Source organism: Vigna unguiculata, chromosome 11 (genome assembly GCF_004118075.2).
Source record: "Vigna unguiculata cultivar IT97K-499-35 chromosome 11, ASM411807v1, whole genome shotgun sequence".
Taxonomy (NCBI): domain Eukaryota; kingdom Viridiplantae; phylum Streptophyta; class Magnoliopsida; order Fabales; family Fabaceae; genus Vigna; species Vigna unguiculata.
In genome coordinates this window covers 4,821,902-4,966,080 of record NC_040289.1, presented here as the reverse complement: position 1 = coordinate 4,966,080, position 144,179 = coordinate 4,821,902, and the positions used below count along the sequence as shown (strand labels likewise).

The window sequence follows — 144,179 nt, the reverse complement described above, 5'->3', positions numbered from 1 at the left end:
AGGAGGAGCAACTGAAGGCCAAGGAGGCGGCCGACGAGCTGCGCAAGCTCCAAAGGCGCTTCGATGACTTGTCGTTGGAGCACCTAGCCGCTGTCGGATCGGCTGCAGATTGGCAGAAGAAAGCCAAAGAGTATCAGGCCGAGCTGCGCATTACCGATGAGCAAGTCTTTGCTCAATACGAAACGGGTTTCCAGAACGTCGTTGATCAAACTGTCTTCTTCTACCAATGCTCCCCCAATCGGTTCGATGTACACCTGTGGGTGGTTGAAGGGAAACTTGAAAGGGTTTACGACCGGCTCGATGAAGCGACCGCTCCTCCTACTGATGACTCTTAATTTAATTTTTTTTGTATATTTTGATATAACCGATCGAGTTCGATCGGCCTTGTGGTCGATCGCGCTCGACCGATTATTAGGTCATTTTTTGATAAACAATTACATGTATATGGCAAGCATACTTTCCTTTTGATCCATCGGGTTTGTCCTTTTTATTGTTATTAGTGGCTATCGGCCTCTTTTGAATGTTCCGGCGATCGGCCTTTTTTATCTTGGTTATGCTCGTGTTGATGTGGGGGACTATCGGCCCCTTTCGCTTTAATTGTTAGGGCGATCGGCCCATCCAATTACAGTTTCGCGTCTAATTGAACGCTACGATCAGCCACTATCTTACGTTTACCTAAGTCAGGCGGTCAGCTTATGATCATAGCTTTCTTTAACTTTCGTTGGTTCGACGTTGTTGTGTTGGTTTATTTTTCGTGCTTAAGGCCTTTACGGTCCATATTTATTACGTGCTTATCAGATCGTCGGCGTTGTGCTTCGATCGTAGCTGACAGCTCGTGTCACTTACTTTACCCATAGGGTTAGTTAGGTCGCTTGGATCGGTGATGACCGAGTGGGGCTTCCTCGTGGAAGCCCACACCTTGACCGGTCAGGCTTTTGCTCGGGTCCCGTAGGGAGCCTCGTCGGTCGGTTAGTTAGAGTGGTGTGAAACACTTGTTTTATTGATAGTGGTATCAACTGTAATACATTTTTAAATGTGAAGCGTTCCACGTATTTGGTATTTCCTTGCCGCCCAGGTATTCAAGCCGATAGGCTCTGTTCTGCAGGCTTTCGGTCATACGGAATGATCCTTCCCAGTTTGGTGTCAACTTCCCTTGGGCCGATTTCTTGCGCGCTTCATTGGTCTTCCTCCATACCAGGTCTCCGCGACTGAAGCTCCTCGGTATCACCTTTGCATTGTACCTTCTTGCCACCATCCTCTTGCACGCTTAAGCTCGCACGGCTGCTCTCTCTCTCTGCTCAGTCGTCCAGTCCAATTCTTCTCGCATGCGCCCGTAATTGACGTCAAGATTTTGCATCTCCCGCCGGAGAGTCAGTTCTCCTACTTCAACTAGTAACTTAGCATCTTTTTCGTACGTCAGATTAAATGGGGATTCTACGGTCGTCCCATGCGGAGTGCACCGATAGGCCCAAAGGACCTGCAACAATTCGTCCACCCATGCTCCCTTGGCTTCTCCCAATCTTTTCTTCAGCTCTGTCACTATGACCTTGTTTAAGGCTTCGGCTTGACCATTAGTCTGGGGATGCTCGATCGAGCTGGTTAGATGGCGTATCCCTACTTGCTTATAAAAATCCCTTAACTTCTTGTCGATGAACTGCCGGCCGTTGTCGGTGATGATGGTATTGGGCAGGCCGAAGCGGCAGACAATGTTCTGCCACACAAACGAGTGGACTTGCCGAGCGGTGATGTTGGCCAAGGCTTCTGCTTCGACCCACTTGGTGAAGTAATCTACGGCGACTAGTATGAACTTCTTTTGCGCTCTACCGATAGGGAATGGACCGACGATGTCCATACCCCACTGTGCGAACGGTCATGGGGCCGTTAGGCTATGCAGCTCGATTGGAGCTCTCTTGACGTTGTTTCCATGGGCCTGAAAACCTTCACATTTTCGTATCATAGCCTCACAGTCTTGCTCCAGGGTTGGCCAGTAGTACCCTGCCCGGAGTATCCGTGCTTTCATCGTTCTCCGTCCGGTGTGCATCCCGCAAACGCCATTGTGGACCTCGTTCATGACGTAACCTGCTTCTTCCTCCGATAGGCATTTGAGGAGCGGCGCGGTGAAACCTCATTTGTATAAGTCCTCTCCGATAGTGACAAATCGGAGTGCCTGACGCCGCTCGATCGGCTTCATGTCTTCTTCAATTTCGCTTCTTCTCAGGAGTTCCCGCACCTCACTTTTCTAGTCCGCTGGCCGATCGGCTCTCGTATTCTCCGCTTGGGGTATATGGTGGATAGTCACTTCTTCGAATTCTTTCATGGCTTCAACCACCTTGTGATAATACTGCAGTAGCAGATCGTCTTTGGCTTGATACTCCCCCTGCACTTGTCCGACCACGAGTCGCGAATCAGTGTTACACTTTAACCTTCTGGCGCCTAGATCCTTTGCTAGCCTGAGACCGGCGATCAGTGCTTCATACTCTGCCTGGTTATTCGACGCTCTGAACTTGAATTGTAGGGAGTGGTCAACTGTAAAGCCGCCCGGTCCTTCGATGACAATCCTTGCTCACGCGTTACGTTTGTCCAACGAGCCATCGACGAAGAGGACCCATGTTTGTTCCGACGGGGAGATCGGCCCGTGGAGTTCCGCTGTGAAATCTGCTAAGTGTTGCCCCTTGACAGATCCTCTCAGTTGATACTTGAGGTCGAACTCGAAAAGCTCGACCGACCAGGTAATCATCCTCCAGCTGGATCGGGCTTCCTGAGTATCTTGGCTATGGGATGATCGGTGCGGATGATCACCTGGTGGGTCTGGAAGTATTGACGTAATCGACGCGCGGCTGTCAGTAGCGCTAAGACTATTTTTTCTATCAACTGGTACCTCGTTTCTGCACTCTACAAGACCTGACTAATAAAGTATATCGGTCGCTGCTCCGGGTTCTCTTGCATTAAGGTCGCGTTGGTCGTATCGTCAAAGACTGATAGGTATAGTTGTAAAGGCAGCTCTTCTACCGGTCGGCTCATTATCGGGGGGCTGTTGATCGTCATCTGTATCTGCTGAAATGCCTCCTCGCATCGATCGTCCCATTTATCTGCGGTCTGCTTCTTCATGATCTTGAGGATCAGCTTGATCTTCTCCGTTAGCTTGGGCAGGAAACGCGCCAGAGACGTCAGACGACCGACCAACCGTTGGATCTCCTTCAGGTTTTTGGGACTCCTCATCTCAGCGATGGCGGCGCATTTGTCAGGATTGGCTTCGATACCTCGAGCGATTAACATGAACCCTAGGAATTTGCCGACCGGCACTCCGAACACGCACTTCTCCGGGTTGAGACGCATGTTGTACTTGCGCACTTGGTAAAAGACCTCTTTGAGGTCGCGAGCATGGTCCTCAGCCGTCTGTGATTTCATGACCATGTCGTCCACATACACCTCCATGGTTCGGCCGATCTGCCCTCTGAAGACCCGATCCATAAGCCTTTGGTAGGTCGCCCCCGCATTCTTCAGGCCTAACGACATGACTTCGTAGCAGAAGTTGGCTTGATCGGTGATGAACGCCGTTTTAGATCTGTCTGGACCATACATAGGGATCTGATTATACCCTGAGTATGCGTCCAGAAAGCTTAGGAAATTGTGCCCCGAAGCTCCATCCACAAGCCGATCGATGCTGGGCAAAGGGTATGCGTCCTTCGGGCACGCCTTGTTAAGATCTGTGAAGTCCGTACACATCCTCCACTTCCCGCTCGCCTTCTTCACCATTACCACGTTCGCCAGCCACGTGGTGTACTTGATTTCTTTTATGAAGCTGGCCCCCTCCAGCTTCTTCACCTCCTCTTCGATCGCTCTTCCTCGCTCCTCCCCCATCTTTCTCTTCTTTTGGGCGACCGGTCGGGCTTCTTTGAAGATTGCCAACTTATGGGACATTACGTTAGGATGGATGCCCGACATGTCAGCTGATGACCATGCAAAAAGGTCTTGGTTCTCCAAGATGACCGCGCCCAAGAGTTCCTCCTTGTCCGGCTTTAGAGCTCCCCCTATCTTCGTGACCTGGCCCGGTTGCATCCCGATCGAGATCTCCTTGGTATCTCCACCCGGTTGAATTCGATCCTCAGTGTTCGTTCTGGGGTCCAGATCAGTCATGGCGACCTCCGATCGGTGTTGTTTCTTGTGGCGGCTATAGGGGGCAATCTTTAACCCAGCTGCATAGCATTGCCTGGCGATCTGCTGGTCAGCATGCACGGTGCATATCGTCCCCTTATCCGATGAGAACTTCATGGCCAGGTGCAAGGTGGGGACGATCGCTCCAAAGGCGTTCAGGCAAGGCCTTCCTAACAAGACATTGTAGGAAGTGTTAGCTTCAACTAACAGGAATCTAACCCTTACCTCTCGGCCATCTCTCCGCGAGTCGATCCTGGTGCGGAGGTCCAGATAACCCCTCGTGTCTACCCGTTCGCCTAAGAATCCGACGATCTGTTCGTTGTAAGGGACGATCAGGTCTTCGGACAAGTTCATCTTCCGGAAAGTTTTCCAGTATAGGATGTTGATAGAGCTCCCCTGATCCACCAGAACCTTCCTGATTCCATACTCTGCTACCTCGATGGAGATGACCATAGGATCATCATGATCGGGATCGGGAGCCTTGAAGTCCTCATCGGTGAAGGTGATAGGGGGCATCGATCGCACCTTTTTCTCTACCAAATGGACCGACTTGAGTGCCCGGACGTGCCTCTTTCGAGCAGATGAGCTCGATCCTCCTCCAGCGAATCCTCCCGAAATGGTATTAATATAACCCCTTAAGGGTTTATCCTTGCTCCAACTGCGACTCCTTCTCGGGCTTCGGTTGGCTCTAGACGACTCCCTCCTTCGTCTATTGGGCTCCCGCTCTCTCCGCTTCTCCCATATGGCCAGGGCCTGCCTTCGAGCTGGGCTTTTGTTCCTGACCGGGCTTCGCTGGGGGCGATCCTGCTGAATGTACTTCTTCAAGTGCCCTTGGCGAATAAGCTCCTCAATCTTATCGCGGAGCGTGTGATACTCCTCCGTGGTATGGCTGATCGTCCGATGGTACTGACAGTGTTTGCTACCATCAGCGTCGGGAGGTGGAGGCTTCTTTTTGGATGCTGGAAGTGAGTTAGCGCTGAAGGCTTCCTGCAAAATCTTCGCTCGGGGGACGGCCAAGGGAGTGTACGTGGTAAACTTGGGCGTTTTCTTCTCGTTGGGCCGAGCAAGGGGTTTGCTCGGTCGAAGGGTGCTCTTCAGTGATGTTGCGTCTTCCTTCTCCCTCTTCTTCACCCTGAACTACTGCATGTCTTCCATTTGGATGAACTTGGTCGTTCGCTCCCTCATCTCCTCCATTGTCTTTGGTTTCTTGCGACTTATCTTATCTGCAAACACGCCCGGCTGCAATCCGTAAGAGAAGTGATGCCGAGCGATTTCGTCGCTGAGGTCTTTTATCTTGACCGACATACGGTTATACCGATCCAGGTAACTCCTCAACGACCCCCCATCCCCCTGGCGGATGTTGACCAAGTTATCTACCGTCAAGATAGTTGGCCTTAGGGGGGAAGACTGTGTGCTGAACCTGGCCTTCAGAGTGGCGAATGAGTCGATATTGTTGGCCGACAGCTCGGAGAACCACTACAACGCCTCTCCCGTCGGGGAGGTCGAGAAGACGCGACACTAGATCGGGTTGCTCACCGCATGGAACATCATCTGATGGGTGAAGACCCGCATGTGGTTGTCAGGGTTTGTCGTCCCGTCATACTTGTCGAACGTCGGCATCTTCCATCTCTCCGGCAACGGGGTCTCCAATATGAATTGGGTGAAGGGGAAATTTCCCGACGCGTGGATCGGTTGTCGGGAAGGGTGACCTCCCTCGTTGGCCCCAGAACTCTCGGCCATCGTGTGAGAGATGTTTCCCCTCGATGCCTGCGTCTTTTCCACCCTCGGGGGCTGTCATTGCTCCTGTCCTGTTGGAGGCAGGCGACTTTCCACCCGCTCGGCCTCTCGATGCTGCTGTGCCCTGCTTAGCTTGAGCGGATCGGGCACAGTGGGGGTCGAAAAGATGGCCTCCTCCTTTCGCCAAAGGGCGGCGTTTTCCTCTCGCAGAACTTGCATCTGCACTTCGTAGTTCCTCTGCATCTCATCCATCCTCTGCTGCATCGCCCTGATCATCTCCCTTGTATCTGCATGATCGTCCGCCATCCTTCCTCCGTCTGCGTTGCTATTTCGGTTTCTTGTAGTCACCATAAGGGTGTATGGTCTATAGAAGACTGCTCGGCCCCACGGTGGGCGCCAAAATGTTTCGGGTGTAGGGACCAAGAGCCTACTAAGAACCTCTTCAATTTTACTCCTTTCTTCTTGAAATCTCCTCTCTTCACAACAGCAATGGCTTCTTCTCCAAGAAATCTATCTCCTCGCTCGATCGGTCGAATAGACGATCGGGGTACCTGTGTCTAAAAGGCTCTGATGCTTAAGTCAGTTGATGGACCGATCGGTGTATAAGTGTAACTGTAGTAATAAATGCGAAATTAAGATTCTCACCAACCTACCTTTGGGCCCTATTTATAGTTTCCGGTGTGGGCCTGGGATTAGGGTTTCTTAATCACGGCCCAATGATCCTCTAATCAAAATTACTGACTTGTTTAACGTTAATTAATCTAGCTGGCTGGCCTCGTTTGGCCGGTCGACCGATAGCCGCTTGACTAAGCTGGTTATCTTCTGATTTTAACAAGCTTAAGTGAATAATTAATTTATACGGCCGATCGACCGATGGTCACATGTAAGGTGCTGCATGAACCACCTATGAGACTGTTCGACCGATGGATTTCCATGGGTTGATGCGCGATCGACCTGGGGACCGATCAACCGATTATCCTTTACAAGGTAACAAATGATTTGTTTGTGTGACCAATCGACCGATGGTCCCTTACAGAGTAACGCATAATTTATGCGTAGGGCCGATCGACCGATGGTCCCTTTTTGGGGTAACGTGTGATTTGTTTGTGGGGCCGATCGACCGATGGTTCCTTACAGAGTAACGCGTAATTTATGCGTAGGGCCGATCGACCGGTGGACCTGTTTTATATACGAGCCCCTAGCCTTGTTTGATGAATCGGAGGACTGCGCGTGGTCGATGGCCTAATGGGGCATACAGTACACAAGTATTCTTAAACTTGATTACTAATCTGTGTGTTTATGTTAATTGGTCTTCAAAGTGTTTTGCCCATGTCGAATAACCGATCAGTAGCATCCTTAAATCCGTCCGTCATTTTAGCACAATTGACTGATCGTTTGGTGACATCTTTATCCGGTCATCTAAGCTTAACTTATCGGTCGGTTGGGGACACCCATATTACACATGCCCCAAGTCTTGAGCATGGCTAAGCTCGCTGTTTGTCTTTTGGTTGGTTTTCAAAAATATGACCGTTGAAGGTCAAAAGTCGCGCGAACAACACTATCAGCTCTTCTCAACCGTTGGATGGCGTCATATCTAACGACCCACATGGCGTCAACTAAAACAAGTAGTGGCTGCTCACGCGCTAAAAAGACTAATTTTTAAACATGGAAAATTTCTGTAAAATTTCAATAAATGACGATTGAAAGATCATAACAAGAGTTAAACAGTTATCAGTTAAAAAGCTTCCGTTATGTAAGTTCGTTAGGGCTTCTGTTATTTCAGTTATTTCTCTTCTTCTCTCATGCATGCATCTTGTTCTATATATGTGTGCGTGGAATCGAAACAACTGAAACAATTGAAATAAATATTGGGAACAATCAAGCAAGAAAGAACGTTTCTTCTCTGCATTTTCATGGCGCTTGAAGGCATCAGCAGTGGAGGTTCTTCGAGATCTGCAGTTACTATCTCGGAGAAGTTATCGATTGAACTCGATGGAAGGAACTATCTTTCGTGGAAGGAGGAGGTTGAACCTATCCTCGTTTCTTACAATTTGAAGGAGTACGTTGAAAATCCTATCATTCCCATCAAATACGTAAAGGTGAGAGATCGTGTACGTGATAACTCAACCCAAGACCATCAGATATGGCATGTTCAAGATAAAATGTTGATGACATGGCTCAAATCGACTATATCCACAGTCATTTTACCTTTGTTGTATCAATGCGATTATTCATGGCAGCTCTGGGAGAGACTGCACGAACTCAATGTGGGGAGCTTTAGGTCAGAGCTGAAGAACACCAAGAAAATGGAAACTCAATCAATCTCAGAGTACGTTGCCACCATCAAAGGTTTTGTTGATTCTTTGGTTAAAATGGGTGAATCTGTGTCTGAGGAAGAACACATTGAAGCCATTTTGGAAGGTTTGCCAGAGGAATATGATGACATCGCCAGGGAAATACGTTCACGCGATGATCCTCCACTCGATCTTGTTGAGAGCTTTCTGCTGCAGAACGAAGAACGGATTCAGAAATCGAAAGTTCTTGATGATGGTCGTAACAGGAATGAATAAAGCTTCGATCTTGGTGTATCAGATTGTGTTTTCTTTCTTGTATTGCCATGCACTGGTTTAGTTTTGAATAAGCTTTCCATTGATATTCCTGGTTTAACAATACTGTAATAACAAGATTCTGCGGTCACTGTTGTTGAATTCGGTTTGTTTCTGTGACTGATGCGTGGATGTTGTTAATGTTGTTTCAATAACTTCTGAAAGCAATGGAATAAAGTTTTCAATATTGCAGAAGTTTTAAGTTCTTCTTTCTTACAGATAAATGTTCTTTCATTCAGTCAGGAAAATGTTATGTCTGCATGTATTTTCTTAAGTCAACTTCTGTCAAAACAAAATTTTGAAGATGAATAAGATTGTATTATACATTAATTTAACCATGATGTAATTATTTTAATTAATACTTTTCTACTGAGTTAACAATATTTGATAGTTAATAATAAGAATCGAGAAAAAAGATATAAAAGAATCAAAGATTTAAAAATAACCAAAACAAACTATAAGAACCAAAACAAAAGAGGAAAAGTTGACTTAAATGTGTTAAGTTACTTTATGTTAATTTGAAAATATCTAAGAATAGAAATGGAATAAAAGGTAATAAGTATTACTCATATTACATAAAGTTTTTATCTATTTTAATTAATAATTTTAAAATATAAACAAATCTTATTATCTTTACTTTTATAAATAGAATACATTTTGAATATATATTAAACAAATGTTATGATAATTTAATGTTGTAATATTGAATTGATCCATACACTCACACATTCAAATATAAATTACAACATCTAAATAATTTGTAATATCTTTTAATTAAATACAATGTGAAAATTAAATAATTGAAAACTATAAATGTATAATATTAATTTGGAATATTTTCTGTTATCTTTATTGTATTAATTAATGTTTTTGTACTTTTTAGCATTATATAGCTTACTATAAGTAACCATAGTTATCGATAAGAATTCCAATATTTACAAATGCACGTCAAAAAGTAACTAGAAAAGAATTTGAGGGAATGAAACTGTGAAGTGATACCTAAAAATAAGAGAAAAATGAGGTGTTGAACCACTATTTCCAAAACACAACATGTGTCAAATTGTACTACAGTTCTTTTGTAAACTACCCTCTTGTTCCATTTGGAAGCATGTTGAATTCCATGTTGCCATGGTAGCTGTAAGTACAAACATCCTATTTCCCTTCATATCTATCTCCATAATTTATTCTCTTTTAGGTTGAGAAACTTTACATTTCTCATTCTGAATTAGTATAAATAAACATTTCTTCTGGAATTGTCCTATGTTTAGTAAGTTGTTCTTGAGTTCTGAAATGTAGATCACATGTGAAATTACTTGTGTGACTATTAACATTCAACCGAACACTTCCTTTCCCCATAACAGCTATACGAGTGTCATTGCCAAGTTTTACTGTATGTCGAAAGTTCTTATCTAATTCTGAGAACCAGTCTTTGTTACCACTCATATGGTTACTGCATCCTGAGTCCAAATCCATTCCTCTTTCTTTCCTTGCTTAAAATCAAGGTATGCCATTAACAAGAACTCATCCTCCTTATCTACCTCATCTTCCACTTCTGCATAATTTATATTTTTTCCCAGATAGGATATTCATATTGAAAATGTTCAAATTTGTGACACTTAAAAGCATAATTTATATTTTTTCCCAGGTAGGATATTCATATTGAAAATGTTCAAATTTGTGACACTTAAAACATTCAATTTCAGCTTTATTGAATGTTTGTCTTCCTCTTCCTCTGCCACCGAAAGAACCCTTTCCTCTTACTCTCCTATCTTCATGTGTGATTTGCAGTGCTTGTTCCACCTCTTCATGACCCATCATCCTTTACTCATGAACTACAAGACTGCTTTGTAGTTCATTGATCATCATAGTATCCAAGTTGTTGGATTCTTCAATCGAGCACACAATATAATTAAACTTAGGGATCATGGATCACAAGATTTTTGTTGCAATAATGTTCTCTCGCATGCTTTCTCCACATGCCTTCATACTTTTAGCAATTTTCAAGGTACGAGCAAAGTATGAATTCACAGTTTCATCTTCCCTGATCTGCAACATTTCAAAATCTTGACGCAAGGCTTGCAATTGTGCCCTTTTCACCCTTGTAGAACCTTGAAATTACTGCTTTATTTATTTCCAAATATCTTTAGACGTATAGTCATTAAGGATGGTATCTAGAATCTACGATTAATGGCTTGATATAGATAGTTCTTTATCTTCATGTCCTTCAATTTTTATTCTTCCATGGCCTTCAGTTCAACTTTTGATGCAGTCGTTGAAACAAATGAGATTCCACTCTCTACCAAATGCCAATACTCTTTAGAGCGAAGAAAATTCTTCATGAGTTTCGCCCAGTGATCATAATGTCCGTCAAACCTAGGGATTGTAGGTTGCACATATTTGTCGTTGTTCAATTATGCCATGTTTCTTCTTCTTTTCTATAGAGATGATTGCAGGTCTCACTCTCACAACCATTTGGTCTATCACACTCACAAGTGACAGGTGGGTCGCACATTCACCACTGTTTGTCTCTCACTCAGTTACGTTCTGGATTAGGCTTCTATGAAGGAGTTCTAATACCAATAACAATTTCATTAACAACAGCAATATTGATATTTGCAAATAACATTTTATGAGTTCCAAGATAGTAAACATTTAATTATGTTTGCAAAAACAGAAAAATTTAAATAAATAAATAAATTATAGCACTAAAAGAAGTGTTTGTATTTTGTAATAAGGGATACACATAATATTTAATTAATAAATATAAAAATTATAAACACAATTTGACCAAAATTTTAAAATCATCAAACTTAGAGTTCATCTTTGCCCCTTTTACAATATTTTATTTAATAAATCGTCGTACATACAAAAAATAATTAATAAATAGAGTTTGACCAAAATCATATAATGAAACCTTTGGTCTTTTCTATGTATATATTGTCTTTCCTATATATACATTGGTTGTGTTTGAGGTTCTGCACTCATAAGCAATCAAAAAGCTTAGCAGAAAGAACATTCATTCATATCCATATTCATAGTAATAATAGAAGCATATATACACATTTATGCAAAAAGAATGAGTGAAGAACATAGAAACGTTGCATGTTTGTCGTGTAGGTATAAACATAGACGTCACGATGGTATTTGTGAATTTGGACAATATTTTGTGAGTAATAGGTCAATGAAGTTTGAGAATGCTTGTAGGCTTTTTGGTTTGGCGAATTTGTGTAGATTGATACGTTGTGCTAAAGCATATGAAAGACAAATTATGGTTGATTCCATTCTAATTGAGGCTAACATGTGGAGTAATAATCCCATTTATGGTGCCTTGGGTCATGTCCTTACTTTGAATAATCAAATCCAATATGTTCAAAGAGAGTTACAAATTGTAAACACTATGCTTGCTCAATACTCACTTCAAACAACTTTACATGTTACAAACACTATTATGGTAAGAGTTCTTTTTTTTTTTATGATTATAAGATCATTTGCCTTTAGTTATTGAAAATACGTTTCGAATTTGGATTCTCTACTTCATTTTGCTACTATTAATTCTTAAAAATAGATTGATTTTGATATTTTAAAATATATTGAAAATTCATATTAAATATAGTTTTTGTCTATAAACTATTTTTAAAATTGTGTTTGGTTCATAAAACAAATTATATATCTAATTAGCTTGATTAGTAATTTGGTTTATATTTAAGACTTTCCTTCAATTGTTTATCAACATTTATTTTTTAAGGAATTAAGTTCTTATTTATTTTTATTTTTTTAAAAAGACTCTATATGACTCTAAATTGTCATTAACACCGTTTGTAAGGTGCTACATGTTAAAATTTAGGTTATCTTCTACTTTTTAAATCCTTTTTATTTTTTTTTGGTTTTTTTCCTCCTTCTACTTTCATGCACCTCTCTCCATCTCTCACCTCCTTCCACCGCCCTTTTCCCTTTCTCTCTCTCTTCTCCCCCATTCACCTTCCACTACTCTTTTCCTTTCTTCATCCCGTCTCCTTTCTTTCTTTTCTCTATCATCAACCTTCCACCATCATTTTTTCCTTTCTTCCTCTCTTCTTCACCACCCTTTTTCCCTTTTCCCTTTTCTTCCTCTCTGAAGATTTTTATGATTAATGGGTTGTTGTTCAAACATGTTGGAGTTGGATGTGCATGTTGGCAATGCATTGCTTAAGAGAAAGATGCTGAGGTTAAGAGAAAGAACAAAAGAAAGTATTGATTTGAAAAATGTGATACTAAATTATGTAGTTATTTAGATATTGCTCATCAAAGTTTATCTTCATAATGTCAAATTTAATAAATACATGTTTTTCATATTCTGATTACAAAGTAATTAAAGTTTTCTTGATCTGCTGTCATCTTATATTGTAATAATTATCTTACTATTATTAACTTATCTAAATACCAAATAATCTGACATGACAAATATAACACTACAAGAAAAAGTTCAGTTTTCCATGAATAATTAGCACGAAATAAAATTTGTATCTAAATGTTCTTTACCCACCAAAGCATCCGTAGGTAATAATGCCATTATCTATATAAAAAGAGATTGTGGAAAAGTTTGTTGTATAAATACAAGAATGGAAGATTTTGTGTGTTGCGAGTAACTATTGTTATTAAAGGCCAATTATGAAATTACATAAAATCTTTACCATTACTAAATGTATATCTGTCGAATTAATTAAATTTCAATCAATATATTTACGTTTTGTCCATGACTTATTTACGTTAAATTTTGTTATCATAAATGTAAGGTATACATTGTTTAATCAAAGGTTGAAGAATTTTTTTTTTTTTTATAGTTTATTGCGCATAAATTTTAATCAATATATATATTTTTTACATATTTCACAAAATATTGATAACATCTTGTGTTGGTTTTTAGATGACATAAAACAGTAAGACACTAAACAAAAGTAGTTTTTTTTTTAGATGACACAAAAAGCAGTTTCAGCACCCACTAAAGGAAGCATATGTCCTACAATTTAGTACCATATCTCTACAAAATAGGTCAACATCTGACCACATCATTTGAACAAAACAAAAATACATTTAATTAAAAACTCAAACTAACTTAACGTTAAAATTGGTAAGAATGCATCTTGTTCTATATATGTGTGCATGCAACCGAAACAAAACAACTGAAAGAACTAACTCTTGGGAACAATATCAAAGAAGAAAGAACGTTTCTTCCTCTGCATTTTCATGGCGCTTAAAGGCAACAACAGTGAAGGTTCTTTGAAATCTGCAGTGACTATCACAGAGAAGTTACCCATTAAACTCGATGGAAGGAACTATCTTTCGTGGAGGGAGCAAGTAGAATCTGTCATCGCTTCTCGCAATTTGAAGCAGTTCCTTGAAAATCCTCGCATTCCCATGATATACGAAAACGAGAGAGATCGTGCACGTGATATCTTAACCCAAGAGTATCAGCTATGGCTTGTTCAAGATCAAATGCTGGTGACATGGCTGAAATCGTCTTTATCCGCAGCCATTTTTCCTCTGGTGTTCCAGTGCAGACATTCATGGCAGCTCTGGGATACACTGCACCAACTCATGGTGGGGCACGTTAGGTCAGAGATGAAGAACACCAAGAAAAGGGAAACTCAATCAATCTCAGAGTACGTTGCCACCATCAAAGGTTTCGTTGATTCTTTGGTTCAAATGGGTGAATCTGTGTCTGAGAAAGAACACATTGAAGCCATTTTGGAAGGTTTGCCAGAGGAGTACGATGCCATGGCCAGGGTAATACGTTCACGCGATCATCATCCACTCCTTCTTGTTGAGTCCTTTCTGCTACAGAATGAAGCACAGATTCAGAAATCGAAAGTTGTTGATGATGGTCGTAACAGGAATGAATAAAGCTTCGATCTTGGTGTATCAGATTGTGTTTTCTTTCTTGTGTTACCATGCACTGGTTTAGTTTTGAATGTTGATGTTGTTTCAATAACTTCTGAAAGCAAAGAAATGATCTTTTCAATAACATAAAAAGATGATCTTTCAATCGGTTAATGATAAAAGTTTAGTTGTGTGCATGTATTCTCTTAGAATTTAGATTCTTAAACAAAAAATTGAAGATGAATGAGGTTATATTATATTATCTATAAAACATAAATACCAATTAAATTATACATTAATTTAACCGTGATCTAATTATATCTTAATTAATATTTTTCTACTGAACTAACAATATTTGATAATTAATAATAAGGATTGAAAAGAACAATAAAAGAATCAAATAAGAAAAAAAAAACTATAAGAATAATAAGGATTGAAAAAGAACAATAAAAGAATCAAATATTTAAAAATAAGAAAAAAAAAACTATAAAAGGTTACATAGTTTTTTTCTGATCTATTTTAATTAATAATTTTTAAAATATAAACATATTTTATTATTTTTACTTGAATATCTTTTAATTAGATACAATGTGAAAATTAAATAATTGAAAACTATAAATGTATAATCTTAATTTGGAATTATTTTGTTATCTTTTATTGTATATTAATTAATAATTTATACTTTTAGCATTATAACTAACTATAGGTAACCATAGTTATCACTAAGAATTCTAATATTTACAAATACACGTCAAAAAGTAGTCACAAAATAAATTTGTAAGGGAATAAAATTGTGAAGTAAATTCACTGTACAACACCTAAAAATAGATAAATTCGGTATTGTACCACTATTTCCGAAACACATGTGTTACAGAAAGTTGAATCAGAATGATGTCAACTTTATGCATCAGAATATTTTATTTTTTGCGCATGTTTTTACATTTTTAAGTAGGTTTTTTATTAAAAATTATGTGAGTAATTTTTAAATTGTGAATGGAAATACATAAGATCAAAGTCGATCTTTGCTAAATTACCAAATAAAAATTAAATAATTTTATAAATAATTTTTTATTAAAAACTATGTTATCTCTAATTTTTCAATTATTAATGAAAATATATAATATGACCAAAATTATTATTTATCAGGTTCACTAACTAAAATTTAAATAATTTTTTAAATAGCTTTTTTTATTAAAAAGTACATTATTCCTCTTGTACTTTTTTTTCTTTGATAAGAAAAAAAAAATTTGTAAATGTAGAAACAAGATTCATTGAAGAAAATACTCTACTTTATTTATAGAGAAAAAAATGAATTGTATAGGTACAAATGAATGAATCAATAAGCACAAAATGTTTGTACGATTATTCAATATACTTTTTGTCTTTTATCTTAATTGTCTTTGTTCCTTTATCTTGGAAATATGTAGAGTAAAGTCGATATTTATCGACTTTACCAAATAAAAATTAAATTACTTTTCAAAAGTTTTTTCATTAAAATCTATGTAATCCTTTATTTTTCATTATAAATGGAAATATGTAAGAGTAAAGTCAATTCTTGTCAAGTTCACTAAATTAAAATTAAATAATTTTTCAAATACATCAACAAATAAACACCCACACCCATACACACAAATTCTCACCACTTACGCACACACATGCACAGTCCCACACACATAAACATATTAATTAATTTTGAAACTAATGTAACCAAACTAAAATAACATATAATTCTGTAGTTTGGTTACCAATTTCTAATCACTTTGTCGATTAATATCCTTTTACTCTTTTTAATACATTAGAGATAGTAGTTTATGAAAAATTTAAGAATTTAAAAAGGTCATTGTTTTTATCATTTCATGAAAGTATAGAAAAAAATTATAAAAGTAAAAGAACATAAAATTTTTAATTCATTAATCCAACTAGTCGCGTGAAATTTACTAATTCATTAATCCAGCCACTAGCCACTGTTCCACATATTTTCTTTGATTCTAACTCAATTTCTACCACTTCTCGAAGCAAAGATTGAAATTAGAACTTTAGCAAAGTTCTCGTCAGAACGAACCGAACGTTCCCTTCCTTCGGCTTCCTAGGCTGCATTTAGGTTTTTCAATGCTTTCCACTTAGGTCTTTCTTCCCCTCACGTTAGCGCCAATCAAGATAAGGGAAGCTAGGGCTTAAATTTTTTTTTTAAGTGTCTTGCATATTTTTGGTCTTGAATCGTGTTTAAAATATTGGTTAGATGTTTGTGGTTTTGTTTTTTATGTTTGTTGTTTGAGATTTTTGGTGTTTGCACGTTAAAACTAGTGAAAACCTATTATTCTAGCTTAAGCGAGATCAGTCTAGCTTAAGCGAGAATAGCTGAATTCCACTTTGCTCTCTGTTCGAATTTTAGCTTAAGCGAGAACTTCTAGCTTAAGCGAGATCAGTATAGCTTAAGCGAGAATTTCTAGCTTAAGTGAGTCGCTTATGCGAGACCGGTCTAGCTTAAGCGAGATCAATCAAGCTTAAGTGAGAATTTTCTAGCTTAAGCGATATCAGTCTAGCTTAAGCGAGAATTGCTGTAGAATTGCTGTGATTGACTGAGTTCATGTTAAAAATATGATATATGAAGCTATGCATGAATGATGTGGGATTTTTTTTAACCTGTACTTGATGTGCGTAGCATGGGATGATAATTATTCTGAGATAATATGTGGAATGTTGATGATAAAAGAGTTTCAAGGAAAATTCTTAGTGATGATATGGTTAGTGTATGCCACTAGTGCATAATCAGTTTTTTACAGCGCCCTATATGCCTCGGTTCACCTGCAAACGAGGCATATAAAGACGCGGTGGCGCTTTAGTAATTTTTTCAAACTTTTATGCCTCGGTTGTACTTAGAACTGAGGCATAAACCCCTAAAAGTTTTATTTTTCCCGCTGCATTGATATTTTTAAATTGGTGGTAGACTTTTATGCCTCGGGTCAGATCTAACCGAGGCATATATGCCTCGGTTCTATTTTAACCGAGGCATATTTGATTGCTTTTTGAGTGGAATATGCCTCGGGTCACATCTAACCGAGGGAGATAGATGTTTATGCCTCGGTTTAAAATCAACCGAGGCAATAAGCCTTCTTAGGGTTTAAAAGAAATCATGCCAATGTTCATCTTCTTTGCGTGGAACAATGACCATTTTTCTTTCTTCCATTTCTGAATGCCATTGTTGCAGAACGCAAAGGCTCCTTCTTCCACGTAGCTGTAGTTTCGTCTCTCCACCACTGGTCCGTCATTGAACGGGCCTCCTCCATCGCGCGGGCCTCCTCCATTGTTGTCGTCGCAGAGGTTGTGAAGCCGCCTCCATTGTCGTTATCCAATCCCACTTGTAGGTATGTGCTTCTCCTTTTTTAAATCGTAAAACTCTCCTGTGGGTTTCGAACGTCGATGTGTGTCGAAGTCGCGATTTGGCTCACGGTGGTTAGTCGTGGGATGTTTCACATTTTCCTTTCAGATATGATGGTGAAGAGAGGTTGTTTTGCGTCGCCGACGAGATGAATGAAGGCGTCGTGAAGCTGTTCCGGCGTGATGTGGTGGTCGAAGATGGTGGTGACAACACACTGGCGACATTTAGGGTTTGAATGGTGGCTAGGGTTTCTGATTTGAGAGAAGGTTGAAGATGATGATGTGGCACATTGTGATTGGTATAGGTGTGTGTACAAGGATTGTGGCTATGTGTGATGTTGTTATTAGGTCAGAAAGTACTTTTTTTTTTTAAATTTGTGATGCACATTAGGCCTCGGTTCCCTCTAGAACCGAGGCAGTAACCCTCGCATATGCCTCGGTTCATAATCGAGGCATAAACATATCTTTTTTTTTACCTCGCCAGCATATGCCTCGGGTGTAAAACTGAAGCCAAAAAGTTAAAATAACCGTGGCATAATCTCTTCCCTACATTAGTGTGCCTTGATATAAGAGATGTCTAGATAAGGAAGGTATTATGAACTCTTTTGTCCAATGATATTGTCTCGACTTTGATTCATTTGTTGTCACAAAATTATGCAGATTTGTTTATTATTTTGGTTCAGTTTCATGTTTTAAAGTGTTTCTTTGCAATTCATACAGATAAATTCCTTCATACATTTTTTACTATTTTATTCTCATTAGTATAAATTATTTTATTATTTATTTTTTAAGTTTTATAATTATCTTTTAAACTTATTTAGTACATTAGATTGATATGATTATGTTTTTCAAGATGATATTTTTCATTTATTATGCATTTAAGATTTTATTACATTTCTTTAGAATTTATTAACTTGTAATATATATTACTTCCTATGAGTTGTACAATATGGTTATGGATGTCCCCAATCGATTGATAAGTTAAACTTAAATGATCGGATAAGGATGTCACCAAGCAATCGGTCAGTTGTGCTCAAACAACCAACTAGTCTAAAGATGCTATCAATCGGTTAGACATTAGGCATGGTCAAACCACTTTGCAGACCAATTAATATAAACAAATTAGTAATTAGGTTTAAGAATACTTAGGTCATAATTAGGCCAACCCTAATAAAAATGCCTATGGAGAAAACTATAAATATAGGTCAAATGCATGTATTACACATATTTATCACTGCATTAATTGCCTAAACTGGTCGAATCCGAACTAACTTTGTCATCAGAGCACATTTGACAGGTACCATCGATAGATTGATGATCATAATACCTTAGCTAGAAGGGGTATAACTTGGAGTTTGAAGACATCGAACATTCTTTAAAGTGATCATTCGACCCCACACCCAAAACATTTTGGTACCTACCGTAGGGCCGAGTGAGCATTTCTTCTACACTCGTGATGACCATAAGGAACATGACGAGCAACATTGTTTTGGAAGAAAATTCAAAAGAACAACCTTTGGACCTGCTGGTGATGATGAGACATGTGAGAGAAATGAGGAAGGATATAAACAAAATAAAGAGAAAACACGAGGAAGAGTTGGGAGCACTACGAGCAAAGAACACCACAATCAAGCAAGGAAAAAAGTTTAAAGGAGCCAAGGCCTTCTAGCTCGACCCAACCTGGGCTGACCAAGCAGTCCCATAACGGATTAGATTGTTTGGTTCCAGAAAGTAGCTTCGAGGAGAGTAAAGACCATAACCTATCCGTGAAAATGGTGGACAAGACCGAAATACACTTGTTCACTGTGGGGATCATGGACACCCCTTACTTGATAATTGGAGGATGCCCATGTTTGAACATATTATGGGTCAACCAACCCCGACGAACATGCACTAGTGTTCACGACCGTTGAAAGGAGAAACCCTAGCTTGGTTTTCCTTGTTATTAGCAAACTTGGTCGGTTGCTTTGTTAGTAGCAAATAGTTTTTTCGTTAAGGACTACTGTTATCCCTTATTTTTTTATTATGAATAAAAATACGTAGGAACAAGGTCAATCTTTGTCCGTCTCTCCAAATATAAATTAAATAATTTTTCAAATAGTTTTTTCATTAAGAATTACATGCTCCCTAATTTTTCAATTATGAATGAAAATACGTAGGACCAAAGTCAAACATTGTCGGGACCAAAATTCCAAAATAAAATTAAATAATTTCTCAAATATTTTTTTCATTAAGAACTACATGATCCCTTTATTTTTTATTATGAAATGAAATACATATAAGCAAGGTCAATACTTGTCAGGTTCACCAAATAAAAATTAAATAATTTCTCAAATAGTATTTTCATTAAGAACTACGTCATCCAGATTTTCCATTATGAATGAAAATACATAGGACCAAAGTTAATCTTTGTCGATTTCACCAAATAAAAATTAAATAATTTCTCAAATAGTTTTTTTTGTTAAAAACTACGTGATCCATAATTTCCATTATGAATGTAAATATGTAGTAGGAGCATAGTCAATCCTTGTCGAGTTCACCAAATAAAAATTAAATAATTTCTCAAATAGTTTTTCATCAAGAACTACGTGATCCTTGATTAATTTTCCATTATGAAAGAAAATACATAAAAACAAGATTAATCTGGTCAGATTCACCAAATAAAAATTAAATAATTTCTCAAATAAGTTATCTGTTTATAACTATATTTTAAATTGACAAAATTACTAAACAGATTAATTTTTTTATTTTTGTATGAGAGTTAAAAAATAAAGTAATAAAGTTTTAAGGTTTCTTTTACCAAAAATGACTATTCGTTAAAATTTGTCAAATAAAACTTTTTCAAAATATTATTTATTTTGTAGAATGAGAAATCACCCGAGTGTCTTAGCAGTAAGAGTGTTTTGTTGTGTGCATGTATTCTCTTAGAATTTAGATTCTTAAGTTACACCTATGTCAAAACAAAATTTTTAAGATGAATGAGGTTATTTTGTTTATTATCTATAAAACATAAATATCAATTAAATTATACATTAATTTAACCATGATCTAATGATTTTAATTAATATTTTTCTACTCAACTAATAATATTTGATAATTAATAATAAGGATCGAAAAAGAACAATAAAAGAATCAAATATTTAAAATAAGAAAAAAATAACCCTATAAGAACCAAAACAAAAAGAGGAAACATTGACTTAAATTATATTTAAGTGAATTACTTTATGTTAATTTGAAAATATCTAAGAATAAAAGGTAATGAGTATTACTCATATTACATAGTTTTTTTCTTATCTATTTTAATTAATAATTTTTAAAATATAAACATTTTATAATTTTTCTTTTATAAATATAATTCATTTTTAACATATATTTAAAAAAATATTGAGTATATCTCATTCTCAAACGAAAACATTTTTCTAGTTAATCCTGGGTATTGATGATCATTTTGTTGTATCATTGTTATAAGATATGACTCATTTTCCTTAAATGAAATATTTTGATACAAAATATTCATAAATTTAATGATTTCCACCTATTTTATGTGGTACTTGTCCAAGTTGATATTAAGACCAAATTTTCTTTGATACAGCTTGTGAGTCTTTGGAAGACATCACAAAAATTTGGCATTAATGAGTTATAAATAAATCTATATTAAAAAAAAATGTTAACGAGAGTACTTGTTAAAGATAATTAATATGCATTTAATTCTATAAAAATAGATAATAAGTGTAATATTAAATAAAATTTAACTTAATTATCATTAATGTAATTTTATTTTATTTAATGGATAAAAATATCAAAAACGGTTATATATGTGTGTTTAATATTTTATTTAATGTTCACCAATAAAAATTTAAAAACAATCAAATAATTAAATTTTATTGTTGCTAAAAATTAAATATAATTAAACATAAAAAAGTTTCAATTAACAGAAAAAATCACAAAAAAATCGTGTTAAACCTACAAAGTAAAAAAAAAACAATTAAAGTAGAGATTTTCTTTTATTATTAAAAATTCTAAAGTTTTGTTTTGTATCAGAAAGTTATTGTTTTAAAATTTAAAAGAGTATTTTTGTCTTCATAAAATTTGTTATATGTATTTATGCTATTTTAATTAATATACTTAATTATTTTAATTTTCAATGTAAAATATGGAACAAATGCACATTAATAATTCTTTAATCAATGCCTCAAAAAGTAAAACACCAACCACAAAAAAAAAAATCCTAAATAATAATTAGTTTTAGTGACTAAACATAACTAGTCACTATGACTAATTTAGATAACAATTTATAAACTAAAGATTATTGAAAACTAAAATAATTTCTATTATGAATAAAATTTATAACTGATTTTTAAATTAGTAATTAAAATAGTCTTTATTATAAATTAATATTTAAATTGGTCACAAACATTAACTATTAAAACTTTGACTACTAAATTAGTCTCTAAATTTATTTCTAATTAGAAAATTGGTCTCTAAATATATTTTTTATCACTCAAACTAATCATTATTCTTGCAGTGACCTTTAATTAAAATATGTAACACCATACATTTTTTAATTCTTCCACTTATATATTCTCCATTTTCCTCCTTTTTATTTTCTATTCAATGTAAAATTTTAAATTAATTTAGAATTTCAATTTATGTAACGATGCTTTTGCATATTTTTTAAGAAAATAAAAATTCTGAACGGTAGCCATTCATTTTCACAAATAACAGCTTGTGAGTTATGAGTTACAAGATAGTAAACATTTAATTATCTTTGCAAAAAAAGAAAACATTTAGATAATTAAATAAATTATAGCACTAAAAAGGAAGTGTTTGTATTTTGTAATGTGAGATGCACATTGTTGGAAGTTTCACATCGACTAGAGATAAGGTCAATTCACAATATATAAGTGAGTGCAATTCTCACCTTATAAATTGGTTTTGTGGTGTTGAGTTAGGGTTAAGCCTACTTCTAACACACATAATATTTTATTAATAAATTATCAAAATAATAAACACAGGTTGACCAAAATCTTAAAATCATCAAACTTAGAGTTCATTTTTTTCCTTTGTACAATATTTTATTTAATAAATCATCATACATACATAAACATCACAAACATGATCAAATCATAACATCATTATCACTGATTAGCAGAGACTCAAGGAGAAGACGGAAATCTCACATGCAATCATGAGAGAGTGCAGAAGAGACGAAAATTGACTTACCACAAACAAAAGAAATTGATGGATTAATCTTGATCAACTCGCTACAATAAGCAATCATATAGTCTCTAATCTTCAAAAGGGTAGACAAGTGGTGAGGAAACTTAGAGATAAGGAAAAAAAAAGTTATTAGAAAGATATTTTTAGAATGATAGAGTGTTTTGTAAGTAATAAATCCTTTTATGAAATTTCTATTTATACGTAAGCTTTTTGTTATTAAATTAATAGGATCTTATTATTTTTAAAACACAGTCACTCCACAATGTCATAGGTTCTCACAACAACAAAAAAAACTTCAATGTAAGTAAAATGTAATTCTTATTCTTGTCAAATATTGACATAATTCAAATATAATAGATAAATTCTTTAAATTTAAATGGTTAAGAACGTCCATAACACAATAATGAAGTTGAAATTTTGAACTAGATTTCTTTTGAATATGATAATAGCAACTTATTTAAAAAAAATTGGTAAATAAAAACAAGTGAACAAATAAGTAAAAAAAGTTATATCTTTCTTCATATTTTCAAATTTAGTATCTGTTTGTTTTATATCTGATATTTTAAAACAATAAAAATGTATTATTCTATATTATATATATATATATATATATATATATATAATATTATTATATATTGAAATAATAAAAATATATTAGAGTTAAATATGTTTTGGATCTCTTAACTTTAAGTGAAAATTACATTTAAGTTGTTTATACTGTTTGACACATTTCTACTCCAATGTGAGTTGACGAACACGTGTAAATATTAAATAAACTTAACAAAATTTGGTTAAGATAACTAAATCCATGCATTTCTAAATATGAGAAACTAAATTTGTCTAAAATTTCAAAAAGAGACTAATTCCAATTTTGACTAAAAGTTAAGAAGTCAAAAACATATATTTAATTCAATATATTATTATATGTTTTATATTTAAAATAATAAAATATATTATTATATATTAATGAGAATGTGAAAAAATTTACCATGGCCATGATTTCTTATTATATATAATAGATTAAATGTTGATATTGAGAGTAATTAATTTCATTTACTCATATAGTAAGTAGATCTCCACCTATGTTATTGTGATATGTATATCATTAACTATTATAATAATTACCTTCTAAATTTTATCCTTAAATATAAATTCCTTTACTAGTTGATAAGGAAACTTAGATCAAGATCAATGATATCAAGTAATTAACTGAGTTAAACTAATAATTTTTTAAATATTCAGTTAATAGGTGATTTATAGTAAAATGTAGAAACACCTTTTAATTAATATATATATTTACAAGAAAATTCTTTATTGATAACCAATTTTAGTAACAAAAAATTGTTAGTTAATGATGAATTTAGATATCAATTTATAAAATAAAAAATTATTGGTTACTAACATAGTTCTTATTATAAATAAAAATAATTATAATTAGTTTCTAAATTAGTCACTAAATTTTAGCTATCAAGGTTTTGGCTATTAAAAGAATTAATATATAAAGTGATCACTAAATATTAACTATCAAGATTTTAGCTACGAAAATAATTAATTTTAAATTAATCTTTATTTAATTAGTGACCAATTTAACGATCAATTATAATTTTTTATTCACAATAATGACTATTTTAATAAATAATATTTTTTTATTTTATAAATTAATATCTAAATTGATCACCATCGTAACTAATAATATTTTATTATTAAAATTAGTTATTATCTAAGAATTTTCTTGTAGTGTATAAAATGTTCAAGATTACTCAACCAAAGAGAACTTTAATTACTATATTAATCCACTATAACTTAAATTTCTGTTTCAGTGATTCATGAAAAAATTTCATGAGTTTTGTTTTATTTATATATTGGTCATCTTATTTATTTTTATTTAACGTAGAATTTTTAACTCACTTATAATTCTTAACCATCTCTCATTTTCCACATTTGTTACATCTCACTTTCAAACAAAAAGATTTGTTGTTAACCATGAATATTTCAATGATGATCATTTTTCTTACCATTATTTTATAAGAGCATGATTTCCTTAAACGAAAGATTTTGATACAAAAAATTCTTAAATTTAATGATTTTTCACTTATTTTATGTCATACTCATCTATAAATTTCGCTTTGATCAGTGGCGGATCTTGACCAACATTGTTGGGGGAGCCAAAATAATACATCCAAAATTTATACATTTCATTATTGTCACTAACACAATAAAAATGAATTCATAACTTAGTATAGCGATAACTAAAAAAGAAATCACAAATATCTAAAAGATTGCCCTTCGTTCCTTTAGATCCCTGAACTCATCAATAATTGAATCAGAACTAAAATTTTCAGCTATTTCTTTTTCAATGTAAATAATCATATTGTCGGCAAGAAATTCATCTTCCATTTTATTCACACTTAAAATTCAATTATAAAAAACATACAGTACAATCATTTTTTCTTCTATGTTGATAAAATAAAAAAATTAATATAAAAGAGGCTCATTAAATAAATTATTAAACTAATATTTGACTATCAAGTGAGACAAAAGAGAATTACCTTCTTTATTTCTTCAAGGATGGAAGAGAACAATTGAGAGATGAAAGCAAAAATAATTGATCTTTTTCTCTTCAGAAACAAAAGAAAATAGGTAAGAATGGAAGATGAGAACAATTTGTAAGAAATTCAAGACATAAACATATAAAAGTGGCTCATTAAATAAATTATTGAATTAATATTTCACTATCAAATGAGACAATAGAGAATTACCTTCTTTATTTCTTCGAGAATGGAAGAGAACAGTTGAGAGATGAAAGCAAAAATAATTGATCTTTTTCTCTTCAAAAACAAAAGAAAATAGGTAAGAATGGAAGATGAGAACAATTTGTAAGAAATTCAAGGCATAAACATATAAAAGTGGCTCATTAAATAAATTATTGAATTAATATTTCACTATCAAATGAGACGAAAGAATTACCTTCTTCTTTTCTTCCTCGAGGATGGAAGAGAATAAAGGAGAAATAAGAGAAAAAATAATAGATCTTTTTCTTTTCAGAAATAAAAGAAAACAAATGAGAATGAAATATGAGAACAATTTATAAAAAACACAATTTATAGTGAAAACAAATAATATAAAATATCTTGATAAATCTTTTTAATCTTTATTTTTTATTATATATGATTTTATATTTTATTATTTATTATTATTAATTATTATGTTTATAAAGGAAATAAAATATTTGATTTAATATTTATAATAAAATAAAATCAAAATATTAATATCTATAAAAAAAATCAAAATATATATGGTAAAAAAAAATTTCAAAATTTTTGGGGGTGCCACTGGCTTTGATATCACTTGTAAATTTTTCAAAGTGAGACATAAAAAAATTTGGCTTCAACGAATCATAAATAATAAGACACCACCTTTAACTCAAATATCTAACACTATAATTTTTTTTAGTTCTTTTCTTTATATATTCTCCATTTTATTCCTATTTTCTATTCAATGTAAAATTTTAAATCAATTTAGAATGTCAATTTATGTAACGATTCTTTTGCATATTTTTTTAGAAAAATAAAAACTCTTAACGGTAACAATATTCATATTTGCAAATAACAGTTTATGAGTTCCAAGATGGTAAACATTTAATTATTTTTGCAAAAACAGAAAAAATTAAATAATTAAATAAATTATAACACTAAAAAAGAAGTGTTTGCATTTTGTAACGTCATAATATTTTATTAATAAATTATCAAAATAATAAACATAGTTTGACCAAAATCTTAAAATCATCAAATTTAGACTTCATCTTTGCTCCTCTGTACAATATTTTATTTAATAAATCGTCATACATACAAAAGATAATTAATAAATAGAGTTTGACCAAAATCATAAAACGAAACACCTTTGTTCCTTTCTTTGTATAAATTGGTAGTGTCTGAGGTTCTATACTCATAAGCAATATAAAAGCTTATAGCAGAAAATCCATTCATTCATATTCATAGTTATCAACAAAAACATTTGCATCATTTTGCAAAAAGAATGAGCGAAGAACATAGAAACGTTGCATGTGTGTTGTGTAGGTATCAACATAGACGTCACGATGGTAGTTGTGAATTTGGACAGTATTTTGCGAGCAACAGGTCAATAGAGTTTGAGAATGCTTGCAAGCTTTTTGGTTTGGCAAATTTACTTAGATTGATGCGTAGTGTTGAAGCATCTGAAAGACAAGTTATGGCTGATTCCATTCTAATTGAGGGTAACATGTGGAGCAATGATCCCATTCATGGTGCCTTAGGTCATGTCCTTACTTTGAACAATCAAATCCAATCTGTTCAGAGAGAGTTACAAATTGTAAACACTATGCTAGCTCAATGCCCACTTCATACAACTTCACATGTTGCAAACACCGCTGTGGTAAGAGTTCTTTTTTATCTACGATTATAAGATCATTTGTCTGTAGTTATCAAAAATACGTTTTGAATTTGAATTCTCTGCTTGATTTTTGCTACTATTAATTCTTTAAATAGATTGATTTTGATGTTTTAAAATATACTGAAAATCTGAAATATACATTTTTCTTCTTTGAACTTTTTTAAAATTGTGTTTGGTTCATAAAATAAATTATATATCTAATTAGCTTGATTAGTAATTTGATTCGTATATTCAAGACTCTCTTTCAATTGTTTCTCTACATTTAAACCATAGAAACTTTTAAATATATTAAATCAATACATACAACAAATAAAACATAATATATACACTCATTCATTCATACTCAGCATCAACTTTCTTTTCTGAATGTGATAGGGTGATGTTGCTGGTTCTTCTCACACCGGACAATCAAGGTATTGTTTTGTTATTTTTTTATATTCATTTTCTTTTTTTTTCTTATTATCTTAATGTATGATATATATTATTTTTTCAATTAAGCAGTGTTGTTCCGTCTCTTGAGAAAGAGGATGCTGCTCAAGAGAATGATGATGAGGTTAAGAGAAAGAATAAAAGAAAGCATTGATTTTAAAAATGTGATACTAAATTATGTAGTTATTTAGATATCGCTCATGAAAGTTTATCTTTATAATGTCAAATTTAATAAATACATGTTTTTCATATTCTGATTACAAAGTAATTAAAGTTTTCTTGATCTGCTATCATCTTATATTGTAATAATTATCTTTCCATTATTAACTTATCTAGATGCCAAATAATCCTATGACAGATATAACAATACAAGAAAAAGTTAAACTTTCCATGAATAATCACCGCGAAATAAAATTTGTATGTAAATGTTCTTTACCCACGAAAGCATCCGTAGGTAATGCCATTAACTATCATAAAAAGAGATTGTGGAAAAGTGTGTCAATAAACAACTCTTACCTTCGAACAAATAGCAGTGAAAAAAAAAAGGATAATTATTAAATCTATCGTAAAATAAAGAAAAATAAAATAAAATTTTTCCCAAGTACAGAAGACTCTAATTTTCAACATGTTTCACTTTATTTCCAAATCTTCTGTCACTACTAAAAAAAATCTATATTTTTTGTCAATTTTGTTTTAAATTTTTTTTAGAAAATACTTATAAATTTTGTTATGAAAAAAATTTGCAGAAAATTGTTGTAATTATTTTTTGCAAAAATATTTTGTATAAAACACTTTTCACAACAAATTTTGTAAGAAATACTTGCGAATTTTATAATTTTGTAAGAAATAATTACTTACGAAGGAATTATTTGCCAATTAAAATTCTTAGAAAAAATAACAGTAAAAAGTTTTTTCTTATAAATCTTTTTAACAAATTTGCAAGAAAATTTTCATGTAATATAAAATTTTTAGTAGTGCATCATGTTTTACCTTGTCCCCCAAATCTCCTAAGTTCCCAATGAATCCCAAATCTTCAAAGCCTCGTTTCAAAATCTGAAAAGTAAATCCGTACATGACAAATATATCTTTATAAAGTAATTGAAGTTTTCATAACCTTTGAAACGTATCATACCAGGTTTAAAACATATCCTACCCTAGATTATATGGCAATTCAAATATGAAAAAAAGAAGAAGCAAAGTTCGAGGAGATAAGAAATGGATTGAAAACAAATCGAAATGGAACATGAGTTGGAAGAGACAATGGTTTGAATGGAAGAGACTTTATGCACAAAATCATGAATGGAAGAGACAATGTCAAAGATAGATCATATACCTTAGAAAGATATGGCTAAAAAGTAACGGACTTATGCACAAAATCATGAATGCTTTAACATATTATCTTTGGAGGATGATGGTTAACCTAATTCATGAATGTTGCCAACAATATCAGGTTCAATTATCACAAGGATTTGAAAGAAGTTCAAAAAAGTTTATATATACCTTGGAAGCAAAGCTAAGTGAGACAGATGAATGATAAATCAACCTTAAAGATTGACAATGGGAACTATAACAACTGAATTCTTGTATGTGTAAAGAAGATGTTTTTCCCTTACTTTGCAGACCAATCTTTGTCTGCGTTTTGGATGTTATATGTGCTAAGACCAGTATTGGATGTATGGAGGAAAGAAATCATTGTTATCAATTTATAGGTCTTTAAACATGTCATAAGAGGACCGAATGACAGAGGATGTTGTAAATATTTTGTCTACGGGTTGGAGCACCACAAGTGCTTTGATATATATAAAATTCTTACCTTTGGTGATAAAAAAAAGTTTGAAAATTAAAAGCAAGAGTACTAGTTTGTTGTATAAATACAAGAATGGAAGGTTTTGTGTGTTGCCAGTAACTAATATTGTTATTAAAGGTGAATTATGAAATTAAATAAAATCTTTACCATTACTAAATGTATATCTGTTGAATTCAAATCTTGAAAAGTCTTGTATTCTAAATAATAACAAGATTATGTAATAGGAAAGAGATTTATAAGAATTACAAGATTCTGAAATAAAAGATTATATTCAAAGATACTACAATTTTCTTGTAGTCATTATATTTCTATTGTTTATTATTGCTTTTTTGTTTTTTTTTTACATACTTTTGTATGGTCAAGTGTTATATATATATATATATATATATATATATATATATATATATATATATTCTATAACAGAAAATGCTGCTCAAGAGTTAGTTTTGCAAGCAATTAAGCATAAAATGCGAAACCAGAAATTTCTAGAACTAAGCTTGACATTTAACATATATAGATAGAGATTCCAGAAAAGTTGAAAGCATAACAAAGTTCCTTTTAAGTGTCTGTGTTGAAGTCCTGTTCATAGCAGAAGGTGAACTTCATCACAGAACTTTATTCTGTTAACAGAAAATGAGTATTCAATCCAAGTGATTGCTCTTTCTGTAGCCTACAACAAACTCATAGACCTCTTTTTCATCAGCAAGAGATTTGGAAACACTTTCCCTCTGACTGCATCTCTTAGCCCAAGCAATGATCTTAGGACACTCTGCCTCTACTTTGAAATTCCCCAATGCCTCATAAGTGTAAAACCAGGTGGAGAAAGGGATGAGAGCAATGTCAACAAATCCAAATGTGTCACCTCCAAAGTAAGGCTTGTCTCCAAGCTCCTTCTCCAATTCCTTTAAGGCCTCCACAAACTCCTTCTTTGCCTCTTCAATCCCTTCTCTTTTTCCAGCCCATATCTTCCACCCAGCATCACCTATCTGCATATTTTAACACATGAAAATGAAGTACTATTAGAAGATGAATCATGACGTGTCTTTGTGTTCGATACGTATCAGACACTCACACTCGACATTCGTAGGATACATATCAATAAAATGTCTAATTTATAAGATTATTTTCTTTATCTTAACAAGTGAACTTTAAACCTAATTCAATCTTATCAAAATAGATTATAAAGTGAGGTTTATATTGTCTATATGTTTGAATCTGTTATCTATGTTAATATTCACATTTAATATAGCAGTAGTCATGGATGAATTTTTAGAATTTGAATGCAATAACAATTCTGTTCAATCTCATATAAGGAGAAAAGAAGAAAACTAGCTGTTAGGTTTACAAAGGAGTTTTTATTAGGGAGATATAACATCAATAAGACATGAACCTAACCACATAAGGAATGGACACCACTTTCAATCCAAAACCTTAAAGATAATAGATTTATGGACCTTGATCCTTATATAATGCTCTACTTCGTCATTTCTAGTTAATATAGAACTTAGACTCACTATTAGATTCCTAACACTTACACTTGGATTCCTAACACTTACCTGACATTATTCCCTGCATTCTTGTCATTAAACTAAAAAATATTAAAATTTGATACAAGATTATGTTGTGAAAAGTAAAGGGGTGATCTAAGTTTTCTCTAAAAGAAATGAATCACCCATCATGTTGTTGAATCCATTAACAACTGCTGAGAAACATCATAAGAGAAAGAGAAAAACACGAATCAAAGGGTACTTTAATCAGATGCTAAAAACAACTGAAAATTGAGCACAGAAAGAAAAAAAAGCTTACCTTTTTGTTGACAAAATCAGCCCAGAACCTGGCCTGAGATCTCTGATAAGGATCTGAGGGTAAGAAAGAGGGTTTGTCCTTCCAAAGTTCATCAACATACTCAACAATGATGATGGACTCACAGATGGGTTTACCATTGTGGATGAGAACAGGAATCTTCTTGTGAATTGGGTTCATTTGAAGAAGCAACTGGGTCTTGTTATCCAGATCCTCTTCTCTGTATTCATACTTTATCTCTTTCTCTGCAAGTGCTATCCTTGCTCTCATCCCATACATGCTGAGCCACTCATCCAGCAGAATCAACTCCTCTGCCATCTCCAATCACAGCACTTCTTCAAGATCCTCTGCTTTGATGCTTTTAAGGTTGTCTGACTTTTTGACAGAGCACAGATGAGCTTAATCATGTTCCTGGTTGTGCTCAATTATTGTCACAATCATGGTTTACATTAAAATAACTTTACTTACCTTAAAAAAAATTGACCGTTATCGGATACAGTATCTTTAATAATATATTTTTGATTATTTTCAAACATTTATGTATTTTAGTACTGTTGAGTCAATATGACATTATTAAATTAATGCTATATATATGGGTTAGGTGGCCAGCTGTGAGACTTTTATAAAAGAGTGATGAAATCGAATAGGGATATTTTAATTTTAATTTTAAGTAAGAATACATTTATATTTTATCAGTCTTATATAAATCATGATAAAAGACTTTTCTGCTTTGATATTCCCTGCTGCTGAACATTATGGCTACTTTTTATTATATATACATATAGATGCTGTTACACAAATATTAAATATCTATCCTTTAAAACTCTAACTTTACTACTGTTTTTTTAATTAAATATTATATTATAATAAAACAATAATTTATTTTATTGTAGGGTGAATACAAAAAATAAAATGTCATATAAGTACCTTTTGACAGAAAAACTTTTGACAAACTTAAGGAAAATGACCTCTTTGACAAAAAAAAAAAACTTTTGACAAATTTAACAAAGTTTTTAAAAGTAAAACTAAAGTAAATTAATTTTTTATTTTTTTAATTAAAATAAAGTAATAAAATAATTTTTTTTATCTAGATGGGAAATTTGTCAAAACTTAGTTAAAAATACTTTGTTAATCTATAATAGCTCTATAAAAAATCATTGCTTTTATTTTAAATGTATGGAACTATTTTGGATGAATTAATTGACAAAAATATCACTTTATTATCTCAATAGTGCATAAAAATTGAAGGGTGTATATGAAATATTTTTTAATATTATATAAAAACAATATAACATTGAGTTGAGTAAAAAGTATATCTCTCCTTTTATATGCTCCCTTTTAAATCTTATAATAAAGTATAAAATAAAATCATATAATATATAGAGAATTAAAAATAATAATTAAATTTTTTCACTAATTTTTTAGAGAAAAAAAAAGAGTGATTGGTTTTCAAATGTAAATACTTTTTATATACGATAAATGTTATTTTTGTTAATATCTTTATAATTTATTAATATTTTGTAAATTATGTTATATTTTTGTGTTAATGTAGCGCATTACCTACATTAGTATTCAAACGCGAATACTTTTATATATAATATTGCATTATTATTTTTATTGAATAAAATCTGAATAATTAATATTTATTTCTTATTTTAAAAATTATTTTATAAGCTTTTAGTGATTATAATATTACTTTAATATTATTGAAATCAAAATTTTAATTTTAAGACCTTAAAAGAAAAAAAAAACACAGAAACACATACTATATATTTTGTATACTTTCTCTATCATAGAATTTATATTTCTATAGTTTGTTGAAAAGAAAAACACACACACAGAGTTATGAAAAAAGAATATTCCGATGTATAAAGTTGAATTTCACATCATTGGATTACTTAATTGAAAAGAATTGTAGTACAATTTAACACATGTTGTGTTTTGGAAATAGTGGTACAACACCTAATTTTTCTCTTATTTTATTCACTCAAAAATTTCTTTTCTCATTACTTTTTTTGACGTGCATTTGTAAATATTAGAATTCTTATTGATAACTACGGTTACCTATAGTAAGCTATATAATGCTAAAAGTACAAAAACATTAATTAATACAATAAAGATATTAATTCTTGTTATTTTTACATCTTTGATTCTTTTATTTCTTTAATCCTTATTATTAATTCTCATGTATAGTTAATCCAGTAGAAAAATATATTAACTAAAAATTCATTGATTGTTCAACCGTGTCCAAGAGTTGAAATATCCAAAGAATCAAAGCTTTTAAATTATGCAATTCGTGAAACAAAAATAAAGAAAACATGCGAACACGTTATTTTTTTGAAACTCAACATCAAAGTCCTGAATTTCTCCACTGAGAATTATGCCAGAAACCTGCATTAAATTCAATAAATAAAAAGCAACTAATTTTGTAGATATTTGAACTCAGAACAAAGTTTTTGTGCCATGTGAAAACACATACACTAAAAAGATTCAACTTTGGTAATTTCTCATTCCACAAACTATTTTCCCAGTAAACTTCTTATCATTATCCGAATGAAAGATCATTTCTTTTTATCTGTAAGAAAGAAGAACTTAAAATTTCTGCAATATTGAAAAGATTACTCCATTTCTTTGCTTTCAGAAGTTGACAACAAAACTGAATTCAACAACATAGTTGACAACAAAACTGAATTCAACAACAGTGACCACAGAATCTTCTTATTACAGTTAAACCAAGAATATCAATGGAAAACATTCAAAACTAAACCAGTGTGTGGTAACACAAGAAAGAAAACACAATCTGATACACCAAGATCGAAGCTTTATTCATTCCTGTTACGAGCATTACTATCAGCCTTCAATTTCTGAAGATGTGCTTCATGCTGCAGCAGAAAGTTCTCAACATGAGCGAGTGGAGGAGGATGACTGCGTGAATGTAATCCCCTGACCACGACATCATATTCCCGTGGCAAACCTTCCAGAATGGCTCCAATGTGTTCTATCTCAGACACATTTTCACCCATTTCAACCAAAGAATCAATGAAACCTCTGACGGTGGCAAGGTACTCTAAGATTGATTGAGTTTCCATTTTCTTGGTGTTCTTCATCTCTATCCTAACTTGCGTCGCCATGGCTGCACGAATGAGGTACACTGTATCCCAAACCTGCCATGAATGTCTGCAGTCGAACGCCAAAGGAAACATCTCTCTGGACAGAGACATTTTCAGCCATGTCGCCAGCATTTGATCTTGAACAAGCCATAGCTGATACTCTAGGGTTGCGATGTCACGTGAACGATCACTCTCGTTTGCGTATCTGATGGGAATGCGAGGATTCTCAACGAACTGCCTCAGATTGTGCCGAGCCATGACAACTTCAACTTGGTGCTTCCACGCAACGAAGTTCCTTCCATCCAGTTTAATCGGTGACTCCTCAGAGAGTGTCACTGCAGTCCTCAAAGGACCACCACCACTGCTGTTACCTTTGATTAGTTGCATGATGAACTCAAGTATTTCCACTAGCACTAATTTTGGTTACTCCCAATATACTATTCAGTTTTATCAGTTGCTTGACCAACTCAATGTCCACTGAGACCACAAAAGCACATTGACGAGTATTTCCAAAAACACTAATTAGTTACTCCTAATATGCTATTAATTTTTGTTAGTTGTTTGACCTACTCAACGTCCACTAATACCGCAAAAGCAAATTTGAAAGGCTACCTCCATACCACATCATAGTATCAGTAACAAACATAAGTGTCTTTATGTGTATAAACATCTGTCTTTTTTTAAGTAAGATTTTGTACACATGGTCAGACTTATTCAATTAATTATTTTCAATCACACTAATTGGTTACTCTCAATTTGTTATTAACTTTTATTTGTTGCATCGCCAACTCATCCGTTCAGTGCCATCACAAAAGCACATTGTAAAGACTTACTCAATACTATAGTACTAGTGAAAGACGTAAGTGTTTTTCTGTGAACATTTTTTTTTTCGTAAAATTTTGTCCGTGTGATCGTGCTTATTCATAGTTCTCATAACAGTAAATAGTCAACTCCAAACATGCAATCAAACAAAAGCAAATGATTTTAAATAATGTTATATATTGAAAATGGTTATTAAAAATTAAAAATCAAAATATAAAATCATACTAGTGGTTGACTATTCAAACATATATAATAAAATTAAAATAGAAATTTTCTCTTAAACCAAGTAGAAGTAACATTGTACCCAAACTAATACTAATAAACATAGAAAAACACTTAATTGAATAAGAACGACCATATGTACAAAATTGTATATAGAAAAAGACATATAATTATACACACAAAAAATACTTAATTGAATAAGAACAAAACACTTAATTGAATAAGAATGACCATATGTAAAATATTGTATTTTAAAAAAGACATATAATTGTACACAAAAAAAAACACTTAATTGAATAAGAACTACAGTGTGTACAAAATTTGTATTTACAAAAAGATATGTAGTTGCACACAAAAAAACACTTACGTCTTTCACTGGTATGTGGTGTTGACTAAAGTTTTAAAATATGCTTTTATGGTGAAAATGAACGGTTGAGTTGATGAAACAACTCATGAAAATTAATAGTGTAGAGAGTAACCAATCCGTGTTATTAGGGTTGTTTCATTGAATAAGCACAACCATATGTACAAAATGTCACCAAGAAAAAAATAGTTATGTGTACACAGAAAAACAATTATGTTTGTCACTGCTACCATTTACTGTTTTGGAGCCTACTTAATTTTGGTAGTTTCCACACACAAAATGGTCTAACAGTAACAAACCTAAATGTCTTTATCTGTACAACAAGTATACTTAGATCTATACAAGTATACTTAGATGTCTTTCTCTATACAAATATATGTCTTTTCATATGTACGACTTTGCACACCAGTTTAATTATGAAAAATATTATAAAAGTCTAAAAAAATATATGTCTTTTTATATGTACGACTTTGCACACCAGTTTAATTATGAAAAAAAATTATAAAAGTCTAAAAAAATATATACTAGTATACAAATAAAAATGAACAAAAAAAATTAATTGACTGGGGAACAATTTCAAAGTGTTGAAAAGTTAAAAGATAAAAAAAATAGAAAATATTAAAAGTCATTCTGAAATCATAATACAATTTTACATTTAAATCTAATCCTAATTTGTTTACTTCCACCACTTGATCGTGAGATGGTGCACCACTTTACATATCTGCATATTCAATGAATAAAGAATATAATAAATAATTGAAATTCAAATAAATTAAGATTAATTTATGTTAATATGTATAAATTTAAACTATAAAAATATGCAAATGTACGATTAAAATTATGTGTAGGGACTAAAAAGATAAAATTGGTACAATTATAAAAATCAAATAAATAATTCAATATAATAAGAAAGCAAATGGATTACTATAATCATCCTACAATTTTATTCAATGATGGGTGTTGATTAGTAAATGGAGTCCAACCAATCAATCTATACCCATTGACTTTTCAAAAGCAAAATCTTATGCCTCCTAGTATCTTTGGATGATAATCATAAATAATTAAATTTTTTAGTATTTTAATATTTATCATATCATCAAGATTAAATATATCTTTACCTCTTTCAGAAAAGAGTAATGATACTTTAACCCGGTAAATCTTACCCTTTTTTAACCTACCAACGTGTCATCCGCAGTGGCATTTTAATTTTAAATTTTAATTAACTTTTGAATCGTGTGATATGGCAATTGAGTGAAATGTGAGAGCGCGTGTGCATTTGTGAGATTGGGTGATGGAGTACACTTCTTAAAAAGAAATTGCCGAAAGAAATTTTAGAATTAAGCGGTCCACATCAAAAAAGGGTTTTGGTTCTTCCTTCCTCGTCGCTCAAACCTTCGTCGTTATTGAAGTCTTCGATAGGTGGCACAACCTTCACCGATTGTCCTGGTGAGTTATTCTTTGAAAGAGGAAATGTTTGTCGATATTCCTTTTGGCGTTTGCATTCTTTTTCCTGTTTCTTCTTCGGTAACTCGTGAACCAGATAAACCATTGAAATATTTGTTGTGGTTGCAGAACTTTGACATACAAAAGCGTCTGAGCATTCCCCGAAAGTCCTTCATTTGATGCTCTAAAAAAACCCTAGTCCCTAACAACCATCCCAGTGTGTTGTCTGGTTCTGGTGCCTTGGCGGAGTCGTTTCGAACCTTTGTTTTTTTCCTTCCGAATAGTAGTCGAAAGTTCGTTGCTTGGTGTGTGGTTTGGTTTGAGGTGCTTTCTTTGTTGGTAAGCATATTTTAATTTTCTTTTGGTTAAAGTTATTGTTGACTGAATGTTGTTGTTCGATTCTGATTTTAGGGTTTTTTTTCATTGGAAAATGATACTCTGACCTAGGTTTTTACCCGCCTACGTGGCAATCTGACGTGGGTAAAAAAAATTGTTTTCGAATAAAAGAAAATGAAGGGATGAGGTGACGGTTCTGACAGTTTTCTGATGGGTCTTATGGAGAGAGAAAACGTCCTGCGGTGCGCGTGAGGAGCCAACACGCGATCTCGAACTCACTTACCCAAAGTTTTGATTTTTTTCACTCACCCTCACTGAGCGCTTTTCTCTCAGACTACCCGAACCCCATCTGAACCCACTCGAAGCGGTGCGGTGCCGTCGGCTTTCTTAAAGCGGAGATATTTTCACTCAAAGCGACGGAAAATGTTGTACAAAATGCGAAGCTGTTAGCAGAAGGAGAAGGAAAGGAACTTGTGCAGCAGAAGAAGCGGGTTAACGAGGAGGCGTGGGTTTCCAAATTTGATTGGCATACCTTTGTTGTTTTGTTCGTGCGCGTGTTCGTCGGTGGAAGAAGGAACCCCTAAAAAAATCCGAACTTGGGAAGGGAGGAAGCGGTAGAATCAGGACATCGGCGGTTCGTTATTAAGGTTGTGTTTTCTTTACACCCAAACCCTCGACGTTCCGGCATTACATTCTTACTGCATTGTATAAGAACATGTAGTTGTGATTAGCGTATTTCTTGCTCGTGTGGGTATTATGATAATAAAAGACTTTGTCTTCGTTGAGTTAATTTTTTTAAGAGTTGCCTCAGCCGTTTGTAAATGGATGAAAGGCCATATAATGATCTGTGTAGGTTTTGTCTTTAAGTTAAGGTAATGCTTGTTTTTGAATAACGTTGTCGGTTTTTTAATTGGTGTGTATTCACTTAATTTTTTGTAGGTTGTTTTTTCAGCATGGCTCGAAAGGGGAAAAAGGTTGGGAAAAAACAAGACTTCGACGAAGAAGACAGGGTTAGTGTTGTTAATTGTTATATTGTGCATCCCAATTTCATTGTTGAGCATTAGTTTAATTGTTAAAATTTTATGGAAGGTCCGGCTAATAAATTTTGTGGACACAAAGCACATTGTGGAGATAAACAATGTGTTGAGTGATGGACACCGGAGACGTATTGGAGTCACCCCTTTCAAATGGTGTCTGGAGTTAGAGAGGTCTGTAGATATCTGCAGTCCTCTATTAGTTGAGCTACTTAGGCGATGGGATGACGGTGAACAATCGTTTCACATATGGAAGCATCTTGTACCTTTATCTGTTGTTGATGTATGTTTTAGTCTGGGGTTAGGTGTTGTTGGTGAAGAAGTACATTTTGATGCATATGCATGTGGGTTAGTCGGTTCACTCTTTTGTGGTCAAAGAATTTGTATTAAAGGTATAACAAACATGATTAGGAGTGTAATAGGAACCGAGCATGATGATGTAGATACTGTTTGTCGTCTGTATATATTGTTGTGCTTTGCCGTCTTGTATTTTCCTAGGAATTCAAAAGTTATTTGCAATATGCCTTTTGGAATATTAGATGATATTGATAGTTTGGTTAAGTTCAATTGGGGGAGTGCAGTGCACAGTTTTTTGGTTAACTCATTAAGTCGTGCTTATGGGGTTCATAGCCAGAAAAAAAATGACCACAACATCACGTTGGCAGGGTCAGTTGTGGTTTTGCAGGTACGCTGAATTTTATTGTATTTGAATCTTTTGATCTGTTTTATATTTATTGTGTTTATTGTTTTGATAATAATGATGTCACATATGTTATTTGTAGATTTGGGCTTTTGAGAGGTTAGGATTGGGAGCAGATGATAGGGACATAGTGTTCCCTAGAATTTTACGATGGCCAAGTTTGAAGTTAAGGACTTCAAGCATCGAGAGGCTATTCATTGAACCGAATGTAATTTAGTTTTTTTATTTAATTTTCATTCCTTAGCGATTTATTTGGGTTGGTGAAGTTTTTTATATAACAACAATTCATTTAATTATTAGTTAATTACATTGTAGTTGATTTTCGATTGGGCTTTGACTGAGGAAGATCAAAGTAATGAACTTGTTAGGGTGGCTTTAAATCTTACAGGCATTAGTGAAGGTGGTCAAGAACCTGGGGTTTCCAATACGGGTGATGTTTGGTTAAAAAAAATTCACAGCAATGAGATTGAAATAATGGAGATAAAGAAAAGATTGAAGATTTTGGAGGATGAGGTCTTTAGTAGGAATGAAAGTCAGCCCGTTGAAAAAGATAATGTTTGTGATGATAACGGCCAAACTTCAGATTGCAATACCGAAAAAAATGCAGACGTAAGCGATCATGAAGTGGGTGAAGATGTGGGTGAAGATTTTGGTGCACTTCATGAACATGAAGGTCATGCAAATGAAGGTAACACGGCGGTGGATATTTCTGATGACAGTGGAGTTGAGAATGAAGCCGAAGTTGGTGGGGATGGAAATGGAAAGTCACCAACTTTGCATGACTTGCCTGATAATATTGATAAAGACAACCCAGTTCATGATGTCCATTGTGCTGAATTGTTGGCAATTGTACCATGGGTTGCGCCCAGTCAAGGAAACTGCGGTATCGGAGGGCGTGTTGATGTGGTTAAGCTTTACCGGACGGTTACTCGGGTAGATTGTCCTTATAGGTATGTCATCAATACAATAGTTAATAATATTTTGTTTAATTTAATTCCTGTTTTTTACATGTTTTAGTAACTTGAATTATGATCTGTTGAAGGATTGTTGCGGTGATAAATGGTCAAATATTGTCCACACATGATTGTATGGGTTTTCGACCAATGGGTTATGTTTGCAATATGGTAATTTATTATTTATTCATATTATTCATATTATTTGATAGGTATATGTTAATAATAGGAAAAAATTAAATTTTGGTGTGTTTCTTGAATGAATATAGGCAGTTATGTTTGGATGTAACCTCTTGATGCATAATGAAAGGAAGTTGCATCAACATGTGCGAAGGATTGTTTTACATCCAATGTATACGGTACGTGTTTGTGTTTATTAGTTAGGGGAACCAAATTTCAAGATCAATTAATTTGACTCTCAATTAATGACCAATATTATTGTAGACATCGGTTGTTCACGATAGTAATCAGAGAATCGCAAAGAGACGTGTTTGGAAGTTAAGCGATTACAACATGTTCTTTTCTTCCAATTTGGTTAGCATGAAAGAAATCTTAACCGCTGAATTTGTAAGTACCAAATTTGAGATGTTGACAAATTTGTGTTTTTAAATTCATTTTTGGCTTGTATACTTCACCTAATAATCAAGTTGTTTAACTTGTGACATGTACTTTAGTTGTTTGCTCCAATTGTACACGATGACCATTGGTGGTGTTATGCCGTCAAATTGGACACAATGGAATTCTTTGTGCTTGATTCTCTAGGACACAATCGAAAGAAACGAACGAGGATCGACAATAGTGTGGTTAGTGTGTTCTTTGAAAGTTTTTTCTGTTTTTTGACTTGTACTATGTGATTTGTAATTATTAATATAAATTTGATTCACATGGGTGAGGATGTTTGCAGGCCCGTAACATGGAAACGTTTCTTTCGTTTTTGTTAAATTGTAAGGAGGACAACAAGCCATCGTTTGAAATCCGACATGCTTTGACCCCCATTCAACCAAACCTGTGAGTAATTAATTTTGTTTGTTTTTGAAGGAGGTTAATTTATTAGTTGCCTGCAATTGTTCTGAAACCTTACATTGTGTGGTTAACAATTGGTTAGGCATGATTGTGGAGTGATCGTTTTAAAATTTATTGAGCTGTGGGATGGTTGTCCCAAATTCAATGGGAATTGCATGCCAGAATACACCAATGTAAGTAATTATAAATTTGGTTATTCATGGATATTATTTTCATTTCAAATTTCACATAAACATGTTTGTTGGTTGCAGGAGGACCTTCAACAAATACGGCAAAATTTGATTTGTGAATGGATTCTACATGATGATAACCAGAACAGAGAAGAAGTACTTCTGTACTATGATCTTTACCTTAGACAGTAGTTTTTACTGTTAAAAAACTAGTGTCGAGAAGTTTTGTTAAAGAACTTTAATTCACCTTAATTTGTTTATATTTTGGTTTCCCTTCTGCTTGTACAGGAAAATATGATGTATATAAGCGGAAAGTGACGCTTAATGCGTTCGATAGTGATGAATTGGCAAATTTTTTGATGCCAATGATAATATATGTTTATGGTGGTTTGTTAATTTTTTTTTTTATGGCGGTACCAACATTTATACAAGCGGAAGTAGGCGTTTAGTTTTTTGTAAGTGTTGCATGTAAAAAGTTATTTTTGGACTTACAAATGTTTTGTAAACGAAGTACTTATGTGCAAAAAATGTTCCATAACCAATCACTTAATTGGGAAGAAAAACTCAGTTAACAAATGACATGACTTAAGATCATTTCTTTTCATACGTGCATTCTGTTCATACGTGCATTTAACGTACAGTAAAAAAGGCATTTATTTGAAGATAGAAAGGCAGTTGTATTCTTCGGAGTTCAGAATAAAGGTTGGTGGGAATACCACATCAAACCAAAGACAGGAACCCGTAATGGGTGAAAGTTATCAATTTACACTATTTGCGGGGCGCTTCATCCCACGGACGTAGCTTTAAACTTGTTGTCCAAAAACTTTAACATAACCAACCACTTATTTGTGAAGAAAAACGCAGTTAGTAGATTGATTTATTGTACAGTTCGCAAGATGAAGTTGTTATTCATGTGTGCATTTCACGTAACGTAACCATCCAGTTATTCGAATAGAACAATACAGTTGTATTCTTCGGAGTTCAGAAGAAAGGTTGGTGGGAATACGACATCAAACCAAAGAGAGGAAACCGTAATGGGTGAAAGTTATCAATTTACACTATTTGCGGGGTGCTTCTTCCCACGGACGTCGATTTAAACTGGTTGTACAAAAACAATAGCACACACAAGCACTTATGTGTGAAGAAAAACCCAGTTAGTAGATTGATTTATTGTTCAGTTTGTAAGATGAAGTTGTTATTCATGTGTGCATTTCACGTAACGTAACCATCCAGTTATTCGAATAGAACAACACAGTTGTATTCTTCGGAGTTCAGAAGAAAGGTTGGTGGGAATACGACATCAAACCAAAGAGAGGAAACCGTAATGGGTGAAAGTTATCAATTTACACTATTTGCGGGGTGCTTCTTCCCACGGACGTCGATTTAAACTGGTTGTACAAAAACTATAGCACACACAAGCACTTATGTGTGAAGAAAAACCCAGTTAGTAGATTGATTTATTGTTCAGTTCGCAAGATGAAGTTGTTATTCATGTGTGCATTTCACGTAACGTAACCATCCAGTTATTCGAATAGAACAACACAGTTGTATTCTTCGGAGTTCAGAAGAAAGGTTGGTGGGAATACGACATCAAACCAAAGAGAGGAAACCGTAATGGGTGAAAGTTATCAATTTACACTATTTGCAGGGTGCTTCTTCCCACGGACGTCGATTTAAACTGGTTGTACAAAAACTATAGCACACACAAGCACTTATGTGTGAAGAAAAACTCAGTTAGTAGATTGATTTATTGTTCAGTTCGCAAGATGAAGTTGTTATTCATGTGTGCATTTCACGTAACGTAACCATACAGTTATTCGAATAGAACAACATAGTTGTATTCTTCGGAGTTCAGAAGAAAGGTTGGTGGGAATACGACATCAAACCAAAGAGAGGAAACCGTAATGGGTGAAAGTTATCAATTTACACTATTTGCGGGGTGCTTCTTCCCACGGACGTCGATTTAAACTGGTTGTACAAAAACTATAGCACACACAAGCACTTATGTGTGAAGAAAAACCCAGTTAGTAGATTGATTTATTGTTTAGTTCGCAAGATGAAGTTGTTATTCATGTGTGCATTTCACGTAACGTAACCATCCAGTTATTCGAATAGAACAACACAGTTGTATTCTTCGGAGTTCAGAATAAAGGTTGTCCAAAAAGATTAGCAGTGGTAAGCACTTATTTGTGAATAAAAACGCAGTTAGTAGAGTTCTGAATGTAAATACACATACATAGAACCAAATAAAGCCTTTTGTTATTATTTAGTTGTACTACCTTCATCGTCATACATGATGTTAGATGTCCAAAATAAGACCCATTTCATACACACAAAAAACATACTAAACCTCAAAACATGACATCTGGTACGACTATTTCATTAGTTCATAACAAAAAAAAGTTGACCCAACTAAGAACTACTTCAAGGGCTGTCGATGACAATTGGCTTGTATGATGGATAAAAATCACACATGCATTCATTGACAAAAACTTCTACATCTTCATCATCTCCTGCCATCTCCATCTCAAAGAAGACTAGATCACCCTCTTTCAGTTCATGGTCAATGCAAAATTCCTTCCAACCATCAAGGATCCTTGTCGCGTATGATACTTCTAAATTAAGAATTTTGCAGGTAACAACCGTTTTTAGCCCGACTAACATCAGGTTCTGAATGTTCTTGTTACGGATCAACCCAGTTATATCACCGTTCAGATCCTGCAAAAAAATGATAACCAAATTAGATGCAGTGTGTGTTAAAAATATGCGGTGCAACTTTGAAGTGTTAGGACGAACATACCAAATGATCCAAGGTTGCCTGCTCATTCGTCAACTTCACGCAGTGGATGTAGTTGTCGTTCTCTGTTGTCGCAAGATGCAGGTAACGCTCCATGCTTAGATCAGAGCAATTTCCTGTGAAGATGGTAATTTCAAATTGGTTGCTACCTAAATATCTAAGTTGCACATGTACGTTCCCTTGGATGTTGAACGTCGTCCTGAGTTTGGCCCAACCTTTGGTGAGTCTCGGCGAACGTGGATCCTGGTTGTACCTCAACTTGTGTAGCAACCCATTGTTGTCCACACACATCCATTTGTCGCTGAGTTCATCGGCATAGGCAACAGCAAAATGCCTATCAACATAGCCAAAATTCTGCAGCATCCATTCACGGTGTTTTTCAAAGGGGAAAAAGATGGAAGCAAAAAAAGTCAGAAAATATGGCAGACGATAGTGGTGGGAGGGGGAAGCACGGACAAAATTACCCTATTTTCGATGTGCAGCGTGGTGAATGTCCATAGAAAGTTGCTCGGTTGGTTGCTTGCGGAGGCCGCCATCTCGATGTTTGATCACGTCAACAAACCCTAGTTCAAGCCGTCAAGGGTATTCTGAACGTGAGTGAATGTGTGTTATTTTGGCAAATGACCAGCATTAAATAGGGAAAGTCGGATCGCTACAACAGTCCCAACTCCTGATTGCATTCAATGGCAGGGGGTAATATGCACCGGCGGTTACCGCACATGTGCATAAGGGTTACGATGTTTGGTAGAAATTAATTACACGAATTCAATGTCATTCAATTACACCAACCTGTCGGATTGCAAACTTCCGTTTTTCAATACCATGTAATAAATACACTGCAATGTCTTTACTCATATTTGCCAAACTTCCTTCGACTTACCATAATAATTAAGGGTGATACATTTGCGGAATCGAAAGCAAAGAAAGCAATAACATTTGTCTGTTTTGTGCAATCACCAATTTAAATCCCACATGCTTTTAATGCCTAAACCCCCCGAAGGGGTGGTATACAACCATGGCTTGATGTCTTGGTACGATTCTTCTTGGGTGGGTGGCCGAATATCTTTGGTTTGTAAAAAAAGCTCGATATAACCTGCAGTTAGAAGAGTAATTACTTTTCTCCTAATTTTTTGAACATCTTTCCATCGTTGGATCATTTGGGTAATATCAGTGTCGCACTTGATTTCAACAAGGTCGTGGTAAAGTTTGTTGTTTAAAACTTTAACTCCTCGTCTATAACTAATTTCTGTGATGACTTTTCGATCTCCACAACGTATTCCATGCGATAACTTGTCAACAAGCTCAACGAATGTGATGTTGTGGCGCAGGGACATTCTCACCACTGCGTGAGATTTAAACTTTAACCCATGACCGTAAGGGCACTCTACAACTGTGGCTCGGCGAAGCCTTCCTCCAAAATAAATTAAGAAGTCACATCTTTCTATACACATTGGCCTTCCATCCGTTGAAGTCTGACTTCTTTGTAACAGTTCCAGTATTTGGGTCGGCGACCGTGTGAATGTTACAAAAAGTTCTATAATGCAGTTAATTGGAAACTCTGGCTTACACTTAAGCATGTAAATGACATCGTCATCACAGGATAATTCAGTTGCCCGATACATGACAAGTCCATTTTCATTCATGATGGGCTGCCTGAAGTATAACTTGTTAACATGCTTATCGGATTTAAACTCCAAACTCTTCATAACCAGATCAGTTAAAAGATGCATCGTACAAGAATATGGGATGCGGAACAAACTTGGAATGGAACCTTCGAAGCGAACCCCGTCATGGTACTCCTTCATTTTCCCGTCGTTGAAAATGGCGGCTAGATATGAATTGCCCACATTGTACACACTTCCACCGCCACCGTATGCTTGCATATTCCCTTGTCGTCTTGTACGCCGACTGCGAGAAAAGATAAGAAAATTAAGCCGTCAAATCAACCCAGCTGTATATTCATATGAAAAAAAATGTTCCTTATATACCTCTGTATTAAGCGCACACGAGCACGATGGAGCTGCAATTGAGCACTGCTATTTATGGACAATAAAAAATTGATATAATGTACGAAATTTCGAATGGACCAAATTGCCCTTATTTAACGTATTGAAGAAGCAAACCGAATGTACCCTGTTACATTGAATGCCAAGCCTTACCTTTTTACTTCTTCTTCCACCTACCTAAACATCATTACATAAGTCTTCATTACTCTGGCGCACCGACGGCAATGAAGTTAATCTGTGTCTACCACTCATACCAACCGAAATGAATGCGCAAAGACCTTGGGGGTGAAAGGTAAAGGTCCTCATTTATAACATCTTAGTCTACTCCACTAAAAATGCATTTTACTGTCACAGTCCACTTTTCCATTGTTATAAGTTTGGAACTTTACTTCTTTAACATTTATCACACGATATCACACGATTTATTTTAGTTGAGCGATATATTCTGACCACTCCGGGATTAAGGGATGAAGCGATATATTTTGTATGTGTTTGTTATTGTGCCAAAAGGATTTAGACATCGGACAATATTAATATTCTGTTGTCTAAAATGCAAATGTTGTATTTTTTTTTTTTAAATAATGTAGGGCAAACTAAGCGAAATGTGGGCATCCGACGTACTTAACCCCATTTCACTTGAAGAAATAAGTTTATGCAACAACGAAATAGAGCAGTCGGAAGCATTACCTCATTCTATGCCTTCGCATACCCAAGAGGATGAATTAGATGAGGTACCTACGGTTGGAATGATTTTTGAAACAGTCGACAAGGTTAAAGACTTTTACAAGCAATACGCCATCAGATGTGGATTTGGTGTCCGTGTCAGAAGTTCAAGTAAAGGACAAGACAACGAATTATGTTTTGTGAAATTGTTCTGTAGCCGCGAAGGAAACTACGTGTCCACCATCCCTCCCGAATTGAAAAGCCAACCAAAAAAAACCAAGAACTGTGGTGCAAAGATAACAACAATTAAAAAAGGAGGTCAGTGGCACATAAAGAATGTCATACTTCATCACAATCATGACCTAAGCCCTATGAAGTCAAGAATGATGCGCGGCAACAAAAAATTGAACATGCAAGTGAAGCGAACACTCGATATGAATGATGAAGCCGGCGTCCGCATTAACAAAAGCTTCCAATCACTGGTTTGTGATGTTGGCGGATTTGAGAACCTTCCTTTTGTGGAGCGTGATGTTAGGAATTATATAGGACGACAAAGAAGGGCACTAGGTAAGGAAGGAGACGGCCAAGCATTGATGGCACACTTCTCTCACATGAGACAAATGAACGATGAATTCTACTTTGAAATTAACTTCGATGATAACAATAGAATATCAAATGTATTTTGGGCTGACGCACGTAGTAGGGCAGCATGCGCAGAATTTGGAGATGTTGTCTCCTTTGACACTACATATCTAACCAACAAATATGATATGCCATTTGCACCATTTGTTGGAGTCAATCACCATGGTCAGTCAATATTATTAGGATGCGGGTTGTTGTCAGCTGAAGATACAGAAACCTTTGTGTGGCTTTTTAACTGTTGGCATAATTGCATGTCATACAAGTCACCTGATGGCATTCTAACTGATCAGTGTAGGGCCATGCAAAATGCAATTGAGATTGTTTTTCCAAATACTCGTCACCGGTGGTGCTTATGGCATATAATGAAAAAGATCCCGGAAAAGTTGCAAGGATATACTCATTACAAGACTATCAAAAACAAGTTGAAGACATTGGTTTACGAGACCGTCAATGTTCACCAATTTGAGACCGGGTGGCAACAATTAATAAATGATCACGAGTTGGATAAGAATGAGTGGTTGGGCACACTATACGAAGAAAGACAACGGTGGGTGCCTTGCTATTTGAAAGGAAATTTTTGGGCTGGTATGTCCACCACACAACGAAGTGAGGGACTGAATGCCTTCTTTGATGGATTCATCAATTCAACGACAATGTTACAGCAGTTTGTAGTACAGTACGAAAATGCGCTACGTCACAAAGCTGAAAAGGAATGCGAGGCGGACTTTGCTTCTTTGAACACTACAATCCCATGTGCCACCCAGTCCCTTATTGAACGACAATATCAGCAAGCCTACACACATTCGAAGTTTGCAGAAATACAAATGGAATTCCGCGCGAAGATGAATTGTGCAATCAAAATGGTGGATGTTACTCCATCGGGATGCAACTACGTCGTGCTCCAAGAATTATTGTGGGATGGGAAATCTGCAAACAAATATTATGATGTGCATTATGATGCCAAAAGCGGCATAATATCATGTTCGTGCCAGCTTTTTGAGTTTCGTGGTATCGTCTGCCGACACTGTTTCACGGTCCTTGGCCAAGAGGAAGCAACAACAATATCCACGAAGTATATCATTCCTCGATGGAGCAAACTTATACGAAGGAGATATACTTCAATGAGAGCAGCTTACAACACCCATAGTAAGGACCCAAAAATGCAGAGGTACCGGGCATTGTGCAAGGAATTTTTTCAGATTGCCGATGTTGCATGCGAATCTGATGCTGGAACGGAACAACTATTTAAGCAACTGAGGTGTGGCAGAAACCCGGTGGAGTTGACTTCGTGTGGTGATGGTCGTCATGTTGACACCAGGATGACGTCTTCCTTCCCACCGCCGGATTCGTGTCAGGCATCCATTGTCCGCAGCCCAAATGCAGTAAAGCGAAAGGGAAGGCCTCGTACTCTAAGGTTGAAATCCAAAGTAGAAAAAATTACAAAGAAAAAGAATTCGGTGGTAAAGATGACTGAAATATACACCAACAACACCGTAAGTTAATCTCCTATTATTATCACAATAATCTGGCCGTGCATTTGAATCATGTAATTTGGGTTTTTGTAGCCAACACTTAACCACCAGGTGGGGAATGACATGACAGATGTTCATCGTCATATAGAATGGGTATGATTTCGTAATTTGTGGAGTATGGTGTAAACAATTTCCATACAGATAACTGAGTATTAAAATCCAATTTGCAGGACTTCAATGTGGCAGTAGTCGGTGATGTTTCATTCAATTCGACCGTTCAGAGCAAAGTCGGTGGCACAACTAGTTCCAATATAGCCGACTGAAAAGGTGCTGTTCGAAGTCAAATAATTTCTAATGTCCAAATTACATCCATTTAAAGGCACTTCAATGTAATGATTGTATTCAAATTCCGCAGGGACAACAACGTACATCACAATGCATATTTTTTGAGTGGATGGGAGCTTTGGGTAGTTGGAAACATGATGACATTGCCAAACAACAGGTCTTTGTGAAGTCGTTGTTTGTCGATGACATTATATCACAAAAGTATTTTTTGGGAGTCAGTGTACCAGTAACCGCCTTTTTTGTATACAATATATGTATTTTTCATTACACATTTTGAAGCAAGTCTGGTGCATTCGAAAACATTGACATAATATTTTTGTTTATATTGTATTGTTTTTGTACCCAATCAGTTGCATTAGAAAAGTCATTATGCGTGCAGTAACTGCCTTTGTATGATACAGTATTTGTGCTTTTACTACATTATGTTTGTTCCATGTTTCTACGTCATTTTTTTGGTCCCAATTGATGTGTCTGAGCTAAGTCATATTAGAGGACAAAGAGATCTTCCAAATTTTTAAGGAACATACTTTTTCAGATACGGTATATTTGTTTTTACTTCACTGTCCTTGTACCAAGTATAATGATTTCCAAAGACTAACATATTACTAGGAACACGGTTACCCAGTAACTGCCTTTCTACGACATAATAAATGTGTTTTTACGGCATTCTTTTGGTACCAATTCGTATGCCTCCCAAGAGTCATATTAGAGGACAAAGAGATCTTTCAAATTTTTAAGGAACATACTTTTTCAGATACGGTATATTTGTTTTTACTTCACTGTCCTTGTACCAAGTATAATGATTTCCAAAGACTAACATATTACTAGGAACACGGTGACCCAGTAATTGCCTTTCTACGACATAATAAATGTGTTTTTACGGCATTCTTTTGGTACCAATTCGTATGCCTCCCAAGAGTCATATTACAGCACAAAGAGATCTTCCAAATTTTTAAGGAACATACTTTTTCAGATACGGTATATTTGTTTTTACTTCACTGTCCTTGTACCAAGTATAATGATTTCCAAAGACTAACATATTACTAGGAACACGGTGACCCAGTAACTGCCTTTCTACGACATAATAAATGTGTTTTTACGACATTCTTTTGGTACCAATTCGTATGCATCCCAAGAGTCATATTACAGCACAAAGAGATCTTCCAAATTTTTAAGGAACATACTTTTTCAGATACGGTATATTTATTTTTACTTCACTGTCCTTGTACCAAGTATAATGATTTCCAAAGACTAACATATTACTAGGAACACGGTGACCCAGTAACTGCCTTTCTACGACATAATAAATGTGTTTTTACGACATTCTTTTGGTACCAATTCGTATGCCTCCCAAGAGTCATATTACAGCACAAAGAGATCTTCCAAATTTTTAAGGAACATACTTTTTCAGATACGGTATATTTGTTTTTACTTCACTGTCCTTGTACCAAGTATAATGATTTCCAAAGACTAACATATTACTAGGAACACGGTGACCCAGTAACTGCCTTTCTACGACATAATAAATGTGTTTTTACGGCATTCTTTTGGTACCAATTCGTATGCATCCCAACAGTCATTAGACCATAAAGGGATCGCAAAATTTGTTAGGAACATACTTTTTCAGATACGGTATATTTGTTTTTACATCACTGTCCTTGTACCAAGTATAATGATTTCCAAAACTAACATATTACAACGAACACGGTGACCCAGTAACTGCCTTTCTACGACATAATAAATGTGTTTTTACAGCATTCTTTTGGTACCAATTCTTATGCCTCCCAAGAGTCATTAGACCATAAAGGGATCGCAAAATTTGTTAGGAACATACTTTTTCAGATACGGTATATTTGTTTTTACATCACTGTCTTTGTACCAAGTATAATGATTTCCAAAGCTAACATATTACAACGAACACGGTTACCCAGTAACTGTCTTTTTACGCAGTTAATAAATGGCTTTTTAGAGCATTCTTTCGGTACAAATTCTTTTATTATACAATATATGACTTCCTAATTGACAACAATATCACATCCTTAAACAAATCACAATATTACAACAGCTAATTCACATACAATCAAGGATAACTTATTAGTCAGACATAAGGTAATAAGAGCAACAACACCAACAACCGTTCAATGTCAGAATATATGTCTTTTTCGTACACAAAATTTGAACAACATACAATCAAAGAACACACACATTCCAACCTTTCTTTCCATCTGTGGTACAAAATAGCTATGTCAAGTTTCAAAATCGCGACAAACAACATATCATCAATGCCTTCACACATCATACCAAAAAATAAAGCTTCATGTATCTCACAACAATAAATTTTTGCGAACCATGTTTTTTAGGGGCATTCCCAGTGTAAGGGGTACGTAGTGCGCGACTTTTAATCCGTACCCGCCCATGATGCTTCATTCTGTCATACATATTACTATGTGGTGGATTTGGTTCCTGTACATGGCTAACATTTTTTGACAACTCTTCATTACTTCCATGTGGGGTGTCCATATTAACTTCTCCGACTTTGACACCAACACTGCGCTTAACAGTAGAATGCAGTGGGCTCCATGCTTCATGTGATTGAAGTCCACCTTGGCTATAAAATTGGTCTTCAAATGTTTTACCTCTGTCCTGAACATTGGTAGAAGGAGTAACAGGATTGCAGTCCTTGGTTCTTTCCGTCTTCCTCTCATGAACAACTCCTTCTAAAAGGGATAAACATTGCCGAAGTTCACCTATTTCACGTTCTTGCTTTTCAATTAGAACCTCAACTTCAACCTTCCTTCTTCCTAAATCTACTCCTCCAGTTGCCCTCTTACTTCGACTAACATCATGACCAAACAATTCGTACGCTTCTCTAACTTCTGCGTGAAGAAGTTCTTCCTTTGACACACAAAGATCAGCAACTATCTGTGAAATACATTAACAATATTTAAACTAAAAAGAGGTGCATCCACAAAAAAACAACATTCTAACTACTAAATCAAACCCAAATCAATTACCACATTCTTCTCCAAACTACTCTTTAAAGCACCGTCACCCACTTTAATATTCATCCTACGCAACAACCTTGGAAATTCATTGCCAATGCGTGCACCCTTTCTTCTCACAAATACAAAGTGATCAAAACACCAAAGCTGAAAGTCCACACATAAAGCAAATGTAAGCTAACATTAACAATTACTCATTAATGCTTTTGAAATCATGATGTAAGTAAATATAATTTACCTGTAATAAATAAACACAACCCACAACATGAAAGTGTTTCCTATGGCTTTCCATCTTCAAAAGCAATGAAGCATTGCACAAACTCCCAACTAAGTACTCGTAAACTACACGACCCCAGTTATATTGCCATAAACTTTTCAAGTCATCAACAATCTTGAAAAGTATGGGGAATACGGTTGCATTTCTATTAGGCAAAAGAAACTCGGATATGCCTATTAGGATGTATAACCTGCAAAAATCATCTACAGCAACACATTCCGAGTGGTTCAAGAGATAGTTATATATCACCCCAACAGTAACCTTCTTCTCACTAAAAATGTTCCTACATACACTTTCAATAACGACATCATCCAAATCCACTACATCTCCGACAATCCTCAATCCTAAGCCTAAACAAACATCTAATAACTTAAATGGCACAATTATAGAGTTAAGTAAAAAACCACCTCTTCTTTCTACCCACAACTTGCACAAAACACCAAGCACGTTTCTACTTATCTTAACAGAATCATTCAACAAAGTGAACCACCAGAATGGTGTTCTTTGAATACAAAGCTTTTGTCCTCACTTAAGTTCTTATTCAATAACGACAGATATGTGGTCCTACAAGAATGCCTGAACATAATTTGCAGAACAAAAAGAACATTACACCACAATTAACAACATATTGTTTGAAATCAATGTCAGTAAACATTGTTACCATTGTTGTATCTGAACAACTTACATCGGTACTATCACTGAACTCTCCCACATCACCACCTTCACTCCCTTCACTATCATCACTACCATTGTTATGTTTAGTTGGACCACTATCGTCACTCATGTCTTGTAAAAAAAATAACAAAGAAACTAATTAAAGGTATACCTAAATCAAAACATTACAACACACATCCAACAAACAATAAAACAACTACAGATATACCTAAATCAATGCAAGGGTACCACAACGAACAAATGAACAACGACGAAACAAATTATGTATCGTTCCACCTCCCGGGTGATTGCTCTGCATTGATTAAAAAAACACAACGGTCAGTTTTGGACACGAAAAAATATTCCTCCAAACCCTAGATTGACAATATAAAACTCATTTAATGAAATCACATCATGCACGAACGCGATTGCTTTAGGCGAAAAGAAAACAGAACCTTCAAAACTCACCGCGGACGTCAACCTCGATCTACGGCTACTTCCCTTCCCAAGTTCGGATTTTTTGTAGGAGTTCCTTCCTCCACCTTTGAGCAGGCACACGAACAACGCGCAAATGACGACGCACTCAATTTTTTGCACCAACCCTCCGCACTCTACCTCTTCTTCCACTGCTGCTGTTTTCTTTTGGTGTTGCTTCCGCTTTAACAAAGCCGACGGCACCGCACCGCTTTGAGTGAAAATATCTCAGCTTTAAGAAAGCCGACGGCACCGCACCGCTTCGAGTGGGTTCAGATGGGGTTCGGGTAGTCTGAGAGAAAAGCGCTCAGTGAGGGTGAGTGAAAAAAATCAAAACTTTGGGTAAGTGAGTTCGAGATCGCGTGTTGGCTCCTCACGCGCACCGCAGGACGTTTTCTCTCTCCATAAGACCCATCAGAAAACTGTCAGAACCGTCACCTCATCCCTTCATTTTCTTTTATTCGAAAACAATTTTTTTTACCCACGTCAGACTGCCACGTAGGCGGGTAAAAACCAGGTCAAAAAACCTAGGTCAGAGTATCATTTTCCTTTGGAAATAGTGGTACAACACCTAATTTTTCTCTTATTTTATTCACTCAAAAATTTCTTTTCTCATTACTTTTTTTGACGTGCATTTGTAAATATTAGAATTCTTATTGATAACTACGGTTACCTATAGTAAGCTATATAATGCTAAAAGTACAAAAACATTAATTAATACAATAAAGATATTAATTCTTGTTATTTTTACATCTTTGATTCTTTTATTTCTTTAATCCTTATTATTAATTCTCATGTATAGTTAATCCAGTAGAAAAATATATTAACTAAAAATTCATTGATTGTTCAACCGTGTCCAAGAGTTGAAATATCCAAAGAATCAAAGCTTTTAAATTATGCAATTCGTGAAACAAAAATAAAGAAAACATGCGAACACGTTATTTTTTTGAAACTCAACATCAAAGTCCTGAATTTCTCCACTGAGAATTATGCCAGAAACCTGCATTAAATTCAATAAATAAAAAGCAACTAATTTTGTAGATATTTGAACTCAGAACAAAGTTTTTGTGCCATGTGAAAACACATACACTAAAAAGATTCAACTTTGGTAATTTCTCATTCCACAAACTATTTTCCCAGTAAACTTCTTATCATTATCCGAATGAAAGATCATTTCTTTTTATCTGTAAGAAAGAAGAACTTAAAATTTCTGCAATATTGAAAAGATTACTCCATTTCTTTGCTTTCAGAAGTTGACAACAAAACTGAATTCAACAACATAGTTGACAACAAAACTGAATTCAACAACAGTGACCACAGAATCTTCTTATTACAGTTAAACCAAGAATATCAATGGAAAACATTCAAAACTAAACCAGTGTGTGGTAACACAAGAAAGAAAACACAATCTGATACACCAAGATCGAAGCTTTATTCATTCCTGTTACGAGCATTACTATCAGCCTTCAATTTCTGAAGATGTGCTTCATGCTGCAGCAGAAAGTTCTCAACATGAGCGAGTGGAGGAGGATGACTGCGTGAATGTAATCCCCTGACCACGACATCATATTCCCGTGGCAAACCTTCCAGAATGGCTCCAATGTGTTCTATCTCAGACACATTTTCACCCATTTCAACCAAAGAATCAATGAAACCTCTGACGGTGGCAAGGTACTCTAAGATTGATTGAGTTTCCATTTTCTTGGTGTTCTTCATCTCTATCCTAACTTGCGTCGCCATGGCTGCACGAATGAGGTACACTGTATCCCAAACCTGCCATGAATGTCTGCAGTCGAACGCCAAAGGAAACATCTCTCTGGACAGAGACATTTTCAGCCATGTCGCCAGCATTTGATCTTGAACAAGCCATAGCTGATACTCTAGGGTTGCGATGTCACGTGAACGATCACTCTCGTTTGCGTATCTGATGGGAATGCGAGGATTCTCAACGAACTGCCTCAGATTGTGCCGAGCCATGACAACTTCAACTTGGTGCTTCCACGCAACGAAGTTCCTTCCATCCAGTTTAATCGGTGACTCCTCAGAGAGTGTCACTGCAGTCCTCAAAGGACCACCACCACTGCTGTTACCTTTGATTAGTTGCATGATGAACTCAAGTATTTCCACTAGCACTAATTTTGGTTACTCCCAATATACTATTCAGTTTTATCAGTTGCTTGACCAACTCAATGTCCACTGAGACCACAAAAGCACATTGACGTTCGTTCGCCATGAAAATGCAGAAAAGAAACGTTCTTTCTTCTTTGATTGCTCCCAATATTTGTTTCAATTGTTTCAGTTGTTTCGATTCCATGCACACATATGCATATATAGAACAAAGATGCATGCATGAGAAGAGAAGAGAGGAGAAAGAAATAACTGTAATAACAGAAACCCTAACGAAGTTACCTAACCTAAGCTTTTTAACTACTGTTTAACTGTTATTATTATCTTTCAACCGCCATTTATTGAAATTAAAGAAATTTTCGAAGTTTCTGTTTTTGTAATCATTTTTATTTTGCTATGTCTGTGACAAAAGAGAGTCTGTTGAAATCTTTCTCATATACACTGGTTTAATTTTGTTTACTATTTTTCTTATTAAAACCTCCATGTGGTGACTATTTCAAATTTATTAATGAAAATTTTAAAATTACACGTAACAGAAGTTTAAAACTGACACTATAATAGTTAAGTAATGATGTTTACTTTTAAAAATTAAAAACCTCTTTACGAAGTTAAAACTTGTAAAAAACTTAATAATCTTCATTGTTATTAATATTAATATTTAAAATTTATAAAAAAAATAAATTTTAGATACGTGAGTATCTATAAAAAAAAATGTAAAAGTATATATAACATTTTTGTATTATACTAAAATAGAGTCGATGTGATTCTTTCTTTTAAATTAGTTTTTAATGTCATTTGGAAGGTATTTTAAGTCAGAATCTAGGTTATATATCTTTTATCAATATTATCAATTTAAGTCAGATGTTATCAATATTTTTGTGAAATATGTAAAAAAATATTGATTAAGATTTATATGCAATAAATTATAAAAAAAATATTCTTCAACCTTTGATTAAACAATGTATACTTACATTTATGATAACAAAATTTAACGTAAAGAAGTCATGGACAAAACGTAAATATTGATTGAAATTTAATTAATTCAACAGATATACATTTAGCAATGGTAAAGATTTTATGTAATTTCATAATTGGCCTTTAATTACTTTGTAATCAGAATATGAGAAAAATGTATTTATTTAATTTGACATTATAAAGATAAACTTTGATGAGCAATATCTAAATAACTACATAATTTAGTATCACATTTTTCAAATCAATGCTTTCTTTTATTCTTTCTCTTAACCTCATCATCTTTCTCTTGAGCAGCACCCTCTTTCTCATGAGGTGGAATGGGATTGCTTAATTGAAAAAAATAATATATATTATACATTAAGATAATAAGAAAACCATGAAAATAATATAAAAAACATAACAAAATAATACCTTGATTGTCCGATGTGAGAAGAACCAGCAACAACATCATCCTATCACATCCACAAAAGAAAATTGATGCTGAGAATGAATTAATGAGTGTAGGTATTATGTTTTATTTGTTGTTCTATCTAGATGTATTGATTTTAATATATTAAAAAGTTTCTATGGCTAAATGTTGTGTTTTTTTTAAACTATCTTCAAAAATTATTTTTCATTCTTAAATTAAATTATATATCTATTTTTTCCCTACACTTTATGAAAATCATGTAATTTTTTTTTTTGCAAACTATATATGGAGACAATGTGAAAAATGCCCCATGTATTGCAAACGATATATGGAGACCATGTGAAAAATGCCCCATTTTTGTTGGAGATTATATTTTTCATGATTTTCATAAAATGTAAGGATAAAATAGGTAGGCTTAATTAATAATTTGATCTCTATATTTAAGTCTTTTATTTAATTGAATTTCTATTTTTCAAAAAACACTTCAATGTCACCCTTCTATCAAGTTAGCCTTAATGTCATTTGAAATGTACCATATGTCAAAATGTATAAAGAAGTAGACTTTAGTCTAAGTCAATCCCACAAAATCGACATGTAATGTGAGGTTTGCACCCACTTATATACTCTAAATTGATCTTATCTCTAGTCGATGTGAGATTTCCAACAGAAACGTCTCTAGCTTTTTCTGTTTTTTTTTCTCTGCCTACCTCCCACCATCTTCCTCCACCTCCCCCCATTTTCCTCCACCTTTCTCCACCATCTATAAGGAACCACTTCATCTAACTCCATCCTCCTAAATACCACCAAAAGATCTCCTCAAACCCCTCATACACATTTCCCACAATCCAAATTTTAAGTAGGTAATAACCAATGCATTGCCAACAAGCACATCCAACTCCAAAACATGTTTGAACAACAACCCATGAATCATAGAAACCTTAAGAGAAGAAGAAAACGGAAAAGGGAAAAATGGTGGTGAAGAATATAGGAAGAAAGGGAAAAATGATGGTGGAAGGTGGATGGTGGAGAAGAAAGGGATAAAGGGAAAAGAACTGTGGAAGGTAGTAAGAGGTGGAGTGAGGTGCATGAAGATAGGAGGAAAATAACTAGAAAAAATCAGAAAGGATTCAAAAAGTAGATCGATAACCTAAATTCTAACATGTAGCACCTTACAAACGGTGTTAATGACAATTTAACGAAATGATCATATAGTCTTTAAAAAAAAGAAAATAGGAACTCAATTGTTTAAAAAATAAATGTAGAGAAACAATGGAATGAGAGTCTTAAACATATGAACCAAATTACTAATCAAGCTAATTATATATATAATTTATTTTATGAACAAAACACATATTTAAAAATAGTTTAAAGACAAAAAATATATATAATTTGAATTTTCAATATATTTTAAAATATAAAAATCATTCTATTTTGAAGAATTAATGAAAGAAAAAAAAATCAATTTGAGAATCCAAATTCAATTTAACTAAAGGCAGCTGATACTATAATCATAGATAAAAAAAGAACTCTTACCACAACAGTGTTTGCAACATGTGAAGTTGTTTGAAGTGAGCATTGAGCAAGCATAGTGTTTACAATTTGTAACTCTCTCTGAACAGATTGGATCTTATTGTTCAAAGTAAGGACATGACCTAAGGCACCATGAATGGGATCATTGCTCCACATGTTACCCTCAATTAGAATGGAATCAGCCATAACTTGTCTTTCAAATACTTCAGCAGAACGCATCAATCTAAGCAAATTCGCCAAACCAAAAAGCCTGCAAGCATTCTCAAACTCGATTGACCTGTTACTCGCAAAATATTGTCCAAATTCACAACTACCATCGTGACGTCTATGTTGATACCTACACAACACACATGCAACGTTTCTATGTCCTTCACTCATTCTTTCTGCACAAATATGCAGATATGCTTATGTTGATTACTATAAATATGGATATGAATGAATGTTCTTTTTGCTAAGCTTTTTGATTACTTATGAGTACATAACCTCAGACACAATCAATGTATATAGAGGAAGGAACGAAGGTGTTTCGTTCTATGATTTTGGTCAAACTCTTTATTAATTATTTTTTGTATGTATGACGATTTATTAAATAAAATATTGTAGAGAAGTAAAGATAAACTCTATGTTTGATGATTTTAAGATTTTGGTCAAACTGTGTTAATTGTTTTGATAAATTATTAATAAAATATTATGTGTATCCCATGTTACATTATACAAACATTTCTTTTTTAGTACTATAATTTATTTAATTATTTAAATGTTTTCTGTTTTTGCAAAGATAATTAAATGTTTACTATCTTGGAACATGTTATTAGCAAATATCAATATTACTACCGTTTAAGAGTTTTTATTTTCTTAAAAGATATGCGAAAGCATCGTTACATAAATTGAAATTCTAAAGTGATTTAAAATTTTACATTGAATAGAAAAAAGGAGCAAAATGGAGAATATATAAATGGAAGAACTAAAAAATTTATAGTGTTAGATATTTGAGTTAAATGTCTTATTTTTTTATAAAGACCTATTAATGATTCGTTGATGCCAAAATTTTTTATGTCTCACCTTGAAAATTTTACAAGTGATATCAATGCTTAGATGAGTACGACATAAGATAAGTGAAAAATCATTAAATTTATGAATTTTTTTTTTATCAAAAGTCTTTTGTTTAAAGAAATCATGTTCTTATAGAATAATGGTAAAAAAATTACCATCATTGAAATACTCATGCCAAAATTTTTTATGTCTCACCTTGAAAATTTTACAAGCGATATCAATGCTTAGATATCAATGCTTAGATGAGTACGACATAAGATAAGTGAAAAATCATTAAATTTATAAATTTTTTTTTATCAAAAGTCTTTTGTTTAAAGAAATCATGTTCTTATAGAATAATGGTAAAAAAATTACCATCACTGAAATACTCATGGTTAACTACAAAATTAATAAGTATAAGTGAGTTAAAAACTCTATATTAAATAAAAATAAAAATGAATAAGATAACCGATATAAAAGTAAAACAAAACTCGTGAAATTTTTTCACGAACCACTGAAACCGAAATTTAAGTTATAGCGGCTTTATATTAGTAATTAAAGTTCTCCTTGGTTGAATAATGAAAATTTGAATATTTAATATATTATAAGAAAAATGTTAAATAATAATTAATTTTAATGATAAAAATTATTAGTTATTATAGTAACCAAATTAAATATCAATTTATAAAATAAAAAATTATTGGTTATTAAAATAGTCACACGATTATAAATAAAAAATTATAATTGGTCATTAATTAATTAGAGACTAATTAATAATTTATCAAAAAAATTAACACAGTTTGACCAGAATCTTAAAATCTTCAAACATAGAGTTCATCTTTACTCCTTTGTACATTATTTTATTTAATAAATCGTCATACATACAAAAAATAATTAATAAAGAGTTTGACCAAAATCATAGAACGAAACACCTTCGTTCCTTCCTCTGTATAAATTGGTTGTGTTTGAGGTTATGTACTCATAAGTAATCAAAAAACTTAGCAAAAAGAACATTCATTCATATCCATATTTATAGTAATCAATATAACCAATTATGTCATCACATTCATACACTTCCATTCTCTTAAAATCATCACACTTCAAGATAGCGTTTGATGATCTTGTGTTACTACCCAACAATGTATATGTGAACAATTCCGATCCAGCTGCTTTAGGTGACTCAATCCTCCAATTTAGTCATTTTAGCTTCTCATTAGTAAGAAAGTTCATTATTTAGTTCAAAATAATAGACCTTAGATAGAGTTAATTGGATGGTTATAACACAATTAAACTAATTCCCAAATAAAAAACTCCAATCAAACAGATCAATAGATCCAAAACTAAATCAAGCAGATCAATCATTTAAAACAACAACACAACTCAAATTCATGAATTCGGTCAATAGAAATCGAACATGCAAAAATATAATTATAGCTCCCCGTACCTCAACACAATTTTTATCTAACAAAATCCCAAGTTCAAGAAAATGTCTTTTCCTATGGTGAAAGAAAAAAATCATTTGCTTTTGACTCAAATCAAAACTTGAAATACACAAAATTTCTCAATAAAATATAATTTTCAAGTTCTAATAAAAAGTCTAATAAAACTTAAAAACGAACTAAGCAAGAAAATAATATAAACTGAACTACATAAGTTGGAGAGAATGATTATACATTATTTTATATAACATAAATAATCACGGTGTCAATTTAAAAAATAAAATTGAGGTTTAAACCATAACATTAATGAAGAATAATAAACCACAATCCAATTAAAAAAACAATCTTCACACAAAATCACTTACAAAGACGAAGGAAGAACATCATTTGGAAGAAACGAGCTTGTCGCATATTTTTCAAATTTTCAAAATTTTAAAATTTCAAAACTTACAGAGATTATAAACGTGGAACGTTCTAGGGTGTACATAAATTTCAAAATTTAAGTTGGATCTAGGACATCCTACTTAAAAAAAACTTGTGTTTAATTATAAAATTGTTATTGCATATTTTTCAGGCAAGATTCTTCAAGATATGTCATTAATATCTAAGTAAAAAAAAGTTTGTTTAGTTATAAAAATGTTATTGCATATTTTTCATGTTAGATTCTTCATGATATGTCATTAATATGTAAGTAAATGATTATTTTCACTGTGTATACACCTGTAACTCTTTAAGATGAAGTGGTGTTAATGTTAAGATTATGTGATTAAGAGTAATTCATTTTTGTTAATTTCTAATAAGTTAATCTCCACTAATTATAAAGAGGATTAATATAATAAAAAATTTGAATCACTAAAATTTACTTCTAACAACTATTAAATTTAATAATTGTTATTATTCGCATTTGGTGGTTGGGATAAGATTTTATTCTATGATTGGGAATTGATATATAAAGGAATATTTTATTATCAGTAAATGTCATAATGATAATAATTCTCTCTATCAGTTAATAGTTATTTCTCGTATAGTAACAGTAGCTATAGAAACAATGTTTTCCTATTAAAAAAGAAAAAGATAATTGTTGTTACTTCTAATTATGAGAGGTGAATAATTTTTCTCATGCACCTTTAACTATCGTCAAACACAAGTTATAATTTGAAAAAGAAAAGCAATTACCAAAATCAAATTAACCCTTTGAAAAAATGATATTAGCCACACATTAAAACCAACCATTTTAATTACTAGTTTGGCATATAGTTGTTCATAGCATCATCTTATGTTCAGGTCTGTGAGTAAACTCAAAATCAATGTGGACAAAGGCTCTTTCAACTTGAGGAAGCTGTTCCAATTTTTCCTGCAATGTCTCACCAATGTTGTGTGCTTGATTGAGAGGCATGTCTTCTGGTAACACTATATCTACTTCAACAAAGTAATGAGCACCAAAGGTGTATGCTCTCACAGTGTCTATGTGCTTAACCTCTTCATGGTGGTTCCATATCAGATATGTCAACTTTGCCAGAAAATCAGGTGGTGCTGTTCTTCCAATTAGAGACCACACATTCTCAATCACTGTCTTTGCCCATGTGCTAATTGTGTACACTGCTATCTGGCATTGGATATTCAGGATAACATAATCATCAATTGCTTTTTTTTACATTTATAGTAACAAAACAATCATGCAATACCAGAATGACACTTTCAATAAATCATTTGTTTATGTGTGTTAGGTTTATAGAGGGGGTTTCACTGGGGAGATACAACACCAATGAGATCTGAGTTTAACTATATGAAGCATTGACACAACTCTCAACCCAAAACCTTAAGGCAATGGGTTTATGGGTCTGTATCCTTATATAATGTTCGACTTTCTCATTTCTAGCCAATACGAGACTTAGACTCACACTTGGATTCCTAACAATGTGACCCTTGTAGAATCTATGTTCGGTACATCGATTAGGGATAAAACAAATTTACAATATATAAAGAGATGCAAACTTAACCTTACAAACCGGTTTCGTAAGGTTGAATTAAGCTTAAATTTCACCTTTTAAGATGGTATCAAAACTGTTTGAAGTGTGTCCTAATAAGATTTGTTATTTGTTAGGCATATCATGTCACTACTATGGAACTATTCATTAGTATCTAATCTCACGTTTGATATGTACATGTCGATGCATTAGAGATTCTACATCGACTAGAAATAAGACAAATTAATAATATATGAATGAGTGTATACCTAACCTTATAATTATAAGTCAATTTTGCCAATTTACCTAAACTTAAAGTTCACCTCTTAATAAGTCATTTGCTTATATGATCCTGGAAGAATCATGACATGTCAAGTAATGCACAGGACACATCTAATATGTAAACTATGAGCACCCAATGAAAAAATGGTAATAGATTCTCTCATGTTAAATTTTCATGTCAAACTTTTAGAATTTGGGTCTAAAGTTGGAAAATTTTTAGTTAGTCATTGGGGAAGCTTTAATCTTTTTCTCTCATTCACAAACTTTGAACATGAGAATATCCAATTTCTGAGAGGGGAGTGACAGAGTTAGGAACTCACAATAATAGCTCCCATTGGATCAATCCACCAAGAGTACTTCACAGCAAGCACAGCAGCAACTAATCCAACTGAGTTTGTAATAACATCAAAAAAATGATCTTGTGCATAAGCTCTGACAATTTCGTTCTTAAACCTTCGACAGTAGATCATGAGTATGAACTTCACCACAGTAACAGATGCCATAATCCCAATCATCCATTTCAACTCTTGAGAATCCATTTCAGGCTTAGACTGTCAGATAAAGAATAACGAAGCAAGAAATTAAAAATAGATGAACTCATAACAAAATCTATGTAGCAGAATTAATACTCAACTTTTCTACACTTGACACATCACATGTAACCATAAAACCACAATTTTGAAAGAAAAAGTGAAGTTATGATTTCAACTACCTTCGTAATGAGTTGTCTACCAGACTCAATCAGAATCTGCAATCCCAAGGTTGCCATCACAGATGCAAAAACAATGATACCCTGCACATGTAAAAAGTCTCAGTAAAACTGAACAGACATGAATTATGGGTGGTAATGCTGGCCGACCGAATCCGTTTAGACCTAGTCCGTTTAGACATGACCTGCATTCTTTTAGGTTTGCAGGCTCGCAGGTTGGTCCGACTTATATAATCTAAATTTATCTTTACTCGATGTAAGACTTTCAACACACTCTTTTCACGCTCAAGTATATACATATCGAATATGAGATTAACATTAATGGGTGGTCCAACAACGACTCGATAGCAGGTGGAACCATCAAATTTCGCTATGATAGATTCTAACCTAACTTGATTCTGATACCATGTTAAGAAGTAGATTTTAAGTCTAATTCAATCCCGCAAAACCGGTTTATAAGGTAAAGTTTGCACTCACTTATATAATCTAAATTTATCTCTAATTGATGTGAAACTTCTAAAATATATTATTCTAACTTTTTCATTTTTACTCAATATAAGACTATCTTCGTATACTTAATTTGTAACAATCCTAACTATATGACAGCTTACCACTGGTTGCATCCTTTTCTTTCCAATGGGGTAGTGATACTGGTTTGGGTTTCTCATGGCATAGGCAGTGAACCACAGTATGAACCCAGACAAGAGATCTAAGAGAGAATCCATGGTGGAAGCAATGACTGCTAATGATTTACTCTCAATGGAAGTATAAACCTTTGCTGCAAATAACACCAAGTTAGCTGCATTGGACACATTCACTGCCAGTCTCTCACTTCTTGCTAATTGCTTCATTTCATCCTGAGAAAAAGAAAAAAAAAATAAGGAATTTTGAAATTACCCTTTGGAATTTAAAGGAACAGTAACATTTTATCATATGATGAGTGAATGGTGGTGAGAGAATAATGAACCTCAGTGAGAGTTCCAGGGAAATAACCCGTTTCAGTCATGGAATCCATGTCATTGTACCCTTCAAGGAGCTTCTCCTGTTTCTTGTAGTATTCTGCAACCTTGCGTTCCTTTTCTGAAACAAAGTTGAATTATAGAGCTATGCATTTTACCAATATTATTAAAACATAATCATTGAAGCATAATGGCAAGTATAGCAGAAGACAGATTCCAAATACAAACTTTGTATTACTCTATAAAAAATAAGACCTTTGTATCATCAATAAAATCTAATGTTATAATGTTTTAGTTGTACATTGAATGAGAATTTACTAAGAGTATATGAGTATATTCTTATGTACACATAGATCGAAGTTTGTTAATTTTTAGGATAATGATATTTTGATTTACTTTTTTTATCCATTTTTAAGATACCATTTAATTATCTATTTTTATTATTTTTTAGTAATATGATGTGATAATTTAATTTTATGTGTCCTTATTTCTTGATAGTATTATAATTTATCTTCTAGAGTCTAATATCGTTAGAGATGACAAAACGGGTTAGTCCGACCTATTTTGGTCGACTCGTCATTGGTTTGTCAAAAATAATATCTAAACTGATTTTTTTTTTAATTTTATTTCAAAATTTTGTTTATATAAATAAATAAATATTAAAAACATATTTATTATCTAAATATTTTCTAAACTTTTAATTGGTTAATTAATATTTTTAATAAGATAAAGTAAATATTTATATATTAAATTCTTTTTATAACTAATAATTAAAACTCAATTTATAAGTGTTAATGATCTGAACTATAATATATAATTAAATGTTTACATCCTTAAAACAATATAATATAAAAAATTAATCATTTAAATTATTTTTTATTTTAATTTTTAAATTAAAAATATATATATATATATATATATATATATATATATATATATATATATATATATATATATATATATATATATGTAAGCTAGCTCGTGTCATCCTAAATATTACACTTCTCTTTTATCATTCTTTGTTTGTGTAGTGAATCTGATTAAGTAAATTACTTCTAACACATTTAATAATCTAACATTGTTAAAAAAATTGAAATAAAAAATAATTTAAATACATTTTGCTTTCCTTAACCTTGATTGACACCTGTCTTTCAAAGAAAAAACTTTATTCTGATCTCAAATCTAATGGTTCATAACTTCCAATCACAAGTTAATACCCAACATTTTAAGGATTCTTTTATCCTACTACGCGTAATGTTTTGGAAGACTAAAAACGAAAATATTATATTTTGTAAGGACTATAAAGAAAACAGCACAAAGTTTTAGTGCTTATAACGTTTTTCTTTTCAAACTGCGGGCTAAGAGGGTTGCAACAAAAATAGGGTTATTACTTCTTGCACCACCCATATTTACTAACTGCACCCTACGATAATAGAGAAAGACTCAAACACCTTATATTACTGTATCACATCAATGCTGCTGTTGCATTTCATATTATAAGTGTTTTGGAAAATTTAGTCTGCAAAAACTTGTTCCAAAACACATTTCATGCATTCTGAATTTTTTATTTCAAAAATTATGTTCTAGAAATCTAGTTTCAGAAATTTTATTCTGAAAATTCGAGAAACTAAATTCAGATTTTTAATATAAAGTTTTGGATTTCAATCTTATGAATGAAGACAAAGTAAAAAATAGGTAAATATTTTTCACATCTAGGCTTTGAGAAAATACACTTATTGACAAAATACACTTGTCTCTACATTTTATTATTAGTATAAATTTTGATACTATAAAAATAAAATTTACATTTAACATGATCTCATAAAATTAGTTTATTAAAGAAGATTTATACTTATTTTTATATGTATTATAATTTAATTATATTTTCAATTAATATTCTTAACTCACGTGAAATCTCTAACAAAACAAATTAAAATGCACACAGATGCTTAGTATATCCTCTCATTATCAAGGAATCACTTTATAACCTATCTTTTTCAAAAAGAAAAAAACAAATATTCCACCAATATGATCATAAAAGCAATAAAAGAGAATATAATAAAAAGAAAAGTTTTACTTATATATGCCAAGATTCCTCCATCACTACAAACAATAAAACACGTAATTAAACAAAATTAAGCCAACCCATTACTCCAAAAACAAAAGATGATGAGCTGGAAAATAAAATAAAATTTTCATATATCTCTTAGAAACAATTGTGACCACACTATGTCTCATCTAAGTTCTATTTTTTTTTTTTTAAATGCACGTAATGAATGAGAAAATTAGTTGTTTTAATTATTTTAGTTACTTAATTTATAATTGTATCAAAACAAAAGATAATGACTATAACCAATATTTTGTGCAGAGGCAGATCTTGACAAAAAAATATTGGAAGGGTCAAAATAATATAATTTTGAGATCATTGAATTTGACCATTAGTATAATGCTTCAAAGAATGACTTCTCTACTAAACAATTTGATCATTAGTATAATGCTTCAAAATATGTGAAGAAGTATAATCTATATTGTTTTCATTAATAGTTTCTTTTTTATCACTTTTAAACGACGAATTTATTCCTTTATTCTTTATCAATATACTTCTTTTGTAAATAATATTAAAAAATAATTTATCATAGTCTAATAAACAATTGAGACACGTAGTTATTAAAAGAAAAATATATTATAATTAAGTTACAATTAAAAATCGATTATGAAAAACACGTGATACATGTTTTTTGTATATTCATACAAAAGTGAACAAAAAGCTAATGAGATAAAAAATAATGTTTTCGTTATCAAGTGAGACAAGAGACAAGGAGAGAAGAGCATAAATGAGAAATGAAAGCAAAAAAAAAGAGTTTGTGTCTAACTTTTTTTCTTCAAGAAAAAAAAAAAGAGAAAACATATGAGAGTGAGAGATTATTACAATTTGTGAAAAAAATTAAAAACACAATAAGAATGAAAATAAAAATTATCTTAATAAATATTTGGTTTAATTACTCTTTTGATTCATGATTTTTGTTTAAAAATGTTAAGTTGGTCCTCGAGTTTTTTTTAGTCTCAATTTTGTTTTGATTTTTTTAAAAACTAATGCAATTTGGTCTTTTACCATCAATCTCTTTAAATCTCTTAAAATAGATTAATATTAAAATTGAAACTTTTAATATGGATGATTTGCTTTATGATGTAATTAATATAATTCTAGTGTCAATTTTTTGACAAAAACAAGGACCAAAAGAGAAATTAAACCTAAATATTTTTATTCTTTATTATCTATTAAAATTAAATGTTGTGCTTTATAAAATAAATAAAAAATACATAATTTAATTTTGATCAAATCTTAAAATATAATACTTACAATTAAAAGTTTTAATAAATTTCCAAAAAATAATATATATATATATATATATATAATTTAAAAAAATTCAAAATTTGGGGGGCAGGGCCCCTCCCTGCCCCAAAATCATCTGCCACTGATTCTGTGATTAATTACTATACATAATCCAATTATACGTGGATAAACTTTTTAAAAGGATTAGTTCAAATTTTCTACTGAAATTTGAATCGTTGTCCTCTGCACAACATTAAAAATATACAAATATTGATATATTGAAAAACTTAATATATTTTAAAACATCAATGTCATTATTTGTTGGAAGTCTCATATTTTACAAGTCGATTTTGTGAAGATGGGTTAGACTTAAACTCTACTTTTAACATGATATCAGGTATGAAGATATGTGTTTAAAGTCTCACATCGATTAGCAATAAAGCAATTTCATATATAGTATATAAGTGGAGTGTTGTGTGGAGTTGAGGTAACCTTATGATTTGATTTTTATTATCAATTAATTAGTTTTTCAAAATATACACTTATTTTAATAAACTTTTATTGAAATGAACTTTATATATTTCAATTACTTAAAATGCAATTTTTCTTCTAAAAGTTAAGATAAATGACAACTAAATAACTAATGTAAAAAAAATAGGGTACCTTTTTCAAAATAAATTAAAAACAGGTATTTAAACTTTATTACTTTTCTAATTTGTTACAAATATATTAGTATCTCGGATGATTTTAATTATTAATTTTGAATAAAATTTATGATTTTACACTTTATATACTGAAATACTTCACTCTTTTTTCTCTTTCATTTTTTTGGGTTGTGCAATACTTTGATTTTTCCTTTCTGGAATTTTTCCATATTATAAATATCTTCTTAAAGTTTTTTAAAGTTTGACTTTTAAACTCAATTTTGAATCTAAAAATCTATTTCGAATTATAATCCAAAAAAAAATTGACTTAAATGTATAATTTGAAACACAGTTTTAACTTTTAAATTATAAATTTTGAAAATAATCACCTTTCACTTATATAGTGTAGAATTCAAAAAGTCTTTAAATTGCACAATTCAAAACCAACCTTATCCCAAAATCCATGTTGCAAAAAAAAAAAAAGAATAACTTCTTGCATTAAGGTTTAATAATCTTCACTTAAGTTCAAATAGTATGTGAAAAAATACCTCTCAAACACCTCCAACTTTTCTCACCAACACCTCAACAAAGATCAAAGAATGATGTAGCTACTCCATTGCCATAAGACAAAAAGGATATAAACTAAAGTTTATACTTTTACATACTAATTATATTATGGGTTATTTAAATGTTTTTATCCTTAAATTATAATATAATTTTGATTTTCGTCATATTTTAAACTTTATTTATTTTTTTAGATATATTAATTAAGGAAGGTATGAATATATTTTTTTAGTATAAAATGTTTGGATTTAATTTTTTTAATTAAATTTTTTAAAATTTATTTAACGTTTTAAATATATTTTATAATAGATTTGAGTTATTTATGTGGATCGTTTGATATATTTTTAAGAAAAGTATTTATAAATTTAATAAAATATGATTAAAATTATTAAATTAATGTATTTTTAAATATGAAAATTAAATGATCTAAAAATTCTATGATTAAATTGATCTAAAACTTTTAAAAAATACTAATAAATATATTTATCTCGGTGACATGATTTTAAAACTTATGAGAATAAAATTAAACAGACGAAGATGGAAATGAAGAGAGAAATGTCTTACTGGGTTTCCGAAAAAGACGATGGAAAGTGAAGTAAGTTGGGCTATTACGGTGATCATGGCTATGACTTTGGCGTGGCAACTGAAACTCCTTCACATTCAGTCTCCACGGCAAGTCTCCGGAGGCCTCCTCCGCCAGGAGCTGTTCTCCTCCGCCGGTGGCGCCGCCGCGTCTTCTACCACTCTCCGACATCACTATCTGTGTCGTTTTTTTTTGTTAAATCAACTACTTGTACACTGAATAATGAACTTTCCTTGTTATATAGGGAAAAACTTACGAGGGTGGTGGCATTTAGAATGCTTCAAGTGGGGCTTACACGTGGCACCATTTTGGGGATATTTTTAGGGTTCGGATAGAATGATTTTGCAAAAAGGTTGCACGATTGCATAATATAGAATATAGAATATGGAGTACAACTGTGTACAATAGTAAGAATTGTGATTATTTTGTTGATTAAAAAAAACACAATTTAATTAGTTGGAGGATTGTTTGTGTTAAAATTTAGGATAAAATATATTTTTATTGTTAATTACTGAATTCTATCGTTAATATGATATTATTAACCATAATATTGACTAATAATTTTAAGGGTTAACATAATATAATTATATTTGTTGGAAGTCTCATGTTAACTAGAGATAAGATAATTTCATAGTATATAAGTCTGTAAACCTCACCTTACAAGCTGATATCAGAAAGTTAGAATCTATCTTAGTGAATTTTTTTTGACATTTTATTTCATCCGCTAAAGGACCACCCACTAATTTTTTGTATCCTCGGCATGAGGGGTGGCTTTATAAGTCGGTTTTGTGATTATATGTTTTACTTAATTAATATGTTTTATGACATAATTACTTTAAATTATTTTTTACTTGTATATATTTTTTCGAAAAAAAATTATTGATATTCATATACTTTTAATTCAAATTGATAATTTGTAAAATTATTGCCTTATATTCTATTATTGTTATTTAGAAATACCAAACTATTTATTTTTTTATGCTATAGATTTATGTGTTCAAATAGAAAATATAGATATTTGTAAATATTTTCTACTTATATATGTATAATCAATATAAACAAGTTTATTTAAATTAAGAGCATATTTTGTGTTACTAATAGGAAAACTAATCCATGTTTTCAAAGCATGTAGATGAAAAGTGAAGATGTATATATTTGAAGAGTTGGTAAATATATTTTTATATTTGAAAAGAAAAATAATTCTTTGACACTTATTTTTTTCTCTTATTTCCACTTTGCAACACTTTACAACTCATTATAAGATAATAATGTTTATTAAAATTTTAAGTTAAAAAGTAAAATAAATATAATTAAAATATTCATTATATTGAGTGAATGTATTTTATTTTATTTGGTAGGTGTAAAAATATCATCACCCATTTTTAAAAAATCATTATTATAATACAACATTGGTGAAAAAGATATGATACTTAGCATATGTTTAGTCATGTTTATAGTTTTTTTTTTATCCTAATCAATTTTAACTTGATTTAATTTTAAAATTGTTTTGGAGCTTCATGAACATCTAAAAAAAAATTATAATAACACTTAATTAAGAGTGACATGGAGTAACTATGTGATTTACTCATGTCTTAAAAGAACATTTTAGATAAGCTTATTCGTATGCATTTATAAAAAAAAAAGGTTAAAATTAGGTTTTCATGCACTAAAAGTAGTTTACATATTAATTAATTTATAACAAAATTCTCTCTTTATATATATATAGAGAGATATTTTTTTTAAGTTATACATTAATTATTTTTAGTTTATATTTTTTGTAAAAATCTTAATTTAAAAATTGTTCTAAATGAAATAAAGTGCATTACAACATGATCATATTGATAGCCCAATCAAATATTAAATTTAGTGTAATTAATTGAGTGTGAATGGATAAGATTTAGAATTTTTATGATTGTTGATGTTTATATATTGAATGAAAAATATAAAGTTGGTGGTGGCATAATGGAAGATAGTGGAATGGTGAATGGGAATGGTAGGAGAGAGCAATGTCTATATCCATCCACCCATAAGAGATATCCACTAACACTAAAGTGTGTTCAAATTTTTGTGCAAAAACTCATTCAATAATGTAAAAAGATAGGTCAAAAGTTCAAGGGTGACGTATTTATGATCAAAAGAGGGGCACAAGATCATCTCCAAAATTTATCATTTAGACTTGTTTTTTCTTAGAACTTACAATTTATCATAAAAAATTTACTTTTTTCAACAACTTATATTTTTAATATTGTAGGACTTTTGAATAATTTTTTCTCTAAGTTATCACTACTAAAAAAAACTCATATTTTCCTGCCAATTTTGTTTTGAAAATTTTTTCGTAAGAAATACTTATAAATTTTGTTGTGAAAAAAATTTTACAAGAAATTTCTACCAATTTTTTTGCAAAATATTTTATATAAAACATTTTTCGCAACAAATTTTAAAGAAAATACTTGCGAATTTTATAATTTTATAGAAAATAATTACTCACGAAGAAATTATCTATCAATTAAGATTTTTAGAAAAAATGTCAGAAAAAAATTCTTTTCTTACAAATTTCTTTAACAAATTTACAAGAAAAGTCTCATCTAATATGAAAACTTCTTGTAATATATAGATTTTATGATATTTACTATAAGTCACATTAGTGTCTCCAATAATAAAATGATCTCATGTTTCACCTATTAATTATTACCAAAGAGAAGAAGAAATCGTAGATGAATGAAAAGATAAAAGATTTTAGAATACTCGAGAAAAACACTAAAAAGAAACACAAGTATGTATGATAAAAACCACAATAAAATGAGATGATCAAGTAAAAAAATAAAAAACCTAAAAGAAGAACCAAAAGGGCAAAAAATATCTTATGCATACTATTCATAACTTGACAAAAATTATCATTATGTTTAAACACTTCAGAATACAAAAAATAAAAAATTTAAGCATTGGTGTTAAGTCAAGTATAAGTCAACCATTTACACTAACCAATGTAATGTAAAAAATGTTTAAAAGAATCCATTTAATGAGAAAATAGAGAGGAAACAAAATTGAAAGTAACTTCAAACTTTCAATAGAGCTCAGATATATCCTCTATAATAACTAAATAAGGAAAATTAGATATTTACCATTTTTATTATATATATTAGCGATTTTTTTATGATAATAAAGGTAATAAAATTATTATTATTATAATTATGAAATTAAATATAAATAATTTTTATAATTTTTTTGTAAATAGTTTTTATTTATTTTATTGATGATTTTATAATTAAATTTTTTTAAGTTTAAAAAAAATATCAAGAAAAAAAACGGTTAAATTTAAAGAAAAACTAAATTAATAAAATTATTATTTTAAATTAAAAAAGTTAAAGGTTAAATTTAAAAATTAAAAAGAGATATATTATTATTATTATTATTATTATTATTATTATTATTGTTATTGTTGTTATTTTATATAAAAATTTAAAATATAATATCAAGCATATCTTATGATTAGATATTGTCCTTATCAAATCATTTAAGAATTATATTATTAAGGTTAAAATATAAAAAGTGAATATATATATATATATAAAGTAAATATATATTATATATATATATATTATTTTATATAAAATTTAATATATAATATCAAACATATGTTTTTATTAGATACTGTCTTTATCAAATCACTTAAAAATTATATTATTAGGAATAAAATAAGAAAAATAAATATGTATACCAAAATAAATATTATATATATATATATATTATAATATAATTTTGATTTCATATGTTTAGTGCTATCCTTTCAAAGTTCCTTGTTATTATCCGTGGGAGTTTGAAGGAAATTTTCTTTGTTTCAATGTAATATTGTGTAAATATTAGGTCTAGAATGTCAGGCGCCACTTCTGAACTATCGGGCACTCTAAAGTTAGTGAGTCCCAGGGGGGTTAGCGCTCGACGCCACCCACCTAGCGTTGGGCGCCACTCTTTTAGTGTTGAGCGCCACTCTTTTAGTGTTGAGCACCACTTACACACTGTTGGCTACCACCATGTTCTAAGACATCTTAGTAAAATTGGGATTCACATTTCCTTAATCGTTGGATTGTGGTGAAATTTTTGCAGTTGGTCTGAGACATATGATTGTTTACTTTGACTATTTGGATATTTGATTAGAGTTTTGTTATTAGAACAACCAATCACTCACAATTGCTTTATTTTTTAGGTTTCTCTTGGTTTCTCAATTGTTAATAACATTACTACTTTGGTGTGTTGGCCGATTTTATTTGTGATTTTGGTTTTACCTTGGAATAAAAAAATGTATATTGATAATTTGTGATTTGTAATAGGTGCACTTGGGTTTTGATTGTTGGGAAAACGAGGTTGATATGAAATGTAAATATGTATATTGCTATATTATGAATGATGGATAAGTGTGATATGAAATATAAAGCATGTATGTTGTTGTATTGTGAATGATGACATGTGATGAGAAAGTTGTATCAAATATGTGATTGTGATGTGTTGAATGTGAAATGACTTTCAAGGGAGAAAATTTTTAACTCTTGTGTGTAGGTGCATTGATTAGGGACTCATTAGGAAATCATCCAGACTTTACTAGGTATTCTAACTCATATAGAGGAAGATATTTAGTTAGTGAGAGTCGATGAAGATTCATATGACATGAATTGGTTTGAAATATAACATTTGTTCGCATGTCATAGTGAACTTCTTGTCATGTAAGAATACTAGATAGAGCCATGTTATTATAAGCCAAAATATATTGAAATCCTTCAGAGGTAGTTGTTGTAGTTTGTCTACATAATTATGCATGATTGAATGAATCTATTGTAAATGATTGCTTGTTTTAAATCAAGTGATTTAATTATAAGTCTTTTTTTTTTTAAATATGCTAGCTTAAACTGGTTTGTAATTGTTTCTTTCTGCCATGATTGGGAGCAGAGGATCATGTTGGTAAGGAACCCGTGAGTGATCTAACCTTGGAGTAGAGTAGATGTGGACAACTACTATGGATTACTGTTTCGTATTGTATGACATTCCTCCTTTTGATAAACTATATTTTTAAAAATTATGTATGTATATTTTGAGGAATATGGTGATACATAAAGCCTTTCTTGGTATAGTCTTGTGTTTAATATCAAATTATATGATGCTCTAAATTAGTAAACACGTGAGATGTTATTAACAAAATAATATGCATTAGAAACATTTAATATGATTTCAAATATTATTTAGAAGATAGTTTTTAAATTTAAGATAGTGAAGACATAATTTATTACATCATTAACCAAATATTATTTTAACTTGTCATCAAAAACCTGCTTTTTTTTATTAGATTTTTATTTTTCAAGACGTTCTTTAATTCTCCTCTAACAATATTTGAGTTCAATGTCAAACTCACTATTGAAGTCAAATTAGTGAAAAAAATCAAAATTTTCGTTATGGCCATCACCTTTTCGGTATCAAATATCAAGTTCAGATAAAATTTTCTAAACTTTGATAATAGTATTGTTTTTAATACAATCCTAAATTTTTCGTTGATTTAAAATCGACAAAAAAAATGTAAAAGTATTTTTTTAATTAATTTCTTATAAGCTTTTCAAGAATAAAATTAAGAAGAAAGATAATTAAAGCACGTAACGCTTTATGGACCAATTCCATAGCCTGGATAAATTTAAGAGAATGAATTGCTATTTTTTAGTTATAGTTAAAATTTAAAATAAAAAATGGTTTAAAAATTAATTTTCTTATGTTATATTCCTTAGAAGATGAAAACATGTAATAGTATTTAGAGTGAATATTGTATTCAATATTAATATATTTCGGTTTTAATATCATAAAAAAATTAATTAATTCAAAAACTTTAGTTTATTTGGTTGAAATCTTTTAAGGTTTGAAATAATTAAACACCTGTTTAGTTTTATCTTATATTTACTAAAAATAAACAAATTAATGTTAATATATAATTAATTTTGTAATTATTTCAACTCTACTCACATATAAATTCATGGTACAAGCTAACACAAAGTTAAATTACGCATAATAATTGATAATGAATTCAATTATATTCATTCTTAATATAGTTTAACTAAAACTAATGAATTTAAAATTACTTTTTCCTTAGTATACTGTATACTATAAATAAAATGACAGAATTACTTAACGGAATATTTAATCTAATATTGATTGTAACTTAAAAATGATTCATCCAGAAATTGAAATTCAATTACCAATTATAAGACATAAATATATAATAATCTTTCTAATCAGTTCATTAAATACATTAAATTATTTAAATACTTAAAAACCATTTATAAAATTAATTATATTATAGCAAACCACACCACCTCATTTTTTTCGCGGATCAAAACAAGTAAGTGTTCGATTTTGTCATAATATATAGTGATTCAAGTGAAAAATAAAGTTTAATTAGTCGAATAATAAACATTTTATTTAGATATCTCAGTTTGATATATATTTTTTAAAAGGTGTTAATTGAGTTTTAACTTTTAAAAAAATGTTTTAATTAAGTCATTTTTAACAATAAATTATTAACACTATTAACAATATTAATATTTAAAATAATTTACAAAATTAAGTACTGATATTTATATCAAAATTTAGTGATTAAAGTCATAAGTTAAGTTAATGACCTTAATAACTTTTATCTTAAAAAAAATATTAAAATATTTTTTCAAAAATTGAAATTAAATTAACGCATTTTGAAGACAGATATGAAATTAACACGTCTAAATAAAAATAAGTATATACGACTTGTTAAATCCAAAAACAATGCAAAATGATAGCGGCAAACATGCGAAAGGTCAAAACTTTGTTTTTTCATTTTTTTCATTTTGATTTCATGGGCACACTCAAAGCCACTCAAAATAGTTACCAATAACACAATGAAAGGCTCAAAATTCAGCTTCAGCGCCACACACGTCACCAATGCAAGAGACGAAAACAACACAACTCTCTCTTTTTCTCTCTCAATCAGATGAAGTGCTAAAATCTTGGATACCCTTTGAGCATTAAAGGCCATGGCTTTTCTTCTATCTAACCTCAAACCCTCTCTGCTTCCGCAAACCAAATCAAAACCCATTTTCCAAACGCTTTCATCAGCAAAAGCAACAACAACATCTCAGGCTACTTCTTTGTTCTTTTCCACCCTCCAAACTCCCACTGCACAGGTTGCTCTGGGGAGCACACCAACAACTGGTGCCAAAGATGAGCATCAGCAGCAAAAAGATGAGTTTTATCTCAATCTTGGCCTCGCTGTGAGGACCCTCCGAGAGGACATGCCCTTGATCTTCGTCAAAGACCTCAATTATGACATCTACAGGTCATTTTCTCATCTGGGTATCTGGCTTTCGTACTTGAGATGTGTGATTTTGGTGTTATCTTTGTGTGGTTTTATGTTTGATTTAAGAGGTTTCATATTGGGGGAAATGGGTTATTAGTGTTGAATTTGATTATTCTATAAATGATTTTTCTTCTTGTGTGATTGTGTGTGGATGGGTGATTTTCTGTCACATTTAAGATGGTTTTTGAGTTTTCATCTTTTAGGTGTGTGCTCTTGTGTCATGTTTGTATGGTTTTCTGTTAGATTTAAAACTTTCCCGGAGAGTAAAAATGGGTTTTTCAGTGTTGAATTTGTTCATTTCAGTATTTGAATTTTCATCTGTGTGTTTCTCTGCTGTGTGTGTATGTGTGCATGTGTGTGGTTTCTGTTAGACTTAACATGTTTCTTACAGGGAAAAAAACTGGGCCTTTTGGTGTTGAATTTGATAATTTCGGTATTTGAATTTTCAACTGAGTTGAGATGTGTGGGTGATTTTCTAGTAGATTAAGATGATTCTTACTGGGGGAAATGGACTTTTGAATGTTGAATTTGATCATTTCAGCACTTGAATTTTCATCTTTGAGACGTGTGCTTATGTTGTAAGTGTTTGAGGTGTGTTTTTTAAGGTTGAATTTGATTATTTCAGGGATGATATAACATTCAAGGACCCTTTGAACACATTTACTGGTATTGAGAAGTACAAATTGATCTTCTGGGCATTGAGGTTTCATGGTAAAATTTTGTTCCGTGAGATTGCTCTGGATGTGTATAGGATATGGCAACCTTCAGAGAATGTGATATTGATCAGGTGGAACCTGAGGGGTGTGCCTAGGGTTCCATGGGAGGCTAAAGGGGAGTTTCAAGGCACATCAAGGTACAAATTGGACAGAAATGGGAAAATTTATGAACACAAAGTTGATAACTTAGCATTCAATTTTCCACAGACCCTAAAACAAGTTTCAGTTTTGGATTTGGTCACTGCCTGCCCTGCAAGTCCAAACCTAACATTTTCTTGGGGTTCTGTGGATTCCAACTCTTCTTCATGGATAGAGTTTTATCAAGCTGTTAAGGAAACATTGGATCAAGAAGAGGTGTTGCTGCCACAAGATTGTGTGGCTACATGTTCATGATGATCACTTTTAGTATAAACTGTTCCATAGATGATATGTTATATACTACAGATTGTAATAGATTGGTTAGATATGATGAAATTTGGTGAATAGCATAAAATGGTTTTTCTCTAAGGACAAAGTGTATATAGATATAGGCAGTGATGCAGATGAGTACAAGTTGCCAATTCTGATGTTGGAGGAAATGAATGATTTTATGTCAGGTGAGTTTTCACAGATGAGATAGATCTATATGCTATAATCAGAATTTTATAATGCAGAATTGTTTTGATTCTCTTACAGAATGATATCTTGCCATTTTTTTTGTTTCTCATATGATTGATTAAAGATTGAACATTCTGAAACTGATAAATTTTTACACTCTTTTTCAGCCTACTTGTAACATAGTTTCCCTGTAGTTAATTCTGTGCATATTTATGTATTTGTATTGGTTAAAATCTATGCATGAAATGAAAGCCATTGTATAAATTTGATTCCCTTGACCATGAATTGTTCTTCAAGTTTAATCTATATCTTGCATAATTTGAAATATATTTTTCACTTTCGAATTGCGCAATCTCAAAAGCAAACCGAGAAATTTCTTATATGGGAGTGTAGGAAGAAGGTTATAGATGTGCTGGAAGAAACTCCGTTATGTGCAAATTTGTGTCTTTCCCTTTAGACAATTTTTCCCTGCACCTCCATAACTTTTATTCCCATCATTTTTCCAATTCAAAATTTATTTTTTACTTCTGGATTATATAATTTGGAGAAAAAAATGACTTTAACATCGTAAAATCAGAAAACCATTTTTTTCTTTAAAAAAATTTAGATTATACAATCTGCAAATCGAAAATGACGTCCAAATTATGTAATCTGGAAACCAAAAATGACTTTCAAATTTTATAGTCTGCTTTCATTCATATCGTCTAATTTGGAAGTAATTCTTTTGAGAAAAAAAAAAACTTTTGAATTGCAAAATTCAGAAATCGGTTTTAGTTTTTTGATCATCTGATTCAAAAATTATTTTTAACTTAAAAAATTGTATTCCGAAAGTTAATTTTTTAAGAAAATAATTTTTGGACCGTATAAAATGGAAAATAATTATAGTGTTACAAGGAAAAAGTTATAGAGGTGCACGAAGAAACCCTCTTGATGATCTTATTATACGTAAATCCCTACCCGTAAAACAATTCAAAATATATTTAATTTATTATAAACTAGTGCTACTCGTGCGTACGCACGAGTGGTGTTTTCTCCTTTTTTTTTATTTTTTTTAATGTTGTATTTGTAATAGAAAAAAATGTTAATTTTTTATGTAATGAGTATTTTTTTATGATAAATATCGTTAGACAATATTATAGTTCATAAAAGTAATAATATATGAACAATATACATCGATGTTAATTTAACTTTCGTAGTTATGTTTTAAAATATGTAATTCAAATTTGGTTATATACGAATTTAGATATTTTATTTCGTATATTTATTTGCATTTTAAGACAACAGACAAGATTATATGCTAAATAGTATGAAAAATTGTTACCTTTCTTTAATTTGCAACAAATAAGTTAGTTTTTTTATAATATAAAAATGTGTTATTTTAGATGAGTAATATTTACTGAAAAAAATTAATAATTCTCTCATAAAACAAATAAGTAGTAATCTTTAATTCATCAAATAATAATAATAATAATAATAATAATAATAATAATAATAATAATAAGTAAAGAATAATAAAAGTAATAATTAGTACTGTCTGTATTTCAACTTATCATATATTCAAGATTTTCCTTATTTTTTAAAATTATATTAAGGAAGCTAATATAATTATGGATAATAAATTTTAACTTCATATTATAATTTTGCATTAATTAGTATTAAAAATAAATAAAACTTTTTTGTTTTGGTTGTAAATATTTTAATTATGATTTAAGGAGGTAATTATTATATTGTGAGATGTTTCTGGAAGAAAATATTATATTCAGTTTTATGTAGAAACTGCATTAGACTTTTCGTTTCATTCTCAGTTCATTGTCACAGTCCTTGCCTTCTTTGGTCCATTCTGTGGGTGTGGGAGAAGATGTCATTTTCGGGTAAATACAACTTCAAAAATCTGTCCCAAAACTCTATCTGCTTGCTATATCCAGGTGATGTAAGTAGCATTTTACTTTTGCAGTTGATTTGCGTTATTAATAGTTATATAGCTTTTTTGTGAGCTTTGATTTTGTGATCGGTACTTGTGTTTTGTTTCTATTGATCTTTGAAATATTATTGATGCATTATTTGTTCATTTGTCTTACATGCATGTCTTATATTGTCGTTTCCTCGCATATATGGACATTGCAGGGGTTTGGGGATTTTGAAGATGGTTTTATGCTTGAATGGGGAAAGAAACTGACTCTTGGGACAAATTATTTCACTGATCCAATGGGGAATGTTATGAACTTAGAGTTTGAGGAAGATTTGATAAGAAAGGGAATTTTTCGAATACCACCTTATTTCGAGGAATTTTATGAACTCAGACACTTGCATTATGTCTGTACTGTATTTTGTGGTGATATATATTTTCGACTGAGGATTTTCGACCTACAATGGACTGAGATAGAATATCGAGGTCTAGGTGATAGTTACATTGTAGAGGAAGATTTGGTGTGGTCTAGGTTCTTGTCTTCTTTCAGGGTTCTCTTAACTCCTAAAGAGGTGAATGTCTAGCATTTATCATTCTTGTTTTGTGTAAAAATAACTATTTCATATTCTAATCTAATATTGTATGATTTTCAGGGTACAGTCTACAATTTGCTTGGATGCTTATTTTCACATATTCTGGGAGAAGAAAATCATTTATGGCCAGGAGATGGAGTTCGTAGATCCTTGTTCTAAAACTTTCAAGTTTAAGTTTGATGTGAAACCTAATGCGACAACGATTTTTCGTGGTCCGATTGGGAAAATGTTTAAGTACTATAATCTAAAGGATGGAGTCTACTTGCATATGAATTATGTATCACTGAATGTTTTCTTGTATAGGTTATTTTCAGTGGAAGGAATCGAGATTGCCTATACTACAAATGGTGCATCTTGTTCTGGTACTGCAAATAATGCTGCAGATGTTGTAGACGAAGAAACTGATAATGGAATACCTATTATCAAATGGTAATGGAATGTACTGGCAGTGTTCAATTAGATGGGCTCAAAGATCGCGCACTGAATGCTATCTAGGGTGTGGATGAAGGAGATTTGTCACGGAAAATAAGTTATGCGCTGGTGATAGGATAAAGTTGGAAGTTATGAAAAACGAAGACAATTTAATCGTAGTTCAGAAAATTTAGGGTGTTGCTGGAATATTTAACTGGAATGTTTAACTTATGTATGATGTGGTAATATTTTGGTGCACTTTACGCACAAGGACATATTTTTTTGGTTGACACTTGTATTTTGGTATGTATGCCAACATTTTATTTAAATGGATGAACTATGGGTTTCTATATTAAACCATTTTTTTAATCACGGTAATGACTAATGGATTTAGTTTAAATAATCGTAAATCTTGGATTTTTTGATCAAGTGTTGTTATAAAAATAAATTTTAAAGATAGAAAAGTAAATTAATTTTCAATAATAAGGATCAACTAGCGTGATTAATTACATTTAGAAATGAAAATGGAACATTAGTTAATAACCTATATTTTAACAGTTCATAATATCTTCAAAAACGAATACGGGGTTTCTATAATAGTATAATGTAACAAACTTCATAAGGATTTGTTTTTGACTAACCCGATTTGCTCTGAACCCTAGAAATTGCAACATATAATTGACCATTGCTAAAGACTGGTTTTGGCAAATATAATCCAACCGAACACAAAGATTGCCCCTGTGATTTGTTAATTGTCATTGCATAAGATAACATTATAGGAAATTGCCTTCTGATTAATTTGAATGGCCAAGGAGATTGAGATGGAGACATAGAAATACGTAGAATATAAACTTCGTTACCCTTTTTGTTTCCACTTATAATCCTTGCTGCTATTACATGTTTTTGCAACCTTGTAATAATTAATCTGCTTTCATTGCACAGTTCCTCTGATTGATCCAAGTTTCTTAGCAACATTATAGGAGCTCCAATTTTGAGGGTTATTTGATGACTTGGTAAGCCTAATGTAGTTAATGAATTGAGGAATTCTGGAGTAATAACATCATATTCATCATTTATTGAATTATCTGTCTTATCAATTGTATCTGCACTTAGGTATTCTTGTTCTTGTCCTGCAAAATAGTCATTGTATTAGTTACTAGAAATATAATTCATATTCAATATCTAACATATGTGACTAAGAGTATCCTAATATTTACCTGGAATTAAAGATAATATGTATTTGTTGATTTCTTCTACTGTCTCTATTCTACTGGCCAGTATAGCTCTGCTCTGCAGGAAATTATCATTTGTATAGTTCTCTAATAGATTAAGATATAGGCTTAATACAATAGCTTCAATTGGATCGTTAAAATCAAAGATCAAAAATTCTGGTGGTATTTCAATATCCACAACACCATCATTGGGTTCACACAACATACCATCACCAAGTTTCACAATCCAATCAGAGAATTCCTGAATTTCCGATGTTGAACTGGTTTGTAAACCTAGTTGTAGAAGTCTCATGTTCTTAGTCAATGTCAATACTTGACAATGCTGCCATAGGTATGAAGCATTGATTGTTGCATGTACAATGTCTGATCTACTACCTCTAGGAATGACATGTAATATCTGTCTGAAATCACCTCCAAAAACTATTACCTTTCCTCCAAATACTAAATTTGGTTTCATTTTGTCTTTCATTATGTCATTTAACGTTCTGTCTAGAGTTTCGAAACAGAATTTGTGTGCCATTGGTGATTCATCCCAAATGATAAGGTCAGCTAATTTTAGTAGCTCTGCAGCTTCAGAACCCTGTTCTATGTTACAAATTGAGTTTTCCATGGTTGGAATTGGAATTCTGAACTTTGAATGTGTTGTTCTTCCTCCTGGTAACAATGAAGATGCTATACCACTTGATGCAACAGTTAATACAATTTTTCTCTTAGATCTCAATGCTGAAGAAAGAGTTCTCCACATGAAAGTTTTTCCTGTACCCCCATAGACATATAGAAAGAAGATTCCTCCCACATTTTTAATAACAGCTTGAGTACCTTTTTCAAATATGTCCTTTTGTTCCCCTACAATTGTAATTCAGATATTAAGTACTTAAATAAAAAATCTACACATGAATTTTTAATTATGTTATACCTGTCATGCGATCGTAATTTTCCTGAAATACATTTGCTTCAGTGACAACATTGTAGTCAAGTTCTGAGTACACCGATCTGTTCCCACATTGAGCTATAAAATAACCATCTGGATATGGCATTGTTGGGAATTGTTTTAGGCTTCTTCTATTGGTTTGTAGGAGCTCTTCAATATGGAATAACGTTAAGTTTCGCAATATATCAGGTGATAATTGCAGTTCTGCATTTAAATACATTGATTTAAGTCTACATTTTGCTTAATGTAGTAACTTATTTCTTAAAGTTTAGAAATTTAAGTGAAACGTACCTGGATTGTCAACTTTTATTCTTCCCCTATATAATATGTCATCAGATAACCAATTCCAAGTTTTTTTCCATAGATCATGTGGTTTGTTAACACTATTGGACAATAGCATTGTCACGAAAAGTTTCCTTAGATAATTTCCACTGCCCCAATCTTTTGCTTCTTTGATTGCTTCTACATATTCCTTATCATCTGCTAAAAATTTCAAAGATTCACATGCTTCTCTAAAGGTTGAATACAATATATTGTCCACCATCCTGATATGTTCATAAGATAAAGGACCTTTGACAACAGTTAGCATCCTCTTTAGATAGTATAATTCCCCTGTTGATGGTGGAACCCAAATAAGTCTTCCAATTGTGTTTCCTATTTTCCTGGGTTTTCAACATCTGTCTTTCTTGACATAGACAAATTTTGACACAATCTCTGGGTATGTCAAAGTTCTTGCCAGTTCATACTTTTTGTTACATTCCATCCAACTCGTGAACATTAATTCTGCAACAGTTGCTTTTCCTATGACTTCGTCAATAAACTCATCATCTTTAAAGTACACTGATTGTTCTCTGGGAAGATGGAAAAATAATCGTTCAACAGCTGGATTCCTACCATGAATAGGAAATGAAAATATTCTCCAACAGGCCTCGGATAGTGATATATATCTACAATCAAGATATTGTTTAATTTCATCTCCTGACTGCTCATGAAGAGAAGATCCATTGGTATTATTAACCATAGCAGCTGTAATTTTGTCATAACCCTTGTTGATGTATTTGAATAAGTACGTAATTGAAGTACTTCTGTTGCACCATTCAACATTTATATGACTTTCATATTTAAGTAACAATTTAGGATTATATGGAACCACAAATCGATTGTCTAAAGAAACATGATTCTTGACCACGCAGACTCCATTATCTCTTCTTCGATATTGTGGAAATCCATCTTCTGAAATAGTTGTACTACTCTGAAATTTTTTAGGAAAAAACCGTGAGAATTTACCATTCTTCATGCAAGGAAGGGATTTATTTACTACTCCACAAGGACCATGAATCATATGTTCCTTCACACATTGATGTAGTTTTGCATTTTCTATTGGGCATGGAATTTCAGCTGATATTACTTTATCAATATCATCAGCGGTTGGATATTTGTCATTCTGGTGCAAAAAAAGAAGCAGATGAGCATGAGGTAGACCACGCTTTTGGAATTCAATAGTATACATGTTTGCATTGTAAATTGATTCAATTAGTATATCAATGAAAAAAAAATATTTTTAGGTAATCAAATAATAGGAATAAAAAGATATACATCCAATGACCCTGCCCAACAAATGATTCTTCGTAAGATCTGTTAGAAGATGATCAAATTTGATTCGGAAAACCCTTGCAATTAAGTCTGGTCTATCAGATGCAGCTAAATTTTGTTGTGATAGAATTCTGTGTATTTCAGGCCACTTGGGATTGCATGTAAAAGTAACAAACAAATCTGGAAAACCAGCATGACTGCAAATTGCCATTCCATCAAAATAAAGTTGTTCCATAAATCGTGTCTCACCAACAAAAGTAGAAGGTAGTACAACTCTTTTGCCTTTCGTAGATCCTTCTTCTTGGGTAGTTGATTTTGATTGGAAGAGGTTATTGTACTTGTCCACTCTAAGCTTCGATTGGTTGTTTCTTATGAATGATAACCTTTCAGACTCTAGCATAGTATATCCATCAACAACAAATTGTTGGAACAATCGCCTAGATCTTAGTAGTGTCTGTGTTTCTAATTCTCTACTCTGAATCCGAAAGCAAAACCATTCCCTTATTGTCAAGCGATTTCTCTTCATGTTTTTTGAAGTACTTGTGACTCGATGATTAACATCATGCCTATAACCATCTTCCCCGTATGGGAATAGTAAAGGATACTGGAATCCTAGGTAGCTCGTGTGAAGTTCATTAATTCTTTGCAATTTTTCACTTCTATTTTCCATTATGATATCTCCTGGGGAAGCACTATCAATGTCACCAACTATTAGTGCTGCTACTTCAGAAACGTTAGGTATATTGTATAACCTTCCATCCTTATTCCTATCAGCAATTAGCCTGAATTTTGAGGTCATGGAAAGGTTGTTCTCTGTAATGGTATCTAGCAACTCGAAATGATTTTGCATGAACATTGTATTCATCTAACATTTTTGTCAATTTGTTTACAATATCTACATCAATTTTGTTGTCATTGTTGAAAATGAATAAAATCTTAATTAATACAGCATCCAAATATCAAAATGCTAATATAAAAAAACTTTAGCTTCACGTACCTTAACGATTGAATTCTGTTGTGTGTTTCATTTTCAGTATCATAAATATATAGCTGGGCAAACTTAGGCATTTGTCCTGCAGGTGGGAGCAAACTACCTATTCTATGACAAGCTTGCCCTTGGATCTTTAGGTTGGGTGGACCATAACCATTGTTATAGCTGTGATCAACTTTGGCACCTGGTGATGTAAAAGCAAACATCATATTATATGTACGAATATGTTGTTGGAAATTTTTTCCTTCTCTGCTGTTGGAGTCAAACAATAATTGCTTCAAAACAGTAGGAACATCCTTCAATAGAGGTAACTGCACTTTTCCATTTCCACAACACAAATGAAACTTTGGAATTGCAGAATGTTTATGCTTGTCTATCCTTTCTTCATACCACATGTATGCTTTACAATAGGGGCACATGTATACTGGGTCACCTATATCTGCATAAGAAGTGAATGTGTATTGTTTATTAAGTAAACATATATAAAAAACCAATAATATAGTGAAGTAAAGGATGTAATTAGTAGATATCTTATCTTTCATCTAATTGTATGGAATAATCAGTGTCCGAAGTTGTATATGTTTTTTGCTTTCGATGTTGTTAACTTTTTCGCATTTTAACGCTTTGTTCAACTGTCATAATATAAAACAGTAAGAATTAATGAATATTAAAATTTGCTAGTATATAAATTAATTAATACCTTGGCCATTGTCTGCAGTATCTGTATAATTATTGACTTGACTTATTTCTTCAGCCATATGAAAATGAGATGCAGTGAAGGAAGATTGTTCACAAGTACTACTCATATTCAATGAGCATTGATTATTTTTTTCCTGCTTTGAAAAAACCATCTGAAACCTGGCAATAGATTTTGTCGATGAGAAGCATTACTATCTGGAACTGCATATGTGTCTTTATGACATTGCACTCTTCCAGAATTGTTAAGTCTTTCTCCAGCGAAAAATTTATATGTAACATCAGAGAGTGGAGTACACAATGTTCTAGCATGTTGGCTTTTAGAAAATACACCAAATTGTTTACCACATTTCTTATTCATCCTGTTTTCTTTCAATATCATTTTTCGCTTCAATCTTGCTTGGGCGCAAGAAATGTTGGATATTTTTTTATCAGCATCCATTCCTGTGTTTTTTAATATCCAACACAATCACCTCAGAATAAATTTTAAAAAATTTTATTCAAAGAAACTGAACAATAAATGCATATTGTAAAATGTACAATTATATTTTCAAAGAAAAAAAACAAACCTCTTGGCTGTCTAGTATTACTTTTTTATTTTCATAGACATTGCAGTAGTTTCATTCTTTTTGTTGCTTATGCAAAATATCATCCCTTCATTGCAGACCACATAACTTACATGTTTTATGTTGTAGTTATTGGAATTAGTAAATTAAAATGACGCCAAATAAAAAAAAACAATGGATATTTTTTAAATAAATCTATTTCATATATTGTCGTGTCAATTTAATGAAATTAGTATATGCAATGAGTGCTCAGTTTTTTTTTTTGTTTTTAAAAGTTAAACTAAATAATTAAAAGGTCAAAGTATTAATTACACTGACATTTCATTACCAACCGTCATTTGAAACGGTAATTTTATTTAAAGTTTAATATTTATGTCATGTCCTTCGAGTTCTTTGCATTCCATTGTCCAATCATTCTGCACTGCATTTCAAAAATTTATTCCAATGGCTTCATCTTCCCGGAAGGCCATGGTGTACTGCCTCCATTCTAGGTTTCAGTCCTTAATCCAACAAAGGTAAATTTTTGATTTATTTGCTTTAAACTATGTATCATCTGTTTTCAACCATTGATATCAAAAAACAAATGCAAAAGGTGTATATATATATGGGATTTTTTGCGAAGCGGCCATTCTAATATGCATTTTCTATAGAAAAAGGAATATACTCAAACCCATTTTGGAAAGATTGTTTTTTTTTCTTGGTTTATTATCTGAAAAAATTAGATCAGACAGTTGTACTACGTTCATAATGTTTCATTCCTTTACTTCATACATATTGCAGGAATACATTCAATTTGACCAAGATTTCTTTGTTTACTAGTCAAAAGAAGTTAGACACAATCTAAACTACTTAGTGGACCCAAGAGGAAATAAGTTAGTTGTCCGCATAGGTGAAAGTTTAGTGCCTGAAAACTTCTTTTGTGGAGGTTATGAAATAGCAAGTTTTTACAAGTTCAAAGACAACTATTATGTTGTAGTCAAATATTTAGGAAACAGAGTGTTTGACTTAAGGATTTTCGACATAGACATGACTGAAATACAATACCCTGCTCTAAAAAATCCGACTGATGTCCCACCACAGATCCCATTGCCCAGATTCTTCAACTATTTCAATATCAAATTATCGATACAATAGGTAACATTATCGCATCAATATTATTCGTATGTAACTGGTTGAGAATGATTTCATATTAAAGATAAAGAGGTGTTATTTATGCTACAGGAATTTATAATGCTTGTTGATGCATTTTCACGGTTTTGGGGTCCAACGTTTGCGTCTGATAACTTTGAGATGATTGACCCAGTAGGAAACATCCACGAAATTACCATTCCAAGAGGATTCTTGCATATGCGTTATATTAGAAAGGGAATTCTATAGTTTATTAAGTACTATGAAATCAAGAATGATTATGTAATGAGACTAACTTACATGGGAGATTACAAATTCCTAGTAAGGATTTTTTATTTGGCTGGTGATGAAATAACTTACATCAACAAATCAACTGATAGTTGTAGTACTACAATGGAAAGCAATGATGAAAATCCATTTTACTTTTCAACAGAGAAAACATTAACTGAAAACGATATTCGCTCATCATCACTGGTAAGTCTCATTGCTTCTGAAGTTATTTTGTTATATGAATTTATAAAATTACTTGACATATTCACAATTTCATTTATAGTATGCACAATTTGCTGATGTAGCCTTGGTAAGGAATCGGAAAGTGTATAACCTCAGCAATGAAAATGGCGGTTTATGAGAATGTAATATCAGATGGAGTAACAGATCGCGTATGGAATGCTACTTAACTTGAGGGTGGAAGCAGTTTTACGTTGATAATGGACTGGAAGCTGGAAACAAACTGATGTTTGGAGTTGACAAAAACCGTTCAGGAACAATTCATGTTTTAATCACTTAATGTACACTATGAATGTTTATATGTTAAGTTTGATAATAGTTTAAGTAGATTTTGTTAAATTTCTTTTGAAAGACTATATATGATTTTGTATGTTTACAGACCTACTTAATATAATTTCCTTTATTATCAACCATGTATAGCCCTTTAATGAATGTTAGTACCTATAATTTTATTAATCGTCTACTATATACTATTGGAAGATGTTTCGATACATATATTCAGGAATGAGTCCAACATCAAACAAAACATAACAGAATCAAGCACAATGTACTTTAACCTAATTTACAGAACATATATAGCTAAAAAAGTGCTTAACCATAATTGTTCTAAAGCACACAAAATTATATACATCAAAACATATACAAATCAGAACATATAAATCAAATTAAGTTTTCTCCTTCTTGATAAGCTTCTTCATCTTAGTGCTGGATAGTTGAGCAGAATCCATGTCCTGAGAAGATTCGTTGCAATTTTCACTACATGGCAATAACCTCTTTCCTGGAGTTCCAATTACAACATAATCCGAATCATTATCACCAGTAGCACTCAAACTCATCTACAAAATTAAGAATAGAAAAATCATCATGTCAAATACTCTATAATTTACATTATGCATAAAGGAAATTGAATACGAATATACTATATCAGTATCAGTGTCTGCAGCCAAATTACAAATAGCTTTTCCACGTAATTCTGAAATCTACAAAACGAACAAAATCACAGATCAATTTATGTAATATCTACTTAAAAACTAAGATTCAGATTAAGAAAAAATCGTAAACTGCACCTTAATATACTTACCATAACACTGGAACTCTCAGATACCAAATTCATACTGCATTTATCACTACTATCACCAATCTACATATACAAATACACATCAAAATATTTTACATTTACATGTAATTCATATAGGAAGAAATATATAAATCATTTCAAAATTAATATTTACTTGAAGTGGAGGGATAAGACTTTTAACATGTGCCACTATTTCTGAAACATTTGAAACTTTAATGACAGATGCACACTTATTTCTTGGTTGGGTTCGAACTTTAAATGCAAAGGTACAACCTAGCATTACATCCAATGCATCAGGAAAGCAAAGGGGTTCATCTTCACCAACCTATTGTAATTAACAACAATATAATATAAAACCAATTTCATTTCATAGCAGTAATTGACAACAATATAATATAAAAACCATTTTTTTTTCACACCACTAATAGCAGATACAAAATAAACAATGCAAAATATAAAAAAGTTGACCTCAATCATTATTTTCTGGAAATCAACAGCAGACAACCCAATGATGTTGCTACATTCTTGGTCCCATACAACAAAGTTAGCATAATTGTTTGAATCATCACAGACCTGGACTTGGAGCCTATACCTAGAAAGTAAAAAAAAAATTACAATTAACAACTAAGATAGATTACATAATGTAAAATACAATATAACAATATACCAACTTGAAAACAGGCAGTGCATTATCCTTATCACAATAAGTGCACTTGAAAGAAACTGCTTCATAAGTCCTTTTGTTGCAATTGTTGCAAACCATATAATATCAGCCCTCATTATCTAAGTTAAACTTAACAGTCGTTGCAACAGTCACGCATACAACTTTCTATATCAAAAGAAAAAAATTTAAAGTTAAAATCCTTTAAACAACAGAAATGAAATAAAGTTATTCCTCAAAACTTGCTTTCATACCTTCTTCATTGATGGGATTTCAGACAAACTTTTCACTAAACATTTATATACAAAACGTTCAGCATCAGTATATTGGGAAGACTGAGTCAATTGACTTGCACACTGACTCAATATCACTTCATCAGGATCAATTCTACAAATCAAATAAAAAATACAAAATCAACTATACTATTGTTACTATATGAAAAATCATTCCAGTACAAGTTCAAATAATTAACATGGTTTAATATTTCCCAGTTATTGTTTGAGTATTCGAATATCTTACTCTTTCATTCGTTTCTTAAAATGAACTATTTGAGGAAAATCATTTTCCATGATCAACTTTGTATCATTCCACGTATTAGAAACAAAAACTGGCCATTCACCTACATATGAAAACCAATGTTACAAAAAAGAAAAATCACAGTCAAGGAAGAAGATGTTTCATAAAGAAATGTACCTGCAGCTGGTTTGATTTTAGCTTGAGTAATGATAACCACAAGCTTCTCCGAATTAGGTAGCTCATTAAACATCTGTACAAACTTCTTGCAATAATCATCCCACAATGTACAACAAATTGCAGCACCACTGCAACAAATAAAAATTTTTCAGTTCAAATAAATCAAAATATTAACAGAATATTACAGTACAATTATATTAGTTTACCTCAGATCCACCAAAGTAAACACCACATTCTTTGAGTCTACATTTTTGAACTGAGGCTTGATTCTCACATTCTCAACCACACCAATCAAATCTCAATGACATAATATATAAAATAGGGTTAGTATGACTATCATACGCAAATTTGTTTAAAATAAAACAGTTATCATAATTCTCATACCTATAAGCAAGTCAGGAATAAAATTGCCACTAACAATCTCTTTAATACTTTTAAAGGTGTAAGCCTTCGTTGGAAGTTTAGCAATAGCTTGCGACTTCACGGATGTAGCACCAATAAACAATAACTTGTAAGGATGCTCACATACTCTGTATTGTCCTTCATTTTTCAGTATCTTGAAATTGTGCATGATATATGTTTCTCCCTCAATCAACTTGCTATCCCATAAGTCAAACTCCTCCCTGCGAACAATGCAATGTATTTTGTCCGCCTACAATAAATAATCAACATAACAAATTAAAATATATAAGACATCAAAAAATTAAAAGGTTTACTCATGAAATACTTACATTTTCATCCATCAGAATCATCTCCAACTGAAGAGTAGAATCACGAGACTGAACATACCAATGATCAACAACTTTAACTGCCAGCTTTAGAGTTTTCCTCTTACCATCAATATCTTTAATCATATCCAGCTTCTTCGCCACTGCACTTTCTAAAATACACCAAAAAATTGGAAAAAAATAAAACATCAAAATATTTGTTGTAAGAAAAACGAGCAAGAGAAAATATTCAAATAAACACAACAAAATAAAACAAAATAAAAAACAACAAAGAACTATAACAAGCATTAACTATAGAATAAAAATATCAAACTACTTAAAAGCAAAACGGAAACAATGAACAGTAAAAAAATGGATATGCAAGAACATAAATATAAACTGGAGTACATATCATGAACAAAAACAAAAATTTCAACAAAAAACAACCTCTGAAACCTTTATGAACAATGCTAAAAAAACTTTTCACATCATTCTACCATTACCCATAAACATTGCAACAAAGAACATATACAGAAATACCTGGAGTAAGGTTAAAAAATGAAAGGAAGAAAGAACTGCAAAACAAACAACAAAAGCTAATAACAAAACTTCTTCCATATTTATCACGTAAACTTCCTTCCAAATATCATTCTATCATTACCCATAAACATTGCAACACATAAAATATACAGAAATACTTGGAGTAAGGATAAAAAATGGAAGGAAGAAAGAACTGGAAAACAACAAACAAAAACTAATAACACAACTTCTTCCATATTTATCACGTAAACTTCCTTCCAAAGCAAGCTTCTGCCTTCAAACCAAGCCTCTGCGTTCGAAATGAAAGGTGGTCAAATCAGATGCAATGTTTCAGATGCATTTAAAAGTTGGTGAAATTACCAAATACCTAAACACAAATTCACTACGGAGGAGAAAAGAGGGACAAAACAATAATAATGTTTTCAGCTGGTTAAACCATTCCAACAGGGTACCAAAATGACGAAAAAACCTATTTATTGGACATGTGTCAGATAATTAGATAGGAGTGTTATGGTAATATCCCTAGTAGTTTGTTTTCTTAGTTTTTAAGTAGATTAAATTAGTTTTTATATTACTTTTGGATCACATAAAAATAAAAAGGAAGTATTGTTTTTATATTATATATATATATATATATATATATATGCAATTTTATTACAGTAAGTAATTTTAAAGATATAGACGATATTTAATAATTTTATTATTTTTTTAAAGATAAAATCATTGTTTGTACTATAGTAAAAAATAATTGCATTACAATAAATAAAAAATTTAATTATAAATTACTAGTAATATGTTAAAATCAAATTACACATGTCTAATTAAATTTTAAATATTAAAGAGTGAATTATCGAAGCAGAATAAATTTAACACTAAACTAATTATAATCAAAGGATAAGGACTAAATATAGCACTGTTGTTTGGTAAAATAATTTTTTTTCATGACCAAAACTTGTGATTGATAGAAGGAATAGTGTGAGAACCCCCTCTGCCACCACTTCACTAGAAACAAAACCCACACTCTCTCTCTAATACCCTCTCCTTCCCCTACTTTTTCTCTGCCTTCTCTCTACCAAATTCACCCAAAGAATTACTGCAGTAGGTCTAATCCTCTTCCCTGTTGCAGAATTTAGGGCTGAAGCAAGATCAGAACCACTTCCCCAAGTTGAGTCTTCCTTTCCTATGCGTAAGTCAACTTGTATTTCCCCCCTCATATTCTGATTTTCGAATTCTAAGTAACTCCAGCATTCTGGGTTGTGGTAGAATCTGTTCTCACCATTTGCAATTGTAATTCAGTGCCTTAGGTTGGGAGTTTGAGGTATTCTCTTTGGTTGAAGAGTCAATTCTAGTGGAAATTTCCAAAGGTAAGGGGAGTTAGCTAACTTTTACTCAAACCATTTAGAATTTGTCTTGATAAGTCTGAATTGCATGCTTAAGTATTGAATTGATGATTGAATTGCGTGATTACTGTGTGTTGTTGAGTTTGTGATGAATCTGGACTCTTGCATGTAAGAACAGGCTTGAAAACTGGTATTTTCGCCTGGGCGAGTGGCTCTCACCTAACCGAAACTATCAGAGAAATCACCCCTGTTCCTGCGTGAAGTCTCGCCTAGGCGAGCTGGAGTCGCTTAAGTGAGAGTTGTTCTCGTCTAAGCGAACCAGCCTAGCCTGAGCGAGAGTTCGCCCAGGTTTTTAATTTTGCCACTGTTAGAGTCTCGCCTAGGCGAGATTGACTCGCCTGAGCAAGATGGCCTCTCGCCTAGGCTGGATTTTCTAGCTTGGGCGAGGGCCACTGTAGTGGATGGCTTGAAGTCCTGTTTTAATGAGTGAAGTGATAAGAAGTATTGTAATTATGTGCAGTTACTCTCCTGTATGCTTGAAATATTGTTATGAATATAGTGAGAATCGAATATTTGATGATTGTGAAGGATGAGAAGTTGTGTTTGTAATGGAGTTTCAAGGGAAATTCATAAGAGCTTGTTAGTGTGTGTAAGGACATGAGGAATCCGTATTGGATGGCATCCTAAAATTCCAATAATCATTCATGCTCATGTAGAGTAGAATGGATTATGTCGTGAGGAGTAGCAGGAGGTCCTAGTCTTTGGACTCGATAGAGCCTTAGACGCGAAGGGGACTTACCCTATGAGAGGTTGGGTGATAACCCCTTGTGTCCAAACTCTGCAGAGTTTGGGAACCTTCACAGGTGCAAGCCACCAAAAGCTCCAATGTCGCTTACACAATCCGGATATCGAGTCTAGAATTTTATGTATAATTGCAATATGTTTGTATTGATGTTTTCAATATGAATTGTATGTTTTTCTCTCAAATCTCAGTTTGCTCACCCTTATCGTTCATGTCTGTTTTTCCTTATGTTTTCTCCTTGCTATGATCACCTGCTGTTGGTGTGAGCAGGACCGAGTCCAGATGATGATGCCCCTCTCTCTAGCAGGAGCTGAGTGATCGTTGAGTAGTTCCGTGGTAGTTCTCATGGATTAGATACCATGTAGTTTTGAGATGTTTTAGTTTATGTTTGAGTACCTATGTTCTTCACCAGAAATTCATAGGATGTTTTTGGATGACTGTATCAGCTGTATAATCTATATTGCTGCTCTCTTTACTATCTGTTGTGCTTAATCATAATATAATGTTTTATTTGATAACGTGAAAAACTATTAAATGAGATGTTACAAATAGAGCAATTAGGATTATTAGAAATGAATAAAGTCTTTTGGTTGATGAGTAAATATTGTAGAAAAGTATTTATACAAAATTTTTAGAAATTAATAACATAATATGTTGTTTTTACCAAATAAATGATTTAATAAAAATAACATGATAGTTTATTAATTTCACCCAAGTACTTATTTAACTCGAGAAAGTTAGTTAGTTTCTACTTCTCTCCACGGGAACATTTTGGTGAAAAAAATTAGTCAAAAATCATTTCCCATAAATATTATTTGCTACAAATGTTATTTTTTTTATAATAACAAACTTTTCAATTTCAGAAATTAAAAAGAATTCTTCTATCAAATACCAAAATTATTTTTTATATAAATCGTAATGAATTAATATCGTATTTGCATAGACTTAAAACTTATTTACTATATAATTAAAAATAAAAAGAAATTCCTATTTATTTTATTTCATGTCTTTTGTTTTTTAAAAGCAGAAGGGTATTAACGTAAAAGCACGTAAATTCAAAATCTAAAGACAAAGGCGCGTGATTTTCTCATTCAATTTTCACTCGCTCTCAACGGTACATTTTTTCTCTCCTTTTTTCCTCTGCTTTTTCTGCATCAAGCTCTTCAACACTTCAAACCAATACCTCAATGGTTTCTCTCACGGTAGGGGTTTCACTCTCCAATTCTCACTATTTCAATTTGCACCTTTCAATCATTACACTACGATTTTCAAATTTCGCACAATCATGCTATTATTTTTCACGAGGTTTTCACCTTCGATTCTGCCTTTAAACCCTAATTCTTGTTTGGTTCTTTCATGCTTCAGGGAAAATCGAGAGTGGGCTCAACTCGAGCCTCTGTGGTCGGTGGTGCTGCCCAATCTCGCCCAAGCGGTATATATGTATTTGTTTGATTTTTTTTTCCTGTGTTGTTTTTTGTTGTTCCCGAAATGTTATATGCTTTTGCTGATTTTGTATGTATATTGAGCAGTGGGTGGTAGGAATTTCAAGGTTTTTTCGGAAATTGACCGGACTAAAGCTGGTGATGGGAATACGTAAGTATTTTTTTTTTTTTTTTTTTTTGTGATTGGGAATTTATAGCAAATACATATGTGTAAATATTTTTCAGAACTGATTTTGATTGTTTCTTTAGGACTTCTGCCAGAGGAACAGTTGCAAGTTCAAGGTATGGTGCCTTAGTGGACTTAAAATGATGTGCTTTCTGCTCCATGGGTGGTTTCTAGATGCTAAAATCGTGAACAACTGTAGAAATTTAATGTTGTCAAAATGATTTTGATTAATTGTTTGCTTTTAATGAGATATCAGATAGATAAGGAAGCCCTTTAGTCGTGTCATATCAGTGAAAGGGGTTTTAGATAACCGAGCTTTTAACGGCCTCTTGAGGTCAAATTGGATGGGCGTGTCTTAAGATTGTATCTTTGATGCTATTCATATGAAGTATGAATCTGCTGGCTTGTTTTGTGATTTTTATGTCACTGTCTGAAACGGTTGTTTTTTGTGAAACCGTGACAACATATGGCAGAATAATATTCATTTCTTGTAGATGTTCCTATATGCCTGAAGTATGTAAAAGCACTGTAGTGATCTATCTATATGTTCTCTCTGCTCCTTTGCAATTTATGCAGAAGGAGTACCGTGGTAGCAAGCAAAGGGAATATTCTTGGTAGTACCAGTAATCCAAAGGTAATATAAACATTCTGAACTTCTAATAGTTTTTGAGGTCTAAATATTTTGTATTCTTGAGTCTGTCCTTGGTTACATTACACTCCATATGTCTAACTATTATGCAACTTTAATGGTGAAGGGTGGTATCAAACAGAGTATGGATAAAAGTAGTGGCAAATATGGTACTTGTAAGTGTTAACTGAACTCATTTTGTGTTAAAATTACGTGGAATAACACACTTCTCATTTTCTCTTATTCTGGCTTCTTATAGCAAATACAGCTGTGAGAAAGGCATTGTCTGATGTTAGCAATGTTGAAGAAAAGTTCACAGCAGCTCTTGGGCATGCTAACTCAAAAATGAAGTAAGAATCATATTTATTGTGGATAGAAAGAAAGTTAAAGGGAGGTGCTAGTATTACACTGTTTAAATAGAACATTTGCAAGATATTTTTGGATACTTATTTTGTACAATTATATAAAAATTTCATATATATTTCATCTCACATATCAGCTGATATACAGTCCACTATTAACGTCATTCTTTTGTGACATATTTTGTTTTGGATTTTCTGATAGATTGCTCGATAATATCCAGTGGCAACCTAAACATTTTCACCTTTGATTTTGTTTGAATATCTAGAAATTTCCTCATAATATTTACTGTATCTTAGAGTGTGTTAAATATCTCTTACGAGTGGTTATGGATTTCAATTTCATGTTTCATGGGTTTTTCACTTCATTAATTAGGTTACGAGTGGTCTAGTATTAGTAAAAAATAGTGGTTTATGAAAGTATTTTCTCTCACGTCATATCACGTCAACTGTCAACCTTTCTCGTCCATGCTGGAACACGTTTGCCCTAGATATCTCCGGTTATATCCAACCCCTTGTCCCAATTGGCCACCTTCCCGTTGCTATGTGTCTCCGTTGGACCACCGACTTTTCTTGTTTGGTGGTAAGATCCATTTCTTCTTTCCGTCAGTGTTGTCCGTAGTTCTAGACAATGTCTGTTCCTAGACAATATCTGGTCTAATCGTGATTTTGTCCCGCTTCTGTCTCAAATGTAGTCCAAACCCAATTCAGCTTCATTTTGGCGCATCATTTTTAATTTTCTTTTCTTGTTAAATGTAACAACAAACTTATTAGCTTTGGCTTTTGACTTCTAGTATATTAAATGATCCCTTGGGAGTGGTTTCATATTTCATAGTATATTAAATGCTCCCATAGGATTAGGAGTCTACATTAGAATAAGTAAGGGGTTAGTGTTTATATTATTTTTTTGTATCATGAATTCATGTCTGTTTTAGATTTTAAGTAGTTTAACTCTCTTTGTCCTTCCTATCTCAATCCTTCAATTTCAACAAAATGTCAAAACTAACTACACAAGTTGGTAGGTTAACGCAGACGAATAAGTTTCTGCACAGAAGAAGAAAGAAGAGAGCAAGAAAAACACTCTGTGAACAATCCCCTTCCTTTTCTTATTCTTTTTAAAAACATAAAATAATAATATAAACAAAATAAATGAAAATAAAAATAATATTATTAACAATGGAATTAAACTAAATAATATTAATGCTAAAATAATTACTATTATTGATATTGTAAATATAAATATAAATAAAACCAAACTTTCTTTAAAGTTTATTTTTTCATTTTCTCCTTTTCAACTAAACAACTTCTATTACCATCTCATTTTCACCTATTTGTCTTCTCTTTTGTCACCTACCTCTTCTATTTCTTTTCTCTCTATCAAACACACCTAGTCTTGAAATCACATTCAATCATCTTAAGTTTAGATTATTAATTAGTTTATTCTCTGTCCTTCTGTATATATCCTATCATATAAAATACTTAAGCTGATGGGTAGAATCACATGAATATGTTATAATTAAGTAGCTTAACGTACCTTCTCACACAAGAGATCTTTGTTCTTGAGAACTGTTCAATGTTCAGAGACCTGTCTTATCAGATTGAAGCTTAATATTCCTCTAGAAGAATGGGGCCAAAAGCAATTTTTTGCATTTCTTTACTATATGGTCATAGTGATGTTTATACTAGGCATAACCAAGTCTTCTAGGTGCTTAAGCTCCTAGATGGAAAAACTCTTGAATTATTTCATATTTTAAAAGCTTTCATATCTTTTAGTCACATGGACCTTTGACATTGAAAGAATTTGATCTTGTGATGTTTATTTTTGTCAAGCAGAGATTGATGCAGTATTCTCTCCAATTGCTTGATAGTATATTATTTCCTCTAGTGTTTGCTTTATTATTTGATTTTGTATATCTTATGTGCCTTTCCAGGGTTTCAACAGGTTCAAGTACAAAAATAGTGGGTGTATCTTTGAGGAAGTCCATCACGGTATGTTAACCACTTAACCAATCTTCTGTTAAGCCCAAGTTTATTAAACATGATACGTGCTTTTTGTAGAGGGGTACTCCTTTTACTGGTGTTAGTTATAGACTCAATACGCCAAAATGACCCAATCGATGAAGTTTTGGCTATGTAATCTACGAAGTGAAGTATAAAAGAATAATAAAGTGAAAAGAAGTCCTACTAAACCATCAACCCTAATTTCACACTTCTATTTTCTCTCTGTTTAAAAAGATATGATTATGCATAATATTTTTTTAAAAGTTGTTTTTCTGTTTTTCCAAAGAGCTCTATCAAAGAATATTTTTTCCATTCGGCAGCATTAACGGTGGTACATCTTAACTTTTTTTATCATGCCGAGATGGTCATGGTAAAAGGGAAGCATTTATAAAATATAAACATTAATTTAAACTTCCTTGGGTCTATACTATGATGAAGCACTGATAATTTTTCTTGTTTAAATTTAAATTAGGGAAGAGTGCAAAGAAATAATAGTAAAGCTGATGTTCGGTTAGATGCTCTCAATAAAGGTGACTGATTCATTACCTCATAAATATTTTTATTGTATTTTGTATGTTTAGAATATCATTTAGAGGTTTTTCTCCCATTAGATGATCAGAAGAATAATACAAAAGGAGGTCAATCAGTTTTTTCCACAAAGGACAGGTACTTAGGATACTTTCTTTTATTCATCTTACATTTAATAGGATATTAAAGTTATTAATGGTTGACTTTTATGCTTCCAAGAACTTCATTACATAAATTATATTGCCTTTTATTTTATATTTTGCAGGTTTACATGGAAGACTACAGCTACGAGGTTTCTTAATATTTCATTTTATTGGTTCAAATTAGTTTTATGAATGACGTGAACTGAAACCAGTATATTCTTTGTCTTTTCCAAGCACTTCAAGGAAGTCTTTACCGGTACCAAGCAGGGTAATCAGAGAAGATACGAGTAAAACGAAGGTAATATTTCTTGTTATTGTTTGTCTTTCCTAGTGCTAGAAAGTTCCAAAAAAATATAGCTGTGCTTATTCAGATTGCCATATCATTCTTTTTCTTTTTTCAAAATCCTTTTCCTTTTCTTATACTTGCACTTTGCTTCCTTGCAGGAAAATGTTAGAAGTTCTCTAACAGCAAAAGGCCAAAGTTGTCTTCCCTGTAAGAAGTTTTGGCATAGATAAGCACTTTGAGAAAATGTCTGCTATGTTAATTAAACTTAGTATGTTATTGATTTCAGCTAAGGCAACAACAAATAGAAGAGAGAGTTCCCAACTGGTTAATGCAAGAAACCATCTATGGAAGAATCGAGTGAGTGATGGTTTTGTTCTGACGTAAGTGATAATTGATCAAGCTTCGTTCCTGCTTCCTCTGTTGTAAATTATGCACTTCTGGTACATTTTATCTGTTTGATTAGCTTTAAGCTGCAAAACTGAGGAATCTAGCTAGTTAGCCTATATAATTACGAAGTGATGTCTAGAAAACCTATACTAACTAGCTGCTTCTTCGACACTCTGCATTTTTGATTGGCCAAATAAGGAGGCACTTGAAGGCGGTGATATTTAGATTACTCCTTTTTAGCGTAATCCACGTTCTACGATGTTGTTGATCTTTTGGACTATCTAATGTATTCACAGTATATAATTATGAAGTGATGTCTAGAAAACCAATACTAATAGCTGCATTCACACTCTTTATTCTGATGTAATTGCTCCTAAATGTCTGTTGTGAACTGTCATCATGGCTGCTAATATTGAACATTTTCCAATAGTACCTGCTAATGACATGTTTAAACATTCTGATATTGAATTATTACTACTTTCTAACAATATTAGTCATAAGTGCCCGTAGTACTCCGTTTAAAAGTTTTTGACATGTCCCCTCGAATAAACAGTGGCCTTGCAGCATATACAATGCACGGGCTAACCCTGCTCAGATTTTTTTTTTCCGAAGAATATAGGACAATAGGAACTGGACTTTAGGGTTTAGGAACAGGAAGACAGATGAATGATTTTATATCTACAGAATCTATGAAAGAGGAAATCATTATCATATTTAATTATAGCTGAATGACTGTATATGCTCATCATTAACAATTAACATTCTTTATAAAAGATTAATTATCAATTTGATATATTTGTATATTAATTTTTCCTTTCATGCAATTCACCTGTTATACAGGGTTCAGCCTAATGTTTCACATGCATCCTCAAGGAAGTTTGCCAAGGTATGTTGGCTGCACTCTGTTGTCTGTAGTCTGCTGTATAATTATTGATAAGGCCGAACAGTATAATGTGGTTTGGTGAAATAAAATATACCAGAAAACCTTTTAACGCATACATGTATATGATATGATTGATACATGCACTGTTGTTCAAGCTTTAAATATTTTACTTGGTTCATTTAATGACAAGGAAGTGTCTTCTCAGTAAATAATTTCCTCTACATTTTGATTTTTTTTTCCCAACTTTGTGAGAAGTAATTGAAAATTTGTTGTAGAGTGTGAAACTGAGTTTACCTTGTTCGTTTCAGCCAATTGTTAAGAACACACTCAAGGCTTCCATTGCGCAAAGGACTTTAAAATCTAAATCCATATCAGCTCAGAGTAAATTAGAATCAATTTTTGCAACGTCATCTCAGAACAAATCCATATCAGCTCAGAACAAATTAGAATCAACTAGTGCAACCTTATCTCAGGAAAAAGAATCAGTTTCTTTGTCTCTTCCTGGGAATGGCTCGACAGTTTCTGATGATGCAAATCAAAGACATCTTCCATCTGAGAGCACTCTAAGAACTGATTTGTCAGAAATTATTCCAAGAAAAAAATCCAGCCGCCGAAAATCATATACAAGTTCATTAATCGAAGGATCTAAGGTTTTTGATGCTCAAATGAAACTACTAGTTCTTTTTTAGTTTCTGTAAATTTAAATGACATGTAACCTCTTATTTTGCAGTTTCTCAAGGAAAGTGAAGTTAGAGAGCAAGATAACCTACCCAGTATAGATAATGAAAGCAATCAATTTGAAGTTTCTGAATACGTTGATGACATATATCAGTACTATTGGGTTACTGAGGTAATACTCATCGTGCCTGTGATGTCAGCTCCTTTTTATGTTATGTTATCCTCTTTGTTACCCATTACTCTAAATATGTACCTTTTTTTAGTAGTTGAGTGAATATCTTCTGTGATGGTATTAGATGTACTTGAGAGGTGATAATATAACATGGATGGTTGAGAGGTTGATACTTGTAGCAACTATGAGACGTTGATGCTTCCTCCATTCTTTTACTAACAATCTTTCTCCAAGTGCACTCCTGCCCCAGTTGTAGTATTTGAAATTCTTGAAATTTTGATCTACTGCGATTTTTGACTTCCCCTACAACGATCTCATCTCATAATTATTAGTCTCTGCATGCATTGAATTTTCCAACCTATCTTCCTTACTTTTTACCTTGATTCTTCTTCAAGAATAGCTCCAGCTGCATGATGTCTATGATTCAGCTATTTTGTTTGCACTTTGTTATGTTACTCGTTACTCTAGAGAAATAATTTTCTTTTTATAATTGAGTGAAGTTCTTCTCTAATGAACATGCTTGTCTCTTTCTTTCTATTTCCCTCCCATTCCACTGCAGGCTTTAATAGCTCCACCAAGTATGGAATTAGTAAATAATTTTCTACAACAAACATTTTTAGATTTGTAAGCTTCCGAGGACTATGCATTTAAGAATAAAATCCCACGACGGATGTAAGTAGTAAACGTTTTACTTTGTGATATGCCCCCACCAAGCCTACATATAGAAGCTTTGGTGGAGCCTTTAAATCATCCCAAAGTCTTTCTATAATTTTAGTTTACTTAGAGAAAAATTAGGAGGGAAAAATTATTCATCTTTTTGAGGTTCTTATCCTTTTTTTTTTCTCATTTCTTACTTTGGCCACTGAGTTATTGTTTTTTACTGTAATTGGTACCCCAACATTTCCAAAAGTTGACTGTATTAAATATAATTTAAAAAAACTTGACAATCGACCAGCAATTATCGTAATCAGCACTTCCAATATATACTGTTTTTTTTTTTTTGTTTTATATTTTAAAAATCCTTTTATATGGAGGTCTTGATCAATTGTAATTTTTTATTTTGATGTTTTACTCTTCTCCCATATGCTTGAATAAATACTTTATTATACCAACAGAAGGAGATGATGCAACCTTGTTCAGCATCTGTCATCGTTTGAATGACATTGTTTAATTGATTTTGTGGCTTACTTTTTGGTGTAATCATGATACCACTAGCTTTCATCTATACAAATTTATATTTACATTTTATCAGTATCCTCTAGTATCAAGTAAAGTTTCTATTTATTAAAAAATTGCTTTCAACTGCAGGCACGTAATCCAGCTCTAGCAAATTACATGTCAATTCAGACTGACATCACAGCACATTTGCGGGGCATTTTGATCAACTGGCTCATCGAAGTAAAGGATCTCCATGGCTTTTCTTTCATCATGTTGTTTCTTCCTTTTTCTTGTTCTACCGATTACTTATCAGTCACTTTCTTTGTCTATCATCATTGGCTATTGTAGGTACACTTCAAATTTGATTTGATGCCAGAAACACTGTATCTCACTATTACGTTACTGGATCAATATCTCTCCCTGGTGACTATCAAAAAGACTGATATGCAGTTAGTTGGTCTTACAGCACTTTTGCTGGCTTCAAAGTATGAGGATTTTTGGCATCCTAGGGTAAGAAGCCATATTTGAGCATTTACACTTTTGAAGAAAAGAGGACATGCTTTATCGGGCTCATTTTTTTTTTTTTTGTTGCATTTGTTCCAGGTCAAAGATTTAATTAGCATCTCTGCTGGGTATACTAGAGATGAAATGCTTGGAATGGTAAGAATTCCATATTATTAAGCATACGTAATTGAACTTCTCCCTTTCATCGTCATGTTTAAGAGTGAACTTGAATCTTGATATATTTCATAGCATGTGATGAATGGCTTAGCAAATTGGTGAAATTTTCATTCAGATAATACAGATTGATCGAACTATTCTTTTTTGCTCAAAAAATATGAATGAGGAAGTTTACACGGGGCAATGCATAAATTCTAAAATTTTCCCTTTGCTCAATTACTTGAAGTTTTATTCTAATTTGTCGTTTGGTTCTCTTTACATACAGGAAAAACTTATTCTTAGAAAATTAAAGTTCCGTCTCAATGCTCCTACTCATTATGTTTTTTTGGTGCGGTTTCTGAAGGCTGGTCAATCAAATAAAAAGGTATGTAATTCAGCATGCATGGTCGTCCAAATTTAGTTTATCATTGCAGCTAGACGTTATTAGTAAAAAATCAATTTGAATATGAAAAATCAATCAGTCTTTGCAGGAACACATGAAGTTTGATTTCTAACAATTTGTCTTGATTTATTCTTCCAGATTGAACACATGGCATTCTTTCTGGTTGACCTATGCTTAGTTGAATATGAGGCTTTAGCATTCAAGCCTTCATTACTGTGTGCATCAGCTCTGTATGTAGCACGGTCTACTTTGCAAATATCTCCACCATGGACCCCATTACTTCACAAACATGCGCGTTATGAAGTTTCACAGCTCAGGCATTTACTCTTAACTTTTTCTGTCACTTTTAAAATTTGGGATGAATTCCATTTATGCTGACTGTAACATTTGTAGGGATTGTGCGGAAATGATACTCAAGTTCCACAAAGCTGCAGGGGTTGGAAAGTTGACAGTTGCATATGAAAAGTACTCTCGACCACAACTCTGTAGTGTTGCAGCAGTGAAACCTTTGGACGTACTTCCCCTGTGATTTGAACTCTGCTTGGTAGTTCCTATAAACTCTTGGCACATAAGCATGCACACTAAGATAGGGTTTGCATACGGAGAACCGTTGGATGTACTGTGATTTGAACTGTGCTCTAGTTATGCATCTGTTACATAATATGATATTCCTATGAACACTCTAGTTATAGTATTCCTATGAAATCTCGAGGTTTTATTTTGGTCGAGGTTTTCTTGTGTACAAACTTGATTCTAGATGTAATGGGGTACTTTTTTTTTGTTAGAAACAAACTGATATTGCTGTTGATGTTCTTTTAAGGTCAACCTATGGAAAATATTTATTATTTATCTTCAGTTTAAAGAGACATTTCACTCGATTATCATGAAATGAAAGATGAATTTATTTGATTGATTCATTTACAGTATATAAATTATTCATTGAATTATTAGTAGGTACATCAAATATAACAATCACTTAATTTAATTTTATGAAATAAATTACAGATTGATTTTTTTTTTATCAAATAGATCATCACTGAATAAGATTTCCAAGTATTCTTTAAACATCAAAATATTAATGAAAATCAAAGGAAAATGGAATGGAAATGTTTTTATATTTTGTTTAAATTAAAATTAAAAATCATTAGTATTTATTTATTTTTATTACTGTAAAACTAAAAACTGTAAAAGGAGAAAAAAAAAAATCCAAGAGCCGCCAAAATTGATTATGTATAAATTTGTTTGTAGTTATATGCTTTTTAGAAAGTACTTTCAAATAAAACAAATAGATTTGTTTTACTAGTCATGATGTACTTTTACATCTAAGTTAGACTAAATCTCTAAACATGTATCATTATTTGAAAAATTATTAAAATACAATAAAAGATGCAAAGAAATATACAACCTTCTATGATAAAACCAAATCTATAATAAAACTTTTAAAAAAAATTATACAATTTTGGACATGGAAAGATGAAGCTTATTATAGACTAAAAATCCAAACTTGTATGATAAAATAGGATACTGAATATAACCTTCTAAACAATATAAAAAATTTGAAATTGTGTATTTTTTAAACAGGTATAAATATTTGGTTTATTTTTCTCTTAACACCCAAGGCATAGTCGAAATAGAAGAAAAGACCAAATCAACAAAAGAAGAATCACATTCTATCTAAAACTTTCTAGAATTAATAATTCATGCATACTTTAACCACAAAACCCAAATCCCCGGCATAAATAAAATTATGTGCATCTAAAAGAAAAAGAAAAACTAGCAATTTATTTTCTACTATTTTTGTACTACTTCCAAAACTGTCTGCAGAGTGCATATTCAAGATTTTGGTTCAATTAACCATAGAAACCTCCAACACAAAAAACAAGGTTAGGCAAAACATACACACTCAATTTTCTCTCAAAGCGAATGCTAATTCTCAATTTTAAAGAAGTAACAAAAACATCAAAATGAACAAAGATAAACCATACCCCAAAACTAATATTCTGCGTGAATAAAATTATGTACATCTAAAAATGAAGAAAAACTACCAATATATTTTCTACTACTTTTGAAAATATCTAAACTTTGCGTATTCAAGACAATCCCTTTAAGTGTCATCCTACTTATTTTGATCCAATTAATCATAGAAGGCTCTTAAAGAAGAACTTGAATATTGGAAGAAGATTTATCGTTAATAATAATAATATTTAATGAGGAATTTCTTTTTTTGTATTTTACTTCTATTAATATTTTAAAAATCCGTAGAAACACTCATTTAAAAAATGAGAAGTATTAAAATAAAATAAAAAACACAATAAAATAAATAGAAAAAAAACTAATAGGTAAAAAAGGCTCAACTTATTTAAAAAAAAAAAGTAAGTGTCCATATTCTAATTAGAATAAACAGTCCATTCATTATAACAAATATACTATTAATTGGAAAAGAATCACTAAATATTTTAAATTTGTAAAATAAAAACTAAAAGATAAAATTCGTTGTTGGTAAAGGGTTATTGGCTAAACTAGTTTAGGTGTGATGTGATCGTGCTTACCACAAAGTTAGACTTAGACCACGGTCTAATGGAGAAGGGAATTACTTCTTTTATTGCTAAATCTTGATAATAAAATAACAAATGAATTACAAATACATCAAAGGTGTTCTAAGTTTGATAATGAGTTGTTGTCAGTAGTTTTTTTTTTTTTATTATTATTTTCTTACACGGTTTTTCTTCACAGTTATATATTTTAGAATGAAGAAAAACCCTTCCTATAGTATATTTATACAAAAAATTGGTTATCTTATTTAAACTTTTGTTCTATGCCGAGATATTGTTCAAGCGAAATATCATCAATTTATAAGTTTTTTAAGAATATATCAGCTAATAAATTTTAAATTTGATCAATTGAAAAGTTAAAAGTTAGTCATAATTCAAGCACATTCTTTATATCGAACTGAAACTACTGACGGATTAACTTTCCAAAAACATTACAAACAGGTGTATACTTTGATTTATAAAATTCGTGTAGCTTAAAAGGTTATCGAGAAAAAAAAAAGTTAAATTTATTTTTAGTACTTGAACTCTGTAAATACATAATTTAATATTTTAATCAAATTTTTTTAAATTTAAATTTATTTGATGTTTATTTATTTTAAATTTAAATTTTTTTAAAACATATTTCATTTTAATATTTTAGTTTATTTATACTGTTTGGCATATATTCATTCCGATATTGACTAAGAAACATGTCTGAAATGTTAAATAAATTTAAAAAAAATTTGATTTAAAGGACTAAATCTATACATTTTTAAAAATAAGAGACTAAATTATATTAAGATTTCCAAAAGAAACTAATTCTAATATTCACTAAAAATTAAAAGACCAAAAACATATTTAACAAAAAAAAAGAAATAAAACAATAATTTTTATGTCAAGAATATTCCTTCTAGAATAAATTCTAACCTCTTTCAAAAAATTCATTCCAAAATAATAAATTTTATTGCGAAATATTTCAGAAAAGATAATTTGTGGTACAAACAAGTTCAAAAATTTGTTTAAAGGCATTTTGTATTTTTGGGCCTTGGAGCCCCTTCTCTTTTGTTAAGAAAACCAGAAACAAAAAACACACCTAAAATTAACGACGAATAAAGAAGCCAAAAATCGATAATTCTGGAAAGGGAACTAAAATACTTTCAATACCTTTGTTTTGACAAAGAACAACCTAAACAAACTATATTGAAAACAATAACATGGTAAAAATGTCTACATATTTTTTCAAGCATAGGCCAAAATTTGATTCAGTTTTCGCGAGGGATTGAAAGCTCAAATGAATGTTTCTCAAACTCACAATAATAAACATATCATTCAAACCCAATCTTACTCAAAACTGAAATCTTTCTATGCCAAAATTTAATTTCCACAAAATCAATGTTTGATAAGAGAACAACAAGCCCCCGCAAGAATTACAGAAAATAACATTGAAGAATAAAAAAGTCTCCCTTACATGCATGCTATGGAGGATATTGCTATACATATAAAACAATTCACATCAAAAACTGTTCATTATAAGGTGGAATATGGTTTTTTTTTTCTTACTCTTTAGCTGCTGCTGCATTTAAAATCAATCTTTCCACATATCTGCAAACTCATCAGGCTCCAGAGGATTAGACATCTCATGCATTTTCCTCCTTGTCTTTGCTTTGACCTTCTTCGCAAACTTTCCAGACTTCTTCTTTTTCTCCAAAGCCCGAATCTATCACAACCAGCAACCAATGACAGATATAATTATTAGTAGTAGAAAGCTTCAGAAATTCTAAGCATACATGAAAAATAAATTGATTGGTACCTGATTTGGAGATACATAGAATGGATTCTCATATAATGTTGGGCCTCCAAAACTGCCACCAAATATTTTAATTGGGTTCAAGCAGAACCGTGGACCCACCTAAACAAATAGTTTATAAACAGATTAAATGAATGTTAGAAATTGAAAGATCAAAATACACATCAACAACCAGTTTTCAGACCTCAATCAATGTCATTTTATCAAGGCCTCCCCTTGGTAATTTGTCTGATTCATTATGATGAGCAGAAATCTGCAAGGGAATAAGGATGTAACTTTTCTCGGTAGGCATCAGCAACAGGCAGCACATAATACAATATTGTGTCATGAAAAAATTAATATTATATGGTTGGGGAAAATGAGACTACATCATGTTCGCATTAAACAGGAGTATTGCGAACAACTAATAATAACAATTATCTTCTACCGACTATGTCATGAGTATAACTGTTAACTCACCTTTTAGTCGCATTAAAGGCTAACAAAACCCAACTTATCCCCCTGATGTAGTAGAGAAGATGACTTGGGATCAAATCCGAGGAAATGGTGCGTGTCAAGTTTTAGATTGTAAAATTAATCCTTTCTAAAATGAATGATAATGCAAATGGGGGAAAAAAAATTAAAACTAAATGAAAGTATTTGAATGAATCTACATGCATTATGTTTAAATGCTAAAAAAAATATGACTGATGCAGAATGATATTAACAATGCAGAATTTAAAGGTTAAATGCAAGTGACTAATCTATTATCACCCACAATGATATGCATTTAGAGTTCAAAAACAGAAGCAAGAATTAAATGGCATGCATGAGAACCTAAGCTAGGCAGATAGGGATGGAATGTATTGAATATAGGAATTGAGATTAATCTCCCTTGTGTAGAAAATACACATAGAGTCTGTATTTATAATCACGGTTGTCAAAATCGCGACACAAAACGTAAGATCGAACGAGTCTACGATCTTTTGCATCCTCTCCAATCCACTTAAAACATGCGATCTTCAAGGATCGTCGTTGTAAATCGCAACTCGGCTGGGAGTGGCCCCTTCCAATCGCGACGGTGCTAATCCCTTCCAAACAGTGAGGAAAAGATGAGTAGACCTTGTGGCGACAGTGACAACTGTAGCAACAGCGCCCTCTATCACCAGCGTCGAGTCTCACGGCAACATTGACGGCGACTTTCGCATCTCACAGCAGCAGCTTTGCATCTCGCAACAGCAGCACCAGCAACTGTGGTTTTACTGTGCAGGTTTTACTTTTGAGAAACATTGGGCTTTTAAAATTGGGCTTTTTGAAAGTTTAAAAAATTAGGTTAGAAATTTAGGGTTTTTGGAAATTAGGTTAAAATTTGTTGTTGTCGCTACAATGCGAAGCTGGCTATTGTTGCTGTCGCTGCGATGCGAAGCTAGTGCTGTTGCCGCTACGAGATGTAAAGGTGGTGCTGCCGCTGCGAGATGCGAAGTTGGTGTTACTGTTGCGAGATGCGAAGCTGGTGCTGTTGTTGCGAGATGCAAAAATGCTGCTGCTGCTGCGAGATGCGAAAGTCGTTGTCGACATTGCCGTGAGACTCAACGCTGGTGATAGAGGGCGCTGCTGTTACAGTTGTCACTGCCGCCACAAGGTCTGCTCATTTTTTCCTCACTGTTTGGAAGGGATTACCGCTGTCGCGATTGGAAGGGACCGTATCGCCGGAAACGCCGTTCCCAGCCGAGTTGCGATTTACAACGACGATCCAACACGATCCTTGAAGATCGTGTGTTTTAAGTGGAGCGGGATCAGAGAGGATGCAAAAGATCGTAGACTCGTACGATCTTACGTTTGGGTCGTGATTTTGACAACCATGGCAGTAGCGGAAGACGCCATGGAGGAGAGAAATAAACCCTAAAAATTGGAAGTGCTCCAATGAAAACACGAAGCCCAGATTTGGAATGCCGAGGTTGAGGCGAGTACAAACGTGCGATCGCCGGTCAAAACTGAACCTCTGGCGATGGTGGCGGCCGACGACGGCGGACGGCGGTGGACAATGCTGGCAGTGGACCAGAGACAAAGGCAGGAAAAACAATCCTTAAGCTCTAGTTACCATATTGAATATAGGAAAAATAGAAATTGAGATTAATCTCTCTAGTGTAGAAAATACACATAGGGGTTGTATTTATAATAAAGAACATATGGGCTAAGCCCAAAATACATATGAAGAATAATAACAATAGAAACAGAAAATAAGATATTAAAGATATCTTAACAGAATGTGAATGCAAAGATGATCTAGAATAGTCTATAATGATGGTAATGAATGATGAATGCAAACTAACCAAGCAAAGACTAAGCAGACTCAAAATAGCTATTATGAGCAAAATATGACAGCCACTCAGAAAATAGACGCAGCACCGAAAATCAAATATGAAAGCCTAAATTGATAGCTGTTTACTGCATATATTCTGGTTCAGAACAGGTTTTGGGTTCCTATGCAAATGCAAAAGTCTAAACAAGTGTAGTATGATGCTTATGCATGGAAAATGCAAGTTGATAAAGAGGACCTATGCAGAAACGAAAATTACCTATTAAAACCTAAGAAGACAATTTTAACTGCACCAGTAAAATGAAACCAATGCGGATTATGTTTTCACAGTGCAACAATGCAGAATTCACATATGCAAATGCTAATGGATATCAATTATATACAGGAAATTGAAACTTGAAATGAGTATAGTGCAGAACAATAAAAAATCAGAAATGCAGATGAAATGTAAGTGCAAGCATACAATCTCTATGATCCTATTCCTAAACTGTTGAATATGAACAAACTGCAGAAAACTTAAATCCAAAGAAGGCAAATTTTACACGACCCTAATCACAAGACAACAATAGCACATGCCATACATATGGCAAAGTAAAATCAGTGACAACATTAAAGTAAATTTAGCAGAAAGGTATAGCTGTGAAATCAAAAGTGACACTGTAAACTCATTATAATGCATTTACAATAAAATATTTTATACTGGTAGTAGATCAAATTTAAACTCATTATAGTGGTCAAACATCCTCCATCTTCAAAATTGTTGTGGTTAAGCATTCTTTATATATTATTGAAGTCTTTTCAAAAACTAATCCTTTAAATTGAATTGTACTGACAGAAACTTTTGTTGATTCTTCAGTAATGTTTCTAAGAAAGTAAAGGACAAAAGGTTGAATATGCTCGACCCAAACTTCACTTTAATCATTTAACCTGTGACTAATAATAGCAATCGACGTATTTATAATCACAATGTATACACTTAATTTGTTTAGAAGTAGGCAGAAAAGATGCTCCTAATAGCGATCTCCAGATTTTAACCTCTATATTAATGCAATAGTAAAGGACACTCTTCACATCTTGTGCAAATACAAACACAAACCTGGTAATTCCGGAACCATATGTGGTCATCAGCTATTGAGAAAACAAAAACATGATCATGGAAGGGTTTAGCCTTTCTATGGTCCTTTGGTATTTCAAATATCTAAACAAAAAGAAAGAAATAGTATATCAGAAATTATCAAATCAAATACAGTAAACAGACAACAGTATCAGAAATAGAGAGAACTGCACACAGAAAAATATACATTAAACAGAACACGGCTTACTCAATCCAAACTACGTAAAAGTAGATGGACATAACAATAACATCAATTGAATTTTCTCCGATCAGACACAATAAATTGAGCAAAAGCTCCTAGGCAGATATATGACAACCAAAATGTATGATCCCAGTTACATTGGTAAAGAGCACATGAAGCAGTTCTTAATTAGGCCAGAAATTCATGGTGTACAACTTCATGAACCTACAAACTATGATGAAATCATCAAGCTAGCCTTTACCTTATGAAAATGCAAATACCAAAGTAATCAACATAAGTTAAGATTTCGTATTTCCTCGGATGAAACTAGATGGACAAAATCGAAAAAAACTTGCAACGAAAGAAACCACCCACATACCTGTAATAACATCTGCTTTAACAGTCTCCAATGTGCATCCTTTTCAAAATTTGCAGAAAACGTCAAAAGTGGTCGGGAACCTTTTAGGTGATTTCCCGTTAGTTTCAACTCCTCCATTGTATGCACTGAAAAAGCAGTGGAGGAAAAACGAAAATCACTAAAAGTGTATAAAAAATGCTCGAGATAGATAGAGAGAGAGAAACAAAGAACATCATAATTCACTGGGAAGAATAACCAGTGATGCCTAGAGTATACAGACATCATAACTCACTCTACATAATGGGAGCAAGCAAACTAGTGCATTATTAACAATACGACAATGACGGGATCACAAAACTACCTGCACTAACTAAAAATTTTACAGATGGGCCACTGGGGCATTTGGCCATCCAGAGATAAAGATCTTTTTGCTTCCTGCACTGAAATTGATACGAAAAAACGAGAGCAGACACCATTAGAATATAACAAGTTGACCAGACTCAAACTCATGACTACCATATTGTATTGAGATAGCATCAACAGTTGTAACCAACAAAAGAATTCCCCTACCTATCAGCATGCTTCACATTTTCCAAATAGTGCAAATATAATGCAAATACTAGTCTAGAGAACAGCACAACACATCAATCCTAAATTATTGAAGTAACACAGCACTGAAAAAACTCTGTGTTGTTGCATATAAATAAAATACCTCAAAAAATAAACACGAGGAACAACTTTTGAGCTCAACAAGCTCGTTAAGGGTAGCGCCTTTAGTTTCCTTTGATTCTACCTTGTTATCCTTCTTGCAATGCGGCATAAGTGACACCAAGTTTAACATCAAATGTCGGTACCTACAAATTAATGCAAAATAAACACTCCACCCATGAATACCATACACCATAACAATATACAAAACCGAATTCACTATACAAGGTGTCTGTTCTTTATACTTTGCACATCAAGACACAAAAATAGAGTAATCCAAACTTGAAAAAGCACACAAAAATCTGTAACTAAAAGTTATGGGGTGTGTATTAGGTTGTACCTGTAACTGATGCGTCTAGAGCAAGTGACCAAGACCTTCTCTTTGTTCCTAAATATTGGTGAAACAACCTTATTGTCGTCCACTTCATCAGTGACTTGTCTCTTATCCTTCCAACCCAAAAGGGTCCTCGCTGGTCTCTCTGGGGCAGCATCTTCCTTTTTGGGCTGTGCAACAACTTCACTACTCTCAATGCGCTTTCTCTTCTTTCCCATTTTTGTTGCTTCAAAATCTGCCAAAACCAAAAATGGTAATCACAAAAACATAAAAAAAATTGTCAATGACCCTTGTCCTGGCATAAAGCGAAAGCCAAACGACATCATATAACTGCTCGACTTTTCCGGTTAAATTCATACTAGGCTTACGTATATCAAGAAAAGGTGCTTTTGCCAATTCTATAACATTCCGAGTAAATGACGAATGATTAGTACGAATCTTAAATCCTTCTAAAATAGAAGCAGTAGAAGAAAAAGTAGAAAGAAGATTAGTATTCTTAAAGCCAGCACCACTAGAACTAGCATCTCTTTCATTCAAAGACAGATTCAGTTAAAGCGAAGAAGATCGTTGTTCTTCTCGACTAACTTGACTACTTCGTTGAATGTAGTCATGTTAGGGTCGCGAACACTCATGTACCCTAAAGCAGTGTAGTTAGAATCGTAAGAATCGTACGGTCCGAATAGAATCGCGATTCGTTACAAAATTCTCCCCTACATATAACCTGAATCGTTCGTGATGAAGGAACAAAAACTGAAAAAATTCCGAAAGAACCACGTAGGAAAAGAAACTCAACGAAAATGAAAGTTCAGGGGAAAAGATAAACAGTGAAGAAAAAATGAACAGTGGAGAAGATGAACATCAACTAATAGAACCGCAGAGAATATACGCACCTGTGGAGAGTGAGTTGCTACAATGGCGGAAAGGGTTTTTCTGCACAAAGGGTTTTAGAGTATTTAATTTTATATTATATGTTATTATTATTACATTATAATTTTAATATAGTATATAACAAATGGGTTAAATATGTTTTTGGTCCCTCAAGTTTGAGTGAATTTTGGAATTAGTTCATCATCAAAACTTTATACCAATTTCGTCCTTCATCTTTCAAAATGCGTGAATTTAGTCCTTTTAACCAAAATTTTGTTAAGTTTATTTGACGTTTCAAGCGCATTTTATGATAGTATTTAAGTTAACATTGAAACAAAAATGTGTCAAACAGTGTAAATAATTTAAATACTGCGCTTGAAATGTCAAAAAAACTTAACAAAATTTGGTTAAAAGGACTAAATTCACACATTTTGAAAGATAAAGGACTAAATTGGTCAAAAGTTTTGATGAGAGACTAATTCCAATTTTCGCTGAAACTTGAGGGACCAAAAACATATTTAACCCATAACAAATAATATATATTTAGTTATTTTATTTTTAATAAAGTGAAATTACACAAAATAAAAAATAATTCTAGAGTCTTTTTATTTTCTTCCATACTAACCAAATCGCAGAGAAGAACTCCGAAGAAGAAATGAAGCTGCAAACGCTGCTGATGAAGTCACTCTCAGTTTGTTCTCTACCAGCTTCTGCTTCCACCCTTCAACAAATTGCCCTCCATCAACCAAAAGGTGTCATTTTTTTTCTCCTTCTCCCTCCGAATGTTATGCATGTATTTGGGTTTTTTTGTTCCTCAGTGAGAGAGTGAGCTTTTTGTTTCTCACTAGTTCAATTTACCAACTTTTTTAAATTAAAAGGAGTTTTGGAGAGAAGGGTAATTGAACGAGGGTTTTAAGTTGTAGTTCTCGTAATCGAAATTGCAGAAAATTATGGGCAAATGTTGTTCATGCAGTTACAGAGAGTTCTGTACTAATATCTTAAGCTTCGAGCTAAGAAAAACGTGGAACGTTTTTGAAGAATGGTTATTTTATTGATTAATGATGTTTTACTGAGAAAGCAGGAGGTGCTATGGATTAGTTCAAGAGTCATACATGGGAAAGTCATATTCTTTTAAACTCACTGAATGATTTTATGAATAGTTTGGGTTTGGTAGGTGTTGCAAAGGTTGTGCTGAAAAAGGGGAAGACACAAATCTTTAAGGATGGAAACCCTATGGTGTACAGTGGAGCTGTTGATAGAATAATCGGGCGGCCACCTCCTAAGACTGGAGATGTTGTTCTTGTAGCAGATGGGACCGAGAAACCAATTGGATGGGGCTTGTACAACTCGGTTTCTATGTTCTGTGTTCGGCTCATGCAGCTTGAAGATGAAGCTACAAGGTTTGTACATATATGTATATGTATATGTATATGTATGTGTATGTATGTATATGTATGTATGTATATTATGTGTTTCTTGGCAATGTGCTACCTTGATAAGCAAACCAAGACAAGAATCTAAAGGTACAAGTAACTCTGATAAGAACCTTGGAAGAACAACACCACAAAAGTTTGCTATTGTAATTGGAGAGTCCAAGGCTTAGAAGCCTCACATTCATATTCTTTCTGTGTGGGGCTCAAGTCCTAAAACTTGCCCTTGGATTCTAACATTCTACCATGCTCAGCACAGCCTTGGTGCCCATGCAAGTTTGCTGTGCCTCATTTGCACTATGAGACATGGTGGAAAAGGCTGTGATACTGATTGATGATTACAAAAACACTTGAGGGAACTCACCCTTCAATGATAATACCCAATTCCCTGTTATAGCATTGTTCTTGAGAACTGATGTCTCGGCAACTCACACTCTTTGAAGTTCACGGAGTGATTTCCTTTTTGGTTAGAACCTTCCACTGGTCAAAACCCTCCTCAGTAGCCCTTTCCGAGACACAAAAGGCAACTCTAATACTATTCGATAAGATCCTTGGGGAAACCACAGCACAAAGGCTAACTATTGTGATTAGGGAGCTCAAGACCTTATATACCCCACAATAGAAGTCCACACTTATTGAGTCAAGTCCTTTACATTGCATTTGGATTGGATCTAACAAAACCTTTGATAATAATGTTCTATTAGCATGACATCATTACCAAAACGTGAATTGCTTAAGCTATGAAATTCTGGTCAAATAAAAAATCTTGACATGATAATATTTACCTGAGAATATATTTTCCTAAATTTCATAAGAATTGCAATAATGCCTGAATAACTATAATTCTTAACATTGCTTTTCCATTGCATCGCTAGACCTCTGATCATTAATTCTTGATAATACAGTGATTCATATTGTGCACTGAATATGGAGAAACTGATTGAAACAAGAATTGATGCAGCTGTTGAAGTACGTAGAAGGTTGGGTCTTCCATCAGTCCACACAAATGCATACCGTCTAATCAACAGTGAAGGTGACAGGTGAGAGATGAAGGCTTTAACTTTTCTTTTTATGTTTCAAATTGTCAACTTTAATGTACCCTATCAGGCGCTCATTTATGCTAAAAAAATAAGAGTAAGGATCAGAATATGAATTTGATTTGTAGCACCCTTGCCAATGTGGCAAGGTGCATAGGATGGAGGGGGAAATGGTCAGAGTGCAAAGATAAAGGGGAGGGGAAATTTGGGAAAATGGCAGGGAGTCATTGGGTGTGTTTTTGGTGGAGCCTCTGGTGTGAGTGATTCTCATCTAACTTAGATTATTAGTTAAGTATGCTATATGTTAAACTTCATTTCATGATTTTCTTTAATAATACACATAGCATGCCTGCGTTTACCATTATGGCTACCAGCCACTTTATAAATTGATGTATCATATCTTCTTTATTTTGCTAAGTGGGAAAGAAAACTGAGTCAAATAGTGACGAGACCATGTGTTTGAATGATGTGGAGTTTATTTATATAGGCTAGTTATATTAATTACACATAATGAGAATACTAGGTTTCCTCTATATCAGATAATCTATCTCTATAGAATTGCTATGCAATAAATACATGATATTTATCTTTATTTTCAAATCTTTTCTTGGGATGTTAACAATAATGTAGTTTTGCACAGCCAAGTACCAACAGTACATGGTATTAATATCTGGCACATGTTTTACCAGATGCATATATCTCTTTTTACTTGAATTTCTATCCTTACAGCTTCAAATACAAAGTAGGTCTAATCATGAAGATTGCATGATTTTGAATTGGGTTTGACTGTTCCCTACAGGTTATCAGGATTGATAATTGATGTCTTTGGAGATGTAGCTGTTGTAGCATCATCTGCTGCTTGGGTTGAGAAATACAAATCAGAGATAGAGGCATGTCTCGGGAAAATCAATTATATCAATCATATAAATTGGAGGCCATCTGTTGATATTTTGAAGGAAGACGGGGTGAATGAATCTGAATTAAAAGAAATGCCTCCATCTACATGTCCTGAAAGAACAAAGGTATGCAACGATCAACAATGCAATTTTTTTCTTTACTTAAACCTTGGGGGCAGGGCATACGTTGTTTTGTATGGGAAAGGCTAAGCCTGAGTTTGATCTTAGTAAAGGAACATGTATTCGGCATAGTCAACAGCCTTACTATTTTCTTCATGGATTTCTTTGCAGTCATCAAATTGATGTGTGGCACAAAATAAATAGCACAAACACAATAAATAATAAGTGCTCTATAAGGTTAATCACAAAATTTGAAGAACCACTGAATCAACCTTCTAACATGTATGTGTCTAATGAAAATGTAATTGAACAGAACTTGTTAAATGGAAGCTGTGATGTTTTTACAGAAGGACGGAAAAAGCACACTGGAATTTCCATATTGAGTGAACTTAATATATTCTTTTGTGTTTTGTTATTCTCGTATTATGTGTATCACTTGTATATTTTTGCTCCACAATGTGTTATAGTCATATAAGGTGTCCAGAACTAAGGATCTGAAAAATATGACCTGCATTTTCACTTCTTAAAATATTTTTTTGTGAGTGTGTGCAATTTGCTGATTTGCTGTGTGTCAGTGTGTGCTCATGAAGACATGAAATTTACTGATTTGCTGATTTGCTGATTTTGGGACATGTTCTTTCTATCTGTCAGATTGTGGAAAATGGAATTGTATACACAATTTCACTTAAGGGCCAGAAGACAGGATTTTATGCAGATCAGCGTGAGAATCGGCAGTTTATATCAACAATTTCAGATGGTCTAAAGGTTCTTGATCTTTGCTGCTATAGTGGTGGTTTTGCTCTAAATGCTGTGCGTGGAGGTGCTTTAAATGTCACTGGTAGGTTATATGTTGTTAGTTCTCATTTTTTTTTTCTAATAAGTGTCACTGCTTACGATTGACATTATAATGCTGTTGATACTTTGCTGTTTTACTGTCTCATGCTTGAAATTTGGAAAGGAAGGATGCATACACCTTACCATTCTTGAGCTAGTGATGTTAAGTATACCGACTCTAATACAAACTTGGAACTAAACTTCTCATCCTGTTAGACAAGAAGATCAAGAATTGGAATGAAAACTTAAGAGTGGGAATAGCTGACTCTATAGTTTGTCTCCCTACACGATATATAGGCCCACCCTAATATGTTACAATAACCTAAGAGCTATTCTGTATCACTGCCAATAGTTTCTTTTTTCTTTTTTCTTAAAAGTAGGTGAATTTCTTTTTACTGGCTTGAAATACTATGAGTCTTCAGAAGTAGATTTAAAATTCATCAGTAGCAATTGAGATTTTTCTTTTTATATTATAATAATCTTCTAAAAAGTCTTTGCAGGAAACAAATATATACAGTGATAGTTTATTTGATCAGTATTACACTGTGGCTACTGAACTGATTTAACAAGTCTGATTATTCCAACATCCTTGTTAGGTATTGACACATCACTGCTAGCTTTGGAGCTTGCTAAAGAAAATGTTCTACTCAACAGCATTGATCCTGGAAGAATATCCTTTCTGAAGGAAGATGCAACTGAATTTATGAAGGGTGCTCTCTTGAGAAATGAATCTTGGGATATTGTCATCATCGATCCTCCTAAACTAGCACCAACAAAAAAGGTACCAATTATGACAGCAAACATATTGTTATGTTACACCATAAGTTTACACTTGGTTGTAGCTGAGGTGACTAAGGACTATAGAGGTCAAAGTGATGCAAATTGGTTTTAGGCTTTACACTTTAGTTGGGTTTATTGAATGAAATGCTTGTGGATGCAAAATGAGTATGTTAATCCTACAATTGGCAGGACCATTGTTTCTTCTGCTCAGAGTTTTCTATCTTTGAATGTTTTATCACCTTACAGGTTCTACACAGTGCATCTGGCATGTACAGGAATTTGAATTCCCTTGCCATGCAACTCACAAAAAGAGGTGGTTTTCTGATGACCTGTTCCTGTTCTGGAGCTGTGACCCAAAGTGGAATATTTCTACGCATTCTTCAGGTAAGTTATATGCTTTAGATCTAAAACCTGGGTTCATCAGCCAAGACTTTTTGTTTTTTCAATGATTTTTGAAGGTCACCAAGTTTAAGAATCCTAATTTTATGTCCTTGTTTTATCAACAGACAGTGGATAGTTTTTGAATAATAAAAGAAAATGTTCAGTGAAATATTTAGCCTTTGTTTTAGAACATATTGCACTTCCCTTGTATTAAGTTATGCCAAACAACTTTCAATCTCCCTCTGGTTTTAAAATAAACACCCACCTCTGTTATGCTTAAATGACATTCACATTCTTTCTGGTTTTTAAATATACATTCACCTTTCTTATGTTTTTAATAAATGATACTCAACTTCTTCCTACTTTTTATAAACTGACTCATACTTCTCTTATTTTATTTAAAAATATCATAATGACCAAAACTTAAATAAAAAATTATGAAAAATAAAAATTAAAGTTTTAAAATGAAAAAAAGTTGAAGCTTTTTTTAAAAAATGAAAGGGTTTTTTATAAACAAAAAACTTACAATATTTATTTTTTATAAACAAAGTAAGGTGAGTGTCACTTTAGTAAAGACATAAGAGAGGTGAATGTTATTTATTAAAATCATGAGACAAGTTAATGTCTTTTTAAACCATAGTGAGTATGAGTGTCATTTAATAAAAAACATAAAAGAGATAATTGTCTTTCTCTGGACTATAGGATATGTTAGCATCATGTAAATGTAATTTCCCTTTGTTTAATCATCACTTATTTTTCAAAAATTGTTGAATACCAAATTTCGTGGCTGCCAGTTTTTGTGCAAGTTTTTCCAAGACGATTCAAGTTCTTTGGTTTAAGTTGTACAGGAAAGCAAAAGTATAACAAAATGTTATCTATATTGAAATGAAATCTATATTTATTTTTAGTTAGCTATCCTTAATATTTTTTGTTCAGATATATTCATATTCATGAAAAATATTGTGCAAATTTTATTTATCTGTTTATAAAAGAAACATTGATGACAAAACATGAAAGACAAACATTTCAGCAAGTTCTGATGCTGAAATAAAATAGAAACATTATTAATAGAAATAAATAACCACGATTCCTTTTCATTATTTACTAAAAGGGATCTAATCATACTACTCTAGCATTTTTGGTAAGCATACTCTGGCATAAATTTATTTGATTGTAATTAATTATAACAAATTAATGACTCTGTTTTGATGAGAAAATTTTTGTGGCTTTGGGATCACATAGCATTAAATTAAAGAATACTTACTAATTCCTTACTCACAAGAACTTTCATTTTAAGAATCTTCTATCTCTTTATTAGGGTGCAGCATCTATGGCAGGTAGAAGAATCACTGTTCTCAGACAGTCTGGAGCTGCATGTGATCATCCTATTGATCCATCATATCCTGAAGGCGCATACCTGACCAACATTCTTGTGAGAGTTTCATGAGTAATGTATTTAAGTGATTTCATTTCATTCATTCAAGTTTTTTTTTTTTTTTTTCATTTAATTGTTTATTTTAATGCAACTTTGCAAAATATCCTCACACCAGATTCAGTGAAAAAACATGCTTTCAACATCAGTAGAAAGGAAGAAAAAATGGTGATAGGTTTGTCTTAGTTATTGTCATACTAAATTTTATCATGGAAAATGGAAGCCCCTTTTGTTTTCTTGTTTTCCTTAAGCATAAATTTTATGATATTTCTCTTATAATTTTTTAAATTTATATTTTTTAACTTGTGGATAAATTAATTTTAATTTATAAAGAAGTATATTCTATTCTTTTTTAATATCTCTTATAAAATTTTTAAAGAAAAAATTGTCTAAATTGATTTTAATATATTGGGATTGTTTTGTAGTAGCCTGTTGGGTCAAGTTTCATAAACCAAATATTAGCCATAATAGGATTGAGTTTAACTTTATTTAGCAATTTGACTCGATTATAATTAGATAAGGTTGAATTATTAAATTTGATAATAATTGTTTAACTCATCAAAAAGACACTTTAAAATAGTATCTTCATTCTTAATTTTTGAGCAGGGAGTAGTTTTGCACTTATAATACCAGAAAGTTAAAATAATAATAGTAAATTTATTTTACAAATCAATAAATGGACCTCTTAGAGAGAAAACTTTACATGATCTCCTGCTACAATATTAATATTTACTTGTAATAGGATGTGTAATATTAAATGTTTAGCAATAATATTCATATGATAAAATTTCAAATTAGAAGAGTTTTGGTAAAATATCTCATTAGGGGGAATTTTTTTTTTTTTTTCAATGTCTTTCTTTGTAATTAATACATTAATTAATAGGTTTTCATGCCTACGTTAGATGAGCAATCAACATTGCCCTATATTTTATACAACGATTTAATCCTTTCTAGAAGATTTTATTTATTTATTGTTTTTAACGTTAAAAATATTATTAATTATTCTTTTGTCTACTAATCCTTCTATTTTTAACTTCATTTTAATTATATATATTGTGGTACAGAAATAAATTTTTTTATAATCATTTAATTAAGATAGAGAAAATTTATTAGTTTATTTTCTGTATGAATAATTTAAATGGAGAGTATTTGAATTTGAAAAGTGATAATAATATATATATATATATATATATATATATATATATATTATTTTTTGAATAGAAAACTAAAATATTCGAGTGATCCTAATAAAATAACTGATATTATTAGAATCTTTAATATTTTATGAAATTGTTTTTCTATTATAAAATTTTGCAAGAGAAAAATATTGTTTATTTTCTTTTCTATGAATTTTAATTGTCTGAAAAATTATTTTTTACAAAATTATATAATTCAAAATTATATAATTCGTTAATACTTTTTACAAAATTTTATAAAAAAATATTTTGTAACAATATTTTACAATAAAAATAGTAATATTTACAAACTATCATTCATAATAAAATTCATAACAAAATTTGTACGTGTTTTTAAAAAACAAAAAATTGATAGGAAATATATATTCTTTTAGTAGTGATAGATTAACAACATTTATGATTTTAATAAACTATAACCGTTAATAAGAGTTATGTTTGATAACATTTCTAAAATTTATTACTATTATAATTTATTCTTAATATCCATTTCCTTAAGATCTGTAAACTAAAAATTGTAGGTTAATCTACATTTTCTTCTAGTCATTAACTTTGCAATTATCATTGATATCATTTAATTGTCATAATATTTTAACAAAAATTTGATTCAATATTTTAATTATTATATACATAATTTCAATTAAATTTGAAGTTTCATCTTATTAATTAATACCTATCTTTACTTGCCCGAATTATTAACATGAGTATTATTAAATAAAAATGGTAAAATATTACAATCAATTTCTTTTCCCATTATTATGATAACTACAAAACCATAGATGTATGAAAATACAATAAACATTATAGTGAGTAGTATACCTCTATCCAAAGACACCATGGCAAGTGTTAGGATACTACAAAACTAAGAAACTTCAGTTCAACAAAAAAGAGTAGTTGTCTCAATTCAAATTCTTTCTTAATGTGTATATTTTATCATTTTTATTTTAACATCAATATTTCAGCACAGATTAACATCACATCATTGAAGAATGTGTCCTACAAGTTTAAACAAAACCACTTTTTTTTCTTTTTCGCTCAAGAAAAAAGCCAAAAGGTGTAGTTAGCAGGAACTTTCCTATGTTTCCCAATTTGTATAGAAGTAACTAGCTCATATATTGAACACTATGTCATCACAAAATACAAGATATTCAGATTCTGATGCAGAAAACCGAAAGGCATTAGAAGAATTTTTGTGGGGTATTGGACAATAAAAACACCTAACATCTTAATAGTTATTATTATTAGCATGTGTGAATATTGATTGATGTACAAAATTACAACCGCCACTGTAGTTTTGTATAATGCACAAGCCGTGTAAAAATCTATGAAGATGAAGCACATTCTGTTTCTCTGCTCATTGCCCTCCAGGGTTCCTATTCCATGACAGATAAGAGGGATCTCCAAGTTGCCTAAACAAAGACACAATCATCATATTAGGTGTTGAAATATATCAACTTCAGACAAAACAAGAAACTACTAAGCAATTTCAATGGATATAGTGTTGAGTGTGTTACAAGGGAATCAACATGCATCATGTACTCTTGATATTTAGGCTTTTGCTTCTTATACAAGTTTCTCGTAAAAACTAATGCCATTTTGTTTTTATTTGTTCCATCTTTAGTTGCAAGAAGAAACCTCTTGCATAACATGAACTACATTAAATACACAATTAATTTGCAATACACTAGGTAAACAATTAACTAGACCAATATGTAGCTTCTAATCACATTGATTAATGGGGTAGTGATCAATAGTTTAGGGGTTAAATATGTTTTTAGTCCCTAAACTTTAACATAAAATTGAAATTTGTCCTTGTTTGAAACTTTGATACAATTTAATCTTCAAACTTTAAAAACGAATGGATTTAGTCATTCTAACCCAATTGTGTTAAATTGTTTAGACATGTCAAGTGGCGTTTTGAATTGGTGTTTGAGTTATTTGAACCACATTCTAACTCAAATGTCAGTCTCGAAGGCTAAGGCTATTTAACACGTAAACTGTTGATATAGTCTCAATTTATTGTCCAGTCATTTTCAAAGTTGAAAAACCAAAATATATCAAAGTTTTAAACAGGGATGAATTCTAAGTGCTGGTATGGGAGAACTTTTAAGTTAGATATGTTAATGTGTGCAAAAAATGAGGGCATTGAACACCATTTCTGGTCAAATACATATTTAAGAAACTAAGGAACAGAATGAGGAAGTGCACTATGCTATGCCATGAACAGAATAGAGTCAAAAGAGACATGCAAGGTAGAAAGTAGAAGGGGATTTGGTTACCTTGGCTTGATAAGATATACAACAGTGAAGGCCATAGCCAAAAAGAAGCTCAATCCTCCAACAGTGAGATAAGCAATGCCAAGGAAGTCATTCTTCCCACCGAGCCATGTAGTAGTTGACAGAACAAGCTTCTTCTTGCCATTAAAACTGTATGTGTTGTAGTTATTGTTCAAATTCACCTTAATGACATCACCTTTCTCCAAATCCACTTCAATCCTTCCATACAACTTCCTAAAAGTTGGCAAAGCTGCCGTTCGCATCCAAACAATAAGATCCTCTTGCTCACTCAGCTGTTCCATAAACATTCAAAAAGTGAGCAACTTTTCTCATTGATGCAAGATAATCACAGATGAACAATGAACAATAAAAGGATTAGCTGAGTTGTTTAAGCCAGTTATATTCAACACAGATAGTTAACAAGATATTTCTACTATTTCAAACTTTATCATATAACTATATTGGTAGTTTCAGATCTCAAAATCAAAAATTGGTTTAGAGAACAATTTTAGTAAGAAAAACATAAGATCAAAACAATACAAAACCTATGTGCACCAATCATTACTAGTAGACAGACTGAAGTGTAATTAAGTAGCAACAGAACAATATTAAACCAAAAGTTGGAAGAACAAATATGTTTATATTTAAACAAGAACTTACAATATAGACTGATGCACATATCAAACACCCTCAATTTATGGACTTTATGAAAAAAGGAGAATCATGCACAGAGATGCTTCTTTGTTTTTTTTTTTTATCAAAATTTGAGTTCAAAGAAAGACTTACAGATCTGTTTTCATCAAGACGACCACCCCCTATTAAAGTACCACTCTGGAAATTTTTAGGAAAAACATCACTTCCAAATTTGTGATCCCTGTCACTTTTCCATGAGATATCTTTCTTGTTCACTGTCAAATTAACGCTGTTGCGTGAGAAGCTGTATGTATCGTTGAACAAGCTCCAAGCTATAAGACCACAGGGTACAATTGGCATTCCATTTGCTGAATCTTCAGGTTCACAACCACTTGTTGAGTTAGCATTTTTGGAATCCCTCAGCTGCTCATCATTTCGGCTTTTAACATACCTAAATTACCAAATAACATAGTTATAATAATTACATAAAAAAAAAAAAACCATTTGCATTACATTCCACTATTAATCAAACAGACTTTGAAACTGAATTATTGAAGGAACCAGTCACTGAAGACATAGAGGTGATGAACCATTCAGAATATAAGATGAATGCTTGAAAAATAAAGAAGTTCATAATTGCCTCTTAAACTTTTATATCTGATGCACTTCCGTTAACCTCTTCAAGTTAAAAAAGAGTCACAACTTACAACTCAAAGATTTACAATTATTATTTGTTAAAATACTTTTTGCATTGTTTTAAAATTGTAGCAGACAAGCATGAAACCAAATCTGAAGTTCAGTGCAATGCAATCCAATGAAGGAGAGGGTTGTGTAAGATATTTGGCAGTCAACCATAAACCATTGTTGAATGCTTGAATCCTTATTAAATAACAATAAAATTCTCATTGGCTGGTAAATATAAAATTCAGATTGGTGATAGAATTGCGTGGTTCACAAGAAATAAAAGGAGTATATACCGCCTATGATTCTGGTAAAAGTTGTCAAGCTGGTAGTAAACATAGATAGGAGACTTCATACGCTTGTCCACCTATTCACAAGTATTGAAAATCAAACACATTAAGCAACCATCAAAATTTGAAATCCACAATCATCAATTATGGGAGCAGAGCCATGGTTAAACACCAATAAGAGAAATCAGCATCAAGAAAACTTACATGTAGCTCCCTGTTGCATGGCTTTTCACCAGGAGTTTGAATGTATGCCACCTTGTCTGTCACATTTGATGGTATGCACTGAGAGTCATACCTATCAATAATTTCAACAACCTGATAGATATAATCAAAATCAGCACTCAACAGTACTCATAATATACAGAACTGGTAAGCATAGTTCAAAAAGTATTGCACTCAAGCGTACATCATGCGAAGCAATTAACGAAGCAACTCCAATGGGAATGAACACAATGGTGACAATCAAGAAGGCTGAAATAACCTGCATGGAAAGTAACACACCATGTAAACCATGACTTCTAAAAACATGAAGAAAATCACTGACAACATATCCAAACAGGTAGACCTACTGCTCGGGGTGTGAGAATAGGTTTGCACGCTGGTAGTTCTTGTTGTGTAAACTTTGAGTCTGGGAGGCAAAAAAGGAGTTGGAGTTAGAACCAACAAAAGACACAGACACAATTGTTGATAAATCAAAACTTTGATGCATAACTTCCTCATTTAGCTCAACAATAAACCTCCTCAACTAGCTCAACAAATGTCAAAAGCATCTCTTTACACACTAACAAACAAAACAAATAAATGGGGATACAAACACAATTGTTGATAAATCAAAGCATACTCTCTAACTTCAAGAATTTCAAAGAACTTTAGTCAACAAAGTTCTGTGCAATTAGAAACAACAAAGGACACAAACACAAACATGATGTATAACTTCTTAAAATAACAAAAACCCCTCAACTAGCTCAACAAAAAAATCCATGTCAAAAACATTTCCTTACAGAAACACCAACAGATAGATAAAAAGGGGCAATGTTTGCTAAACAAAGTATAATAAATTCTCGAAACAACAGCTTCAAAAAGGGTCTTAAGAGAAAAACTTTATCCTCCTTTGAGAAACAAACCTCAACAAAACCATCAACCCTTCCCCATAAAAAAAAAAACGAAAATTCACACGACAACACAAGAAAACCCTCAAAAATAAAAACGAAAAGCCAAAAAGTAAAGGATAACAGAAGAGAATGATTACACTTGGGTTTCTTGCTTTGTCTCCTGCCAGCATTGGAATCATTGGATCCAGCACCCCCAGCGGCGGACGTAGACATGGCCAAAATCCAATCCAATTCAAAAAACAAATAAAAACTAAACCTTTTCCAAAAACTCGTATACCCAGATGAGAATTAAGAGCAGAGATGAAGAAATCAAGATATGAAGATTGAAATTTGAGAAAGATGATAAAAGGGTCAATATATGTGCATAGTGAAGGGAGGGGACCGGTTACCGGTTGGGTAGGTGGTCACGAAATTGACTTTTATTGTAGAAAGGAAGGAGGGAGGAGGGTACGTTTGGCGGGGGCGGCCGGTGACCCTTTCTCTCTCTCCCTCTCTCTCTTCAAAGAAAGAACAGAGAAAGGAGAGAGAGAGCAAAGACCAGTCAAACAAATACAAATATACATATAAACAAACAAATTCACACGCTTTCTTCCATTGAATTCATCTTTCTTATGTTATGGGCTATTGTGTCAAATTCTTTTCTCTCCTTTTTGTTCTTTTCTTTCTAATTTTGGTTTTTCAAATCTTCCAGAATGCAGACATAAAATTCAAATTTTTATTAAATTTCATTACTTTGATTCCGCAACATTGGGAATGTTGAAATATTAGTGCTTTTCCTAAAAGTAAATAAAATATTATTGTGCTTCATATAAATACTCAAATATTTCATAGAATTAGTGATTTCTTTCAAAAATAAGTCTTATAATAGGAACCGAACAATGGAGTAGCATTCAAAATTTAAAACAAAATAATAATTTTAATTTTTTTTTATGATTACTCATTTATTATTAATTTAATCTCTAAATATATATTAGTATTATTAAAAGCACCATTTCTTTTCAAGTTTATACTAAAGGATTCAAAATTCGAATATATTTTAAAGTTAAGAAGTTATATATATATATATATATATATATATATATATATATTATAAAATTAATTACTTCGTTTAGTTAAATTTGTATCTTTTTAAAACTTATTTTATTTGAACTTTCTATATATTATATATACACATTTTCTTTATAATATTGCGTTACGAAAAGAATTAGTCATAACTATATACTTGACTTCTCGATTATTGTGATTTTATAAATTTCATAATTTAATTTTGTTTTTTAATAATGAACTATCAAGGTTTTCGTTTTCACATATTTACCATCTAAATTTTTTCCGCACACTTCATCATCATATTTTACATATTTTATCATTATGTTAATAATAAAACGATGTTATTTTGAAATAATAATAATTAAATGATGTTATTTTCAAGATTATGTCACCACTTTTGTAAAACCTGTTTTATTTTTTGCCCTAATTTAAAAAGGCTGCCCCAAATCAGTTGGGCCGAGGACTAGTCCATAGGGAACCAAAGATCCTAAGTCTGTCCTAACACACTCATTCTACTTGCTTTCAAAATCAACCATTTTTCCTTAGAGTTGCAGTCGTCCCCCTCTGCTAGGGTTTGGTACCACCTTGGTCAGGCAAGTGTGAACCAGTTCATTTCTTCTCCACATAAGTGTTTCATCATTCGTGCTTTCCTTTTCTGCTACTACTACTCTGGGTAACTTATGTCCCTACTGTTCCTTTAATTTTCCAGCTCCTTAAGTTGTTCCTTGAGCTGTCGTGCCCACTGCTTAGAGTCGAGGTCCTGTTCTAGCTATTTCCAAGTAAGGGAAGCTAGATCCTTCTGTATATTTCGTGAGATATACTTGTTGTACGTTTATTTCATGATTAAATAGACAGTGTGTGAATATGAGTTGCTGGAATACATGTTTGAACTCTTTGGAGCGTGTTTGGGTGACTGTTGCACGAGAGAATAGTGGTGAGCACTGGTTTTCTCGTTCAAGCGAGCATGTCTCGCCTAGGCGAGATTAACAGAGGCTCACCCATGCCATTTCATGCGAGTTGTCGCTCAGGCGACTAACCACGTTTTGAGTGAGCGAGTGTCTCGCTCGGGCGAGGGAAGTCTCGCCTAAGCGAGAAGGAGCTGAAGGCCACTGTTCTTGATGTCGAGCTCTCGCCTAGGCGAAAGGAGCTCGTCTGAGCGAGAGTCCCTCTCGCCTGAGCGAGGCCTTTCTACCTGAGCGGGAAGTTGGGCGAGAATGCAGCCTATTTGGTTGTTTCTTTGTTCTGAATTGTTGGCTCTATGTTTGTGTTGATCTTGCTCTTAAAGTATGAATTGGGTGATTATGTATGAATGAGATAATCTATAGTTTGTAATGGATGAGTTCAATATGATTTGGGCATGTTACATGTATGGTTGGTTTCATGGATTGAATATGATGAGTTGGGTATGAATTTGATATGGGATATGGAAAGATTCATGGATAAGAAAGGATGACTCTTGACATGGTATCGGCATGAGGTACAATTCTATATTCGTGGATTGGGAAGAATGAGTTATTATTGATTAAACATGGAATATGGATGAGGAATGGTTAAAAAGGGTTGATATGAGATTTATGTGTGTGATAAATATTACTTGATTGATTAAGTATGATTGGTATGTGGTTAGTACGTAAACCCATGAGCCTCTAGGTGAGACCTCATGGTCGTGCTTCAGTGGTCGGGACGTAATTCCATGACCCATGTTAATGGGAGTTCATGGTGGTGCCCCATCTATATAATTTGGTAAGGATTCAAGGTAAGGTTGCATCCTGACACTCTAAGGGGTCAGTTAGTCTCACTTAGAGCGAACTAACTCTTGTGGTGAGAGTAGGAGGAGGCCTGAAACTCATTAAGGGCTAACCTTGTGCGTGGGGGAATTGATTCATTGTAACACTTGTAACACATAGCTTGGGGGTGAGCAGGGTAATCCACCACAAGTGCAAGCATCCGCTAAATCCAACTAGATTACATGTATCCGGATGAGTCGTGTCGAGTCTTAGTGTATTGTGTGGAAGGTCAGAACATGTTTGGACGATGTATGTATAGTTGACTGTGAAAGAGTATATGATTGCATGATAACACTATTTTTCGGCTCTAGCTTACCCTTGCTTATTTGATAGTTTTGTATGTTGTTCTTCTACTTTTGCGATGATCATCAATTTATTGATGGGAGCAGATGCGAGAGGTACTCGAGGTCAACAGGGAAGGGATGGTTCCGTTGCATAGTCTACCTGGGCTGGACTTTATGTTTCTTTGAGTTTTTTTTAGGACTATGGCCCATGTACTAATTTGCCCTTTAGTACTCTATTAACTATTTTGAGGTCCTTGGATTTGGTTTGTATCCGGCATCGTGGTATGCCTTGGTTTCTTCTAGCATCCTCTGGATATTGTCAGGAGTAGCGTTTATACTCCAGGACTTGTCACTACATTTCTATTTGTGTGGCATTTCATTTAAATTAAAGTTATTATTTAAATGGGGTGTTACAACTTTATTATACATTCAACAAATTAGTAAAATATGAAAGACAAATTATGATAATAAAATGTATGAAGACAAACACCACAACAAAATATCTCATTAACTAATGTTAGTGATCAAAAGTTGTTAGTCATTATAGTGACTAATTTAGATACCAATTTACAAAATAAAAAATTATTAGTTACTAAAATAATCACTATTATGAATAAAATATTATAATTTGTTGTTAAATTGATTATTAATTAATTATAGACAAATTTATAAACTAATTTATTTAGTAGCAAAAATTAAGATCGCTAATGTTTAGGGACTAATTTACTTTGATATTAAAATTTTGATAGTTAAATTTTAGAAACTAATCTAAAGATCAATTATAATTTTTTATTCATAATAGTGACTATTTTAGTAATCTATAATTTTTTTATTTTATAAATTAATAATTAAATAGATCACTATACTAACAATTTTAATCACTGTTACTAATAAAATATTTTATTGTAGTAAACGGTCATATTTATGAAATGCTGATGATTAAATGTAACATTTTAAGAAATGACCAGTCATGTTTTTTGTGATTAGATTTTTTTTTTTTGGTTTAATTACACTATCACATTGTCTAGGGTATAATTTGTTTTGAGCATTGTATTATCAACTTTGAAATTTTAATCAAATGAATGACTTCCCATATAATTATATTAATAAAATATATATTCTTAGGTGTTTAAAATTAATAACGTGGGTGCTTCTATTTCAATCATTATATCTTATTTAAATAGATTACAATTTAATGATACAATATTATTCAAGTATTAAGGTAACCATTATTTTCATTTGATTCTTCCTTTTAAAAAATAGAATAGATAATAATTTGCTGAAATAATACTTGAGTAACATTTCAGATAAGGAAGTGCGTTTGGTAAGACTTTTTATTTTTTATTTTTTATAAAGTTAGTGTCTTGTCTCTTATAAACTAGTTGACCAATACAAACATAATCATATTAGTTTAATGTCCAACTAAACCAAATGCTATAAAAATATCATATTAATTCAAAATGATTATCAATTATAGTAAAAATATTTTCTGAATGAACACAAATTAAATCAGGTTAGTTTCCCAAATGGTCATGGAGCCATAAGATAGTACTCTACAAATCACAATAGAAAAATGAACATAATTTCTGTCTTGTTATGTTGTATTTGCAATTGTATGATGCAAAACGAAAGTTTTAAGGAACTTACTTTGCTTTGAAGTTCGGAGGTAAAGTAATTATGATACAAATGCTTTTAATTATGCAAATTTTGATTTAACTAGGATTATATTACCACAAAACAAGTTTTTTAAGTCTTATTATTTTGGACCTTTTAAGTTTATTTTAGAACAAATTTAGATTTGGCATACTTAAATTTTAGGTTTTTTGTGACCAACAGACTTAAATTTTAAATTTTTTGTGGACCAACAAACTTATATTAGTAGAGTTTTAAATAAAGAAAACATCGATTATTTTTTTCCTGGTCTTTCTCTATTCATAATTGTATTACCTACAGATATCGATATGAGTTAAATATATTTGTGGTCCGTTAACTTTTAGTAAAAATTGGAATTAATCTCACTTTGAAACTTTAGTCCAATTTAGTCTTCCAACTTTAAAAAATACCTGAATTTTGTCCTTTTAACCAAATTTTGTTAAAATTATTTAACATTTCAAACACGTTTTTCAGCTAACATTAAAACGAAATTGTGTCAAATGATGTAAACAACTCAAATGTTATCCTGAAACGTGTTCGAAACGTTAAATAAATTCAATAAAATAGGGTTAAAATTAAATCCATATATTTTCAAAAGTTAGAAGACTAAATTGGACCAAAATTTCGAAAAATGACTAATTCAAAGTTTTACTAAAAGTTAAGGGATCAAAAACATATTTAACCCATATACAATTTATAAGCAAAACAATTTCATTAATTTACTTTATCCAACAAATATTATCCAAAAGAGACTTGTTCCATGAAATTGTATATAAATAATTGTATACATGTTAGAGATATGATATCATGTATTTGTGAAGATTGGATTACGATGAGTAGTTGATGTTTTGAATGTCTTTTTTTTCTAGTGATCAATGAATTTTTTTTTTTATAGCTTTATTATAACATGTCTCAAAGTAGAGTGGTGAGTAATTCAAATCAATTAAATAAGTTATCATTTACAAAAGTCTTATTATGAAAATATGGTGTTTAACTTAAGTTGACACTTCATACACACTACAAGAAAATTGATTATTGTCTAGAAAAAATTATCTACCAAATATTTTTCATAGGGAACTTTATTTTATCTACGAAAAGTAAAAATAGATAAAATGAAAATTCGTAGGTAAAATAAAAGTAAATTACATGCGAAAATTTTGTAGATAAATTACAAGTTGGTGGTGCCAATGCTTTTGAAGTGTCGTGAACCCCAACATATTGGTCTCTTTGGATTTATCGGGGGCATTATTTTCTTGGTCAAAACTTGTTTTGGTAGGTTTTAGTGTTATGCACAAAATCTATCATCAACTATTAAATGCATATATATATATATATATATATATATATATATATATATATATATATATTGTTCACACCACCATTTTAATTGCATTACTCTGAAACCAGGTAATTAGTGGGTAAACAAAGGAGCAACTTGTGCTTACGACATGTAAGTGTGTTATGAAATCTTCTTTTGGTATCTTACAATTCAATTTGGAAAAGCAATCGACTTATTTTCAAGGATATACAATATAACGTTATATATTTTGCTTTTTTAATTCAACTTTCAAACTTTGGCATTTGGTGTTCTTTTACTAATGTAGGTTGTATTCTGGACCTGTTGCTGGAGCTAGAGAGGCTATGATTTGTGTTGTGCCTTCTCTTTATAAATCATTGAATTGTTACATGTCATACATTCTTATTTTTCTATTCTTCTTTTGTCCCTCCTATGATACGTATATAGGATTGTAATTGTTACCGATGCTCAACAACTTCTCCTTTTCTTCTCTCATCTCTAATATCCATATTATATATATATATATATATATATATATATATATATATATATATATATATTAATATTACAACATTACCTACGAAAAGTTTCGTATGTAAATTATTTATGAAAGTTTTCGTAGGTAAATTACCTACAAAGGTTATCGTAGATAAATTACCTACGACGATTTTTGTAGATAAGTTACCTATGAAATATTTCGTAGATAATGCAGTTATAAACTTTTCACGACTATTTTCGTAGATAATCATGTTCGTAGATTATTTGTAGATAATTATCCATGCCTTTGTTTCGTAGATAATATTCGTAGATAAGTTATCTATGAAATATATTTTTGTAGATAAAGTTACCTACCAGTTTAATACCTACGAAATTTTTTTCGTAGGTAATTCGTAGATAACGTCACATTATCTACGAAAACAACATATTACCTATGAAAACTTGGCATAGATAATAAGTTGATTTCTTGTAGTGTTAACAAAAACAATTTAATTGAATTCATATTTAGTATCTTAGACAACCTAAATGAATTCTTCAGGAAATTTTTAGAAAAACATATATAAAAACATAAATTATTTTTTATAACTTTAAATTAATATATAAAACTCTATTACATACTTTTTTATATTTTTATTTTAAATTTGGAGATAAGCTAATCTTATTTTATGATATATTTCTCTGTTTAAAATTTGTGGGAAAACTCGTACTAGCATATATCTTATGTGTCTGACTTAACAAACTAGAATCTTCAGCCTTTTTATTTGTAGTTTTGGAAGTCCTTTTTCCAATCATTTTTTCCTATGTTGTTTGAAGCTTCCTAGAATTTGTTTTAGGAATTAAAAAAAGAAGAAGCATATATTAAAATTGGTACAAGGTACCCATGTGTACAAGTCAGAAACAACGGTAAGGAGATCTACCATCCAAAAAAGGTGGTAATAATTTGTAAGAAATTAGTTTAAACAAACTCACTATAAAAATGTCTGTTATACAAATAAAAAATAACATAAATTCATAAATATAGATAGTAGTAGAAGATAAATGAGAACAAGGAAAAAATTATGATTTTAAATATTATTCGATCACAAAACATTTTTTTCAACGAGTCACTCGTGGTTTAAACAAGTATTATTTCAACAACAACAAAAAAATTGTCTGAAATGAGTATTTTTTGAATAATAGTTACTCTTGACTAATTATCGGGTATTATTGCCTAATAGCAACTCTTGACTAAAATAATGTAGATGATATAATTTGTGATCACAAATAATTCGTTTGTTGAGTAATGTGGTTGATCGTTTGAAGACGTATATATGATTGATACTCTCATTTAGTAATCTATGTTCTTCTTTGAATCTTTAGATGGCTAAAAAATAAATTAGTATTGACATTATACAATGTGATCACTTCTTTTCTTCTACTTCTCACATTGCCTTATATAGATTCTAAAAGAAATAGCCAATGTAAACTTGTTTATAGTCGTTGAACAACTTCAACTTTATTTTAATATCTTCACTAGTGCAGATTTCACATACAAAATCGCCTTATATGCTTCGGTTATAATGAAACCGAAGTATATAAGGAGGTAATGGCATTTTTGAAAATTTTTTGAACTTATATGCCTCGGTTGCACAAATACCCGAAGCAGTAAAGAGTTTTCTGCCCCGATTGCTTGAGACCCAAAGCCTATAACCCTTTTTGCTTCGATTTTCGAGACCTGAAGCCAAAAAGTTGTGCAATATTTGAAAGTTGTCCCTGTTAGCTTCACTATTGGCCTCGGTTATTAATTAACCCGAGGCATAAGCTCTTTTTGGCACCGATTATTAGTAGAACCGAAGCCATATAACTTATTTAGGGCACAAATTCGCGAATTGCAGATTCAGGCTCGTGTTTCTCTTCTCCAAATTTCTCTACTACACTTCTACCACTCCCAAATCCTCATTGCACCGCCGTTCTGCTGTAGTCACTGCCACCGTCCGGTGGCCTCCACCGTCATTGCGCCCTCTTGCCACCGTAGCCACCACCGCGTCGCCCATTATCACTACCAGTGAGTTTGAAAAATGAGTTTTCGTGTTATAGATTTCATTTTCGTTGCCATCGATTTTTTCCATTGTCACGTCTCTATTGTTTTGCTTCTTTTTCTTGTGTGAAGTGTTGATGGTGTTTTACATTTTTGTGGTTGAGTTTTGATGGAGGTTGCTGCCATGATTTGTTTTTGCTTTTCTGCAATGTAGGTGTGTGAAAAAAGTGGTTGTGTGGGTCATGTTTTGGTGCAGGTTGCGTCGTGATTGGATTGTGCAGGTTGCGTCGTGATTGGAGTGTTTCCTTTCAGGCAGATCTGGTAGTGGTGGATTGTTCTTCTTCGGCGAGGCTGTGGCAGGTGCGTGGGGAAGTTGTTGCAGGGACATATGGCTTCGATTATGTGTAGAACCAAGGCATAATGGGGAGTTTCTGCCTCGGTTGGGACTCCAGGCCAAAAACAGTGAATTTTTTTACCTCGCTCTAATATGTCTCGGTTCTAGAACCGGGACAGAATTGCGAAAATAACCGGGACCAAAAGTCCTTACTGTACTGGTGCTTTCTTCATCTGAAGAGTTTGATATTGATGGATGCATTGAATGCACTTCATGCAACAATAAATATTTTTTAATACAACATCCCTATGGTTGGATGTACTTATCTTAAGGTAGTTTGCATTTTCTTGATTTGTCTAAATTGCAATGTTTTACAAAGTAGATCGTTCTTTTAGAGTTGACAATTGCTTTGTTCAAACAATTCACTAACACAAAAAAGCGTTATAACGTCACCCATATAACGTCTGCCCAAAAAAAGTCCAACGTTAAAAATGACCGGTGGCATTTTTGTAAATTATCGGACTTTTTTAACGTCTGTCTATTTCAGGTCAGACGTAATTTAACGTCTGTACGTTCCAGATCAGACGTAATTTAACGTCTGCCCAAAAAACCCCGACGTCATTTAAAAAAGGACGTCAGACTGTTGTTCCCCCGACTTCACTTAACGTCGGACTCCTTCACCACCGACGTTAAGTTTTACTTATCTCTACATGAAACGCAGAAACCCTACGCTGTTTCACTGTTTCCGCGAGCGTTTTCCACCGGCGACCCCCATTTCGACTTTATCTAGGTGAGTTTCGAACGTTTTTCACTACCAAACTTGTTAGGATTTGATTATGAATTGATTTTAGGCATTTTGAACCGAATATTTTGCGTTTTCATCCCCATTTGCAGCGTTTTGAGATTCGTCCCACTTGCTCTTCATCCCCATTTGGCTAACAGCGTGCAGAGACCTTAAAGCCACCTTCTCCAAGTTCGTCTTTCATTTGCTAGAAGGGGTTAGTTTTCCATTTCTAAATTTAGGGTTATTACTAAATTGAGCGTTAATTGTGATTACAATGGCATGATGCATACTGTAGGTAATTCTTTTCATATGTGTATGATTATAAGAAGTGTACCAAACACTCTCATGTGGATTGCCTCCTTTTAGACTTTTAATTATGCATGCCGTTTGAAATTGAAATTGAATTAATAACTCGTGTATCTAATTTGGAGGGTAAATGAGCGTGATGTGGTGATCAATGTTGTGAACTCCATACGAAAATGAGTCATAATGAATTTAGGGTGGAGTGAATAATGAAGGATGACTCATTCCATGAACTATAAAGTTTATGTTTTCATTACATGAGAGTTCTTAGTATTTTTCTTTTTTATGAATGATGTTGAAGTGTTTACATTTCTTTAAACTGACCTCTAAGTTGCCTTGGAGTAATATTTAGGTGGTCACTCCTTGATCTTTAATTCTCCATTAAGAGGGGTGAGTGAGGTAAGGTTAAATCAAGGACCTCAAAATCAGCAAGTAACTGAGGTAATGTTCTTTTTCATGTCTTTTGTTTCTCTTTGGTCTGATTTTGTTATGAGACATCTCTTGTAATCTGCTAGAGTTATTTTCTTCTCTCGACATAATATTAAGGTGATGGCATGAGGATAACAAATACCTAACAGATTTATGTAGTATAAACTATCATAGCTATGCAATATTGTTGTACTCATTTTTTTTAAACTACAAGGCATTTGATTCAATGGCTTTTTCTAGTTATTGATTAACTAGTAGTTCTGGAATATAGAAGTTAATACTCTTAAGAAAAGCGTTTAGAAACTATTATGGATTTTTTCTGATTTTCAGGTGTGAGAATGTTGTAAAAACAACAAAACTTAAAAAAAACAGCATTGTTTGACGTCTGGTAGAACCTTGACAGACGTTATTTGACGTCTGACTCTCCTGGACCCGACGTTAATTAACGTCTGACTCTCCTGGCCCCGACTTTAATTAACGTCTGACTTTCCTGGCCCCGACGTTAATTAACGTCTGCTTTGCTTTCCGACGTCAATTTTGACGTCACCCAATACGACGTCGGTGTTTGGACAGACGTCAAAGATCGAAAATATCAGACGTTAAAAGCCTTTTTTGTATTAGTGATTGTTGAAGAAAACCTGCTTTAGCTTTTTAATCAAAAGATCCTTTTGCTTGACTTGTCTTTTATCTAACGAATTTCTTTTGGTCAACGAAAGTGGTAAACATTTCCTACAATATAGAATAAGGATTTATGTGTTTCTTATTTAGTATGAGGTTGATTTACTTAAGTATGTTATTCACTTGAGCATATTTGTGTCATGTCAAACATAAAATAAGTTTGCATAAAGTTGTATCATCTCTCAAATGAAGAACTTACATCTTACATGATTTATTGTTGAGATTAACCATCATCTTTTAAATAAAATAGGTTAAAATACTTTTTTGGTCCCATTTTTCATCACCTTTTGTCAAATAGGTCCCAATTTTTGTCAATTTGATTCAATTAGGTCCTAATTGGGTAAAGCCATTTAAATTGGTAATGTTTCACTGTATAGTTAGCATTTCTATGCTACGTGTTGCATTAATAATCCTACATGACACTATTTTAAGTTTAATCAGATGTTTAATCATCATTTATTTTCAACAAAAAATTCTGATTAAACATCTGATTAAACTTAAAACAGTGCCACATAGGTTTATTAATGCAACACATAACACCGAAATGTCAATTGTATAGTGCAACGTTACCAATTTAACTAGTGTTACCCAATTAGGACCTAATTGAATCAAATTGACAAAAATTGGGACCTATTTGACAAAAGTTGACAAAAATTGGGACAAAAAAAGTATTTTAACCAATAAAATATGATCATGTTAAGAATCACACAAAAAAAACATGGTTGAATTAAAGTATTAATGAACTTCAATCTACATCCACAAAATATTTATTATATTCTCATATTATAACTGTTTGAATTAATTAACGAATTAATTCTATTACGTAACTCATTTGAAATATTATGATGGCCCAATTGTGATTTAATAAGATATAAGGACCTATTGGTTATTATGAGCGATCGTAATAAATAAAATAAAGATAAAATAAAGTTCAAACTAACTTGATGGACAATGGCTTATAAAATAGTATTAAGGTTTTGTCTCTGGCTATAAGGTTCTCTCACAATAAGCCATCAAGAAAGAAAGTGTGAGAGGAAAAAAAGAGATAGATTGAGAAAAAGAGGTTGAGGAATAGAGATTAAAGAACACATTCCATTCTCATTGGATCTCTCATGGATTAAGGTTAATATCCTATTATGATTTATGTACATGATGTGTGAGAATCATAAATCTTAAGATCTTAGAGTAGTTTTCTATAATAAATTATTATCACATGAAAACTACAATTTAATTTAGAGTAACTTCACATTTTTTTTCTGATAAACTCTTTCTCAAGTACAAGTGAAGTGTTAGTTTTATTTAATGATACAAAGGTCTTATTTATATAACAATATGATTATAACTAACACATGAAACATGTCAAAACTAACGAGGAAGACATGTAAACAATGTTTCTTGTCTTCAACATTCATATTGATTACCATTATTAGTTTGTGTGATTGTTTTTACAAATGTCTATTATTTCTTTTTCATTGTCGTTTTGTAAATTACCTTATTTCTCGTTTCACATTTGCATATGACATACCTCGAATGTGGTGGGTGTGTGTGAACATAAATAAGCATATTGTGAGACAAGGGTTGAGAATGTTTCTTCTTTGTTTGGTTTCTCCTCTTCCTATGAATTTGTTTAACTAATACATGATCTTCCCTAATAAAGGATCTCCTTTTTTGTGTCCACTTTTTTTTTTTCACTTTTACCCTTGAAGTTACCATTTTATTCAAATTTAATTAATTTTTAAACTTAATTATTCTTTTAATTTAACTATTTTTTAAGTTAAATAAATAAAAATCATCTACTAAATAAATAAAAATCATTTACAAAAATAAATACAAATTATCCATAATTAAATTGTAACAATTATTTATATTTATTTTTAGGTTTATTTATGTTTTTAAGTTCCTCATAAATTTAGAAACTTTCAATTGAATTTAATTTTTTGTGATCTATTGAGTATTCCATATATTTAATTTTTTTAATTGAGTCCCGCTGTTAACTTTTTTCCGTTAATGGGTGATGTGGCTCTTGAATGGCTAACATGATCACTATTTTGTCATGTCACCTTATTTAGTTGTCGTCACATGTCATTTAATTATTTTATTATTTTGAAATTTAATAATTTTATATTTTATGGTTTTGGTTTGTTGCCCTCATAATATTTTATTTTCTTATTTGATAATATTTTCATCTAATGTCATATGATAATTGTGTTTTGTGAAGACCTAGAAACAGTGATGGATTATACATGGAGCAGGGAGGGGCCTTGGCCCCCCAAAATATTTTTGATTTTTTTTAATTATGTATATATTTTTGATTTTTTTAATTATATATATTTTTAATTTTTTTTAAATTATAAGTAATGTATTTTAAAAATTGATAGAAATTTAAATCGTGTCTTTTTAATTTTTTTGTAAAGCATAATAAATAATAAAATATAAAATTTAATATAATAAAGAGTAAAAATATTTAGCTTTAATTATTTTTTGTCTTTGTTTTTGTCAAAAAAATATCAAATTTTGACTAAAAAATCATAACTAAATTGAGACTAAATCAACTTGAGGACCAACTTACATTTTTGGAAACAAAAACCAAAATAGTAATTAAAATAAATATTTATTAAAATATTTTTTATTTTATTTCTCATTGTCTTTTTAGGTTTTCACAAACTTGTACTCATCTTTCTGTCTCATATGTTTTCTTTTTGTTTTTGAAGAAAAAAAAGAAGTTAGACACAAACTCATTACTTTTGCTCTCATTTATCATTTGTTATCTTCCTTCCTTGAAAAAAATGGTAATTGTCTTGTCTCACTTAATAATGAACTATTAGTTTAATAGTTATTAATATTATTTTTTGTTTCATGAACTTTGTATATTCATTTTTTTTATGAATATAGAAGAAAAAATAATGTATTATGTGTTTTTTCAAACCGATTTTGTGATTTGATTATAATATATTTTTCTTTTAATAATTACGACTCTCAATTTCTCATTAGATTATGATAAATTGTTTTTTAATATTAATTTTTTTAAAAGTATATTGATGAAGAATAAAGCCATAGATTCATTCTTTAAAAGTGATACAAGAGAAGTTGTTGGTGAAGATGAAAACAAGATAGATTTTACTTCTTCACATATTTTAAAGTATTGTACCAATGATTAAATTGTTCAGTTAGATGAGTTATTTTTTAAAGCATTATACTAATGATCCAATCTAATAGTCAAATAATTATATTGTTTTGGCCCCTTCAAATTTTGTAGTCAAAATCCGCCACTGCCTAGAAAACAACTCAAGAGCATGGGTTGTTTTTATAAAAAGAAAACACTATAATATTTTAATAATAAAAGGTTTAAGCTATATAAAGGTTTCAAATAAGTGACATTCATTTTATAAAATCACCCTCTCTTTAAACGTTCTCTTTAGGATTCCTTTCTACTTCTTTGCTTTTGAATCCAATCTTCATCTGATTGAAGATCAGAGACCGTATGATTGATCCAATTAAATAGTCGAACAAAGTAAGTTTTTGTTTTGCTCTTTTTTAGGTATTTTAACTCTTTGGTCGCATGTGAGCCTAGTGTGAATAATGTGACTCAAGGTTACTCTTGGTAAATATATGTTGCTCTCTGATCATGATGTCATATTTAGAACTTTAATTGGAGTTTTGATATGTTGATTAGGTATTTTGTGTGGTATAGAGTTTTAGAGAGCAGCTGTATGAAAAAGGGAGTCGATTTCAAGTGAGAGAGGCTAATTTTATCTATTTATGTTTGAATTTGTTGATTGATTTTCTATAACTATGAAATTTTTTATTGTGTGATGAATTATCATGTTTGATTATTATGAATGCTTGATTTTGGAATGTAGAATATGTCTTTATATATGAAAATTGATATTAGGATTTGGCATGACAAATGAATTTGTCAATTTGATTATATTGGCTCAAGTAAATGGTTTTATCATGTTTTGGATCAACTATGAATTATTAAGCATGAAAATCTTGGGTCTATTTTGATTAGGAATTCTTTTGTGAGATCTTTGAATTGAACTAATTTGACACTCTCTTAGATAAGAACCTAAATTTTAAAATTATTATAAGGTTTGTTAAGTAGGTATTAACTCATAAAGTGTCAAATTACTCAATTAAAACTCAAAGAGGAAGTATAAGAATCTAATACACTGTCGAGTGTCTTTGCATCATTATCTGATGCAACTTAGACAATGATCACTAACTTGAGAATGCTAGACACCGCTTTTGGACCATTAGACACTCTCAAATACTACTATACATCATAAAATGAATATGAGAAATTAAAATCAACAATTTAAAAATATGAATGGATTTCAAGAT

The 144,179-nt window shown here is 32.1% G+C and overlaps 11 protein-coding genes and 1 pseudogene across 12 annotated transcripts; 6 read left to right on the top strand and 6 right to left on the bottom strand.

Annotated features, from left to right (window-relative positions):
• Nucleotides 1-26,987: 26,987 nt before the first annotated feature.
• On the top strand, nucleotides 26,988-27,963 carry LOC114170116 (LOB domain-containing protein 9-like). The gene is made up of 3 exons (XM_028055603.1): nucleotides 26,988-27,362; nucleotides 27,756-27,793; nucleotides 27,882-27,963. Exons 1-3 carry the CDS (start codon nucleotides 26,988-26,990, stop codon nucleotides 27,961-27,963), a joined length of 495 nt encoding a protein of 164 aa, XP_027911404.1.
• A 2,138-nt stretch (nucleotides 27,964-30,101) lies between these two features.
• On the bottom strand, nucleotides 30,102-31,844 carry LOC114168399 (probable glutathione S-transferase parC). The gene is made up of 2 exons (XM_028053193.1): nucleotides 31,423-31,844; nucleotides 30,102-30,602 (listed from the first exon to the last, which is right to left on the bottom strand). Exons 1-2 carry the CDS (start codon nucleotides 31,735-31,737, stop codon nucleotides 30,258-30,260), a joined length of 660 nt encoding a protein of 219 aa, XP_027908994.1. The 5' UTR covers nucleotides 31,738-31,844; the 3' UTR covers nucleotides 30,102-30,257.
• A 15,157-nt stretch (nucleotides 31,845-47,001) lies between these two features.
• Nucleotides 47,002-49,499, top strand: LOC114170115 (protein FAR1-RELATED SEQUENCE 5-like). Its single transcript, XM_028055601.1, has 3 exons — nucleotides 47,002-49,197; nucleotides 49,270-49,329; nucleotides 49,407-49,499. Exons 1-3 carry the CDS (start codon nucleotides 47,002-47,004, stop codon nucleotides 49,497-49,499), a joined length of 2,349 nt encoding a protein of 782 aa, XP_027911402.1.
• Nucleotides 49,500-62,659: 13,160 nt separating this feature from the next.
• On the bottom strand, nucleotides 62,660-70,706 carry LOC114168271 (metal tolerance protein 10-like). Its single transcript, XM_028053022.1, has 6 exons — nucleotides 70,464-70,706; nucleotides 65,366-65,478; nucleotides 65,010-65,255; nucleotides 64,402-64,482; nucleotides 64,010-64,240; nucleotides 62,660-63,046 (listed from the first exon to the last, which is right to left on the bottom strand). The coding sequence occupies exons 1-6, from the start codon at nucleotides 70,651-70,653 to the stop codon at nucleotides 62,702-62,704; spliced, it is 1,206 nt and encodes a 401-aa protein (XP_027908823.1). The 5' UTR covers nucleotides 70,654-70,706; the 3' UTR covers nucleotides 62,660-62,701.
• Nucleotides 70,707-77,392: 6,686 nt separating this feature from the next.
• LOC114168304 lies at nucleotides 77,393-79,262 on the top strand. The gene is made up of 2 exons (XM_028053067.1): nucleotides 77,393-77,824; nucleotides 78,471-79,262. Exons 1-2 carry the CDS (start codon nucleotides 77,523-77,525, stop codon nucleotides 78,952-78,954), a joined length of 786 nt encoding a protein of 261 aa, XP_027908868.1. The 5' UTR covers nucleotides 77,393-77,522; the 3' UTR covers nucleotides 78,955-79,262.
• Nucleotides 79,263-81,206: 1,944 nt separating this feature from the next.
• Nucleotides 81,207-81,816, top strand: LOC114168685. Its single transcript, XM_028053589.1, has 2 exons — nucleotides 81,207-81,636; nucleotides 81,718-81,816. The coding sequence occupies exons 1-2, from the start codon at nucleotides 81,211-81,213 to the stop codon at nucleotides 81,814-81,816; spliced, it is 525 nt and encodes a 174-aa protein (XP_027909390.1). The 5' UTR covers nucleotides 81,207-81,210.
• An 888-nt stretch (nucleotides 81,817-82,704) lies between these two features.
• LOC114170114 lies at nucleotides 82,705-87,621 on the bottom strand (annotated as a pseudogene).
• Nucleotides 87,622-90,380: 2,759 nt separating this feature from the next.
• LOC114170113 lies at nucleotides 90,381-94,608 on the bottom strand. The gene is made up of 13 exons (XM_028055600.1): nucleotides 94,446-94,608; nucleotides 92,879-93,027; nucleotides 92,532-92,799; nucleotides 92,354-92,444; nucleotides 92,148-92,275; nucleotides 91,974-92,073; nucleotides 91,709-91,841; nucleotides 91,461-91,576; nucleotides 91,262-91,385; nucleotides 90,948-91,118; nucleotides 90,797-90,856; nucleotides 90,636-90,695; nucleotides 90,381-90,551 (listed from the first exon to the last, which is right to left on the bottom strand). Exons 1-13 carry the CDS (start codon nucleotides 94,606-94,608, stop codon nucleotides 90,381-90,383), a joined length of 1,734 nt encoding a protein of 577 aa, XP_027911401.1.
• A 2,018-nt stretch (nucleotides 94,609-96,626) lies between these two features.
• Nucleotides 96,627-106,236, top strand: LOC114168719 (putative cyclin-B3-1). The gene is made up of 23 exons (XM_028053630.1): nucleotides 96,627-96,738; nucleotides 96,902-96,968; nucleotides 97,066-97,129; nucleotides 97,228-97,260; nucleotides 97,721-97,778; nucleotides 97,900-97,948; nucleotides 98,032-98,122; nucleotides 100,063-100,120; nucleotides 100,605-100,662; nucleotides 100,744-100,798; nucleotides 100,926-100,952; nucleotides 101,038-101,101; nucleotides 101,248-101,296; nucleotides 101,376-101,469; nucleotides 102,317-102,362; nucleotides 102,668-103,009; nucleotides 103,090-103,209; nucleotides 104,518-104,607; nucleotides 104,716-104,877; nucleotides 104,971-105,027; nucleotides 105,314-105,412; nucleotides 105,569-105,747; nucleotides 105,824-106,236. The coding sequence occupies exons 1-23, from the start codon at nucleotides 96,724-96,726 to the stop codon at nucleotides 105,957-105,959; spliced, it is 2,013 nt and encodes a 670-aa protein (XP_027909431.1). The 5' UTR covers nucleotides 96,627-96,723; the 3' UTR covers nucleotides 105,960-106,236.
• A 3,066-nt stretch (nucleotides 106,237-109,302) lies between these two features.
• Nucleotides 109,303-115,719, bottom strand: LOC114170730 (ribosome biogenesis protein BRX1 homolog 1-like). Its single transcript, XM_028056277.1, has 9 exons — nucleotides 115,653-115,719; nucleotides 114,769-114,997; nucleotides 114,433-114,574; nucleotides 114,082-114,160; nucleotides 113,742-113,866; nucleotides 113,164-113,265; nucleotides 109,953-110,021; nucleotides 109,772-109,870; nucleotides 109,303-109,678 (listed from the first exon to the last, which is right to left on the bottom strand). The coding sequence occupies exons 2-9, from the start codon at nucleotides 114,978-114,980 to the stop codon at nucleotides 109,547-109,549; spliced, it is 960 nt and encodes a 319-aa protein (XP_027912078.1). The 5' UTR covers nucleotides 114,981-114,997; nucleotides 115,653-115,719; the 3' UTR covers nucleotides 109,303-109,546.
• A 514-nt stretch (nucleotides 115,720-116,233) lies between these two features.
• LOC114168911 (ribosomal RNA large subunit methyltransferase I) lies at nucleotides 116,234-122,724 on the top strand. 2 transcript variants are annotated; one of them, XM_028053884.1, is made up of 8 exons: nucleotides 116,234-116,381; nucleotides 116,804-117,029; nucleotides 117,965-118,099; nucleotides 118,896-119,118; nucleotides 119,764-119,950; nucleotides 120,543-120,727; nucleotides 120,973-121,110; nucleotides 122,445-122,724. In XM_028053884.1, the coding sequence occupies exons 1-8, from the start codon at nucleotides 116,285-116,287 to the stop codon at nucleotides 122,526-122,528; spliced, it is 1,275 nt and encodes a 424-aa protein (XP_027909685.1). In that variant the 5' UTR covers nucleotides 116,234-116,284; the 3' UTR covers nucleotides 122,529-122,724. The 2 variants fall into 2 exon arrangements, with proteins under 2 accessions (XP_027909685.1, XP_027909684.1); XM_028053883.1 differs by having other exon boundaries at nucleotides 122,426-122,724.
• A 2,100-nt stretch (nucleotides 122,725-124,824) lies between these two features.
• Nucleotides 124,825-129,256, bottom strand: LOC114169545 (ALA-interacting subunit 3-like). The gene is made up of 8 exons (XM_028054750.1): nucleotides 128,862-129,256; nucleotides 128,182-128,240; nucleotides 128,019-128,093; nucleotides 127,817-127,927; nucleotides 127,619-127,689; nucleotides 126,795-127,092; nucleotides 126,012-126,301; nucleotides 124,825-125,141 (listed from the first exon to the last, which is right to left on the bottom strand). The coding sequence occupies exons 1-8, from the start codon at nucleotides 128,935-128,937 to the stop codon at nucleotides 125,087-125,089; spliced, it is 1,035 nt and encodes a 344-aa protein (XP_027910551.1). The 5' UTR covers nucleotides 128,938-129,256; the 3' UTR covers nucleotides 124,825-125,086.
• Between the last annotated feature and the right edge of the window lie 14,923 nt (nucleotides 129,257-144,179).

What these genes read in the sequence shown, in the direction of transcription:
- LOC114168399 (XM_028053193.1), bottom strand. Translation starts at nt 31,737, where the DNA reads ATGGCAGAGGAGTTGATTCTGCTGGATGAGTGGCTCAGCATGTATGGG. An exon ending in CTGATTTTGTCAACAAAAAG is followed by an intron (nt 30,603 to 31,422) that starts GTAAGCTTTTTT and finishes TAAAATATGCAG; the next exon opens with ATAGGTGATGCTGGGTGGAA.
- LOC114168271 (XM_028053022.1), bottom strand. Translation starts at nt 70,653, where the DNA reads ATGTCGGAGAGTGGTAGAAGACGCGGCGGCGCCACCGGCGGAGGAGAA. An exon ending in TCGTCTTTTTCGGAAACCCA is followed by an intron (nt 65,479 to 70,463) that starts GTAAGACATTTC and finishes ACTTTGTTTCAG; the next exon opens with AAAAGGAACGCAAGGTTGCA. An exon ending in AGAAAAGGATGCAACCAGTG is followed by an intron (nt 64,483 to 65,009) that starts GTAAGCTGTCAT and finishes TTACATGTGCAG; the next exon opens with GGTATCATTGTTTTTGCATC.
- LOC114170113 (XM_028055600.1), bottom strand. Translation starts at nt 94,608, where the DNA reads ATGAGGGGGGAAATACAAGTTGACTTACGCATAGGAAAGGAAGACTCA. An exon ending in AAATCCCATCAATGAAGAAG is followed by an intron (nt 91,577 to 91,708) that starts GTATGAAAGCAA and finishes AGTTTAACTTAG; the next exon opens with ATAATGAGGGCTGATATTAT. An exon ending in CAGACACTGATACTGATATA is followed by an intron (nt 90,552 to 90,635) that starts GTATATTCGTAT and finishes TTAATTTTGTAG; the next exon opens with ATGAGTTTGAGTGCTACTGG.
- LOC114169545 (XM_028054750.1), bottom strand. Translation starts at nt 128,937, where the DNA reads ATGTCTACGTCCGCCGCTGGGGGTGCTGGATCCAATGATTCCAATGCT. An exon ending in TTTTACCAGAATCATAGGCG is followed by an intron (nt 127,093 to 127,618) that starts GTATATACTCCT and finishes TTGGTAATTTAG; the next exon opens with GTATGTTAAAAGCCGAAATG. An exon ending in GTATATCTTATCAAGCCAAG is followed by an intron (nt 125,142 to 126,011) that starts GTAACCAAATCC and finishes GTCTTTGTTTAG; the next exon opens with GCAACTTGGAGATCCCTCTT.
- LOC114170730 (XM_028056277.1), bottom strand. Translation starts at nt 114,980, where the DNA reads ATGGGAAAGAAGAGAAAGCGCATTGAGAGTAGTGAAGTTGTTGCACAG. An exon ending in TAAAGCAGATGTTATTACAG is followed by an intron (nt 113,266 to 113,741) that starts GTATGTGGGTGG and finishes CTTTTTGTTTAG; the next exon opens with ATATTTGAAATACCAAAGGA. An exon ending in TATGGTTCCGGAATTACCAG is followed by an intron (nt 110,022 to 113,163) that starts GTTTGTGTTTGT and finishes ATTCCCTTGCAG; the next exon opens with ATTTCTGCTCATCATAATGA.
- LOC114170116 (XM_028055603.1), top strand. Translation starts at nt 26,988, where the DNA reads ATGAGCGAAGAACATAGAAACGTTGCATGTGTGTTGTGTAGGTATCAA. An exon ending in ATGTTGCAAACACCGCTGTG is followed by an intron (nt 27,363 to 27,755) that starts GTAAGAGTTCTT and finishes TGAATGTGATAG; the next exon opens with GGTGATGTTGCTGGTTCTTC. An exon ending in TCTCACACCGGACAATCAAG is followed by an intron (nt 27,794 to 27,881) that starts GTATTGTTTTGT and finishes TCAATTAAGCAG; the next exon opens with TGTTGTTCCGTCTCTTGAGA.
- LOC114170115 (XM_028055601.1), top strand. Translation starts at nt 47,002, where the DNA reads ATGTGGGCATCCGACGTACTTAACCCCATTTCACTTGAAGAAATAAGT. An exon ending in AAATATACACCAACAACACC is followed by an intron (nt 49,198 to 49,269) that starts GTAAGTTAATCT and finishes GGGTTTTTGTAG; the next exon opens with CCAACACTTAACCACCAGGT. An exon ending in TTCATCGTCATATAGAATGG is followed by an intron (nt 49,330 to 49,406) that starts GTATGATTTCGT and finishes TCCAATTTGCAG; the next exon opens with GACTTCAATGTGGCAGTAGT.
- LOC114168304 (XM_028053067.1), top strand. Translation starts at nt 77,523, where the DNA reads ATGGCTTTTCTTCTATCTAACCTCAAACCCTCTCTGCTTCCGCAAACC. An exon ending in CTCAATTATGACATCTACAG is followed by an intron (nt 77,825 to 78,470) that starts GTCATTTTCTCA and finishes TGATTATTTCAG; the next exon opens with GGATGATATAACATTCAAGG.
- LOC114168685 (XM_028053589.1), top strand. Translation starts at nt 81,211, where the DNA reads ATGCATTATTTGTTCATTTGTCTTACATGCATGTCTTATATTGTCGTT. An exon ending in TTCTCTTAACTCCTAAAGAG is followed by an intron (nt 81,637 to 81,717) that starts GTGAATGTCTAG and finishes TATGATTTTCAG; the next exon opens with GGTACAGTCTACAATTTGCT.
- LOC114168719 (XM_028053630.1), top strand. An exon ending in TAGTGGCAAATATGGTACTT is followed by an intron (nt 97,949 to 98,031) that starts GTAAGTGTTAAC and finishes GGCTTCTTATAG; the next exon opens with CAAATACAGCTGTGAGAAAG. An exon ending in GTTAGATGCTCTCAATAAAG is followed by an intron (nt 100,663 to 100,743) that starts GTGACTGATTCA and finishes TTCTCCCATTAG; the next exon opens with ATGATCAGAAGAATAATACA.
- LOC114168911 (XM_028053883.1), top strand. Translation starts at nt 116,285, where the DNA reads ATGAAGCTGCAAACGCTGCTGATGAAGTCACTCTCAGTTTGTTCTCTA. An exon ending in CTTGAAGATGAAGCTACAAG is followed by an intron (nt 117,030 to 117,964) that starts GTTTGTACATAT and finishes TTGATAATACAG; the next exon opens with TGATTCATATTGTGCACTGA. An exon ending in AGGTGCTTTAAATGTCACTG is followed by an intron (nt 119,951 to 120,542) that starts GTAGGTTATATG and finishes CATCCTTGTTAG; the next exon opens with GTATTGACACATCACTGCTA.